This window comes from Leucopleurus acutus, assembly GCF_964270905.1.
Source record: "Leucopleurus acutus genome assembly, chromosome: 14".
NCBI classification, from domain to species: Eukaryota; Metazoa; Chordata; class Mammalia; order Artiodactyla; family Delphinidae; genus Leucopleurus; species Leucopleurus acutus.
The window spans coordinates 28,020,335-28,158,809 of NC_139156.1; the positions used below are offsets into that span (position 1 = coordinate 28,020,335).

At 39.1% G+C, this 138,475-nt stretch overlaps 4 protein-coding genes and 1 pseudogene across 8 annotated transcripts; 3 read left to right on the plus strand and 2 right to left on the minus strand.

The window, feature by feature from the left end:
- The first annotated feature begins 1,926 nt into the window (after nt 1–1,926).
- CHUK (component of inhibitor of nuclear factor kappa B kinase complex) lies at nt 1,927–36,405 on the plus strand. The gene is made up of 21 exons (XM_082854911.1): nt 1,927–2,065; nt 6,494–6,588; nt 8,724–8,838; nt 9,494–9,563; nt 10,411–10,499; nt 11,672–11,761; nt 11,901–12,025; nt 12,214–12,321; nt 12,930–13,065; nt 17,361–17,555; nt 18,803–18,905; nt 21,520–21,643; nt 22,036–22,187; nt 23,900–23,961; nt 24,914–25,023; nt 25,690–25,739; nt 31,442–31,538; nt 31,829–31,976; nt 32,924–33,054; nt 35,038–35,137; nt 35,882–36,405. Exons 1-21 carry the CDS (start codon nt 1,961–1,963, stop codon nt 35,909–35,911), a joined length of 2,235 nt encoding a protein of 744 aa, XP_082711037.1. The 5' UTR covers nt 1,927–1,960; the 3' UTR covers nt 35,912–36,405.
- Nucleotides 36,406–39,156: 2,751 nt separating this feature from the next.
- On the plus strand, nt 39,157–80,343 carry ERLIN1 (ER lipid raft associated 1). 4 transcript variants are annotated; one of them, XM_082854912.1, is made up of 13 exons: nt 39,157–39,263; nt 39,531–39,654; nt 41,686–41,767; nt 46,156–46,202; nt 47,584–47,645; nt 50,937–51,101; nt 53,353–53,426; nt 61,177–61,235; nt 63,135–63,226; nt 70,294–70,383; nt 71,271–71,350; nt 72,779–72,813; nt 79,543–80,343. In XM_082854912.1, the coding sequence occupies exons 2-13, from the start codon at nt 39,542–39,544 to the stop codon at nt 79,790–79,792; spliced, it is 1,149 nt and encodes a 382-aa protein (XP_082711038.1). In that variant the 5' UTR covers nt 39,157–39,263; nt 39,531–39,541; the 3' UTR covers nt 79,793–80,343. The 4 variants fall into 4 exon arrangements, with proteins under 4 accessions (XP_082711038.1, XP_082711039.1, XP_082711040.1 ...); XM_082854913.1 differs by having other exon boundaries at nt 50,976–51,101; XM_082854914.1 differs by lacking the exon at nt 79,543–80,343 and having other exon boundaries at nt 72,779–75,252.
- A 3,484-nt stretch (nt 80,344–83,827) lies between these two features.
- On the plus strand, nt 83,828–116,401 carry LOC309971361 (cytochrome P450 2C23-like). Its single transcript, XM_082854308.1, has 9 exons — nt 83,828–84,077; nt 86,212–86,374; nt 95,363–95,512; nt 96,218–96,378; nt 96,887–97,063; nt 108,375–108,516; nt 109,484–109,671; nt 113,324–113,465; nt 115,129–116,401. The coding sequence occupies exons 1-9, from the start codon at nt 83,898–83,900 to the stop codon at nt 115,335–115,337; spliced, it is 1,512 nt and encodes a 503-aa protein (XP_082710434.1). The 5' UTR covers nt 83,828–83,897; the 3' UTR covers nt 115,338–116,401.
- Nucleotides 87,600–89,642, minus strand: LOC309971362 (large ribosomal subunit protein eL36-like; annotated as a pseudogene). The gene has a single exon. The product of its transcript is annotated as a large ribosomal subunit protein eL36-like (transcript).
- A 16,980-nt stretch (nt 116,402–133,381) lies between the features above and the next one.
- LOC309971774 (MSL complex subunit 3-like) lies at nt 133,382–135,013 on the minus strand (the record flags this gene model as incomplete). Its single annotated transcript, XM_082855159.1, is given in 3 exon segments — nt 133,382–133,669; nt 133,673–133,687; nt 133,691–135,013. Coding segments are annotated over 3 exon segments (1,626 nt in total).
- Between the last annotated feature and the right edge of the window lie 3,462 nt (nt 135,014–138,475).

Below are 138,475 nucleotides of genomic sequence, written 5' to 3' on the forward strand. Positions count from 1 at the left end.
TTTAAGGAGTGCTCGGAAATAGAGTGATCCAATAAGTACATGGAGAAAGAGCAGAGAGAGAGAGAGAGAGTGATCACAGGAGAATGCCAGATCTTGGAAGCCAAAAGAAAAATAATTGCTCCTATATACTGGACATTTATGGCCCAGACACTGTTTTACTTAATCCTCACAAAATATCTATGAGGTAGGTATTATTACCTCCATTTTTTACATGAAGAAAACAAACTGGCAAACTTGAAGATTACGGAGCCTGAAGTTAACCTGCCAGGATTTTTTTTAATTCAGAAAAACCTCAAAAAGTGAACTATGGGAAACAACCCAGTTCCTGCGAAGATGGCCGCTTCAGGGTCTTCAGGTCCTCAGCATCCCTTCGCAGCTCTTCCAAGTGAGAATTATGGGATTTTGGCCCCACCTGTGGAAATCAGATACACTCCAGAGCTAGATGCTGTACACCTAGCAAGTGAGGGCTTCATACTATTAGAACAAGCTGCCACAATCATCTGTGCAGTCTGCCCAGCTCTAAGGGACATGTTTTTGGAGGTACCATTTGCCACTTCCAAGTCTGATGCTCCAGCTCCATGGCTAGCAAGCACATATGGGAAACCAGAATCTCTGATTCCACACACAGGTTACTGATGAACAACTACAACACGACTCGTTTTGTATCATACAGTGTTCAACATTCTCATTGCAATATTCAGAGATTCTGGTGACAACAGACATTGCTCTGCCAAAGCCTATTCAGTGCTTTCAAAGCAGCCAGTAGCACTGCTCTGGTGCACATGCTGTATCCACCTTGAGAAGTCTCAACATGCTACATCTGTTGTGGCACAGTCATGTGTCACAAGGTGTTAGCTGGAATTCTATGTAGCTTATAGGCCGGGCTGCGCAAATGATGGTTCAAGTGCACATAATCTCAAGTGAGGTTCAAATGACCACACTTAATACAGCTGACACATTTCTTTAGAGAATGTAATTCCATGCTGATGTTATATCTTGGAGTGATTGATGAGATCCCCAAGTTCCGTGAAGCATACAACGAACTCAAAGTGAAAACGGGGAGCTGGTTCCCCTATTCTAAGGCAATCTGCCACTCAAACACTTCTTGTTGCACCAATAGCATTCGGAAGCTTGCCCCTGCAGCCCTGCATTGCTCATGGGAAACAATCCCCACAATGAGGAACTACCGAGCTGGCAAACCCACAACTGGGGGTATGCCTGACAACAAGCTCAGTGAGGGCGTTTAGGGAAAAGCTCCCGAAGTCAGGAGGAGCATTCTTCACTCCGGAACAGCGTCACATCCTTGAGTTGTTTGGGGTTATAGGGGAGATCCTGGAACAGGTGTATAGGAAGTCAAGCAAAAGAAGAGCTGACCTGTCAATGGAAGATGATTAATCATTTAAGAGAAGAAAAAGAACTATGAAGCCTAATGCATCAGTGGGCCTGTTAATGCAGAATTCTTTCTAGTTCTACGGATTTCGCAATATTCAAATCCTTGGTGGCCTTTGCCAGTGCCACCTCAGCGGGTGGTGAAGCTGGAGGATAGATGGCAGAGGTCTGAAGAAACGTGAAGTGTAGACAGGGGTGGAGACGACGTGACGTTTAGAAAAGACGAATACGGGAAAGACTGGTTTGGAAACTGATTTAAAGGGAATGAAGGGTTTGGAGGGATCTTATATTTTTGAAGACTGGAAAAACACATGTGGGTTCTCTCAGTCACGAAAATTCCCGGGGCACTTAGAATGGATTGAAAACGCTCGCGTCCTCTCACCACCATTTCCCCGGCTGGGCTCCTGCGGGCCCCTGCGGCCCCCGGGAGAAGTTGGGGCGGGGTTTTTCTCCTGCCGCAGTTACCGGAAGTGACGCATCCTCTCGCGAGAAGAGAGACCCGCGAGCCTCGGCAGCCCGGAACCGGCCTCGGAACAGTGGCGGGACCTGAGGACTCTAGCCCTCCCGCCCCATGGAGCGGCCCCCGGGGCTGCGGCCGGGCGCGGGCGGGCCCTGGGAGATGCGGGAGCGGCTGGGCACCGGCGGCTTCGGGAATGTTTCCCTGTACCAACATCGGGTGAGGCGGGGCGCGCGAGGGAGCGGCGGTGGGTGTTCGTCAGGGCGCCTGTGGAACACAGTGACTGTCAGTATGTGAGAGATTGGTGGTGAGACCTTGGGCAGTATTGTGGGCCAGTGAGCGTGTATGTGTGTGTCTGTGTGTGTGTAAGAGAGAGAGCGCACAAGTTGTGTTTGTGAACCTGGTGTGTGAGTCCGAGGTTGTACCAGAGGTCCTGGTCAGTGTGTGTGAGGTAGAGCTATTATGGGGAACTTTTGTTATGACTGTCAAAATGTGACAAAGTGTTTACTGAGCGTGACGGGTTCGTGTGTGTCCCTCTGAATGCAGGGTCAGGGTGTGTAAGGCAGACGCACATCAGAGTGTGTGTTATGAGCATAAGTGTGGGAGAAGATGGGCCTGCCTGTTGGAATGTGTGTTCATGTGTGTACTTGGAGGCCTGTGATGTCTGTAGTGCTTGGAGTAGGTAAGGACGGTGTCATGGTGTGTCCACAGTTAAGCTTTTGGACGCATTGGGTAGGCTTCGGAATTGGGGACGCGTTCTAGGTAATGAACAAATGAGGATCAGCTGGTAAAAATGATCATGGCTTCACAAGGGAAGGAGATAGATTGAGGGTGAGGTGCTCTAGCAGGTGGAAGACAGTCAACATCAGACTTGGGAGTTGTGCTTTGATTTAACTGAAAATGTTTAACCATTGTAGCAGCAGCTAACAATCATGTTTGAGCCAGTCTTTTGATACACCAATAAAAGTTATGAACCCTTTCCCCAGACAAATGCACAGATGCACACCCACACAACTTTATGCATTGCCGTTTGAGGGGGTCCATGCTCTTTAGAAGGACATTCACAGACCTGTTAGGTTTATAGACCCTGGAATAATAATCCCTGCAGTATAGCTTTTGTTTTGTCATGTATGAAATGTTTATAATAATGTATGTACATCATGGGTCTGTTTGAGAGTTAAATAAGGTAATGATGTGTCTAAAGCTAAATAGAGTACCTGGCCCATGGTAAGCCCTCAGATGTTAGCTCCTGCTGCTGCTGTGTTGTTGCTGTTGTCATCATCTTCATCATCATTAATTGACATTAAAAAAGGAAATGTCAAGGTAAAAGTGGTGTTCTCAAAGATTTTTTGTAAAAGATAAATCTGTGTGGAAAAACAGATGGGACAAGATGAACAGTTAAGGTATTACTAAAATGCTTGCATGGGCCTATGAATTAAGAAGTGGGTTGAAGAGGAGAAAGCATGATTTGCTGTCCTAAGAAATATGGGTGTGAGTAGAGAGCCCACCATATAGGGTGGGAGGTAGGGTAGATGGGAATCTACCTGGGAGGAATAGGCTTGTTTGTGTGGCAGTTGCAATGACAAATGTCACTGATATAACTGAGGACATTTTGTGAAGCAGGTTTCTAGATAGAGCATAGGAGGGAATCTCGGAGACAGGGAGAAAGGAAGGTGAAGGACTAAGGCATTAAGTACTTTGACAGCCAGACAAGTAGTAAATTTAATAATTTTCACCATCAGACATAAGGCACTCAAAGAGTAAAGAGAGGGAGCCGAATACTTCCAGCAGAATATTGACTGTGGTCTTGTTATCTAAACCTGCCCCTCAGTCTGGTCATAAGAAAAAGAAGTATGCATGCTAGCATGCTTATGTGACTGCTTTGCTTGGTCCCTGGCTGGGGATGGATGAATACATCAATTTTTTTAAAAAATTGTGGTAAAGTATAATATATAACATAAAATTTACCATTTTAACCATTTTTAAGTGTACAGTTCCGTAGCATCGTACGTTTACATTGTTGTGCAACAGTCATCACCATCCATTTCCAGAAGATTTTCATCTTCCCAAATTGAAACTTTGTACCCTTTAAACAATAATAACACACCCCTCTGCCCCCATTTCCTCCTCCCCCCAACCTCTGGCAACCACCATTCTACTTTCTGTCTCTATGGAATTCATCACTTTTTAAATGGAAGAGATTTGGGTTCCTCTAGAATCTTAGAAATCTCTCAGGAACTTTCCAGATGTCCACAGTGACCCTTCCCCAGAACTGGGACGTTTGACAACTGAGTCTGTAGTGAGAAGAGAAGAAATCCTCTGTCATAAGACTTGGAAACAGCATCATTACCTTTTCACTTACAGCTTTGAGTTTACAGCTTTCAAGATCCTTGTGTTTTGGTGGAAGCCACGTCTCAATATTTCACCTATGCTTCTTAAATCACAACGAGAAAGGGAAAAGGATGTGAGATGGTTTATTTAGCTAATTACTGTGCTGGGTGCTGATGGTACCAGAATCAACAAAAACAGTATTTTCTACCCTCAAGGAAATTTCAAGCCTAGTGGGAAAAGTAGACACTTTACGTACAATTTGGTACCCTATATAATGAAGGTATTGGTAAAGTGATGTGGAAGCATGGCAAAATAACCAAAGAACTCTTCCTAGGGAATAGGGTGGCACATCTCAAAACGTGTTTGGAAAAACTAAGCTTGTGAAATGCTTTGAAAAAAGGACACAGTGATCAGTACGTTGTATAAATGCTGCATATAATATTTATTCATTTGGAGAGTCATAACCCACATTAGCATATTAAAAGCTCTGTGAAGTCCTATAGTAAAGAAACTAATTTAACTTAGTATTTTCCAATTTTTTTTTTGTGGTTAAATATACATAACATTTGCCATTTTAACCATTTTTAGGTGTACAGTTCTGTGGCATTAAGTACCTTCACATTTTGTGCAGCCATCACCACCATCCATCTCCCGAATATTACCTTTTTTTTTTTAAACACAGAACTCTTCTTTGTTTTGCTGGACATCCATAAACTTTCCATAGAACGTTCTTTATGAAAAGGTAGAGTGAAGAAGGCCTTCACAGAGTAGGTGAAATATAAACTGAGAAGTTGAAGGATCCTATAGGGTGGGATCTTTTCGAAATAGATAGCTTCCTGCCTTATTCATATATGATCATTTAGGACTTAATGTTTTTCATGGTTAGATTGACTCCCTGGTAGTAAAAGCTTACATGGGACCTAGCAACAACCGGGTACCTACGCAAAACAAAAGGTTGGAGGGAGGGAGGATAGTGGTTAGGTTGGATTGTAGTCTGTCCTAGTTCCTTACTCTCTCTCTATACATCAGCTGTCTTATCTCTAGCTATCCCCCATTTCAGACCATCCCATACAAGCTGTCTTGCTTCCTGTTCCTGGGCTGCATTATTATGTTGCCAGAATGTGATGAGGTCTGGCTACTTCCTGTAATGTGCATCAGGTTGGGTTTGATTTCAGTTAGAATTGGCTGAATTACTAGTCATAGAGGCAAGAGCTGTTAGGTTCATTTTATAGATATGGAAATATACAATCATTGTTAAGATTTTTTAATGTCATTTGGAATGCAAAGATTAGGAACTAATTTTGGAGTTTTTTTTAATTAGGTTTGGTCATTTTTTTAAAAATAAATTTATTTTTATCTTTGGCTGTGTTGGGTCTTTGTTGCTGTGTGCCGGCTTTCTCTAGTTGCGGCGAGCAGGGGCTCCTCTTCCTTGCGGTGCGGGGGCTTCTCATTCTCTTGTTGCAGAGCATGGGCTCTAGGCGCGCAGGCTTCAGTAGTTGTGGCACATGGGCTTGGCAGTTGTGGCTTGCGGGCTTTAGAGTGCAGGCTTAGTAGTTGTGGAGCACGGGCTTAGTTGCTCCGTGGCATGTGGGATGTTCCTGGACCAGGGCTTGAACCCGCGTCCCCTGCATTGGCAGGCGGACTCCGATATGTGGGCCTCTCACTGTTGTGGCCTCTCCCATTGCGGAGCACAGGCTCCGGACGCGCAGGCTTAGTGGCCATGGCTCACGGGCCTAGCCGCTCCGCGGCATGTGGGATCTTCCCGGACCGGGGCACGAACCCGTGTCCCCTGCATCGGCAGGCGGACTCCCAACCACTGTGCCACCAGGGAAGCCCCAGGAGGACTCTTAACCACTGCGCCACCAGGGAAGCCCTAGGTTTGGTCATATTAAAACTATTTCTTGCTGTTGAGCTTGGGAGCCCTGCGTTATTCTCCTCATTCTAGTTATGCTGGAGCCTGGGGCCCTTGTTAGCTGTCTTGACTAAATTCAAAAAAGAGTTTACTGGGGAGACAGGGCCTTTGTATTATTCTAGCAGTATATATGAGACAGTGTTCTGAAGAGATCTGTTATAGGATCAGCCTCAGTGACTTTTTGCTTGTGTGCTTTGGTGTGTTTGAAGGTCAGTTTTAAAGCATTAGTTTAATAGTCTCATGGTTTACCTGGCAAAAGCATTGGCTCAAGAGAACTGTAGATAAATATGTTTAATTAGTAAAGCTAAAGAGTTTTGTTTCCCCAGGTTGGCATTTCTTTCTTAGCAAGTAAATCTGCACAAGAACCTAATTTATAATTTTCTGTTGACTTTCTATTTTGGCAGGAACTTGATCTCAAAATAGCAATTAAGTCTTGTCGCTTGGAGCTAAGCACCAAAAACAGAGAACGGTGGTGCCATGAAATCCAGATCATGAAGAAGTAAGTGTACTTGATGACTTAAGTTTCCCCAGTTTTGCAGCCCATCCAGATGTCATCATAGGGAAGGAGGCTAGGAATCCATTCTTCTTAGGATATTTTGACGAACATATTTTTCTCTTTCTCATTAAATATATGTGTTCTATTTCAAGTAATAACATCACATCATGCTTAGGTAGGTTTAGTTTAAAAAGTCAGCTACATATTATCAGACTCAGCTTTCTGAGAGCAGAATCTGTTTCTTCTAGATCTTGGGCAGTGCTCGTCTATTACACTTTATAGTTAAATAACAATCACTACTCTCATTTCTTTACTCTCACCTACTTTGTTAAACAGTGTATCTATTGCTTTGTAAAAAATTATCTTCAAAGTTAGTGGCTGAAAACAACAAACTTGGTATCTCACAGTTTCTGTGGTTTAGGAATTTGGGAATGACTTAGGTGGGTGGTTTTGACTCAGGATATCTCTTCTGAAACATCTCAAAATGTTGACTGGGGCTGCAGTCTTCCAGAGGCTTGAGTGGGGCTGGAGTATCCACTTCCAAGCTTATTTAGTGGCTGTTTGTTAGAGGCATCGGTTCCTCACCATATGGGCCTGTCCATAGGGAAGTTTGAATGTCTTCATGACATGTCAGCTAGCTTTCTCCGAAGTCAGTGATCTGAGAGAGAGAGCAAGTTGAAAGCTGACATATCTTTATGATCTTTCCTCAGAAGTAACACTCCATCCTTTACAAATAATTTTTTTATAAATGTTTTTATTTTATTTTATTATTTATTTTTGGCCGCATTGGGTCTTTCTTGCTGCATGCGGGCTCTCTCTAGTTGTGGCGAGCAGGGGCTACCCTTGGTTGTGGTGCACAGGCTTCTCATTGAAGTGGCTTCTCTTGTTGCAGAGCGCGGGCTCTAGGCACGCGGGCTTTAGTAGTTGTGGCACATGGGCTCAGCTGTTGTGGCTTGCAGGCTCTAGAGTGGAGGCTCAGTAGTTGTGGTGCACAGGCTTAGTTGCTCTACGGAATGTAGGATCTTCCCGGACCAGGGATCAAACCTGTGTTCCCTGCATTGGCAGGCAGATTCTTAACCACTGCGCCACCAGGGAAGTCCTACAAATAACTTCTATTTGTTAGAAATTAGTCACTAAATACAGCCTCTACTCAAGGGAAAGAGAATTAAGCTTTTGAAGGGAGAAGTGGACATATTTTAAAACCTCCATGGGTAGTGTGCTAATATGTACTTGCAAATAATTCTTCTAGTTGTCACAACAACCCTGAGTTTAGGCATTATCTCTATGTTATAAAGCAGGAAGTTGAAGCTTATAGAGTCATACAACTGGTAGGCAGTAAGAGTCTGGATTTGAAATAAGTACTTTCTGACTAAAGTGTTCTTGATGCACTATAATGGTTCTCAAACTTGGCTGTGTGGCAGAATCACTAGGAAAGCTTGTTAACAATATAAATCCTCAGGCCCTACACATGGAAATTCTGTTTCTTTAGGTCCCTAGGCCCTGGGAATCTATTCCAGTTTTGAGATCCACTGCATGATGATGATGATGATGATGGGATGATATATTGCTAAGGTTAAAAAAAGATGTTAGGAAATAATATATAATGTGATTTGATATTTATTGAAAAAAATGTATTTGTGCACAAATTAAAAACTGGGAGGAAATATGCCAAAATTTTAATAGTGATCACAGCTGGGTGACACTGTAAGTGATTATGGGAGAGGTAGTATGATATAGGCTTTGGAGCCAGACTGCCAGATTTGAATCCTTACTTGACCACTTACTCGCTGTGTGATCTTATGTTACTTAACCAATTGGTGCTTCAGTTTTCTCCTGTGTGATGAAACTCTTAAAAAATCTACCTATAGTAGGATTATCGTGATAAGTAAATGAGTTAATGTATGTAAAGTGCTTACTACTTGGCATATAAAAATGTAATAGTAGTAATTGTGATAGTATTTTAATCTAGATTTTCTTTTTAACAAGTATTAATTTTTAATTATGCAAATGAGAGATTAGAATATTATAAATAATGTCAGCCGTTCTTCCCCTCCCTGCCCCCCAATTAACTACCATTTCAAACTCAGTTCCTTTTCATTGGAAACAAATTTTTTATTATAATGTTTTCCCCTTGTTAGGTTGAACCACGCCAATGTTGTAAAGGCCTGTGATGTTCCTGAGGAATTGAATTTTTTGATTAATGATGTGCCTCTTCTAGCAATGGAATATTGTTCTGGAGGAGATCTCCGGAAGGTAGTGTGGATGTTTTGAGATGATGAGATAGTAAATCATGAACTTTAGCAGTGTTCGAATCCCACTCAATACAGTAGAGTAAGAGTCAGGAGTGTATGGCCTGTTCTCTGCTTTTGTGGCTGCTTTCTTACTATAGCAGCAGAGTTGAGTAATTGTGACAGATTATATGGCCTGCAAAGCCTAAAGTACTTACTTTCTGGCCCTTTGCAGGGAATATTTGCTGACCCCTAATTTACAACATGCATTTTTTATTATTGGTGGTGGTGTTTTCAGGATGGGACTGTATTGATGGTTTTAGTCCACAGTATCAGTGTTTAAAGTGTTTATTAATAAGTTGTTTTCTCTGTTGCAAATCTTTCTTTCTGATCTCATTTTAAACCTACCATATGGCTATCTTTACATATTTATCTGTGAGATTTTTCAACTTTTTCGATTTTAAAAACTTTCTCCCTTTATCTTTACTTGTATAAACCTTGTCATGAAATTTACATGTCCTCAGTATGGATTTGGTAATTTTCCTCCTTATATTTTCTTAATCATGACTTATTTTCTTATTTGAGTATTCTCTCAGAGTATAATGATTAATGATTAATATATCGGTATTACTGCCCAGCAATATTGGCAATATACATTTTTAGACTCTTTTTTTCTTTAGCTACTCAACAAACCAGAAAATTGCTGTGGACTTAAAGAAAGCCAGATACTTTCTTTACTGAGTGATATAGGTATGTAATCAATATGAAAATGCCATCATAATTTAATGCCCCTTTGGTCTATAAAAGATTCTATATACTACTTGGGAATTAGGAGAATTGTTGATGTACTGTACAAAGCATAGGTTTTTAACTATAAGAAACTTTATAAGAAATTTTTTATCTGTAAGAAATTATTAGAAAAATTTAACTATTACCGTTGATGCTAAGTTAAAATTAGGATATTTTGTTTTTTATTTTTTGTGTTTGGCTAGGTGTCCATTTGACTAATAGATGTTCCAATTGCCAGAAAAAAAAAACGGTGTGAAATGACCTTATTGAGTTGTACTCCTGCTCCCTCCCTGATTAACATAGTAACTTTATTTACCAGGGGCATTGCATCTCATGGGCCCAGGTTCTTTTAGGGTGAAGTCTCTTTTTAATCATAATTACTCCTGCAAAGTTCCTAAAATAACAAGGACGTAGGCCCTTGGAGGAAGTTCAAAAGCCCAGACTATGTTTCTCTGTATATTTTGATTTTGCTTCTTTTCTTAGGTCATGGAGGCAAAAGTCTAGTTGAAGAGGGTGATCTAGGTCGGAAGGAAAGGCTCCAATGATAAATACAGGGATTTTCTCAATTGCTTGTTCCATTTCTTTTTAATATTAATTTTCATAAGTTAAATGAATACATGTTACAATTCTGCAGTATTTGTTACTGTATTTTCTGTGGAGAAAATCTGAGCTTCTATTAAATCATTAATCATGTAGTTATGGTCCATATAAATTCGAGCATCAGAGCAGATCTGTACAAAATGTGAGATGAATTTTTTTTAATTCAGTGTTGTTTATTACCTGAAAATACATTTTAAACTTTATTTAGGATCTGGGATACGATATTTGCATGAAAACAAAATTATACATCGTGATCTAAAACCTGAAAACATAGTTCTTCAGGATGTTGGTGGAAAGGTAGGTAAAACCTGAAGAAATGTTCATGCCAATCGAATAGAGTCTCCATGATGTAGTTTAGTCTTTGAGGTTTGGTGCCCTCCATAGCATTCTATACTTCATCCCAGCCCTCACTACACTGAAGTGTGGTTTTGTGTTTAGCTGTTTGTCTCCTCTGCTAATACAGTTAGCTCCATTAGAGAAGGACTACACCTGTCTTGTTCATTTCTTTTTTCCAGCACAGTATCTAGCAGAGGTAGTAGGCAGTGAGTAAGTAATTTGTTAATCCTTACGAAGCACATCCAAAAAACACACACATCCTCGGTCTGCTTTAAGAAAAAAATATGTTTAAAGTATGTTTCTTATTTAAGAACAACAAAACAAAACTCTTTCTCCTCCCCAAAAGTCCTAAGTTCTATATTTAATTAAAATTCAAAACCTTGAATTCTCAGATTCCTAAAAGAGTCAGCTTGAGAAGAACCAGAAATTGTGAATTGATTCCTGGAACGTATATTTTTATCAAAGTAATTTGAGCAGTTTTCTTGCTTCTCGTGCCCAAATTCCATTCCAATAAAGATGTAAAGCCAAGAATCTAAACCTTGAATTGGATTGTGTGGCCTTAGTAGTGAAGATAATGATCAGTTGGAGGTGATGAAACCTTGATGATGCATCTTCTCTTAGAAGCTCTTTGTGTATGCTTTGCACCAACTATTTGGGGTTTTTTTGTATCCCGAGACTTCAGGATATTCTTGAAGTTAGATAGGTGTTTACTCACATTGATCCACTCTAAAATGGTATGATGCTTCTTACAAGTTTGGAAGTTGCCTTTGCCTTCCAGTTTTAATGAATCAAGCTTATTCTGAATATACCAAAGTAAAAATTAATAGCCAGTCTATATTTAGTTTTTACCATATGTCAGACACTGTTAAATTATTTTCACTATTTCATTGAATCCTAATAGCAATTCTGTGAAGTAGGGATTGTTAGTAATACTATTACATAGGAAACTGAGAGAAGTTAAGTAACTTCATCAAGATCACATGGCTATTTAAGTGATGGAGCTCAGGCCTGAAACATGTTTGTGTTATTTCAGAGCCCATGCTCTTCACCACCACCCTCTCCAGAGCCTTATAAGGACATCATTGCCTTTCCTTTTCAAATTTCTCAACCATTTAATACTTACTATTTTGCAGATTATGCATAAAATAATTGATTTAGGATATGCCAAAGATGTTGATCAAGGAAGTCTGTGTACATCTTTTGTGGGAACATTGCAATATCTGGTAAGACATGTATTGTTTCTTTGAATTTAAGTGTACAGGATTCTCATTCTTATTTCTGAAGGTCGTGAATATAATAGTTCAAAACTCATGTAGCTTTTCTCTTACAGTGTTGATGTTTAAAGCATTTTTTCTTTTTAAGGCCCCAGAGCTCTTTGAGAATAAGCCTTACACAGCCACTGTTGATTATTGGAGCTTTGGGACCATGGTGTTTGAGTGTATTGCTGGGTATAGGCCTTTTTTGCATCATCTGCAGCCATTTACCTGGTAAGAAATGGGAGAGAACTTTGGTATGATTAATGGGAATGGAAATTTTCAGTTGCCCACTCCCCCCCCAACCTTTCTTTAAATGGTATAATTGCTTTTTAACACATAATTGGATAAAATTAAAAGGCAAAAATTCTTAGTGTTTGTGAGAATCAGGTTGTCAACTGAGGTAGCTTTTGCTTTTATAGGCATGAGAAGATTAAGAAGAAGGATCCAAAGTGTATATTTGCATGCGAAGAGATGACAGGAGAAGTTCGGTTTAGTAGCCATTTACCTCAACCAAATAGCCTTTGTAGGTATGTATATTTTAGTTGAGGAAGTTTGCCTCAGTTTCTTCAGGGTTTTAAAAGAACAGTAGTAGAGTTGTTGTCTGTTTCAAACAGCATTATCCAGTGGAACTTTCTGTGATGATGGAAATGTTTTATATCTGTGCTGGCCACATGAGTATCTGAATACTTGAAAGGTGGGTGGTATGACTGAAGAACTGAATTTGAAATTTATTTAGTTTTAATTAACTTAAGTGTAAATGCAAATAGCCACTTGTGACTAGTGGCCACCATATGGATAGCACAGGTCTAGTGGGAACAAGAACTGCCATTCAACTGATTGGCTTAGGTGCTAAGAACACTCTTGGGATACTGTGGTGAATGGGTTCCTTAGGGAATGGAACTGGATTCACCTGTTGGAGTTGCCGGTAACTTGCATATGTGGGTTTGGGGTTGTTTTTTTATGGAAAAAAGGCTTATCATGTGTCATTTCATGAATTATTTGAAAGTAAGATATAAAATGATGCAAATAATGACAAAGGAAATGGACAACCTGTAAAACTACCTTTTCTTTTTTTACAAAACTAAAAGAAAATTGGAACGTAATGAGTTTTATCCCATTTTTGTATGTTTTCTAGTTTAATAGTAGAACCCATGGAAAACTGGCTACAGTTGATGCTAAACTGGGATCCTCAGCAGAGAGGAGGACCTATTGATCTTACTTTGAAGCAGCCAAGATGTTTTGTATTAATGGATCACATTCTGAATTTGAAGGTTAGTTTGAATGGGGTCTACTTCCTAAGACTTGCATTGAAGTTAACAAACTTACTTGGAAAATGGGCATAAATATATTTTAATAATCTTTTCCTGATGCTTATATGAAAAAGATGATGATATTCTTAGAGTGGATGCATTTTTATTTCTTTAGTAAGCGTTCTCAGTTTTACTTTGAAATGGTCTTGTTGATTATTCCTTTGTAGCATCTTTTGGGTTTTCCCCTTTTTCATATTGGTACCATTTGATTCATTTAGGTCTAATCGTACTAGATTTGGTTTGGTGAGGAAGGTTCCTACCTGGCTTTCATGCCTCTATATTTCCTTTCCATCCTACAGTCCATGCAACATGAACTGCCTGTCTCATCTTCTGAAAATGCTTTTTTATTCTCCTGTCCAGGAAACTTAACAGTTCTTTCTTGCCTACCAAGTCAAGTCTAAACTGATCTGCTTGGCTTTTGGGGGCTTTCTTAATTCAGGTCCACCCCATCCAAGTGCTTGTTTCGTTTCTCTTACCCTTTACTTCACTTAGGACCAGCTTGTCACTGCTCCTTATGCCATCAAGTCCATTATGCATTTTTGTGCTTCGACAGATGCTTCTGCCCAGACTGATACCTATCTCTGTGTATCTCCTCACCTACACTGGCATGTATTCAACTTTCCTTTTCTCTGAATGGTCTCTACTTCACAGTTTGTCATTTAATCATTTTTACTATTATATATTCTCTAATTGTTTCTCATCTTCCACTCATGCCTCTCTCTACAGATTGTCTTTTCAATGCTAGGATTGTTTTTACTACTTTTATTAACAGTTGTCTACCCTACCACCACACCGTCCCTATGCCAGCATTGTGTACAAAGCAGGGCATGTACCAGGTTCTCAGTAAATATCCAGTGATATGAATGAGAGGTTCTATTATGCTGTATACCCCAAAACAACTCTCATCTATGGTCTTTTCATATTTGTTGATTGCTTGTAGCAGGTAGCATTTCTAAAATTGAAATGAGAAAGAACTAGTCATATAACGTTTTACTCTCATGTTGATATACTTTTTTTTTTTTTTTTTGTGGTACGCGGGCCTCTCACTGTTGTGGCCTCTCCCGTGGCGGAGCACAGGCTCCGGACGTGCAGGCTCAACGGCCATGGCTCACAGGCCCAGCCACTCTGCGGCACGTGGGATCTCCCCGGACCAGGGCACGAACCCATGTCCCCTGCATCGGCAGGCGGACTCTCAACCACTGTGCCACCAGGGAAGCCCAATATACTTTTTTAAATAGGAACTTGAGGCCATGTTGGTGTCATTCTTGGCTAACATTGAAGAGATATCTGATATCATGATTTGGTTTTCTTCTACTGTGCCAAGGAATAAATCATCCCCCAATGTGTTAGACAAGCAGGACTTGGTGACACTCTTTAGTTCTTTGTTGCCTTCAAAAAATTTCGGTTTTTATCTCAGATTTTTTTTAGCCTTGTCATGGTAATCATAGCATCACTTTTACTTGGAAGGGGTCTGTGAGCATGTGCTTGTTGTAGAGCATGGGGAAAGAGTCCTCCTATGTGTTTTGTGGTCTATAGGCTTTAGTTCAGTTTGCAACACCACGGTTTGCATATCTGTGAATCTGAGCAAATATATATATATATATATATATATATATATATAAAATATATATATATACACACACACATTTATAGCTCAGGTACAGTAATGTCTTCTTTAAAAGATCAATATTATTTTGAGGTTGTACAGAATAAGGTATGTGTAGGGTACTATTCATAGTAGTTCAGGGATGCTTCCTAGACGTAATAATAGGACTGAACTTTGAAGGATAAGTAAGTGTTAATCCTGGGAATGGGCAGGAGGAAAGATTTACAGGCAGGGGAATGTCATGCACACAGAAGCATGAACTGCAAAACAGGTTGGTATTATTGCAGGGCATTTTTCTGAGGTGTTTATTACATTGTTCAAGGAGGGAATGGCATATTTTTCCAACTGTTTATTATGAAAAACTTTAAGTATGTAGCAAAGTTGAAAAAAGTGTACTGAACATTCTTTGCCACTAAGAGTCTCTCCTTAGCTTTCTCTTCTTCCATATTACTTTTCTTCCTTTTCTTTGGCAGTCTCTCCAGTTGTATAACTTTAACTATAAACTGAGTATGGATAACTTCCAAATTTATCTCCTTAGTTGTGACTATACAACTCTCTGCAGAGTATTTATAAGTACACTTGGTGGTCCCACTTATCCAAGACATAATTCATTAAAAACTGAGCACATTTGCTCCGTTAATTACTTCTGCAGCTTTTCCTGTGCCTCTTACTTGCACTGTCACCCTTCCAGTTACCTAGGTCGGAAACTTTGGCTATCTGACTATTCCATGTTCTTCAATTTACATATCCAATTATTTTGTGAGATGTATCTTTTGAATGTTTTAACAATTCTGAACTTGCCAGGTTCTCAATTTAGAAAGCCTTCCATAGTTCCCTTTCAAAGTCCAAACTCTTAACATTGGTATTCAGAATCTATCTTGGTCTCATTTCATCCTGCACTTCCAGGCTTAGCTCCTGTTATGCCCTAAGGGGACATCATTTTAGGTACACTTGAACTGAGTAATTTTTATTCTCTGATTATGCTCATCCCCTTCTACGTCTCTGCCTACCTTGTTGTTTTCTGCCTAGAAGAACCTTTCTTCTTTACTCTTTTCTTGTTCTAATCATTCTTCCTTTTCAAAGTTTAGCTCAAATAGTGCGTCCTTTATAAAGCATCCCTCTCCTCCCACCAAGTAATCTCCTTTGGAATTGGCACAATATTTTACATCATTACAGTACCTATTGCATTTTGCATTGTATTTTAGTTCTTTCAATGTTTCTTTAATATCTTTTATTTGACTGTTATCCTATGGAGGGCAAGGATCAGTAAGTTACTCAATTTGCATACCCATTACTAGTACAACACACTAAATAGTATGTACCATAGTAGGTACTTATCAAATATTTGAGTGAACAAAAAGGTTAATTTAGGTTGTATTTCCTCACGCTTTCTTTTGCTCCCTTCTAGCTCGGCTTTAGTAGTGGGATGCTATGATCACCCCACCCTAGTTTGAAATATACCCTGTATAAAAGTAAATGTCCACCTTAGGATTTTCATACTAAATTTCTGCTATTGTTCTTAGTGGTCACTGTCACAGTGTGAAATCTGCCTAGGCCAGGATGGAATGGAAGATCTCAGCTGGTATGCTTGTACTGTAATCCATGTCAACTTGGAAGATTACCTTCTCTTCCCCCCACCTTTTTTAAACTCAGAAGGTTATTGTATATTAAAAGAAAATTAGTGCTTTACTTCTGTAATAAACGTTTCTAGCAGAGATAATTTTAATCATTTGTATACACTGGTCAATATAAGGCGTTGGGGAAACATAGGTATTAACTTTGTATGGCTTATCTAAGGACAGTAGAAGGAAAAGGATTTAAAATTACGTTGTGTTCAAAAGACTGACCTCTAACTCTGTGGCTGTCCTTGGTTACCGGGGTAGAGCCCCACCTAACTCAGTCTCACACTTACTTGGCCTATATCAGGCTACTTTCATTGGGGCTTTAGGCAAGAAGTTCTCAGAGCTCTGGTTTCTGTCTTTGCCAAAATGGAGATTAGAAGATCTAATTAATAGGATGTTATGTGAAAGCACTTAACTTGTTGGCATCTATTAGGCAATTCATAAACATTTCCTTCCAGGTCAGTGATATATTTCTCAAAATAAGTGTTACCTTTTTATTTATTTATTTATTTATTGAATTTTTGAATTTTATTTTATTTATTTTTTTATACAGCAGGTTCTTACTAGTTATCTATTTTATACATATTAGTGTATATATGTCAATCCCAATCTCCCAATTGATCCCACCACCACTACCCCTCCCCGCCACTTTCCCCCTTGGTGTCCATACGTTTGTCCTCTACATCTGTGTCTCTATTTCTGCCCTGCAAACCAGTTCATCTGTACCATTTTTCTATAAGTGTTACCTTTTTAAATTGGGGGTTTTATTTCTTGATTTTGTACATCCCTAGAACTTTGAAACTTTATTCTTTGGAACTAACATCTGTTGCAGTAGAAAAGTAAACTCTATCTTCAGTTTTCAGACTGTCATTCTATAATTATAGAAGGAGATCTCACTTTGGAAAAGGAATGAACCTTGTTTAATGCAGAGATAATGCCTTTTGCTTAAATTCTCTTTAGTATCTAGCACTGAATCTTTTATGTAGCAAACGATCAATACTTATTTCTCTTTTTTCTTATTTAAACAGATAGTACACATCCTAAATATGACTTCTGCAAAGATCATTTCTTTTCTGTTACCACCTGATGAAAGTCTTCATTCACTACAGTCTCGTATTGAGCGTGAAACTGGAATAAATACTTGTTCTCAAGAGCTTCTTTCAGAGACGGGAATTTCTTTGGATCCTCGGAAACCAGCCTCTCAGTGTGTTTTGGATGGAGTTGTAAGACAATTCTAATATACCTAGAGTATAAGAAGTCACAGAGAGATTGCATGCCCTGCGTTTTTGATGTATACTTGGAATCCTTTGGGGGATGGTCCACATCTTAGAATTCTTCTTTTAGTTTTATCCTACTCATTACGCTTATTGCTTTGCAAGGTGAAAAGGTAGAAAGGAAACATTTGTTGTTTTGAACTATGCATGACTTTCTCTTTGGTGCCACTTCCCTCCTCCCTTTTTTTTTCCCCTTTTTTTTTTTTTGTTTTGTTTTGTTTTTTTTGCGGTACACGGGCCCCTCAGTGTTGTGGCCTCTCCCGTTGCGGAGCACAGGCTCCGGACGCGCAGGCTCAGCGGCCGTGGCTCACGGGCCCAGCCGCTCCGCGGCATGTGGGATCTTCCCGGAGCGGGGCACGAACTCGCGTCCCCTGCATCGGCAGGTGGACTCTCAACCACTGCGTCACCAGGGAAGCCCTTTTTTCCCCTTTTTGTACTAAAGCCTAGAACCTTCAAATTAGACCAGCAGTCTCATAGGTCCTGTCAGAGGATAGATGGATGGTAAAATATGATTTTGGTCATGACTCTTTTTTTTTTTTTTTTTTTTGCGGTATGCGGGCCTCTCCTGTTGCGGAGCACAGGCTCCGGACGCGGAGGCTCAGCGGCCATGGCTCACAGGCCCAGCCGCTCCGCAACATGTGGGATCTTCCCGGACCGGGGCACGAACCCGTGTCCCCTGCATCAGCAGGCAGACTCCCAACCACTGCGCCACCAGGGAAGCCCTCATTGACTGTTAATATCCATTCTGTCCACCCCAGAAAAATCACTAATTTACTTTCTACCTTTATAGATTTGCCTTTTCTGAACATTCCATATAAATGGAAATATATAATCTATAATCTCTTGTGTCTGATTTCTTTCATACTGTTATATTTTTGAGATTCATTCATGTCATAGCGTATATCATTACTTTATTCCTTTTGATTGCTGAATAGTGTTCCCATTCTATGGATATTGTTGTTATGACTTTTTGCTTTTGTCCTTTTGGGTTTGGTGATTGTTTTCCACTTTAGTCCATACTACAGTTATTTATTTATTTTTCCTAAACAGAAGTTTAGACCTTAAATCTGTGAGATGTATGCTAATGAAACTGACTTCACCATTGGCATTTCAAAGTAGGAAATCTGGTGCTTAGGTACTCAGAGAACCTAGGATTTTCAAGGATCTTTTTTCTTAATTGTTTGTTTCTCTTTCAGAGGGGCTGTGATAGCTATATGGTTTATTTGTTTGATAAAAGTAAGACTGTATATGAAGGACCATTTGCTTCCAGAAGTTTATCTGACTGTGTAAATTATATTGGTAAGTATAGTTCATTTACTGACTGAGCTTTAAATCTGAAATAATATCATTTTGACTCAAAATGACTAGTAGAAATGGTCCTTTGGTGTTTCTGTTCTGTGTCTCCTGCTTCAGGTTTCTATATGTGGTGAAAGATGGGTTTGTATGGTTTGAAAGGTGAAGAGGTAGATTTTAAATCACCACCAGATCCCTCATTTGGGAGAAGACTTACTTTCCTGTGGATAGGGTTCTCACATATAAAAAAATGAATCTTCACTATTAATTAAGCCCACTTTTTAGTTTCTCCTTCATTATTTAAGCGTGTTCAAATACTTCATTTTATCCTATGAATACTGCTTAACATTCAAATGATTTCATTTATCCTGAGAGAATTATTTTCTTTTGAAGAAGTTAAGTGATCAATTTCTGTCTACCCAAAACTAAAAACAAGCACAAAATTATAAAATCAAGAACAAAATTGGGCATAAGGGCTGAAATTATATAATCCTTCCTTTTCATTAGTTTTTTTTTAAAGCAGTTCTAGATTTATAGAAAAATTGAGCAGATAGTATAGAATTCTTATGTTACTCCCCTCCCCCACAGATATAGCTTCCCCTGTTGTTAACAACTTAAACATTAGTATGATGCTTTTGTTACGATTAATGAACCAATATATTATTATTAACTGAAGTTCATACTTTATTCAGATTTCTTTTAGTTTTTAATCTGATGTCCCTTTTCTGTTCCAGAATCCCATCCAGGATACCACATTACATTTAGTTGTCATGTCTCCTTAGGCTCTTCTTGGTTGTGATAGTTTCTCAGATTTTCCTTGTTTTTGATGACCTTGAAAGTACTGGTCAAATATTTTGTAGGATGCCCCACTGTTGCAATTTATCTGATATTTTTTCTCATGAGTAGGAAAATGGATTTTTGAGAGAAAGATCACAGAATTCAAGTGCTGTTTTCTTCACATTATGTAAAGGGTACATACTGTCAACATGATTAATGACTGTTAGTATTGGCCTTGCTTACCTGGCTGAAGTAGTGTTTGTCAGCTTTCTCTACTGTAAAGTTTAGTCTTTCCCCCCCATTCCACACTGTACTCTGTGGAAGGAAATCACTATGCAAGAACCCACACTTAAGGAGTGGGAGTTATGCTCCCCCTCCTTTAGGGTAGAGTATCTACATAATTTATTTGGAATTCTTTTGCACACAAGATTTATCTCTTTTTTCCCATTTATTAATTTATTCAATTATTTATTATATCAATTTGAATTCATGGATATTTACTTTATATTATGGATTATAATCCAATACTAGTTTATTTATTTTGTTGTTCAAATTGTTGGAGCTTACATTAGGAGCTCTTTCAGTTGGCTTCCTGTGCCCCTTTTACTTACTCCATCAATAAGGGTGTTTCGGTTTTTGGTTTTTTAAGCACTTCCTTACTTTCTGGCACCACAAGGTATTCCAGGACCATCTTTTAAATTTCCTGCCCTAGTCCTAGAATCGGCCATTTCTCCAAGGGGCCCTGGTTCCTTTCATTTTAATTGAGAATAGTATTAGAAACCAAAATCTGGGATACTTGGCATGATACTTGGGGTATCATTTCTAGGCCTTTTCAGACTTTATTTTTGACAGTATATGATTTTTTTTCCAGGCTCTCCTCACCCAGACTCTTTTTTTAAAGGTGTGGGTTTGGTTTGGTTTTGTTTGTTTGGTCTGTTATAGGAAGCCTCAGGAGTAAGTGTGGGTATATAAAAACAGAAGAAAAGTTATTTGAGGCTATTAATCATTATTAGAGGAGGCAAAGATTTTTCCAAATACACAGCTTTATTTATTTGAAGTCTGTTTCAGATAATGTGTTTTCTCAATATGAAATCCAGTGTAGTGACCTTTCTCTGAAGATTTTCATTGGAAAAGAATGACAGAGAATATAATTGCCACCTTAAGTATGAGATGAATCTCTCTTCAATCTTGGAGAATTTTATAATGTTAAAATGGAATTTCACTGAACTTAATATATATACCTGCCATGGTCTTAGAAAGAAGCATTCCCTTTACCAAAGAAAAGACAAGAGATAATCATAAGTAGATAATTTCATAAGTCTTACATTGAGGAAGGCATTTCTTATTAAGCTGCTATTTACCCTGTAATCATATACTGTAAAAAATAAAGTTTTCCTGAAGCTGGGTTGGTAGTCCAGGAGATGAAATTTGTTATTCAGAAGCAGAAAAGACTGTGGCAGATTGTGGAGGACGTGGGACTTGATTTAGATCTTCAGAGAAATAAAGAATTTGAATTAGTGGAGAGGAAAAAAGAGTATTCCAGGTTGGAGAGAAGCAAGGAAAAAAAAGACTGGAATAATTGTAAGCTTTGCGATTATGTAGTAATTATGTCTTCTTCATTTTTATTTCCCCTTGTATCTGGAGGGTTCATGTTAGGTGTACAGGTGCTCAGTAAATGTACATTGACTGAATGAAACAGTAACAAGTGGTTCTTTCTAGCATCTGTTTCTAGTATCTATGGGAATGCTATTTGTGTGGACAGGAAATCACAAAGAATAGTAAATGAACTCTAGAATCTTAAAAAGTAACTCCCCTCTTCTTTTTCCCAACTTCTTACACATAGTACAGGACAGCAAAATACAGCTTCCAATTATACAGCTGCGTAAAGTATGGGCCGAAGCAGTGCACTATGTGTCTGGGCTAAAAGAAGACTACAGCAGGCTCTTTCAGGGACAGAGAGCAGCAATGTAAGTGGATTCTCTTGTTTATTTACACGCACAATGTCATGTGCATTAATGCTCAAGAATTAATTTTGCCAGTTTTCACTAGTCAATATCCCATGCAATACTATATACTGGGCCAATTTGAAATGTAATATTCTGATCAGACTTGTAGAATTCTTACTAATGGTCTGAAACCATCTAGTTGCAAAAGCTTGACAGTAGTTCCTGAACAGTCCTTAGTATAAGAAGATTGTTTTATCAGAGTATCATGGGCAGGAAGTCTTTAGAGACCAGATTCTAGAGATCAGCTGTTTCTCATAGAAACATAGGCTTTAGGCTTATGGATTTGAGTCTTTAAACTTTTGTCTGGTGTTTCTGAAATGCTTATATCTTTTTTTTTTCTTGCTCTGGTTTAGGTTAAGTCTTCTTAGATATAATGCTAACTTGACAAAAATGAAGAACACTTTAATCTCAGCATCTCAGCAACTGAAAGCTAAATTGGAGTTTTTTCACAAAAGCATTCAGCTTGACTTGGAAAGATACAGTGAGCAGATGACTTATGGGATATGTAAGTGTTGGGTAATGTATTTGAAAGAAGTGTCTAGTCTCTTAAAGCCATTTGCTATGTTGCCTTCTTCTTAGCCAGTTGTTTCACTTACATTCGTACTAAAACAAGAGAGAGGACATCTCAGATCATCATAAACCCTGTTTGGTTTGAATGTTAGTTGTTTTTTTTTTTTTTTAACCTTTAGTTGAGCAACTTTATTTCCCCCCTGCCCTCCCTCCCCACCTCCCATCCCCACCACCACCACCACCACCACCACAGTTGGGCTAAAATTGTTCAGCTTCAGAAAAATACAAAAATGATTTAAGAATTTGCAATTGTCAAACCTCATTTAGAAAATAGATACAAAGTCTGTATTGGGGTGACTTCATAGCCTGGGAAGTCTTAAACTACTTATCTTTCTATAAATAATAACACAAATAATTCCAGAGTTTTTGTTTCCCCCAAACCACCTGCCGTGGAGTCCCACTGTTTTTTATTGTATGCAGCCTCCAGTTTTTCAGTATTTCACTCCAAGTTTATCTCCCTTCAGATGTACTAAGGAAATGTGAAAAGCAGAGTTAAAATTCAAATAATAAACCAAAAGGGTCACCTTCAGCATTTCTATTTTCTTTCATGAAACAAATCTTTTTTTGGGAAATAAATCTGGTTTGTATATTTATCTTGAGCAAGTCATGTGTATTTCAGAATAAATGATCAGCAGTGTCTAGTTGGATAAATAAGTTTACCTACTAAAGCAGGTTCTATGATTGATGTTTTATTTCTATTTGTATATTATAGGCATTCTGATGAATGGCAAAACATTATAATTCTTTTATCAAATTATCTTTGACTTGTCAGTTGTATATCTTATACTGCTGTTTAAAAAGAGTGATGTAGCCCTATGTGTGCTGATGTTAAAAGATCACTTAGGTCTTTAACGGCAGCAATGTTTTAAGTTGGGGAAAAAAGCAAAGAAGGAAAAGTATATAGAGATGGTCCCATTTGTGAGAGAAAAGGATATGTGTCTATGTTAGAAATGACTAACAAAGGGATCCCTGAGGGTGGAGGATGGAGGGGAAGAGAGAGACTTTTCTTTTTATACCCCAATATAGTATTTGATTTTTTAAGAAGATCATGTTCATGTATTACTTTTAAAATGTTCTTTCTTTTTTTTTTTTTTAAGAGAAAATCATCTGTGTTGGCTTCCTAGGGTTGCCATAACAAATTGCTATAAACTGCGTGGCTTAAAACAACAGAAATTTATCATTTCACAGTTTCAGAGGCTTGAAGTCCAGAATCAATGTGTTGGCAGGGCCGTGCTCTCTCTGAAACCTGTGGAGAAGAATCCTTCCTTGATTCTTCCTAGTTTCTGATGGTTTGCCAGCAATCCTTGGCATTCCTTGTCTTGCAGCTGTAGCACTTAAATCTCTGCCTCTGTTGTCAAATGGAGCTTTCCCTTCATGTGTCTGTGTCTGTGTCTCTTCTCCTCTTCTTCTAAGGACACTAGTCATACTGGATTGAGTCCATCTTAATTTAGCTAATTGCATCTGCAGTGATTCTATTTCCAAATAAGGTCAAATTCTGAGGTACTGAGTTAGGACTTCAGCTATCTTTTGGGGGGGACAATTCAACTCATAACTCTGTTTTTGATGTTGATATGGCAAGGAGATGGGTAGGTCAGTAATTAAAGCTATGGCTGTTTCTGAGATAACCAATTAAGACTTTTTTTTTAGCCTCAGAAAAAATGTTAAAAGCATGGAAAGAAATGGAAGAAAAGGCTATCCACTATGCTGAGGTAAAATCATTGAGCTCACTTTGTGTGCTTATTAATTCCTGAGGTCTTCCTTAGAAACTGTCTTTGTAGAGTATTTTTCATGTCATTCCTGAATATCAGCTAAATATCTAGTCGATACTTCGTATATATAGAGGGAAGTACCATAGTGGATGAAAACCAAGGCTTTGGGCAAAAGAGACTAAATTGAAGTCGCACTGAGCTTCAGTTTCCATATGATATTATAGAGACTGTACCTTTTTTTAATAGGGTTATACAGATTAAATGGGAGTGAATAACAGATGGTAGTTATCACTGTTATTTTTATGACTGGTTTAGATAGGATGGCTGGACATCCTGGTTTACCTGGGACAGTTTCAGTTTATACCTGTCTTGCCATAATTATCAATAATACTCTCAAAATTATGCTAGTTTGGACAATAAATTATATGGTCACACTAGGTATAAATCATTCTCTAGGTGGCAGATTCCTTCCTTACCCAGTACATCTGTCTGTGGTCCCACTAAGTTGTTGCTCTTCTTGATGCCAGCACTTCCCTGAGGACGTGGGTGGGGCAGTTGGTATCCTGGGTTGGGGAATCCCGTGTCTTTATCTTTCTGCATCCTTATTCAAGGCAGTTGGGAACAAGAGGCAATGAAAATCATAGAACTGAGATGCAGTGGTTTTGATGGCCACTTTTTCTTGTTAGTGACACTTCTATCTTTTTGCTTCTCAGGAGGAAAAAGAAAATGCTAGTAGTCTACTGTTGTCAGGAGAGAAAAGAGAGAAGCCTAGGAATAAGTTGGTGCTCATGTGAAAATTACATGTCATAATCCGAAAGATAAAAAGGCTTCACCAAAATCAGTGTTTTACATTAAATCACTTAGTTCTGTTACTGCAGCAAGTCATTCTCTGAGTTCTTTGTGTTGTGTGGTGGTGAGCCTGTCATTTCTTTTGTGTTTCATCATATTTTAGGTGGGTGTCATTGGATACCTGGAGGATCAGATCATGTCCCTGCACACTGAAATCATGGAGCTACAGAAGAGCCCCTATGGACGACGTCAGGGAGACTTGATGGAATCTCTGTAAGGGTGAACTCATGTTGTTGGTGTTGGTGTCTGTAATTTTTGGTAGCAGATTATTCGTTCTTTGTATTTCTGGCAGATTAAGTCTATATGTGATTCTTTTCTACAGTTTTCCTTTCCCCAGATATATTGGCATCATATTTAAAAAGGAAGTTCTTTCTTAGTCACAGGAAATTTTGGAAATAACTCTTTGGGTTGACCTTTGCTTTTTAAATCAAAGCATCTTTTCATATGAGTGTTAAGAAATTTTCAAGTATTCTAAATTACAAACTATTTCCCTATTTACCATACTTCTGGTTCAAGGAAGATATTGTCTATTAGATTCCCTAAATAAGGTTAACCTCCTAAGTGTTTTGATTAGAAACTTGAGATTTTTTTCTCTAATCACAGGTCATAATTTTTTCCCATTTAAGTGTTTCTGGTGCAAGGATATTATATATGTGATAGTAGATCAGAGCAGATATGAAGTATTAATATATTAAACTTTGCATCTTAAGATCTTGCTTATTACCCAGTGAAATGCTCTGTAAAATATTCATTGGCAATATGTACTTGCTTTAAAATGGGATCATTACTCTATTCAAATAATGTTGTTCATTTCAAGTTGGAGATTATTAAAGTCATTAAACTATCTTCACATATAGAACCTTTTTTTTTCTTTCATAGGGAACAGTGTGCCATTGATCTATATAAGCAGTTAAAGCACAGACCTTCAGGTAAGACAATTTTTCACAGTACACAAAGGCATTTTAGGAAACCATCACTAGCAAATCTAGGAGACTGGATTTTAAATAAGCTGCAGAATAAATTCCAGTTTTGGTATTGCCATTGAGATGTTTATGGTACAACAGCTTTTAAGTTTGTGAGAATTTAAGAAATTAGGAAGGCAAAGTAAGAAAATTGAAAGAGAAAAAACTTTAAAAGGAAGTGAAAGAAAGGAATGAAAGAGAAAAAAGGAACTCAAAGAAGGGAAAGAGGAAGCAAGAAAATGTGTGGAAAGACGGGAAAAAATAAGTGCTGCTTAAAATTAAAGAGATTGGAAAGAATTTGATACTGTGGGTTCAGGTGTGGAATGGGCAGAGGGATGCCCATGTGCTAGGCCAAAGCATTTACTTTGAAAATGATGCCTTCATCTGCACGTGGTCGCTGATTGCTTATTTCATTGGCAAAACAATTCTGTTGAACATCTGCTGAATACAGAGCATGTTCTGCTGGAAAGAGCACTGGATTGAGAATCGGAAGGCTTGAATTCTAGATAGGGCACTTTACTGACCAAGTGACCTCAGGCAAATAACCTTTTCTCCCTGTATCTCATTTCCCTCTTCTGCAAAATGGGGTTGAAACCTAGCTTTCCTAACTCAGTGACTGTATGTGGCAATGTATTTGAGAGGATGTTTGTGAAAGTGCTTTGAAAACTATAAAGTATTACGTATGTGCAAGATATTATCCTTCAGTTAAAAACTGATTTGTTTTGAAGGGTTATAGAAGAAATAAAAGGTGAAGTCTGTGCCCTAATTTACTATATACTGAAATTTAAAAAAAACAAACAAAACCCATAAGTTTTACACCTTAAAATTTACAAACACATGCAAATTAATATACATCTTAAATTGTATTTAACAAATATCAAAATTTCCTCTATGTTGGTTTTTATTGTAGTGGAATTTGTTCAGTTAATTTCTACATTTATGAGGTACTATACAATAGGCATCTAACCCTGACTGGAGGTCAGGGTTGGTTAGAGGAGGTTTCCTGCAGGAGATGATATCTGAGATGAGCCTTAAAGGATAAGTAGCAGTAGCTCGGTGAAAGGAGGTAGGCTCTTGCATATATAAGTATAATGGGTAAAGACATATACATGTAACAGCATGTTTGAGGAGATGCAGCATGACTGGATTGTAGTTTCAGAAGGAGAGATGTGGCTGGATAATAAAGGATTTGGTATGTCATAGTAACGATTTTGGATTTCATCATGTTGGCAAAGAGAAACCCTAAAAAGTTTTAAGCAGGGGAATGACATGATCAGATTAGCATTTTAGAAATACTGCTCTGGTAGCATTGTGGATAATGGATTAAAGGGAGGCTGCGCTAGAGATGCTTATTAGTTATAAGGTTGTTGAAGTAATCATGGCTCAGGATAAGGCGGGTCATTAGCTAAGGCAAAGAACCTGAACTGTGGCAGTGGGGTGAAGAGGAGGAGGGTAAGGGCAAGAGAGAGATTTAGGAGGTAGAACTGATAGTATTGGGTGATGGATTTAATATGGGTGGTAGGAGATGGGGTAGAGAATCATGGATGCCTGCCAAGTTTCTGGCTAGAGCAGCTGGGTGCATGGTAGGACCACTCACCATAATAGGAAGTATAGGAAAATGACAGACTTAATGGGAAAAGAACATGAGTTCATTTTTGTACATGTTGATGTTAAGGTGTCAGTGAGACATTCAAATAGAGATGTCTAGTAGTATTATATATGTATGTATGTATATATGTATGTATGTATATATGCATGTATATATGAACACACATACATATACATGCATACACACACACACACACACACACACACACACACACACACACACACACAGAGACGTGTACATATATATATGGATTTAGTAGAGAAGTCCAGGCTAGGTATTTAGCTATTTTGAGAGTAATCAGCCATAGGAATAAAGTGATCATCTTGAAAAAGTATGTTGAATAAGAAAACCAAGGATGGAATCATAGGGAATACCAACATTCAAGAAATGGCTAGAAGCAGAAGAGCCTACAAATATTGAGAAATGGCTCAAATATGTAGCAGGAATGATATTGGAATAGGACAGAGAGAGTTTCAAGAAGAAAGTGATCAGTAGGGTGAAATGCTTCAGAGATGTGGGTAATAAAAATGATAATGAAAATATTCACTGGACTTAGTAGTTTGGATATCATTGGTGATCCTGGTAAAATAATGGCCTTTTGGGAACAGAAACCAGATTGTAGTTGGCTGAGGAGGGAGCGGGACAGGAGGGAATGGAGAAGTCAGTCTAGATCAGCAATTCTCAAAGTGTGGCTCATGAACCCCTGAGAATTCCTGAAACCTTTTCAGAGGAGTCAGTGAGGTCAAAACTGTTTTCATAATACTAGGATGTTATTTGCCTTTTTTACTATGTTGACATTTTCACTGATGCTGCAAAAGCATTGGTGGGTAAACAGCTTGCACCATGCTTAGCATGAATGAAGGCATGAGCACCAAAGTATGCTAGTAGTCATTGATTTTCACTAACATGCATTCATAGTTTAAAAAAAATACCAGTTTTATTTAAGAGTGTCCTTGGTAAAGCAGTAAAATTTCTATTTAAATCTCAACCCTTGAGTATATGTCTTTTTAATATTCTGTGTGACAAAATGGGAAGTATTCATAAAGTGCTTCTGCTATATACTGAGGTATGATGGTTGTCTTAAGGAAAACCACTTCAGTGGTTGTTTACATTGCTGTTGACTAGCCTCTTCTTTAATGGAACACCATTTTTACTTGGAACAATGACTGTCAGAAAAACTACGGTTATTCAGATTTGGTTATGAGGCAGATATTTTCTAAAAATTAATGGATCATACCTATCACTTGAAGGAAAAAAGCCAACAGTATTGTCAGTGATAAAATTCCATGTTTCCAGCAAAAAATTAAAATGTAGGAACATGTCTATCCATCAGCTGAAATTTGTCAGCTTCCCAATACTTAAATGCTTTTCTGATAAGATTGGTGGTGATATTAAAAAGATTTGCAAAAATTTAAAACAATGCCAATGCTCTCACTAAATTTTGAGGGGGAAATACAGTTATTTTGAATAAAAATGTATTAATAGTTGAGTTTATTGTTATTTTTAAATGAATAAATTAATATTTTTGTATTTCTCAGTTTAATTCCTGAAGAACACTTTGGAGTTGTTAAGAATTTTTGAGTGTAGGTGTCCTGAGACCAGTAAGTTTGAGAACTGGTTATCTAGGCTGTTCTTTCCAGAAGCTTGGCTGTTAAGGAAAGAAGAGAGGTGAGCAGCTAGGAGGAGATGAAGAATCAAGGGAGGTCAGTTTTCAGAAGAAAGACTTGAGCTTATTTATGTGCTTGGGGCCAAAAGCCTGTGGAGAGGGAAGTCTCTGAACAAGTTTGAGAGGCTGACTCCAGAGAATAGTAGGAGGTGTTGGGCCTGTTTCACTGATAATTGCCGGGGGGGGGGGGGATGTGTGTGGATACAGACACTTATGTGGGTATAGGGGTTGGAAGGTGAGGATCTGACTGCTTTATGTCCTCCTATCCTGAAGTAAGAAGTGGGTTTATCTGTAATTGAAGAGGTGTGACGTCATAGATTTAAGGAGTATGCTAAAGATTTTTGAAAGCTGGTGTGTGCAATGGCAGATGTTGCTGATCCAAGACATTTATTAAGAATCCAGAGCAGGGCTTCCCTGGTGGCGCAGTGGTTGAGAGTCCGCCTGCCGATGCAGGGGACATGGGTTCGTGCCCCGGTCCGGGAAGATCCCACATCCCGTGGAGCGGCTGGGCCCGTGAGCCATGGCCACTGAGCCTGCGCGTCCGGAGCCTGTGCTCCGCAATGGGAGAGGCCATAACAGTGAGAGGCCCGCATACCGCAAAAAAAAAAAGAATCCAGAGCAGAAGTGAAACCCTGTGAATTAGTAGTTACAACAGAGAGAATGATAGTACAATTTTTTTTGTTGGTAGTGGTTAGTAGCTTGGATACAGAAACTGATAGAGCAGGTGGTTAGACTGATGTAGGGTTAGGGTCTTGCTGACAAGAGGACAGAAAAGTTGAAGATATTGACAAAAAAGTGATGTAAGTGATAAAGTTGTGGTTAGAGTAAAATATTGAAATTTAAGATTTCAAATAGAGCAAGGCTAATTTTTTTTTCTTTAATCGATATTCATTACTCTCTTCTGGCCAATGAATCAGATTTTGCAGATGAAGGTATATAAAATTCCATCCATTGACTCAGTGGATTAACTTTCCACAGTCATTGATAACATTTGTTTGGATTATTTTTATAAAAACTTTGCAGTAGCCATGCATATCAGCATATCACAGGGCCTAGAAATAAACTTGCTATCCAGATAGCTTCTTTGAACTGATAGTCACCTTGAGTGACAAACTAGTTGTGACAAGAAGTTTTGTCTATTGTTGGGGCTTATGTAATCACACTTGAGGTATAGTTTTTGGTGTCTTTTCCAGTTTAGAGTTGCCTTGAGACTTTTGTTCAGCTGAAAATGGTGAAAACCAACTTTCTTCATTCTTTATGTTGGAGTAGGTTAAAGTTCTAAGGTCTTTGACCATCTAAAAGAGTTAGTTATATGGGAAAGCTGTTGGGCCTAGCCCGTGGGATTTATGAAGAAGTGCTGTTTGGAGAGGAGCCTTTTTGGAGTCTCTGTATCTGGTTGTTGTTGAGGGAGAGACAAAGAAAAAGATGTGTGGGGAATCAAGTTGAGTGCTAGGCGAAGTCTTTGCAGTGCTAACAAAGGACAACTTTTTTAAACCTCTTTCGATACTCCATTCATAGTAAAATGTGGGTAACAACAGTAGCCATCTCACAGGACTCCTGTGAGGGTTAAATGAGAAAATTTTAAGTAGAGAATAGCAAATAATAATAATAATAGTTTTGCATTTGAGACTAATTATTGTCCGGGGAAATACCAGCATGATCCATGAGCAACCTTCCAATGTTTTAAAATTTAAATAACCATTTTCTGAAATATTACAATTAATTGTAGTTGTTTGTTTGTTTTTTAAATGAGATGGCATCTATAACGGTAGAACCTACTCACTGTGACCACACAGCCATCCCATTTGAGGACATTTGTCAACTGCCAGTTTGCTTTAAGATTTCATACTACCCTCAAACTGAATTTTCAAGGTGTCTACAGGTCCTTTTATTAGTGCATCAGATTTGGCTTAAGTTGGTCAGCTTTTTTCAACGTTTTCATGGGTATAAACAGATGGATAAACATGAAATTCCAAGCAAGCCTAGCTGGGATTCCTTCCTTTAAGTCAGTGAAAGTTTGATCAATTGTCTTACTGCTTCTAAACAAATTATGTTAATCATCCAAGAAAAAATGATCTCTTGTCCAGAAAGCTGCATATGTGTCTGGGGCTCGGGTTAGTATGGGTTAAGGTAGCCAAGATGATTCTTCTTATAACTGAAGATACAGTGATAAATCTATATATACATTATATACACACAAACACACAGACTTCATTTTTAGTTATATGATTATTTATAGATATATAATCTTAAAATTTTTTATCTTAATTTAGCTTTGAAATTAAATGGAGATGTTAATTAAAACTAGTTTCAGATTTTTAGGAATTTTTTGTTTGGAGGCTGATATGTTCACGCAGAAGAGAGGTTATACCTACTGACTGAGATCTTTTATAGATCACTCCTACAGCGACAGCACGGAGATGGTGAAAATCATTGTGCATACTGTGCAGAGTCAGGATCGGGTTCTCAAGGAGCTGTTCGGTCATTTGAGGTAGATATATTGTTTTCCTTACTGTTGAAAAGCCAGGATACTTTTATCATGTTCCTTTCAAAGTGTAATACCCTTTTCTGGTAAATATACTAGAACCAGGAAGAGTACTGGCTACGTTGGGAACCCTGACCACAGCTGCATGCATTTATGTGTCCTGTTTGTATGCATTGCTTTGCAGATCAGTCATTAAATCTATGCTGATTGTGATTCATTCCCCCAGCTGGGTTTGGGAGTATGGGGTACAGTCTTGGGGGATGTATAAATGTCTGACACAGATTTTACCTCTCCAGCAAGTTGTTGGGCTGTAAGCAGAAGATTATTGATCTACTGCCCAAGGTGGAAATGGCCCTCAGTAACATCAAAGAAGCTGACAATACTGTCATGTTTATGCAGGGAAAGAGGCAGAAAGAAATATGGCATCTCCTTAAAATTGCCTGTGTAAGTAATTTTTAATGAATTATGTAATATGACATTGATTTGCTGTTACTCCCTGCAAAAGGGATTTTTATCAGCATGATCTGTGTCCTCTTGAAGACATGTGTATTTTTTTTTTTACATCTTTATTGGAGTATAATTGCTTTACAATGGTGTGTTAGTTTCTGCTTTATAACAAAGTGAATCAGTTATACATATACATATGTTCCCATATCTCTTCCCTCTTGAGTCTCCCTCCCTCCCCCTCCCTATCCCACCCCGCCAGGCAGTCACAGAGCATGGAGCTGATCTCCCTGTGCTATGCAGCTGCTTCCCACTAGCTATCTACCTTATGTTTGGTAGTGTATATATGTCCATGCCTCTTCCTCGCTTTGTCACAGCTTACCCTTCCCCCTCCCCATATCCTCAAGTCCATTCTCTAGTAGGTCTGTGTCTTTATTCCTGTCTTACCCCTAGGTTCTTCATGACCCTTTTTTTTTTTCTTAAATTCCATATATAAGGACATGTGTATTTTATGTTGGGTTGATGCTCATGTTCTTTGCTTGGTGTCTCCCTAGCAATTCTGATACAGGACTTCATGATCATCTTTCATTCTCTCTCTCCTTTCCGGTTTCCTGTTTTTATACTCCTCTCAACCCTAGACCACTGTGGTATCCCAACCCAATTTGGGGGTAGCTGTGCCTGACTAGATTAAAAAAACCAGTCCTTTGTTCAACTGGAGATTTTTTTTTCCAACTAAAGTAGAATAGAAGGATAGATACATTTAGTTTTAGTCAATGAAGAAAGGGGTCAAGGACAGGATAGTTAGTAGGGGTGTGTAAGAGTAGAGATAAATTTATACAGAAATAGTCTGGTTATGCATAAAAGTAGTGATAGAAATGTTAAGTCTTAGGAATATGAATGTGTGGAGGTGCTTGCCTGTAATCTTATTTTTTTTTTTTTTCCTTCAGACACAGAGCTCTGCTCGGTCCCTTGTAGGATCCAGTCTAGAAGGTGTAACCCCTCAGGCATCAGCATGGCTGCCCACAACTTCAGCAGAACGTGAACATCCTCTGTCATGCGTGGTAACTCCTCAAGATGGGTGGGTTCACTTTGTTAAAATAGATAGTTGTATTTTCAAGAGCAGTGGTAGGAATGAGGCAGTAGAGTGCAGTGGTTAAGACATATTCTTCACTGCCTTATAGACCAGGATTGAATCCTGATTGTCTCTTTGTAATAACCTTATACAGTTAACTTAACTCTTTTAATGTTCACATTTCCTTACCTGTAAAATGGGAAGTGTTGTGAAAATTCAGCTAGACAGTGTATATAAAATGCTTGGGAAGTGAATCTTCAGCAAATGTTACTTCTTATTAGCTCAGTCCAGGTTCTAAGTTCTTTATCTGTTATTGGCTTATCAAATCTTTTAGCCAAACTATATTCCTCACTTAACCATTTATCTCTGAGAAATTATGCTATCTTTTTGAAGTTATTATTTTAGGGCCCTTGATCAACCCTCTAATGGAATTGAGTTTAATCTACTCATTTTATAACTTAGTATTTCTAAAATGACTTTTTTCAGTGCCTTAAATCATTTTTGCAAATAACTCGTTTGAAGTCCTGTATTTTCTTTTAATTCCTACTCTTCTGCTAAAAGCTGAATGACTATCCATTTCTGTTATTTTTCTCAGCATAAGATGTGCCGTATCCAGAGCCATTGGCTCTTTGCTAGCTTGTGTATTGTCACTTTTCTCACAACTCATGGAGACCTCTACAATACCAGCATTTCCTGGAAGCTCTGCCCATAATTAGTTTTGCAGAGGTGCAGCCATGTAACATCACTGCTCAGGAGGTCATGCAGTTGCACATTCTGTACTCTGCTTTTATGAGAGAAAAGCACATGGCAGGAAGGCAAGCTGATACCAGGTATTTTATCTTCTTAAAGAAAGCAAGCTCCAGGGTGTATCTCGGGGCCATTATACATTTGGCCCAATGTAATACATCCACAGCTACAGCATAGGCTATAATTAATTATATGGACTTGAGGAAATATTCCATTAATCAGAATTGACACAAATAAAATTTAATACCTTTTTGCTTTCATTAAAGGCATGTAGGTTTATTAGGGGATGCAAATGGTTGCAAATGTTACCTCTGTACAAGTGATTTTCAATGTGAGGTTGTGGTTGTTTGCAAAAGTATATTCAACAGGAATTTTTAAATACATTTTCCAGTAGGAATACATTATAAAGGAAAACTTCAAATGTACCTGCGGTACTTAACCACCAAGGATTGGGAACTGTTGGCCTCAGTTTTTCTATCTGTTGAATAAGCTGAATGAGAATTTAGTTCTAAGCTAATAATGACTATCTTCCATGGCTTAGAACTGATTCTAGTCGGGTAGGGACTGAGGGTTAGTAAAAGGTAAGGATGGAGGCCATATGGAAGAGGGAAGTGTAGAAGGTGGAAACCAAATTCAGGATTTCCTTCAAATACAAACTTCAGGGATACTTCTTGGTTCTGGGCAGCTCCCCTGTCACAGGTTTCTTCTGCTGTCCTCAGGAATCAGCTTGCTTGTTTGCTTTCTCATTGCTGTCATCTGTATTTTCCAAACAGTTTTTTTCACCTTCCCTGATATTTGCAGAAAAGATTGTACTTTTGTATCTCCTCCCCTACATGTGTATCTCTGAAGTAAGCATGCTGATGTTTTTTACTACTTATAAGGAAAGGGAAATGTTTCAGAAACAAAGAGATCTTTCATCTAGCTGTGCCACAGGATCTCTCTTTCTTTCCCCCCAGTGAGCATTTTCAGGGGGAAAAAGTTGTATATAAGTGCCACTTATATTTCAGAGGAAAATCAGATTGCAGTTATAGTGGACTCACTATTATTAGAGCTGGGCAGAGGCAGCAGCTTGGAGTAACAGGACTCTTGCCTGTGGGTGGGAGGGAGGAGGAAACTGAAGACTACAGGAATCAGCTGCACTGGGTTGCAGGGTTGCAGTGTTGTCGGAAGGGCAGAATCATCCTGACCCTGAAGACCAGAAAATAGAGGAAATTCGTATGCCTCTTTGCTTTCATTCCACAGGGAGACTTTAGCACAAATAATAGAAGAAAATTTGAACTGTCTTGGCCATTTAAGCACTATTATGCATGAAGCAAATGAGAAACAGGGCAACAGTATGATGGTAAGTTTTATATGGATACGGATGTCTGATTTAGGTATGTTGGGTGCAAAGGATTTAACTTTCCATGCTAGATTTATCTGGCATTTGGGATGCAGATGGGGAATAGAACTCAGAGGAAAGAACATTTGAGGAATGCTTGATCTCAACTCCCCATCTTCTCTTATTCATGGATATACTAGGATTATGTCATCAGTTATCTTCAACAATAGCATTTTTGGTCAAGTTAAATGAGTAGTGAGCTTTCTTTGCAGTGTGACCACTGAAATTGAATGGTTTGTACTTTTTGCTTCAGCAATCAATTTTCTCCAATAAGATTGGACATGATTTGTACTGTAATTCAAATATAGTAACTGCTGTATGCAAAATGAATGTTAATATGGTTATAATTTATAGAAGTGTTTATATGAAGATTTGGTTACTGTGAATTATTGATTTGTTAAAACTTGGAGAAACTACAATAAAATGTTTACTGGATTAACTTTCACTACATTTAGTCTTGATGTTAATTCTTTGTTATTTCCTCTTTAATTATTTGCTTCAAATATTTATAAAAACTCTGAAATTTTTTTTTAGTTAGCAGAAAAGGTAAACTAAACTCTTTAATTGCAACTTATTTGTACTTTTGGTTTTTCAACTTTTGATTATAAAATGTCCAAATATACAGAAAACTTGCAGAAATGAACACCCATATACCTACCACTTTTAGTCAATATCTAATTGTATCTTTTTCATGCCTGGTTTTAGAATCTTGATTGGAGTTGGTTAACAGAATGACTTGCCACTTACTGACCCAAACGTATGAAGTTGTTGCTGCAAATGTTGGAAATTTGTTTTTCTCTTATGAAACCATTCTTCAGACACCCATCAATGGAAGAAATGACTATGATCAGAAACTACACATGATTTCACAGTGCAATATTTTGACTGGGTAATTTTAACCTCTGAACAGATAGAATTTAATGACTCAGTGGACTTGTTTAAATACTACAGCTACTTAGGAGCATCGTTGGAATCCATTTGTCTTCAAACTTGATAAAACATTACTTATTTAACTTGACTATCTTTCAACATTTAACTTTTGGGCATAAGGCCAAAGTAATGTATACAGAGAAGAAAATCTCAACTAACATGTATTCTAAGTAAAAATTGTTTGCCTGTGTTTCTGTGGAAGAGACTGTTTGCAAGTAGAATTGTACTTCTTGAAGAATAAACCCTACCTCCTTGTGTTGCACTCAACAGTGCTTTTCCCGGCATCATAAGGAGTTAGTTTAATCCCATTTTCAGTTTCAATCCCAAATGCACATTTGACTGTATCCTTTCCTACAGAAGGGATTGTGCATCTGTGCCTTTAATACCAGTTGATTCTTTCAAATCTTGTTAAGTGTGCTATGTGTATATGTATTTAAGATGTACATTTAATAATATCAAAGAAAAGATGCCTGTTAATTTATAATGTATTTGAAAGCTTATCTATGTTTTCATTTGTATAAATGGGTCTTTTGTTTAAGGAATCTTTCATGTCTTGTCATATAAATTTATAAAGGTCTGTACTCCCGATCTGTAATTCCAAAACCCAAAAAGCTCTGATAACAAGGTTTTTCATAAGTTTGGTGACAGAATTCACCTGCTTGCACATCCAGCGTGAACTGACATTGAATCTATCCCATTTAGTGTGAATATTCTTTTTTTTTTTTTTTTTTGCTGTAGAAATATTAACGTGTTTGCTTGTTTGGGGGTAGGGTGCTGCCACAGACCCTGCCTGGGGTTTATGTAGTATGGCATATGCACTGAATTACCTTTCTAAAAATCTGAAAATTTCATAATTCTGAAACACCTGGCCCCAAGGGTTTCAGATAAAGGATTGTGGGTCTATCATCTGTTAAATAATTTAGAAGGTGTTACTTGTTTAAAGAAAAATGTGAAATTCTTTTTGTATTTTAGACAGTTTTTCACTTTGTGTATTAAATAATTTTTAAATTACTTTTTGAACCTCTATTCACTAAAATCAGATTATAATAATTGAATATGCTTTGGGAAAATGTGAAGATTCTGTGAAGCAGCGTTGGAGCACAGAATAACATAATGGGCTCTCAGTGTACTTTCCTTAGGAATGAAACAGGACTTATGGTAAAGACAGTATTGGGTAGCTTCTTTAATATACTCTTTTCTCCTGAGATGTCCTATCAACACTATCCATGTCTAAAAACTGTGCTCATACCTTGCCCTATAAACTGCTGTCTTAGTTACACCATCCCCATTTTTGCTAGTAGTGTCATTTTCCCAGTCATCTAAGTTTGAGACCTTGGGGTCGTCTTCTCCTAACTCTAGTCATCTGGTACTGCTGTTTCTCTGAATATGGACATTCTGACTACCAGCTGTTAAAATAGGCAGTCTCTCTCTTGCTTCTCCAGTTCTAGAAGGTTTTAATCAATAAACATTTATTGGGTACCTATTGCTTGGAAGATATTGAGCAAAATGGGAAGATCAGAAAAGTTAGCACAGGCAGTACAGTAAGAATGTTTATGTGGAATGAAATTATTGTTAAAGGATTTTTTAAATGACCATGTGTTTTTCTAAATATCATTGTAATAACTGATAAAAGATCTGGTAGAGGGTGGGACCATATTTATGGTTTGTGGCTGATATGATCTCAGGCTAGCCTGATCTGTGTGATACGTAAGGGCAAGTGGTGTGAGTCAGAACGGTCTTTTATAGTGCGAGCACCTCAAATTTGCTTATGATACATGAGTTGAACACTTTATTGGCTGACAACTTTTCAGAGTTAAGTGTCAGTTGTGCATTATATCCATTTCATTCCCTAATTCAAGCAATATTATGAAAAACTAAGAGAATCCATCCAGAAAACAGAGGCTGGACAAGTTATTTTTTATTCTCTTTGCTTTTTATCAGTTAAAATAGCTAAGCTCTGCAAATAACATTTATCTGGTACAGACACGGTCCCATACATTCCTAGTAGAAGTCAAATGAATGATACAGGTAAGTGCATTTATTGAAGGGAGAAGGTACAGTGGTCTGGGAGGGCTTCCTTTAAAGAAGATTTTAATTGATTCTATTTACCTCTTCCCATTTCCACTGTTACTACCATTGTAACCTTGGGCCTGCAGTTTCCTAACAACTTGACTTCCCTGTCTCCTGTCTCCACTCTAAGCCATTTTGTAGACTCACTGGCCCTAAGGTACTGCTTTCCCATACTTCCCTGCCCAAGAGGTTACAGAGCCCTCCAACCTTATTCTACCTTGTCCAGTTGTGGTCCCACTGCTAGCCTTTCAAGGCTTACACCATTACTGCCCAACCTCTTCTAACATGCTCCCCTTATTTCCTTTGTATCCATCTTTCTTACTCCCATCTACTCTTTCACTTTGTCCTTTCTGTTTCCGGTAATACATGCAGATAATGCATAATTTAAAAGAACAGAAAAATATGTAGTGAAAAGAAAGTCTGTCTCTATTCTCTAGCCATCCAGTTTTCCCTCCCTACAGAAAAAGTGCATTCGCGCCTTTCAAAAGCTGGGCCTAGCCTAGCATCCCACTCCTTTCCATCACACAGGCTTCAAGGAAGCTCAAATGCTCACTGTCTTCAATCTTCCCGGAGGACCCTCCAACACACACCCACGTTTACTGCTTATTAGTTTATTCTGTTCTTATTGCTTGGATGGCTTTCATAAAGTCCTCCCTGGATCAGCATTCTGGCACGTTAATAGGTGACTGCACAAGAACACGCTGACCAGTCCCTTGTCTCAGAGGCCCTCTCCGTTCCTCTGCCTCCTTCCTTACTCCACATTGCCGATTTCCCGTGTCTTCCGGAGCAGGAAACCAGCAGTACACAGTAGAGAGCCCACGTACCTTCGCGCGAGATAGCTCGGCAGGCGGCGGCAAGAATTTTGTCCCGTCCGCTCCCCGTCTCTAGTCGCGGGGCAAGCGCAGCGTCGGTGTGCGTGTCTGCGCAGCCGCAGTGCCCCGCGGGTGGGCGGGGCCGGCTCTTGGCCGCGGTTGGTGCGGCCCGGGTAGAGACTTCATGTGCACGCGGGGGGCGGTGCGTCACTGATCGGTGGGGCACGGCCGAGGGGTCGGCGTCCGTCCGGAGTGTGCGGCTGGCCCCCTTCTCAGTTAATGCTTTCCCCTGGGCGGGGAGGAGCGGCTGTTGGGAGTGGGGGTGGGGGGGTGTCAAGACTCTCACCGAGCAGGGGCGACCCACGGGCCGGCTCGCGCGGAGGGGTTGGCGACGGGGAAGCGGGCTCTGCGAGGTGGGAAAAGAGGCACAGGACTCCTCAGCTCGGCCTGCGGGAGGGGGCCAGGTCGCGGGAGGGCGAGGTGGAAAACGGAAGGTGGGCCTGTCACTCACGGGGCTGGGGCCCCGTTCCTTCCTCATCCAGGAGGAACTAGGATGAATATGACTCAAGCACGCGTTCTGGTGGCTGGAGTGGTGGGTCTGGTGGTTGTCCTCCTCTACGCCTCCATCCACAAGATCGAGGAAGGACACCTGGCCGTGTACTACAGGTGAGCGGCACGTGCAGTCAGCTCAGGTTCTAGAGCAGGTAGAAGGGAGACTCCCATTAGAGTCTAGGAAGTTGTTCCCTCTGCGGTGTCAGGGAGCTCTTTCCAGTCCTAGGAAGTGACTTTCGTCGCAGCTCTAGGGAGAGTATGGAAGCTGTGGCAGGCTTTTGCAGAGCATCCTCCAGGTGTTGGACAGTTTCAGTGCTATGTACATTGTGTGCAGAGGTTAAGACTCCCTGCAGTTGTTCCTAGTAGTCAGTAAATTCAGTCATTTGCAGAAAAAAATGAAGGGTGGAAGGCAGTGGTGACTCCACCTGTGGCTGAAGAAATGGATAAATCATTGTTAAATTCCATACAGCTGTACTGGCCATTAGTTGCAGCTGTAGGTGCTATTTAGAAACTCTGGTCCTGTTTGTGGTTGTTTCTTAGATTTTTTTTTTTTCCTTTAAAAAGTCCTGGTGTCTGGTTTGGGCTTGTAAGGCCATTAAGACCGTGACAGTTGTTAAATTCCTGGACCTTGGGAGACAAACACAGGATTGTGACAGATACATCCTCCTCCCACCTTTCCCTGTCTTTTCAGGTTGTGGAAAGCAGTGGTGTGGAATGTGTTGATCTCTAGCTGAGATGAATAGCTTTTCCTTTAACGTAGTTACCACCTGTTCTTTTGATATAGACAGAGGACAGTTTGGAGAAATTGCGATAACGATGTATTTGAAAGAGCTTCAACTTTTTGCCGGCTTTTGTCATCCCATAAAACCAATATTTCTACTTTTAGATCCATCCTGAGTCTTAGAAACAGTCTTCCCTGTGAAGCACTAATTTCAAATACAATTTTAGTGATATATCTTAGCAGGTGGGGGGTCTGGCATTTAAAAAATGGCAGATTAGTCTGTATTTCCATCTAGTTCAGCATTGTCTTCCTGACAGTAAATCCGAGAACATTTCAAGGTATGGCTCTCAAAAAATTAGGGCTGGACCGCGAACAGTTCATCTTTTATTAGCTATTTGTTATGAATTCTTTGCAAACCTATTTATATTTTCAAGATAGGAAGGTAAGTTATATTAATTTACTATTCATTATGTAAAATAGGACTTCTTTTTTATATTTGCCTCCAAATTACCTCCTTTTTATAACTTGCAAGATGTGCTTTCATGTTTCTCACATTCCGGAATTTGGTGAACAAGTCCACACTTATATCTATTTGTAGTCTTATCCCCTCACCCTTCATCTTTCTGTGCTAATTTGTTGTTGTTGTTGATTTTATAGAGGCTTTATGCCCCCAGTATTTTTTTCTTTGTTCCAAATAAGTTTCTTTTTTGATTTAAAAAAATTGTTTAAATTGTTAATTTACAATGTTGTGTTTCAAGTGTATAGCAAAGTGATTCAGTTATACATATATATATTTATTTATATATATTATTTTTCAGATTTTTTATTATAGGTTATTACAAAATATTGAGTATAGTTCCCTGTGCTATACAGAAGGTCCTTGTTGTTTACCTATTTTATATATAGTAGTGTGTATGTTAATCGCCCCCAGCATTTTAATTGCTTTGTAGGTAGATTAAAAGAATCTTGAGCATCAGAAATTTTCTCCTTCCTTGAAAGTTTGTGTTATCTATTTTTTATTCAGCCTGGTGATTAAATGTATTGTGTTTTGATCTGGCTCACGCTATGTACAATTAAAGTACATCAACTGAGAGCCATTCGAATTTTTTTCACAAGTAGTTCTCAAAAGGTTAAAGACCAAAGAGAATCTTTATACCTGAGAGTGGTGCTGGAGACCCAGAGGGTATGGTTGGTAGAACTTGTGAAACAAGGTGTAACATGGGCAGTTTAATTTGATCTTTTCACTTTTGTAGGTGTGGCAGATATTTTAGGGACCAGCAGTTGTTCATCATTAGTAACTCATGTTAGTGAGGCTTTAGTAGATCAATAGCATGAGTAAGAGTGAATATTTATTATAGCATTTTAGATTTGGAAAGAGAATTTCTCTTTTTATAATCTTGTCAAATTGAAACATCTTTTTGCAGGGGAGGAGCTTTACTAACTAGCCCCAGTGGACCAGGCTATCATATCATGTTGCCTTTCATTACTACGTTCAGATCTGTGCAGGTGAGTGATTCCTAGGGAAGCCCCCACACTGGATAGACAGGTATGAGCGAAACAGTGACCACATTCATGGGTGGAGATAGAATTCCTCATTTCTTAAGCTAATGGTAGTATTTACTTAATTGTAGGAGTTAAAAGTTCAGAGTACAGTTGTCACAGCATAAGTTATGGTTTTGAACCACCTCACTCTCTTGAGGTATATTAGAAGTATGAGCTAGGCAGCTTGGAAGGACTCACTTCTCCCATCTATATAGTGGTATGCAGCAGGTTTTGTGTTGCTGCTGTCAAAATAAAAGCAGGACTTTGAAACACAACTAGAGATATAAACCAGTGATAACTTGGTTTAGAATGGTGTTTGGTTTCCATAGAGGCAAGCTCCTGGGCTACTGTTAACATGGAGGATCTGAATTTTTATACACAGCTTCTCTGCTTCACATTTTTGCCTGGAACATCAAGCATAATTATATGTGGAACATTAGTGAGTGTTCTATTTTGACAGCATCCCAGAATATCTTAAATAAGCGGCTGGTTCTTGAGAACAGACACTTAGTAAATATCTTTTGAGGTAACAACATGACAAAACAGGATTAGATTGTTACTACTTTTTTTGTGTGTGTGTGTGGTACGCGGGCCTCTCACTGTTGGGGCCTCTCCCGTTGTGGAGCACAGGCTCCAGACGCGCAGGCTCAGCGGCCATAGCCCACGGGCCCAGCCGCTCCGCGGCATGTGGGATCCTCCTGGACCGGGGCACGAACCCGTGTCCCCTGCATCGGCAGGCGGACTCTCAACCACTGCGCCACCAGGGAAGCCCAGATTGTTACTACTTTTGCAGGCACTGTGTGATTATAAATCTTTGGATTCAGAAGTTTGTCTACTCTCCGCTGCTAATTTTTCAGGGCTCGGGAAAATTCAATGTATTTAATCTTGTAATTTAAAGTCTAGGCTTCCTGCTAAGTGAGATTTTCATTATGAATACTTAAATCCTCCAGATTTCCCTCCAATTCCCTTTTAGATGGCTTGGGGCAAGAATTGTGTCTGTTAAAGTGAAGTATAGTGTTCTTCCCCTAGTCAGACTGATTTCCATATTGTTTTCCCATATTTATTTTATTCACTCTTGCCTAGGCTGATGCTATTACCTCTTCTCTCACCATCTCTCTCTTTATGCCTTATTTCCTGTCTAAATCTTGCCAGCCTTTTTAAGCCTCATCACAAATCCTTCTCCTCCTCTTCCATAGCCCTTAAAGTCTGTATTGTAAATTTTGGCCCTTGATCTTATTTCCTTTAAAAATGTTGTCTTGTATTGTTCTCTTAAGTTTTTGTGTGAATTTTTTTTTTCCAGAAAGTCTCCAAGCTTCTTGAAGGCAGGGGTCATAACACGTTTATATTTCTGACCTTTCTACTTGTGGTGAAAGTTGTTAAGTTGAGCTGATTTCTCTGGAAGCGGTATGGTGTAGTGAACATGGGGCCAGAAACCTGTAAACTAGGTTCTGGCTCTGGCTCTGCCACTAATTGTTTACATGACTTTGCAGAAATCACTTAACCATTCTAGACTTCAGTTACTCCTCTGTGAAACAAGGGGTTTTATTTGCATGAACCCATCAACAGCTTAGATAGTCTATATTGATGTTATCAATGGCATCATCAGACCCTTAGAGATCAGGGGCTTTTTTAGACCTTGTTCAAAGCCAGGCAGATTTGTCTCTGCCTTCTTGGAGCTTAGTATGTTGAGTCATACTGATGCAGAGATATATAAAAGAGATACAGACAATAAACAAATAGATTTTAGAGTTTAATTACATATATAACAAATACACAGTGTGTGTGTTTATATATTTATGTGTGTGTGTGTGTGTATTCATACATATGCACACACAAACACATAGAGTGATAAACTGTCATAAAAAATGAAAATGAGGGACTTCCCTGGTGGTGCAGTGGTTAAGAATCCGCCTGCCAATGCAGGGGACACGGGTTCGAGCCCTGGTCCGGGAAGATCCCACATGCCGCGGAGCAGCTAAGCCCATGCACTGCAACTACTGAGCCTGCGCTCTAGAGCCCACGAGCCACAACTACTGAGCACGCGTGCCACAACTACTGAAGCCCGCGCACCTAGAGCCCATACTCTGCAACAAGACAAGCCACTGCAATGAGAAACCTGCGCACCGCAATGAAGAGTAGCCCCCGCTTGCCACAACTAGAGAAAAGCCCGTGCACAGCAACGAAGACCCAACCCAGCCATAAATAAATAAATAAATAAATAAATAAATAAATAATCTTATTAAAAAAGAAGAAATGAAAATGAAATTAGTAAAAAGATTTACTGCTGGAGTCAGTGTGACTAAATAGAAATGGTCTGTCTTTATATGTGAAACTGTAACGTTCTAGGAAAGAATTATATTAATAAAACCCTTTTAAGAAGTTGTTTTCATAAGAATGAGATAAAGAAACTTATTTTTAGGAAGTTTTGGAGCACATTAGAAGACATAGCTTATATAAACAAATGGCTTAACAGACTTGGCATTTGAAAGGAATATTTAAGAAGCATCTTGGGGAAATGTGAGATCCCATATATGATGTAAGAAGAAAAACTTTAGAAAAATATAAAAACCTTCAGCCTTTAAAATATATATTTATATAACAAAACCAAAGACTTTTAAAATAAACTTTCATACTGGGGAAATTTTTGAGGTAATATAAAAAGTATAAAAGTACATGAAGATAGGAAGTTAAATTGAAGATTTAACATTTGAACTCTTTCCTAGTTCTCCTTGGTTTGAAAATTGACTAGAGAATATCCTTTAGGTTTAAATAGGAATGTATATTTAAAGTTGATTTGGAAGTTGAATATGGTGAATGTTTTGAAGGAAATAAAATAAATTGAGCTCACCTCTATCAACTTCCCTCACTCTACCTACATCCTGTCACTAATGTTTACTATCACCCTTTTAACCCCAGACTTAACATTCTATTCTTTTTCCTCCTGGAATTTTATATGAAACTAGTTATCAGATCCCTTCTCTATTGTATCTCCTGGGTTGAAAGCTTTAAATTTCCATGGTCTTTTCTACATTAACCTAAATAAACTACTACTTTAGCTTCCCAGCTGGTTTTCTTGCCTCCAGATATGATAGATAGTGAGAACCACAACACACATAAGCAAAGGAATGAAGGAAAAGTCCTATTTTTGAAAGGTTTGTTTGTGGCTGTGTATAAGGTGGACTAGGGAGAGCACAAGCCCCCCCAGCAAACATTCAGGGCCCTCTGCCTAACATCATCATGTTCTCTTCTCAGAGTTTCACCTCTCATCTATATTGTCCCTTCTGCTCCAGGCAAGCCAACTGCTTCCTGACACCTATACACATAGTTTGTCCTCAACTTTGTGTATTTGAATAGATACGTGTTGAATTTAAGATGCTTCTCTGCCTTATCTGTTCTTATTTCTCCTTCTCTAGACTGGGCTTATAAATATTTCACCTCAGAGAGCTTTTCAAATGATTATTTTACTCTATCACTTAATACCTAACAATTCAGTTTATACTCTGTTATTTGTACCTGTTATGGATTGCTTTGTAAGGATTTTATCTCCTGTGTTGGATTGTGAGCTCTTTGGAAACAAGGACCATGCTTCTTTTTTCCATTGTATTCCATAAAGTACTATGTTGCTGTGGGCTTAATATGGTGCAGTGTGTCCAGAATACACTCATTATGTGCTCTCCTGTTGGAAGCCTTCAAGTGCAATAGGGAGTCATTCTGGATCCGAACCAAGTTGTGACAGGGGCAGAGTAATTAAGTACCAGATGGTTGGTTCACAAGGAGGAAGCAGTGCTGATGGTGGCATTTCTTTTAAAAAGGAAATTGAGAGACTGAGAAATCTCTAGGACCTGAACTAAAATATTGACTATAGCTTTAGAGGAAAAGGTTGGTGTTGAGCTCAAGGGCCCCTCTGAGTTGAAGACTGCTTGTATGCATATAATAGTTATCTTTTGCCTTCATTGTAACCATTAATATTAGCAGTGGAATCAGAGTTCAGAGTACAAATCCTAGGAGTAGTATCCTTGTGGGTAATCCATGTAGTTTGCAGTCCCAGGCCAGCTCCATGCAAATAAGGGACTGACTGAGAGATTAAACATTGAAACTTTCAGATTGAGTATTGAAGCTTTCCTGGTGCATCTTGACTCAGACATTAACTGTAAAATATTCTGTCTCTAGTCTTTCATGTCTGCCAGGATACAAAAAGAGATTGCTCTGATAGCTAATTTTTGGGGACTAAAATTGTAATGGAGCTCTCCTGTACATACCTTTCAGCAGTTCTCTAGAGATTTTACTTTGGGACCAGTGGTTCTTTGATGATATGTGTGCTGAGTATTGATGAGATATTTTTTCCTCCCTAGACAACACTGCAAACTGATGAAGTTAAAAATGTGCCTTGTGGAACAAGGTAAGCGTTCCCCTTGCTTACCAACCTCCCTTTGGTTCAGATGTATTTTCTGTTCATAAGCTGTGATCACTTAAACATCTTTCAAATAGGCATCGTAGTAACCCAGGGGGATTTCTCTTCTGAGCATTATTTGAGAAAAGCCCTGTCTCCAAATAGGACCTTTCCATCTTAGGAGCCATTTTAAACTAACAGTAGATAGTTTAAAATGAAATCAGCTTACCTTGTCATCTGTAGTATTAAATGCCATCTAATTTAGAGTTTCTGATTCAGTAGGTCTGGAATGAGACCCGAGAATTTGCATTTCTAGTAGAAGTCCCAGGTGATCCTGAGCTGATCTGAGGACCTTACTTTGAAAAATCACTGCTGTATAAAGTTTTGGGGCAAGAAAGGCAAGCAAGGCCCAAATTATTTTTAGAGTATAATCAGTACATTGAATTGTATCAGAAGAAGAGTATAAAGTTCAGTGTATGTTTTAAATTCTGTATTTTAAATGACCAAAATATCACAGAAATGTTCTTAAAGAGGGAGCAAATTCTCTCTGTTTTAAGTTAACGTATTTGATACAAGTTCTCCCTAGGTCCATCTGTAACTTTTTTATAGATTCCCTTTAGAGATGACTCAAAATTGGCAGCTGATGAGATGTTGGGTAAATTTTATTTTTATCTTCATGCTTTCATGTATTTGTCAGATTTTTTTCAGTGAGCAGGTATTATGCCTTTTTATCAGAAAAAAAATGTTGTTGTAAGTTGGTAGCAAGGCTTAGTTGTATAGTTTCAAAATTTCTTAACTTCATGTATCTTAAATTGAGGTTCACATGTTCCTCAGGGTCTGTGCCAGTAGGCCAGGAAGTATAGGAAGCCATTAATTAACAAGACCTATCTTTCTGGAGTGTCAGTTTTACTTCAAGGTTTGGGGGAAGATTCTTCTTTTCATATTAGAATAAATACAGATGAAAAGTAGGTTAAGATAAAGAAGGGAATCAAAAGAATTTCAGCCTGTGGCTGGCCTCCATACCTCTGGGGAACCACTTTACCTGATTCCTTGATGGAGAAGTTTGAGAAGTGCACTGCCTTAGCTGTTGACTTCATTTAATAAGGGCAAAGTGCTAAGCAGCTCTAGGTTATAGGTCTAGTCTTCCTGTGAGCTGATTTTGATCACAGCAGTTACAGAGGTGAGCTTTTGGTTATGAGAGAGCCAGGTGAGTGTGTGCAAGGTCATTTGAGTAGTGATCAGTGAGGTCAGTTTAATCAATCAGTAGTATATGTCTTTAGATTTTCCTTCTAAATTTCTATCATGTGGGATTTGTTTGATGATGTAGAATTAATCTAGGAACATAATAGGTTTGTATTTGGCTCACATTTTTCCATTTCTCTGTTTTTAGTGGTGGGGTCATGATCTATATTGACCGAATAGAAGTGGTTAATATGTTGGCCCCTTGTGCAGGTATGGTACCCATCTATTCTGTTATAGTTATAATCAGAGTGTCTGTAACTGTGAGATTCTCTAAGGAATAGGAATAGATTCCCTAAGGAAAGTTTTATGACCTCATTCATTTCTGATATATATTTAAAAAAATAATCGCTGGAATATTTTCCATTCCTAGGGAATGGCGACAGAAATAGGTCAACAGAGTTGACTTTTTGCAAGTGTATGCGTTATGCTGAGCTGAGTGTATCTAAGAAAAAGACAGTCATTGATTATTTCTAGAATTTCTAGAAAGTAGCATTTTATCCAGTCAGGATGAGAAATAATATCCTTACATGTTAAAAGTCTATAACTGATCAGTTCCTTGGCTACATGGATTTGTGACCATAGAAAAATCTTTTCTAGTTGAGATTTGCTACAACTTGCAAAGCAATCTGCAAGTCCTCAGTGTGGGGAGAACACTTTCTTGGTAAAAGATGAAAACTCACAGAGATGGAGTACTGTTCAGATCAAAAACTTAATTAGGAGTTCTGAAGTAAGATCAACCATTTTAATGTTTGATTTCTTTTTGTAATTTTTTTTACTGTGATAAAATACATGTAACATAAAATTTACCTTCTTAACCACTTTTAAATATTCAGTGGACATTACATACATTCACATTGCTATGCCACCATCACCAGCATCCATCTCCATAACTCTTTTCATCTTGCAAAACTGAAGCTCCCTACCCATTAAACAAGAACTCCTCATGCACCCGCTCTCCCAGCCCTGGCAACCACCATTTCTGTCTTTCTGACATTTCTGTCTGTACTTTCAAATTCTCTATGAATTTGACTACTCCAGGAACCTCATAAATGGAATCATATAGTATTTGTCTTTTTGTGACTGGCTTCTTTGACTAAGCATAATGTCCTCAGGGTTCATCCATGTTGTAATAGCATGTGTCAGAATTTCCTTCCTTTTTAAGGCTGAATAATATTCCATTATATGTATATACCACATTTTGTTTATCCATTCATCCATTGATGGACATTTGGATTACTTCCATGTTTTAGCTATTGTGAATACTACTACTATGAACATGGGTGTACTTGGGTTTCTTCGAGACCCTGCTTTCAATCAAAAGATCTGCCATTTTCAGAAGACCTAAATGGACATTTCTCCAAAGAAGACATACAGATGGCCAACAGGCACATGAAAAGCTGCTGAACATCACTAATTATTAGAGAAATGCAAATCAGCACTACAATGAGATATCACCTCACACCAGTCAGAATGGCCATCATTTAAAAGTCTACAAATAACAAATGCTGGAGAGAGTGTGGAGAAAAGGGAACCCTCCTACACTGTTGGTGGGAACGTAAATTGGTGCAGCCACTGTGGAAAACAGTATGGAGGTTCCTACTCCTGGGCATGTACCCAGACAAAACTATAATTTGAAAAGATACATGCACCCCATTGTTCATTGCAGCACTGTTCACAATACCCAAGAGGTGGAAACAACCTAAGTGTCCATTGACAGATGAATGGATAAAGAAGATGTGGTATATACATGCAGTGGAATACTACTCAGCCATAAAAAAATAATGAAATAATGTCATTTTGAAGCCACATGGATGGACCTAGAGATTGTCATACTAAGTAAAGTAAGTTAGAAAGACAAATACCATATGATACCACTTATATGTGGAATCTAAAACATGACACAAATGAACTTATCTATGAAACAGAAACAGACAGGACAGACTTATGGTTGCTGTTGGGGAGGGGTGGATTGGGAGTTTGGGATTAACAGATGCAAACTATTATAGAGAATGGATAAACAGCAAGGTCCTACTGTATAGCACAGGGAACTCCATTCAATATCCTGTGATAAACCATAATGGAAAAGAACATGAAAAAGAATGTGTACATATGTATAACTGAATCGCTTTGCTATACAGTAGAAATTAACACAACATTGTAAATCAACTATAATAAAATAAAGTTTTTAAAAAGATCTGCCATTTTATTTTTATCCTTACTACTAAAATTTGCATGCTTACTATGTCAGGATACTGTGTTGGCAAAAACAATTTTAAAAGGTGAAGTTAGAGCCTTTGCGTTAAGGGCTTTTTATTTTACTCGAGAAGACATGATACTCACCAAAAAAATATATATATATGTATATACACATATGTATATACATATATATATTTATATATACGTATATATATACACGTATATATATACACGTACATATGTGTATATATAGGAATGTAAGGTCGTGCTAAGTTTCATGTCACTGGTACAGGCACAAATAGCAAAAGAATTTCAGAAGAGAGAGCAACCTGTATTACTATCAAGTGGATTTGGATTATATTTTTCAGCAATTAAGTATTTTCCTGTCTTTTATCATCTACTTTCCCTGGTCACAAATCAGTGGAATGGACTATGATTGAAAAAATAGAAGAAGGGGAGATAGTGCTTGTTTTCTGGCCAGAGATAAAGAGGAAACTATTGTATCACCAACTCATTTGGAAATGATCAAGAGGATGAGTTAGTCAGCGAGTATTTATTGATGGCCTGTTCATCTGTTGTGATCTGGAATCCGGTTACATCTAGTATCCTCCGTGGGAAGGCGAGTAGAGCAAGTCTTGGATTTGAAGGGAGAAAGCATGTTTTAATAAGTAGGGTACAGGTTCTGGCACGTTCTAGTATGTACCCTTAGGCACATTTCTGAAATTCTGTTTCTCAGTTTCATATTATGCAAAATAAGGAGATTTTTTTTGTGAGAATTAAGTGATAATGTATATAAATTGCCTGATATAAAGTCTGGCCCAGAAATGTTAGCTTCTTTCCTTTCTAGCCAGTCATTTTTTTTTTTTAACAGCCTTTAAAAACTGCCTTTTTGAAAACGGTCTTTTGGAGCTGTCTCCTTCTTTCATTCCCACTGTTCCTCAATTAGTTCAGGCCCTCTTTACCTCTTAGCTAAACTTTTACCTTGCAGTAATTGCTTTACAGTTCCCCTGCCTCTGATTTATATGCCTCACAATTCATTTTCATTCTGCTGCCAAAGTACAGATCTGATTGTGTCATGCCCTTGCTCAATTTTTGACGGTTCCTTATTACCTCCAAGATAATATATACTCTCCTTAGTATGGAATATGAAGTTTGCCCATTAGAATTGCAAATGCAGTAATATCTGGAGAATAAGGCACAAGGAACACATCAAGGCTTGGAGTTGTGTTTCATGTTTTCACTATTTCATTGGCACCTTTCCTCATGTATATTTTATCACTGTAACTTTTACCTTGGCTGAATTAGAGGATACACGGGTGAACATGGATAGTACCTCTCTTTCAGTGTTTGATATAGTGAGGAACTACACTGCAGATTATGACAAGACCTTAATCTTCAATAAAATCCACCATGAACTGAACCAGTTTTGCAGTGCCCACACGCTTCAAGAAGTTTACATTGAATTGTTTGGTAAGTGTCTCATTTGTTTTAAATATATAAATAACCAATTAGAAATCTTGTTCAACTTGTCTGTGAATGCTATAATAATATTAGTAAGCATTATGCTATTTGAGCATTTCTTCTGAATTTATAATAGAGCAATTGTCTTTAAAATATTCTTTATCTTAAGTTTAAAATTGCTTAAATTTGCTTAAAATTGCTTAAATTAAGCAAATAGTTATGCAAACAAGATATTTTAAGAATGATAACAATTTTCTGAAATACAAAGTATGTAACTTGGTAGAGATTGGAAAAAGATCATTTGTTACAAACTAAGTTCTTTTTTTTAAATTAATTAATTAATTTTAGTTTTGGTTGCGCTGGGTCTTCGTTGCTGCACATGGACTTTCTCTAGTTGCAGTGAGCAGGGGCTACTCTTCATTGCGGTGCGCGGACTTCTCATTGCGGTGGCTTCTCTTGTTATGGAGCACAGGCTCTAGGCATGCGGGCTTCAGTAGTTGCAGCACCCAGGTTCAGTAGTTGTGGCCCGCGGGCCCTGGAGCACGTGGGCTTCGGTAGTTGTGGCATGTGAGCTCAGTAGTTGTGGCACACAGACTTAGTTGCTCCGCGGCATGTGGGATCTTCCCGGACCAGGGCTCGAACCCATGTCCCCTGCATTAGCAGGTGGATTCTTAACCACTGTGCCACCAGGGAAGTCCCAGACTATATTCTGTTTTTACTATGATAATTTACTGAAAATTAGCTTTGTTGCTAGTTTAATAGATAATTTGGAGAAATTAAGAACCTGTGTCTTGGAGTTTCCCAAGACCCACCCCCACGTTTGATGATTTGCTAGGAAGACTGACAGGACTCAGTATAATCATACAGCTAAGATGTACTACAGCAAAAGGGTACAAAGCGGAAGGAAAAGGCACTTGGGTGAAGTCTGAAGGAAATCAGGCACAAGCTTTCAAGAGTCTTCTCCCAGTGGAGTCATGCAGGATACACTTAAATTACTCCAGCATTGAATTGTAACAATACACGTGAGATGTTGCCTGCTGGAGAAGCTCATTAGAGACTCTACACAGGATTTTTACTGTGGGCTGGTCATGTAGGTACCTTCTGCCTAGCATATACCAATATTCCAGATTCCCAGAAGGAAAGTAGATGTTCAGCATAAAACACATTGTTTGAATAAACAATTTAGGCACAGTGAGTCATTGTTATCAGTTCTGGGGATAGAGGGAATGCTCTCCGAATCCATGACCCCAGGTGACAGCCAGAGGCCAAATTGCAAACAGGCCTTTATAAGGATAGTAGTTTCAGGCTTGCTGTGTTGACTCTCTTCTGTACAAGTTGCTTTTCATTTGTGGTAGGGAAAGCTCTGACCAGGGATTGGGGTGCTGCTATTGGCTGCTCACTTCTCCCTCCTGGAATTACTGAATTTCTTAGAGGCAGGCATAGGGATGGTTAATCAATTTAGAAATCTATCAATTGATTCCTCATTGATGATTGAGAACTATTGACGTGGTGTTTGAGAAAACTGGTCTGTCCTTAATTGTCACATCACTGGTTATTTAATAATGTGGAAGGTACTGTTGAGGTGGATAGAAAATTCATGAGTTACAAAGCCAAGTGAAGTGACATCTTTATTGTCCATTCTTGTGTGCTTCAAGGACCTTCCTATGAGCCTTTCCCCCACCCTCTCTGTTTTTAAATCCAAAATAATTGGCAGAGGTCCCTGGAAATGAAATTTAGTTATTTGGGAATTTGGATAAAGATTGACTGAAGATGAAAATTTGTTTTTTTAGAGAATCAGGACACATATTAAGTAACGACAATGAATTAAGATATTAGAAACCTAGATTCTCCATTTATTTGATAAACTTCAAGTAGCTGGTTGTCATCTTTCCTTAATTTCTTTGTTCGGTAATTCCTCACAAGTTTTCCTCACACAAAAGGAAAACTCTCTGTCTCTCTCTGTCTCTCTCTCTGTCTCTCTGTCTCCCTCTCTCCCTCTCTCTCTCTCTCTCTCTCTCTCTCTCTCTCTCTCTCTCTATATATATATATATATATATATATATATATATACATATATATATATATATATATATATATACATATTTGTTTTCATATGTGTGTGAAATGGTTTAAGCTCTATAAAAGAATAGTACCATGGAAACTTTAGGTCTAATTATGATTGTTTTTTTTAAATGTTAATACAATGTAAGGAAATTTTTTTGAGTGTAATGAGAGCTGTTGTTCTTGGCTTCAAAAACAGATCAAATAGACGAAAACCTCAAGCAAGCTCTGCAGAAAGATTTAAATGTCATGGCCCCAGGCCTCACCATACAGGTAAGCCCTTCTCCTAGAGAAATTCTTTGCGAATTTTGAGAGCTTTGTATTTAATTGTCCTTTCATCAGACTGTTTATTCAGCAGTTATTTAATTGTAGTGCTAGGGTGATTTACAGAATATCTTTCTCAGTTATGGGTGGCATTTTTTTCTGAACTCTTAGAGGGAACAGATAAGCTGAGGCTCTTGCAAGGAAATAAAATCCATATACAGCTATGTATGCGTGTGACATTATTAAGATACAGTAATGGTTTGGCTTCCCTGGTGGTGCAGTGGTTGAGAGTACGCCTGCCGATGCAGGGGACGCGGGTTCGTTCCTCGGTCCGGGAGGATCCCACATGCTGCGGAGTGGCTGGGCCCGTGAGTCATGGCTGCTGGGAGAGGCCACAACAGTGAGAGGCCCACGTACCACAAAAAAAAAAAAAAAAAAGATACAGTAATGGTTATAAATCAGTTTAAGACTAATCCTTGCCCTCAGTAAGATTATGAAAAAGAATTTCACGTATAAAATTTGGGTAATAATTCTAGACAAAGTATTAATTGACAGATGAATTGATGGGATGATTATTGCTCTCAGAGTTTAACGAACATTTCAGGAGAATCTGCCTGGAAATGACTGATTGAGTTGAGATTTTATTGATAGGTAGGTCTGGAAGAATTAATACGATTTATAAGGTGGAAAAGAGTAAGGAAGATATTTCAGGTGGGTGGAAAGACCTGAGTAAAAGCAAGGTAGCAGAAGAATTTAGTGGTGGTGTGGTGGTGGCAGTGGCATTGGGAAATAGAATGGTGAGAATAACTGCTTTTTTGGGGTATTTTTTCAGATTGGGTTGAAATCCACTAGTAGGTTCTAAAATCAATTTTAGTGGGTCATGACCAGCATTTTAAATAAGATGGAATTGAATAGGAAAAGAAACCCGAGCACGTGGCATGTAGTAAGTTAAAGTATCAGTCTGTGAGGCTTTTGTTTGTTTTACATAAGTGTGTGGGGTAGGTGTTGATATTGGGTGTGACTGTAAGATGCCTTTTCTACTCTAGTCATGGTCAGTAACATTAGAACGCAGTGGCTTTGGATCTGGATTACCTGAGAAGTGGTAATGTGGCTTCTCTAATGTCCTTTCTTAGTTTCTAGATTGCACTGCTTCTGAGAAGTGTGCATTCACTGTGGGTGATCGTATGCGATCTCATAAACGAGTCTGGAAAACTTCTGAAGGTTTTCCCCTGTCCTCCATCTTGCCATTATCTCTGCCAGGTGCCTGAGGGGGAACTGCCAAAGTTAAGGGTTCTTTTGAAATGTCCCAGAGCTAACTTTGTAAAACTCTCTTGGTTGCCTGGAGCAGCTTTTCAATTTTGAAGATAATGTGAATGCCACAGATTCCTAGATTCTGCTCAGGTCGTTACTTGGAGATCTAGCTCATTCTTCTAAACAGCCCCCTAGAGTTCCTTGCCTTATATTACATAACCATTTCCCTACTGTTTCCAATTTTTTGCTATTAATAAACAATAGTGTAGTGAATATTCCTGACACATCTCCTTGTATGTACACTTTATCTTTCAAAGTGGCTGTATAAATCTACATTCTTTTTTTTAATATTTATTTATTTATTTGGTTGCACCAGTTCTTAGTTGCAGCACGTGGGCTCCTTAGTTGCGGCATGCGAACTCTTGGCTGCGGCATGCATGTGGGATCTAGTTCCCTGACCAGGTACAAACCCAGGCCCCCTGCATTGGGAGCGTGGAGTCTTATCCACTGCGCCACCAGGGAAGTCCCTAAATCTACATTCTTACCAGCAGTATATGTGAATACTTGTTTCTCCATGACCTCATCAGCATGTGAAGCAATCAGACATGCTGATTTTTGCTGTATGGATAGATGTGAAGTTATCTGTCTCCTTGATTTGCATTTCCTTAGTTGTTAATGAGGTTGAGCATCTTTTTGTTTATTTTTTGGTCCATTGGTACTCATCTGTCAATTGCCTATTCATATTCTTTGCCCATTTTTCTATTGAAATGTTTTTCTTACTGATTTGTAGTAGTACCTTGTATATTATCGATATTTTTATACACACGCATGTTATATGTGTTGTAAAAATAATCAGATATTAGGAAAAAGATGAATAACAAAGTGAAATTCAACAGTAATCTTACTATGCAGAGATAACATAGTTCGTTGTATCTTTCCAGACTCTTCTTAATACAGAGGAACATATGTTTATAGTTATAAATAATGTTGAACTAAAATGGAATCATACCATAGCTTTTTTCACCAGCAATATATGTAAGCAGCTTTTCAAGTTAAAAGTAAGATTTGCTGCATCATCACTTTTAATGTTTTTATTTAATCCCTGTTGGCTTCCAGTTTTTACTGTTATGTGCATGTTATGACCAAGCTTATACATACATCTTTTAAAATTCTTCCCTTAAGATAAGTTCTTAAGCGTAGGATTGATGCCTTGTTTGGGAGCTTTTTTATATACATTGCCAAATTGCCTTTCAGAAAAATTTTAGTAGCTTATACTCTCATCAGCAGTGTTGATGAGCTGTTGTTTTCTATACATTTGATTGTGTGATTGTACTCAAATAATTAACAGATGCATACCTGCTCTCTAAATCCTTTTGGAAAAAATGAATCTGCCATTGTGTATTAATTATTGAGGTTGAATGCCCTAGGATGTTTATTGGCCCTCTGTATTTGATTTGTGAATTGTGTTTGCTCATTTTTTGGTTGTTTTTATGTGTTTTTCTCATTAACTTAAATAAACTGTTTTTGATATGTTAATTATTGCAACTCTTCTTTAAATGCATAGTAAACATTTTCTCCTAGTTTTTTTCTTTGTCATTTAACATTTCTTTTCCCCTTGACAATTCTGAAGTTTAATTTTAGTATTTTTAGCAGTAATTTTAGTATTTTTTTCTTTATGGGATTTTGCTGTGCTACTATGCTTTTAAGAGCCTTTCACCAACTTTAAAATATAGAAATTTAAATAAAATCAGAAATTACAACATTTTCTTTACTTTTACAGTTTTATTTTTAGATTTAAAATTTTAATTCATCTGGAATCCATTTCGATTTCATTTGTGAGGTTGGGCTCCAACCTGCCCCTCCCCCAATTTATTAGCAACAGCAATTACTGAATAATTTATGCCCCTTTCTCCTCTTTGTTTGAAATGCCATCATATTATTTGCTAAATTCCGTTATATAGTAAAGTCCTTTCTGAACTTTGTTGTGTTCCATTGATTTTTCTATTTCCTATTCTTTCATTAGTTATTGAGCCCTTGGTCTTTTCCTATCAAATCTACTTCTCTCCTGTTTTTTCCCTCTTGTTAGTAAATGGCTCCTTCTTACCCTCAGGCCAGTCTAGAGGTATGGGAGGCGTCTTTGAGAACCCTCTAGCCCTTAACATCTAATCAGTCCCGTATCCTGCTGATTCTACCAAATCCATCTAAAACATCTTCACTGCCACCTCCTTAGACCAAGTACTATTTCTTGCCTGGACTTCTGCAGTAGTCTTCTATCCTGTTTTCTCACTTTCACTTGTCCACATCATTTTCTGCATGGCAGAAAGAAGGATCTTTTAAACTTACCTATATTTATTTGTTGGGTTTTTTTGTTTTGTTTTGTTTTGTTTTGCGGTACGTGGGCCTCTCACTGTTGTGGCCTCTCCCGTTGCGGAGCACAGGCTCCCGACGTGCAGGCTCAGCGGCCATGGCTCACGGGCCCAGCCGCTCCGCCGCCTGTGGGATCTTCCCGGACCAGGGCACGAACCCGTGTCCCCTGCATCGGCAGGTGGACTCTCAACCACTGTGCCACCAGGGAAGCCCTGTAGTTTTTATAAACGTTATTGAATGAAAAAATGTCACTTTCTTGTTTTTAAACTGATAGATCAAGATCTCCATTTTTTTTGGTTGATTTATTCTTCTTATAAAATAGTTTCTTATGATAGTTGGAATGCATTTTTAGAACTTAAAGGCTATTTTTCACCATTCCTATTTTTAACATATTACCGTATGGTCATGATAATTCAACTTTTCATTCACTTTTAAAATTTGATAAGATATATTAGCTTTTAAAAAAATAATGGCCTTTGGCAGTACAGTGGTTAAGACTCCGTGCTTCCACTGCACGGGGCACAGGTTTGATCCCTGGTTGGGGAATTATTGGTAAGATACTACATGATGCATGGTGCGGCCAAAAATAATAATAATAATGGCCTTTGATATTTCTGCCAGTTTATTCTACAAGATGAGCTTTCATTATTAGTATTTTCAAGTCATATCAGGTACCTAAATTGGCTTATACATTTAAAAATTAGGAACATAGTCTATGACTTTACTTATAATTGTATTATCATTTTAGTTTCTTTTAGAATTTTTTTTTTTTTTACTATTTTTTAAATTTTTTAATTTATTTTTTGGCTGTGTTGGGTCTTCGTTGCTGCGCGCAGGCTTTCTCTAGTTGTAGCAAGTGCGGGGCTACTCTTCATCATGGTGCGTGGGCTTCTCATTGCGGTGGCTTCTCTTGTTGCAGTAGTTGTGGCGTGTGGGCTCTAGGGCACGCAGGCTTCAGTAGTTGTGGTGCCCAGGCTCAGTAGTTGTGGCTTGCAGGCTCTAGAGCTCAGGCTCAGTAGTTGTGGCACACGGGCTTAGTTGCTCCACGGCATGTGGGATCTTCCTGGACCAGGGCTTGAACCCGTGTCCCCTGCACTGGCAGGTGGATTTTCAGTCACCGTGCCATCAGGGAAGCCCCTCCTTTAGAATTTCTGACCTAGGTGAGAAACCCATATCCCAAGTTAAATTAATATCTATGAATTTAATGAGCTTTAATTCTATTAAATATGTAGCACTTTTTTTTAAGCATTGAGGAATGCAAATGATTCTTGGTGACTTTATTGTATGTCTGCAAGTTTGCTGAATTAACTGTCTCTAGTAATTCTTTTGGTTAATTTCCTTAGATTTGTGAGTGTGTGTGGTAAAAAATACTTAACATGGGATTTACCCTTTTAAAATTTCAAGTATACAATACATTTTTATTGACTATAGGTACAGTGTTGTATAGCAGATCTCTAGAGCTATTTATCTTGCTTGACTAAAACTTTATGAATTTCCCTAGATTTTTTTTAGTTATATAATTATGCCAAAATAAAAATCTTGATTTCCCCCCCAACCTCGTATTTTAATTCTTCACATAACACTAATAACTATCTGAAATTCTCTTGTTCATTTATTTGCTTTTTGTTGTTCTTTATTGCCTTTAAAATTTTGTAGTCCATGAGAGCAGTCTTGCCTTATTCATTGCTCTGTCCACAGTGGTTGGAATAAACAGTACTTGGTACAGACTAGGCACCCAATTAATATTTGTTGTTGAGTGAACCTTCTCTGTAACAATCAGTATTTTCATTTTTCCCTTCTCTGTATTTGTACCCCATTTTTCCTTCTTGAACAACTATGGCAAATTAAAGTGGTGAAAATAAGCATTCTTGATATTTTTTCCTATGTTATTTAAGGCAGTGACTATATATATTAAATGCTGGCTTTTAGTTTAAAATATATGCTTATAATCCACGAGTCAGTTTAACAGACATATTCATTTCATCAGCTTCTTTTTTTCCCTTTCTTTACTCACTGTGTGTGTGTCTGTGTGTGTGTGTATTTTGACCATTGTTTTTGAATATGTTACTATTTTATTTAAATCTCTTATGAAGCAAATTACTCATGGTATCTGTTACAGTAGGTGGTTATATTTCACATATTTGAAAATTATGAGATTTCCCAAGATTGGCAAGCGTGTAGTGTGTTCTTCAGCCTCACACAGCAAGACAGAAGTCTTCAGAAGAAGTCCTATTTCATGCTCTTTTTATAAGACTATAAAGATACATGGCCAGTCTCATAATTAAATGCAATATGACAGTGCTTCCCCCTGAATCATATTGGAAGTCATCTGTATTTCTGGTAGTCACTTGGGAAATCTGGCATCTCTTATAAATTCTGGTTCTGAATTTTTCTTTGTCTTATGGGTATGTCCATGAGTTGTTCTTTATGGCCTCACATGCCTTACCATTAGCATGAAATGACTTTTTTCATTATGGTCCCCAGCTTCTTATTCCATTTCACTCTAATTCTTGTATGTAGTTATTATAATCCTCAAAATTATGTACACATCTGACTTGTCTCTTTTATGTAGGGGAGGCTATGTTGCTTAAAAGTTTTAAAAGCCTTCTTTCATAAGCCCTAAAAAAAGGCTATGTGCTTAAAGGCCTTGTTGCTTAAAAGTTCAGCCAGTTTTCAGAGGGAAAGTAAACGTTTCTACAGATCAGCAAAGTGCTTTGTGTGTGTGTGTAGCAGGGTGGAGGGGTGGTGTAGGATGTTTAACTAGTAAAATCAAACACTTCTGAGAGATCAGGTCCTTGATACGGAAAAGTCAGCCTTCGGAATCTGTATTTCCCAAGCAGATGTAACCCTGTAAGGGCTTATGTGCCCACAGCACAGAAAGCCAAACTCTGATAGTGGGTGTTTGCAGCAAAGTAAGGGTTTTTTTGCGGGGTCCCACAAGGAGAATGGGCAGCTCATGCTCAAAGGGCTCAAACTCCCCAGTGGCTTTCAGGGAAGAGTTTTTAAAGACAGCATTTGGGGTGAGGTTTGCAGGGGGCATGACTTTCTTCATGGTGATGTTCCAGAAATCTTAATCATCAGTCTTCTGGTTCCAGCCAGTTTGGGGTCTCTGTGCTTGTGCTCAGGTAGTCAGCATCCTCCACCTGGGTGAGGGCCTTGGTTACTTCAGAACAAGTCACAGATATGCATTAGGTTGTTACGTATATCCCTTGAGGAGGAACCAGGACTCTGTTTTATAAATGACTGTTTCTTGACTGCTTTTCCTTTGTTTCTGCATTTCCTCACTCCTGAATTAGTAACTGCTTGAGTTTGTTCTTTGGAACTCAGGGAAGGCCTAGGAGACTAAAGCCTTTTTCCAGGGAAGGCCTAGGAGACTAAAGCCTTTTTCTACAAACAAGAAACCGGGAACACAGAGGGGCTTTTGTACGTGGCTCTTGCACCCCAAAATTATCCTGTTTCATAGATAATTATGCCAAAGTACACTATGGTTAGAGAAACAGGGTCTAGTAAACAATGTTTACAGAGATAAGTAGACTTTGTTCTAAGTGAGGTTCTAGGAAGAAAGAATACAAGCTGCTAATTGTTATTTGTTAATTGGTGTTTGTTTTCCCTCAGTGTTGAGCTGTTTATTTGTAGCCAGTACTGAGTGATTGCAGGTTTAGGAAGTGGTAAATTCATTTACTTGTCCACTGTATTAAGTTGCATGTACTGACCTGGGTTTTTGCTTGTTTTTGTTTTTGTTTTTGACTGTTTCCTACTTTATAATTTAAATCTTGAAATTTTGCCTTCCTTCTGTTTCTTTGGTTTGCAGGTTTGGAAAGGAAACACAAGTATCCAACTTAAGAGCTTTGTGAAAGGTCTTTTAAGAGAGAACCTTTTCCCTAAAAATTTATTTCCTCAACAGGTAGAGTGGTTTATCCTATAGCCAGGCATTTTTTAAAGGAAACAAGAAGCAGCTTATTTTGATTTTTTGGGTTGATGGCAGGAACAGTAGATTTTCTAATGGGATCCCTATGTGTGTCAGTAGGCAGCTATGTCAGAGCTGTTTTATTAGTGTCATTTGAGGAGCTGTTTTGTAGAAGATTTAGTTTGACGATTTATTTTTCAAATACACTTTGGCTTTTTTACTTTTATTTTTTAGGCTGTGCGTGTTACAAAACCCAAAATCCCAGAAGCCATAAGAAGAAATTTTGAGTTAATGTGAGTAATATGCATGGGATCCCAATATTTTTATTTAGGGCTGTCTACATTAATTTACCACTCTAGAGGAAAATTATGTTTCAGATATTACACTGGGGAGGGCTATATGTCTATCTTCCATTCTTTAATTCTAGTAATATTACCTAGTCTGGTGTCTTAATTCCCACTAGACTCTTACTAGTTTTCTCTTTATATATGGACATTTCAGGAGCAGCTTCAGTGGCTAAGGATGCAGTTTGCTGTAGAACTGTTGTTGGAAGCCTAAGCAGCTATAATTTGGATGTGAATAATACCTTGAATTAAATATTAATAGAGGAGAGAAAGAGTCCTAGCTGTTAAGGTTAAAGAGAGTGTCTATATTTTGTTACTGTGTTACAAATGGTAAGAATAAACACATTGGTATCAAGTTTGCTTTTCCATTGTATGTGATTATGTATCTAAAATTAAACCTGATCTTTATAATTTGCCTTTGGGGAAACTTTGCCTGGGTTGACTCCTGGTAGTCTTCTCTTCTGTGTGTCCAGGGCTGACTGGGAATGAGAAGTTACTTGCTTGACATGAAATTAGTTTCAAAGTGTTTTAGAAGATTCCTTTCGGGGACTACCTATTGCAGTTGAAATGTCAGTATTCTCATATGACAGGTACTGAAAAGAAGAAACAGAAGTCTTTAGGAAACTTGACAGATATGTTAAGAGGCAAAATATGAAATACTAGAAAACTAACTTTGCAAAAGTCAAGAATACAAAAGACGTATAAATACAGGGGGTCCAAAAAGTACTAATACTACTTCTTTGTAGAGTGTTATACTTCTGAGTTATTATTGTTCCCAAGTCTATATCTTTTATTATGCAAAGTTTTATCTTCCCTTTTTCATTGTAGAAAAGGATTTCTTCTTTTAAAACTGTAAAGCACAGAGTGCTAGGCTGAGTAGATCATGGGTCTGATCCATTTATAGAAGAAAAATAAATTTCGTGAAGGCTCAGCATGTCTTAGGCATTAAATATAATAGCTTCTGGTGATGGAAAGATGAATACTATGTGTTACCTGCCTTCAAATAACTCACAGTATCCAGAATGTCATTTTATGTCTTTTATCAATGTTGGCAGGAGGAAAGGAGAGAGGTGGGGGCGGGTGATGTTTGGGGAAACTATTGGAGTTACTTTACAGGTAATTCTGGATCTTTCCTAATTTTAAACACTTTTGGAATTCTAGAATTAAAGGCTACCTTGGGATAATCCAGTCTAACTTCCCACCTAATAGTGATCTTTTTTTATACCCTTTCTTCCATGTGGTCACCCAGTTGCCACTTGTACGTGCTTAGTGATTGGCCACCTATTTCCGTTGCTAGAAAGCTCAGATTCTTAGAAAGTTCTTTGCATTGAGCCCCAGTTCACCACACAATTAGTAACTGCCACCTAGTTATATCTTCTGTATAACAAATCGGGCTGCTACACAGGGGTGTCTGCCTGAAGAGGGGCTGAAATCCAGCCCCCTTCTGCTTGCCAAACCATGCATCCGAGGGGTTGGCTACATCTGCCCAGAAGTTAGTGCCTTTTGCTAATTGGTGCAGATTAGCTGGAGGCCTAACAGCAGAGGAAGCATTCATATACTCCAGACACTTCCAGATCACAGGCCTTTCCATGATAACGATTAGAGGAAAGGGTCTGACTAAAATTCAAATATACTAAATTTGATTCCTATTTCTGGGTGACTTTGGGCAAATCATTTAACCTTTCAACCTCAAATTCATTATTAGTAAAATAGGATAACATCTCTCTTGCCTACCTTACTGAGTCAGAAAGTTCTTGTTGAAAATGGTTCTCTGACCCGCTGTAGAGTCAGAATTACTACCTGTGACTGTACACCATTTCTAATTTTTTGTAATATTTTACTCCACAGGGAAGCTGAGAAGACAAAACTTCTCATAGCTGCACAAAAACAAAAGGTTGTGGAGAAAGAAGCTGAGACAGAGAGGAAAAAGGCTGTTATAGGTACTTGGATTTCTTTCTGAAATGGATGCCTCTAAGTACATGTGTTATGAGTTTGTCCTGTTCTTTGTCCATCTCATGTTGAATATTGATGGGACTCAAATAAGACTGCATCATACGTAGTGGAGAATTCTGGAAATTCCTTTGTGTATTCAGATGTCCTAAAACCTTTAAAAGTAGATGAGGCCAATAGTTGATGAAGTGCTTTGGCTCTTCACCATGGTGTTGGCCCCCACTGTTGTCTTTTGAGGACAGGAAATGTGGATAGGGCTTGGGGGCAGCTCTAGCCTCTGGCGGACTAGGGGTTTTGTTTATACAGATTCAGAACAAGGAGGTTTTTTGGCCAAAGCTCAGGATTATAGTATGCATCCTTGCTGTTGACATGCACCTAGTTTTATCTGGATAGATAGATGTTACCGCCTTTAGAAGTACAGCAGCATTGCTCACGGCTCATTTTGAGTCCCAGTGACTTCCCTAACACTCCAGCATATTGTGTATTCAACTGCCGTCTTAGGTTCTCAATTGTTTGTTCCTTGGTTTGCTGAAAGTTTGAGTTTTATATGAAATATTTCAAATATACAGGAACATACAGAGAACTATATATGAAGGCTTAACATTTTGCCATATTCCTTCAGATCATATTTTCTTTTAGGAAAAAGTTTATATATCTATTTGAAGCCTCCTTTGTACCCATCCCTGGTCTTATTTCTTGACCTCTCTTCTCAGAGTACATTCTATTCTGAAGTTGATGTATATTTTCTGTCCATATTTTTATACTTTTACTCTAAATATGTAACAGGAAACAATTCATAGAATTGTTTTACTACAAAAGTGGTATCAAACTCCACCTTTTATTTCACAACTTCATTTTTTTACTAACATTGTTTGAGTTTTATTCATATTGATACATGTAGATCTAGTTTATTTTTAACTGCTCTGTATGTATCTCATTCTATGAGTGAGCCTCATTTGATTCTGATGGATTACTAATGAGTTAGTTTCTGGTTTTTCCTTATTACAGACAGTTCTGCAGTAATACCCTTATCCATGTCTCTCTGCACACATGCAAGAGTTTTCCTAGAGAAGTGCTACTCCACATGTGATGTGGGTCGGTGCCCTGTCACCGGCTTTTTGTTTTGGATCCACAATGAGATGAGTATGGAAATTGAGAATGAGTGTTAGAAGTTCTTAAAGCATTTTAACACAGTAATTTTATTGTCTGTTGAATCTAATAAAAAACTGGAACTTATGTTTTTCTTTTTTAATATTTTTCTAGTAACTCATCATAATTTATAAAATATTGAAATACAAAAAAAAATGCTTTCCCACAGGTAGTTTGAGAAGCACTGCTCTAGAATGCATATCTTGAAGTAGAATTGCTGGGTCATAGGATACACACATCTTCAAATTACAACACGCTGCCAAATTGCTCTCCAAAGTGCTTTCTCCATTTTACCCTCTCCTCAGCAGTGTTTGAGTTTCAATTTCTGTGCTGCCGTATTCACTTCCCATTTCCACACATCGTCCTCTACCCTTGGAGTTATCAGATTTTTTAAAATGTATACCAGTTTGATGATGGGCATGGTATCACATAATTTTGATACGAGTTTTCCCAGTTACTAGTAAACTTGAGTATTGTTTATGGGTCATTCGGGTTTCCCTTTTTTTAGTATGTGAATTGCCTGTTAATATCTTTAGCCCATTATTTGATTACTTTTTTAAACTGATTTGTAGAAGTTCTTTGTATCTTCTGGATATTAATCCCTTCCCAGGTTTATGCATTGCAAATATCATCTCTCAATTTGTGGCTTGTCTTTGAACTTTATGATGTCTTTGACATACATATATATTTCATTTTCATGTAATCAGATTTATCAGTCTTTTCCTTTCCAGTTTGTGCTTTTCCTATCTTGTTTTAAGAATTCTTCCCCAACCCCAAAGTAATAATTTTATTCTGAAAGTTTTAAAGTTTTTCTTCTCATATGTAGGTCTTGAGTCCATCTGGAATTTATTTTAATGTTTAGTGTGACATAGAAATTCAGTTTAATTTTTTCCAAATGGCAAGCCAATTGTCTTAGACTATTTATTGAGTAGTTTCTTATTTCCTGTACTTATTTCTAATGCCACATCTGTCATATAATAAGATCCTATATATAATTTGTTCTGTTGTTAGGGTTTCCATTTTCTTTCAATTTCTTGGTCTATCCTTTTACAGTAGTACCTTGCTTTAATTACTGTAGCTTTCATTTTAAGTCTTGCTATCTGGGAGAGCAAGTTCCTTCTTAACTATTCCTCGAAACTGTTCCTATTTCTAAAGTTGTATTGGACTATTCCAGGCCCTTTATTCCTCCAAATAAATTTTAGAACCAGCTCCTCAAGTTCCATAAAATACTGTTAGGGTTTTGATTGTAATCACATTACTTGTATATAGTACATCAGTTTGGAGAGAATTACAATATTTATGATATTGAGTTTTATAAATCTGTTCTATTTCTCCATTTATGAGAATGAAAAATGAAAGAATGGTCTTTCAAAAAAGTATCATAATTTTCTTCTCAAAGTTCTTACACACTCTTTGTTAGAGATTTATTCCTATATATTCCTCAAATTTTTTGCTATTATAAATAGGCTCTTTTTTCAAGGCACATTTTCAAACTGGTTTTTACTTTTGTATAGGTATGCTGTTAATTTTTTCATTTAGCAATCTTGCCGAAAATGCTGTTGTTTCTAATAGTCTCTTGGATTTCCCAAGTAATCATATTGTCTTCAGATCAGGACAGTTCTGGTTTTTTCTTTGTACTCCCACACCTTTTGGTTCTTACCTTACTGCTTTAGGCTATGACTTCCAGTGAAGTGTTGAAAAGAAAGATGGTGACAGGCATTCTTGTCTTGTTCCTAACTTTAAATACACAGTCCCAGTGATGTTTGCTATACTTAACTTTTATCGGGTTAATGACATTTCCTTCTGTTTCTTGCTTGCCAAGTGTTTTTATCATGAATGACTGCTAAAACTTTTAGAGTTTTTTTCTAAATCTGTCGAGTTGACCATATAATTTTTCTTTTTAAAGCAATTAATATGGTGAATTATATTAATAGATTTTCTCTTACTGAATTATTTTGTCTTCCTGGGATAAATTCACTTGACCATGAAGTAGGAGTTTTACCCTAATAATTTCTTTTAATTTTTCACTTTTATTTTCATAAATGGTCAGCTTTTTTTTTTCTTACATTCTTACTCTCAAGTTTTTGAGGGTTTTTTTGTTTGTTTTTTGTATCATGGTTATACTAGCCTCAAAATGAGTTGGAGAGCATTTCTTCTTTTTCTGTGTTCTGGAGCATTTTGTATAAAATATGTTTTACTTCCTCTTTGTAGGTATGGTGGAACTCAATTATAAAAACCATCTTGGTCTAGTGGGGTTTGTGCTTTTTTGTATGCTCGTTTGATTTTTATGGCAACACTTAACCTACTGATTTAATTTCTGTAGTGTGTAAGGTATTTGTTTCTTTTTTAAGGCAGTTTTGGTAGTTATACTTTCTAGAAAATTCTCCATTTTATCTGTTACTTCAAATTTGGGGGCATAAATTTGTAAAGTTCTCTTACGATTTTTAAACCCTCTACCAAATCTGTATGCCCCTTTTCATTCCTGATATTGTTTATTTGTGCCTTCTGTTTTGCTGGATCAGAGGTCTGTTTTATGCATCTTTTCAGAGAACTAAATTTTGATTTGGTTGATTCTTTAGTCACTTTCTTTTCAATTATTATTTACAGTTATTTTTTATTATTTATTTATTTTACTCACTGGTTCTTTTCTAACTTTTTGAGTTACTAAATTCTTTAGTAAAAACTAAAAGACTAAAAAAGTCTTTTCTAATGGAAACATGTAAGATTATACATTTTCTTCTAAGTTCTGCTTTTAGGTATATCCACAAGTTTTGAATGTAGTTTATTTATTGGTGTTTGGTTTTCATTAAAAAAAAAAAGTCCATTATTTCTTCTTTGACTCATGAATTATTAAAAGTATATTTTTCAGTTTCTAATTGGTTCTCAGGGGGCTACCTTTTTATTGTTGATTTCCAATGTTATTGCATTGTAGTCAGAAAATATCCGTTATATGGATTCTTAAGTATTTGTTGAAGTTTGTTTTGTGGATTATCAGTACGTGGTCCTTTTTTGGTAAATGTTCTATGTGTGCTTGAAAAGATTGAATGTATATTCTCTATTTGTTGGATGCAGGTTTCTCTGCATATTCGTTATGTCAGGATTATGAATTGTATTGTTCACATCTTCTGTATTCTTCTAATTTTTGCCTTCTTGAGCTATCAATTACTGAGAGAGGTGTGTTAAAATCTCGCACTATGACCATGAATTTTTTGACTTAAAACTTTTTTTCTTTATGTATTCTGGGGCTATATCATTAAGAATGTTTAGTTTCAGAACTGGATTGTTACATCTCTGTGGAGAATTGGTCCAGTTATGTAATAACCCTCTTTTATAGCCAGACATGCTTGTTGGCTTAAGGTCTATTTTGTCTGATGATAATATAGCTATGACAGATTTCTCTTGGTTAGTTATTTTCTTGATGTGTCTTTTCACATCCTTTTACTTTCAACTTTTCTATGTCATTATGTTTTAGGTGTGTCTCTTGTAAACAGCATATAGCTGGATTTTGTTATCTTATCCAATGTGAGAATCTGTCTTTTAACTGGTGAGTTTAGTCTTTTTATATTTATTGTGGTTACTGCTATATTTGGACTTGTTTGTATCATTTAATTTTGTGCCATTTACCATGCTTCTTTTTCCCTTCTTTTCTGATTGGTATTGAATTGATTGTATTTTCTTTATTATTTTCTTCCTTTTACTTGATTGGAAGTTTTACATTCTATTTCTAGAATTTGTAACTAGTTGTTTCCTGTAAAATGTTAACAAGCATACCTGACTTGACAGAGTCTAATCATTCTTTCCATCCTCTTCTTGAACAGTATCTTAGGATGCTTCAACTCTTATCACTGTCCTCCAGTTTTATATATTATTGTTGCCTAGTATTTTAGTTTCATGTTGTTTTTATTCCCCCATTGATTATTATCATCATTGATTCCTACAGTAAATATTTTATTTTGATTTAAATATGTTGTGTAATTTTTTCCTCTCCATTGCTTCTGACAATTCATTCTTTTTTTCTGCTAGCTTTTTTCAGTAAAGGCTAGGGACTGGAAAATTTATTCAGTCTTCCTTAGTCTGAAATACTTTTATTTCATTCTTGAATGGTAATTTAGCCTACAGTTCTAAGCCCAACTAAAGTTACTTTTCTTTGTCACTTTGGCAGTAGTATTTTGTTTTTGTTTGGCTTCTCCTCCTCTTTTTACTTTTAAGAATTTTCTCTGTTAAAAAAAAAAAAAGAATTTTCTCTATCTTTGCATATTCTCTAGTTTCACTATGATATGCCACTGGGCTGGTGGGTAGAGTTGCAGCCCTTTAGCAGGTCCTCGGGTTTTATAGGGGAATTTCAGTTTTAACATCTCAAGGCCTCATCTCCTGGCCCTGCTGGGCAATAGCCCAAGGCCCTTTCTCTTACTAGTCTAATAACCACTCCCAGGGCTGCCACCATACAAGCTCTCAGCTCTCTCTTCACTTGTCTCTCTTGAGGATCTCTCATTCTTTCTTATGATCTCAATTATACATTAGAAAACAATTTTGTTATATTTTATCTAGCATTTTAAGGTGTTGGAAGGGTTTCTCATTAGCCTACTCCACCATTTTTCTAGAACTAGAGGTTTGGTCATGCTCTTTATTGCTTTATGCCCACACATCAGAGAACATTGTGAAATGGGATTACTGCATCAGTTCCCCATGTTGATACACCATTCTCTGGGTTCTAGCTGCAGGCTCCAGATTCCTGACTTTCTATTCAAATTTTATCTTGAGTTTCTGCTTATAGCTAAATTTTTAGTTCAGCTGAACACAGCCTACTTTTAGGATGGTATGGTGATAGATTGATTTTATGCTGATGGGGAGATAGGGAAGTATGCCCTGGAGGAGCTGGTAAAGGATCCTGCCTTATGGAAAGAAGAAACCACCTGGAAATGTTCTTTCCATTATACATTTCCTCCAGAGGCCAAGGAGAAGATATGTTAAAATTCAACTTCTTTGGCTGAAAAGGAGAATTGAGAATGTTCTTCAAGAATTGCAGTGATTGTATTGAAAATATAATTAGAGTCTTTCTTCCCTGGTCCTGAATCCTTTGGTTAAGCCAGAGATTTCCTAAGGATGTTTTGTTTTCCCTGCCTGTAATTGCCTGCTGCAGCTACCTTGTTCACTCCCAACACTTGTTTTCACATTCTCAGGTGAATTACCCTGCTTTCTCTTCTATCTTCTACAGTAGTCAGAATACTCCTCCTCCCCTTCATCACATCATTTCCCTGATGGTTACATAACAGTTGATCCTGAGTATATATTAAAGTTAAATTCCTTAGCCTGTCACTCAAAACAGGGGTCTTCCAGCCCTCTCTGTAATTTTTTTGTTGTCTTCTTTTATCAGCTGGCTCTTTATCACCTCTTTAACTGCGACTTGCTATGCTAATTCGTATATCTTGTTTTTGTTTACACTTTCTGCCAGGTCCTTATAGGTCATGTCTATTATTTTCTTTAAGATTTCTTCCAGAAGGTCTTCCTTGTTTTATCTTCCATATTCTTTCTTTCTCCTGCCACCTTATATAATTGTCCTATGTTGCCATACATTTGTGTTGCTCTGTTTTTGTTCTGAGAACGTTCATGAAGTATCTTTTTTTTCCCCATTAGCTTGTGGACCATTGCCATTTAATCCCATGAAGGACTGGAACTGTCACCTTTTGTACTCTTCCTTCCTACAAAACAAGCACTGTCAAAATAGAACAGTGAAGTAGGAAATAAATTCCCTTTTTTCTGTTGAGTTGTTTATAGTCTGAATAGATAAAACAATGAAACAATGAGCCCATAAAACCTTATATAATTGTTAGACTATGTGCTCATGTTTCTAAGTACCTCTGGAACTAGAGAAGTGTTTTTGAAGATCTTGTTTTGTGTATAATTATAGAAGCAGAGAAGATTGCACAAGTGGCAAAAATTCGGTTTCAGCAGAAGGTGATGGAGAAAGAAACTGAAAAGCGCATTTCTGAAATTGAAGGTACCTCAGGGAGAAAAGAGGCTCTGACCATCCTGAACTGCTTCTCTGTCTCAGGGACTGGGTCTGGGTTATGGTGGGTGGTCTGGAGGAAGTAGCTGGCCTGATATTCTAGACAAATTTTTTTTTTTAATTGCCATTGTGTATCTAGCTCTTTTGTTTGGTTTGTGACTATGGGAAACCCAGCCTTTCATTTTCCATCCTTAAGTTGGGGTTTATTTGTTCTCAGGCAAAGTAATCAGTTTTAAAGAATATACAAGATAAGAAACCCCACCACCACCAGTTTCTTTTCTACCCGTCAACTAAAAAACCAACCAAACAATTAGCTGGGGAAAAAAGAAGCCCTGATTGTCGTAGAGGCTCCCAAACTCTTGATTACACATAGCGGGATGTCGATGTTCTTAGCTCACTGTCTTGAAGACCAAATATTCAACCTCTTTTGCTTATATGATGATGCTACCTATCATTCTACATTAACTGATTCTGAATCAGATTTGAAGGGGATGGAGACAGTGCAAATAAATAGAGCAGAGCTCTCATGTCTGGACTTAATACTTAAAGCCTAGAGCCTGGGTGGGGTGTGAGGCTTTAGGTGTTGAGGGGTGGAGGAAAGAAGGAGCAACTTAAGGTGGAAAATGAAGTGGGTTCAGACGGGCTGAGAGTTAAACTTGATATTGACAAGAGTATTCCCCTTTGAGAAGGAGTTGTCTGGGGACTGGGATTTGAAAACTGCAAATGTTGTTTTATGCCTTTAAAGTAAAGTGAATGATTGGAATATCAAGCAGTGGATAAAGGGGCTTCTACGTAAGGTAGAGTCTGAACTCTTACCCAGCTGAGGAAATGGATTGCAACTTTGCTCTGTTTTAAACACCGACTGTTTTGCTTACTAGATGCTGCGTTCCTGGCCCGAGAGAAGGCGAAAGCAGATGCTGAGTATTATGCCGCACACAAATATGCCACTTCAAACAAGGTGACTGGCTCTCTGTGTCACTCTCCTAGTAATATAGGTTAAGTTTTTGCTTTCGCCTGTGGGGGTTCTAACACGATGGAGGCGATTTTATCCAGTGTCAAGGAAGGGTAGTTACCATCACACCCTCTAGAATTGGCCAGTCACTTGGAAAGACATATGTTGCACATTCTATGGGTAGAGAACTTTGTATAGTTCTTTATAAAAGTGGGGAGCTAGGACAAAGGCAAGCAGATATATAAACTCAGGTCAAATGCCATAAATTCATCCATTTGTCCTGCTGTATAAGGGCTCAATAATCAGGAAAGTTAAAGGTCTTCTCCTGAAATGACAGGAGTGACAGGAGAGGAGTAAAGTTCATTTAAAATTGCTTCCCAGATCAGGTAGACCTTTGGGGTAGATGCTAAGCTTGTTTAGAGCAGAGTTTCTCATCAGACATTCTTAGCATCTTGGGGTGAGATACTTTTTCATTATTGAAGCCTATCTCATGCATTCTGGCCCTTGGCTGCTAAACTGTCAGTAGTGCTCACCAATTATTTTAACAATCCACACCCCCCACCACACACACACGTTTCCGAATGCCCCCAGTTGAGTACTGCTTGTTTGTTGGATTTAAAAAATACTCTAGTCATGAGGAATTTCATATGTGGTAATTTGAGAAAGGAAGTTGGGTGATGTGTGGGTGAACAATTTTTGTATAGGGACTGGGGTAAGTTTAGGTCTAGAGAGTACAGACCTAGTTAGTAGGAATTATTTAATTAAAAGTCAGCTAGAACCCCTTGTAGTCTGAGAAGGGAAGGATATAGAGAAGGATATGACCAAGGTTTGTAAGGTTATTAATTATACAGTAGAGTGGAACAGAGGAAAAGTTGAGAAGGAGGTTGCTAAGGTATATGATGCAGTCTGAAAGGTTAGAGTCAAGATTTAAGGTATAGACAGGGCTTAAACTTTTTCCATTTAGGAAGGAACAACATAATCTATATTCAGAAGTCTGAAGATACGGTAGCTGGTCAGAACGAGAGTTGTCAGTGCTTTGAAATCCAGTGTAAATTTAGAAATAAACTTAACATACTGGAGGACACTACTCTATAGAAACAGAATGGAATTTGGTCAAGATGAAGGCAAGATGAGAAATTTCAGTTTCCAAACCAGGGATCCAAATCTGTCATGGGAAAAGCTGGCGAGGCACAAGTGTCAAGACTTTGTCATTGATGTGAGCCTTATGCTGAAAGGGGCAATAGTTTCATGCCATTCTGAAAAATGCTGTCAATGTGATAGCCACACTTCAAAGTGAGAGAGGGTCATTGGTAGCAATTCACAATTGAGGAATGATATTCAGGAGAACAATAGGGAAAATCTGTGTAAGGAAAGAGAGCAGTGACTATTGCACCAAAGTGTTCTGATGCCTTTGCTCTTGTTTGCCTCTCACAGCACAAATTGACCCCGGAATATCTGGAGCTCAAAAGGTACCAGGCCATTGCTTCTAACAGTAAGATCTACTTTGGCAGCAACATACCTAGCATGTTCGTGGACTCCTCTTGTGCTTTGAAATATTCAGAGGTTAGGACTGGAAGAAAAAGCTCTCTCCCCTCTAAGGAGGCTCTTGAGCCCTCCGGAGAGAGCCCCATCCAAAACAAGGAGAGCACAGGTTGATGCAACAGGTGGAAATGTTCTCCCATATCAAGATATGGCCCGAGGGGTTAAGTGGGAACGATGGTTATACGACTTCAGATTTACAGAGAACTCATGCTCCGTCTGTTCTGCCTTTCCTGTGGTAGTCCTGGTTTATCAGCTGATTGCAGGATAGAGCCAGCTGTCTGGCACCCAGATGGTCTTTTCAGGTGCAGTTTTATCAAATATCCTGTGTATGTTCGTTTCTAAACTGGTACTCATGAATGAGGGAAAATCTGATGCTAACATACTGCCTGCACTGGAATGTTAAACACTAAATATTTAACAAGCTGTGTTTTTCTAAGCTGAGATCTATTGGATAATGTTTACATTGGTCCCCGGGGAAATGTGTGCTCAGTCATTCAAGAGATAGGAGGTCAGAGAAAAGGCGGCCAGGATGTGGTAAGTGTAAAGAAGACTGATTATGCCAGGACCCAGGCTTTCTCTTTTGGGTCTAGTCCCAGCATTCATCCATGTGAGTAGCATCTAGTCCGCTGAAGTTCCCCAGGAAATGATCTTCCACTTGAGCAACTATTTACTTGATACGATTTGCACCTTTTTGTTTTCCTAGAGTCAAGATGGTGGCCTGCTGGGACATGCACCTTGCCACCCAATCAGAGATTCTTCATAGAGATTCCTAATCATTAGTTTATTGCATTAGTAGGCTCAGAGATAGAGCTTAGTTTGAAGTTTTGGGTGAGATGAAACCTTTGCTTTGAACCAAAGCTCTGGGGGCCATACATACCCCTCCACTGGGTGATGACTATCTCTGTCACTGCCCAGGCCATGTGTGACTAAGGTGCCTGGTTTTTAGGCTCAGACAACTCCTTCTATGTCACCTCTCAGCTCTGGCCAAGAGTGGAACAGGACTTTAACCAGAAATAGAAGCAGCATCCAGTTCCTAGCTGTTCACTGCACAGTGTTGTATCATAACTGCAGGAAGTTTTTATTTTTAAAACTGGATTTGGGGTACATTCATTTGCCCCGGTACCTCTGCCTAAAGGTCAGATCCTGGGGCTGCCATGGTTACTGGCCCACGGGTTCTCCTTCTCAACACTCATCAGGAGCCCACCGGGTGGATCAAGGAGTAACCTAGAAAGCACCCTTGGTCATCTTTGCCTCCTTCCCTCCTGGCCCTGAGATGCTGAAATCTAAGTTGTTCCGCAGCTTTCACCTCAACTAGGAGATCAGGATTATTCCACTGACTTCCTAGGCAGCCAGTGGATTTAAACTTACATGAGAGGATGACAGAGTTAGCCTGTGGCTCTGGGAGATCTGTTTCATCTGGATGTTTTTTTAATCTTAAGATTAACTTTCTTGAATCAGTGTGCCCTGTAGTTAGGCCTGAGTTTACACAGTTTAAGACACCATTTGTGTACACTGTGTTCAAGCCAGACAGAAAAGTCATGGGACCACTTCCAGAAACCTTTAAGCTGTCAGTCTCATGACAGCTTCTGGGTTGTGCCAGACACTTAATACGGGACAGGAGTCCCAGATTTGAGGTCTTTTCCCAGGGCCTTATCCTATAAAGGCATTTGTGATATGGAAAGAATAATTTTTTTGTTTTTGCTCATTTAATTATATACATTCTCTTTATGAATGAATTTTGTGTTCTCTAGCCCTTTTTAAAAGATTTTTGGAACTATATAATAAACTCTTTACCTGTCATATATTGTTGCTGCATATAAATAATGATTGTTGTGGGAAATCTGGATCATTGACCTTTTTTTTTTTTTTTTTCTTTTTTTTTTGTGGTACGCGGGCCTCTCACTGCTGTGGCCTCTCCCGTTGCGGAGCACAAGCTCCGAATGCGCAGGCTCAGCGGCCATGGCTCACGGGCCCAGCCGCTCCGCGGCATGCGGGATCTTCCCGGACCGGGGCACGAACCCGTGTCGCCTGCATCGGCAGGCGGACTCTCAACCACTGCGCCACCAGGGAAGCCCTGGATCATTGACCTTTGTGCTTTCATTCCTAGAGATGTTTCCTATTCCCATGAGCTAAAAACTGTTGCCCCAAAGTGATGAATATGGGTTTTCTTACAAACCACAGTCTCTGGTGGCAGAGTTGAGGAACAGGGAAGTAGCACTGTGAAGTTCTCAAGAAAGGACTTCTGCTTAAACTCTCCGTGGAATGTGCTTCCCTGTGCTCACTGGGGCTCAGAGTCTGCCCCCGCCCCGCCCCACCTTCAGGGATGTTCCTTTTGGTAATCTTGAAGTCTAAATTTATATGTGAAATGCTACCTTTTTTAAAAAAGAAACTAAATAAAATTATTTTACTATCAGTGATTTGTGTTTTTCCCATATGTCTCCTTTCTCTGTTGCTTAACCTGCTCCTCAGGCTGTCCTGCCCATTTCAGCTCGGAGCCAGTTTATTTACTACTTTAACTTAACTATAGACGCTCTCCTTACACTTTTCCCAGAAGCCTCGTGTAAGAATTTTGAAAGCAGGATTTCCATTCTTTCCTGACTCACGGAATTTAACAAGGGGTGTTTTGATTCCTTGTGGGATGCAGCCAGCAGCAGAGGAGGGACGAGGGAGGATGGAGCATCGTGCCCCTCGGAGACTGCCTGAGAGCTGAAATACTTACACTGAGGAGGGGAGGGGACATTATCCTGAGGTGGAGAAAAGACAAACTGTATAAATTATAACTGGCAATGGTATGATATAATTAACCTCACTAATTCAGATGTTAACCCAGGAACCAGGGTTGGACCTGCTCTGCTCAAGCTCTCAACATTCCCTCCTGGGGACAATTTCACAGTGCTGTTGGGGCATCAGGGCTTGATAATTGGGAGTGCTGGGGAAAGCAGCCCTTTTACTCGGGTTCCTATGGGATCCAACCCCATAGTATCCTACATCTGTGGCTACAAACCAGGGAAATTTAATTCAAACTAATTATCCTGTAGGCTTTTGGTACGTCTTAAAATGAAGTGATTTAGAATTAAGTGATTTCTGCCTCTTGCTGTGGGGAAGGAATTCTGTGAATTAGACGTTGTGGCTTCTGATTGCTTTAGGATTAAGTCCCAAGTGTATACACACCTCTCCAGCCCAAGTCCTTGAATGTACCTTCTCTCTGTCCCTTTGCATGTATTATTCCATCCACCTGGCCTACTTTTTCTCCCTTATAGCTCCAACTTTGCTAACTCCTAAAGAGTCTTCACTTCTTCAGAGAGGTCTTCCGGAACTGCTTGCTCAGGTCAGCACCCCACGTTTCCCTGTTTGTAACACTCCACACGCCTCACGTTACCTGCTTAATGTCTGTTCTCACAAATGTTTAGCTCCCTGGGGGGCAGGGACTGTGACCATGCTCTTCCCTGGGATGGTATCTGTTGCTCATGCCTTGCACAGTGCCTGGCCCATATGAGTTGGTCAGTTACGTTGTGTGAAAGAACAAAAGGATGAATGTGAAAGGCAGGTAAGTGAGTAGTGGGGAAAAAAGGACATAGAAGTTAGGCTAGAGTGTCCACGTCAGGGCTTAGTGTGTAACCATGGGAAATTACCTAATATCTCTGAACTTGTTTACATATTCTTACAGAGCTCTTCAGTGGGTTCAGCAAGATCTGTTTATGCACCTGGAATAGTGATTTGCACGTGGTGTTTGTTGGGGTGCATTAGTTCACCCAGCCTATTGGAGTCGATATATGTTTGTCTCTGAGTAGCCTGTAAATTCCTGTGATGGACAGAGAGCACAGTGCCTGATACATACAAGTGCATCAGAAAACACACATTGAATTATGTCTTCAGCAGCAGTGACCTAAGCTAGCTGGATTTTAAATCTCAACCGCAGCCCTCCAGGAACATCTCAACAAGCTGGGCCAGCTTCTCGGCTATCCTCTGGTCTCTTGTCTTTGTGTAAGCATTTTAAACTAATTTACTGTTAATTCATTGCTCACGCCCCCAAGTGTCCATTATTATATAACTCGGAATGACATTTTACTTGTTTTCCTTACCACGTTTCTTTGGAATTAGTGCCTTTCATGTTTTTCTCCTATTACCTCTTTCTATCCATTTTTCTACCTTCCATCTGCTACAGGCTGAATGTGTTCCCCTAAAAGTCATGTTGAAGCCCTAATGCTCCATGTGATGGTATTTGGAGGTGGGGCCTTTGACAGATACTGGGTTAGCCAAAAGGTTCGTTTGCTTTTTTCCATAAGATGGCTCTAGTAGCGCTCAGTTGTCTTTTTTTTTTTTTTTTTTTTTTGCAACACGCGGGCCTCTCACTGTTGTGGCCTCTCCCGCTGCGGAGCACAGGCTCTGGACGCGCAGGTTCAGCGGCCATGGCTCACGGGCCCAGCTGCTTCGCGGCATGTGGGATCCTCCTGGACCGGGGCACGATCCCATGTCCCCTGCGTCGGCAGGCGGACTCTCAACCACTGCGCCACCAGGGAAACCCCCGCTTAGTTGTCTTTAAATTGTTTCGAAACAATTTTGTTAGATTGTATTGTGACAGCTGTCATATCAGTGTGCGTTGAAGAAAAGCTTGTGAAAATTGGTGAATTTTTGTGTAGCCATTTTAATATTGAAGATAGAAGAAAAACAACATTTTCGGAATATTATGCTTTATTATTTCAAGAAAGGTAAAAACGCAACTGAAACTCAAAAGAAGATTTGTGCAGTGTATGGAGAAGGTGCTGTGACTGATTGAACGTGTCAAAAGTGGTTTGCAAAGTTTTGTGTTGGAGATATCTTGCTGGACGATGCTCCACGGTCAGGCAGACCAGTTGAAGTTGATAGCGATCAAATCCAGACACTAATTGAGAACAAACAACATTATACCACGTGTTGAAAATCATTTGCACCAGCTTGATTATGTTAATCGCTTTGATGTTTGGGTTCCACATAGGTTAGGCGAAAAAAGCCTTCTTGACCGTATTTCCACATGCCATGCTCTACTGAAACATAATGAAAACGCTCCGTTTTTTTTGTTTGTTTGTTTGTTTTTTTTTTTGACTGCGTTGGGTCTTCGTTGCTGTGTGCGGGCTTTTTCTCTAGTTGTGGTGAGCGGGGGCTACTCTTCATTGCAGTGGCTTCTCTTGTGGAGCACGGGCTCTAGGTTCAGGGCTTCAGTAGTTGTGGCTCGCGGGCTCTAGAGCACAGGCTCAGTAGTTGTGGCGCACCGAAAACGTTCCATTTTTAAAACAAATTGTGATGGGTGATGAAAAGTGGATACTGTACAATAATGTGGAAAGGAAGAAATCGTGGGGCAAACGAAATGAACCACCACCAAGCACCCCAAAGGCTGGTCTTCATCCAAAGAAGGTGATGTTGTGTATATGGTGGGGTTGGAAGGGAGTCCTCTACTATGAGCTCCTTCTGGAAAATCAAACAATTAATTCCAACAAGTACTGCTCCCAATTAGACCAACTGAAAGCAGCACTCCATGAAAAGCGTCTGGAGTTAGTCAACAGAAAACACATAATCTTCCATAAGGATAACACAAAACCGCATGTTTCTTTGATGACCAGGCAAAAACTGTTTCAGCTTGGCTGGGAAGTTCTGATTCATCCGCTGTGTTCACCAGACATTGCACCTTCAGATTGCCATTTATTTCGGTCTTTACAAAATTCTCTTAATGGAAAAAATTTCAATTCCCTGGAAGAATGTAAAAGGCATCTGGAATAGTTCTTTGCTCAAAAAGATAAAAAATTTTGGGAAGATGGAATTATGAAGTTGCCTGAAAAATGGCAGAAGGTAGTGGAACAAAATGGTGAATACGTTGTTCAATAAAGTTCTTGGTGAAAATGAAAAATGTGTCTTTTATTTTTACTTTAAAACAGAAGGAACTTTTTGGCCAACCCAATAATTAGGTTGTTAAGGTGGAGCCTTCATAAATAGAAGTAGATGAGATGTCTACTTATAAGAAGAGATGTCTTATAAGAAGAGATGTCTCGCTGGGCCACATGAGGACACAACAAGAAGGCCATCTGCAAACCAGGAGGAGAGCTCTCACCAGACACCAAATCTGCTACCACTTTGGTCTTGGACTTCCCAGTATCCAAAACTGAGAAATGAATGTTTAAGCCACCCAGTTTATGGTATTTTGTTATAGCGGCCTGAGCAGACTAAGACGCCAGCTATTTCAATTTTTTTATCTTGAAGTATTTTTAAATCTTTCCTTTTCTTTCTGTAAATATTTACTGGGTATCTAGTATGCGCTAGTTGCTGAGGCAACAAAAAAGACTTTTAGCCTTGTGGTGGAGGGGGGTGCGGTTTGGATGGTACAGCAAATAAATAGGCAAGTATGATAGTGTGGTAAGTACCACAGCAGGCAGAACACTGGATGCAAGGAGTACAGGTGGGGGTCAACACAGCCTGGTGGTTTCTAGGAGGCAGTGTCAGATCTGAGCTACATTTTTAAGGATATACAGGAGGCAGCCAGGCAACTGAAGAGAATGATGGTAATGGTGGAATGTGTTCCAGGCAATGGGAGCACCAGATGCTATTGTATTTTAAAATGCAATTCACTGGGTCCCCATGCCTCAACAGTGCCATGCAGGCAATTAACATGTTGTTTTTCACTGCAGGGTTCCTCCCATACTATGGAAGCTGCAGTCATTCTGCAGATGTATTCAACTCAGATATGCACAAGAATTAATATCCCGAGGGACAACCCTCAACCAATGGAAGAGAGGAGCACAAATGGTCAGAGAGGAGGTGACCCCTAAAACCTCAGTGGAGACAGCAGCCCTCCTGACACAACAGGAGAAACAATGTGAGCATCAAATTGAATACAATTCAAGTGTTCAAGTGCCTGGTATGTGCCAGGAAACCTAAAATGTGTTAAGTGTTGGACCAACAATGAACAAAACAATAGTGAATAAGACATAGTCTTTGTTCTCTTAGAATCAACAGTCTCATGGGAAGGTAGACCTTAATCAAAGAATTCCAACTATGATGAGGCTATACAAATGGGAAGAATGTACTACTGGTAGTGTAAAGAAAGAGAAGGGGGAGATAAAGAACGAGAAGGTATGCTAGCCAGTTAAAGATCAGGGAATAACAAAAATTCTACAAAATTTTTTTTTAATGAGCAAAGGATCTCAATAGACATTTCTTCAGAGAAGATATATAAATGGCCAATAAGAACATGAAAGATGTTTAACATCATTAGTCATTAGGGAAATGCCAATCAAAACCACGATGAGATAGGACTTTATACCCACTGGAATGGCAGTAACAAAAAAGACAGACAATAACAGTTGTTTGCAAGGATGGGGAGAAATGGGAATCCTCATACACTGCTAGTAGGAATGTAAAATGGTACAGCTACTTTGGAATATGTTTTGACAGTTCCTCAAAATGTTAAGCAAAGAGTTACCGTAAGACCCAGCAATTCTGCTTCTAGGTATCTACCCAGAAGAATTAAAACATGTCCACACAAAGTGAACTGTATACTTTAAAAGGGTGAATTGTATGTGAATTATATCTCAATAAAGCTGTTACTTTAAAAAATGAAAGCTCACATGTGAAGCCTTATAACGTGAAGACCTCAGTTCAAGAACCTTCCAGGAATGGACCAAAGTTTAGTACAGGTATAACATTATCAGTGAGAATAGGAGCACCAAAAAATGAGACTGGTGAGGTAGGTGTCAAGAGGGGAGAGGATCATGGTGGGCCTTCTGAGTCTTGTTACATACCAGGGATTTTTCCAAAGGTTAGAAATCTTTCAAGCAAAACATTTCAGAATTAAAAATTTAAAGCACAATACCATTTATATTAGCACCCCAAACTATGAAATAGGTATAAATCTAACAAAATATGTATCTACAGGATCTATATGAGGAAAACTATAAAACTTTGATGAAAGAGATCAATGAAGAACTAAATAGATGGAGAGATAGTCCACGTTCATGTATAGGAACACTCAGTATTGTCGGTGTTACTTCTTCCTAACTTGATCTATAGATTCAATGCAATCCCAAATCAAATCCCAACAAGTTATTTTATGAATACTGACATACTGATTCTAAAGTATATATGGAGAGGTAAAACACTCAGAATAGCTAGTGTAATAGTGAAGAATGAAGTTGAGGCCATGACCTACCTTCAAGACTTACTATAAAACTACAGTGATCAAGACAGTGTGGTATTGGCAAAAGAAGAGACAAGTAGATCAGTGGAACAGAAAAGAGTCTAGAAATAGACCCACATAAATATAGTCAACCGATCTTTGACAAAGGAACAAAGGCAGTATGGAGAAAAGATAGTCTTTTCAACAAATGGTGCTGGAACAACTGGACGTACACATGCAAATATACCACTCTGGTTCAGGACTTTCATGGTGAGAGGCAGGGAGTATATGGGAGCTCTGTATCTTCTGCTCAATTTTGCTGTGAACCGGAAACTGCTCTAGAAATATAAAGCCTTAGTAATAAAAGGAAAAGTCCATTAAAAACCAAAAATTAAAAAAAAAAACAAACGCTTTCAAGATTTTTAAGCAGGGAAATTGATTAGGTAATTTTAAAACTTCCCTTTTCCAACATGTTTACCAGTCCACTCCGTTTATTCACTTGCTTTCAATGTCCAGAACATTAAAGTTCTAACTTTTCAAACATTTCAAAGTCAATAATTTACCTCATTGTGGAATGTCTGCAAACAAATGCTTGCAAACAACTGAGCGTAAGCATCAGTGGACACTGGTTTCACAGAAAGTGCCAGAAGGAATACAGCAATGTATTAATATATGAAGTCCCTAAGCTACCTATGCCTGGGTTCTTCATGCACAAACCCATCATTGGCTATGGCTGCATCCCAGCCTAGTGGCCCCACAGCTAAAGGATATATGAATGCAGGCCAGTAAGGTTGGTTAATGGAAGCAAATAGTCTGCTGTGGGAAAATACAGAGAAATAGATGGCTCTGAAATTAGTGAAAAATAGTAAAGTTGAAACAAGAATTTTAGTGCTAAATAGATTTTTTTAATGTTTTCTGTAATTAGTAGGAAACAACAGTAGACTTTTTTAGATTTTGAAAAATATTTATTTTAACAAATTCCCCATAAGATAATGTCTAGATTCTGAGACATTACTATTAATAGTAAGATTTATCTCAAAGAATAAATAAAAGCATTGATTACCTTAAATGCAAATACAAGTTAGATAACGTTTTCAAATACCAACTAAGTAATCGGGCTTTTTTCTTTATTGTGATAAAATATACATAAAATTTACCATTTTAGCCATTTTAAAATGTACAGGTCAGTAATATTAAGTACGATCACAATTTTGTGCAATCATCACCATTATCTATTTCTAGAACTCTTTTTTTAATTAGATAAATTAATAACAAAAATTTTCGCACAAGGAAGGCATCAGATTGTTTCACTGTGGCATTTTATCAAACTTTTCAGGAAAAATAATACTAATCTTTTAATTAAAAATTTTAAAACTTTTATTAAAAAGAAAAAAAATGGAGCACTTGCCTACTTATTTTATCTGGCTCTCATAAACCTGATATTAAAACCAAACACATTACAGAGAACAAAATTGCAAACCAATATTCCTCATGTACATAAGTACAAAAATCCCTAACAAAGTAATGGCAAATCAAATCCAGCAAAATAGAAAAGTTTTATTACATCATGAGAAAGAAGAGGTGTTCATCCTAGGAATATAAGGTTAGTTTAACACTTAAAAATCAATCATTGTAGATTGCAATTAAAAAAGTTTTTGGTTAGCTTTTTAATTTATTGTTTTGCTGCATTGGTTCTTCATTGCTACACGCAGGCTTTCTCTGGCTGTGGTGGGGAGGTGGGGGGCTACTCTTCGTTGCGGTGCGCCGGCTTCTCATTGCGGTGGCTTCTCTTGTTGCGGAGCACAGGCTCTAGGCGCGCGGGCTTCAGTAGTTGTGGCTCACAGGCTCAGTTGCTCCACAGCATGTGGGATCTTCCCAGACCAGGGATTGAACCCGTGCCCACTGCATTGGCAGGCGGATTCTTAATCGCTGAGCCACTAGGGAAGCCCTTTTTGTTAGCTTTAAAAAAATTATTTATTGGGCTTCCCTGGTGGCGCAGTGGTTGAGAGTCCACCTGCCGATGCAGGCGACACGGGTTCGTGCCCCGGTCCGGGAAGATCCCACGTGCCGTGGAGCGGCTGGGCCCGTGAGCCATGGCCGCTGAGCCTGCGCATCCGGAGCCTGTGCTCCCCAACGGGAGAGGCCACAGCAGTGAGAGGCCCGCGTACCGCAAAAAAAAAAAAAAAATTATTTATTGAAGTATAGTTGCTGTACAATATTATTTAAGTTACAGGTGTACAATATAGTGATTCACAAATTTTAAAGGTTAGGGACTTCCCTGGTGGTCCAGTGGTTAAGACTTCGCCTTCCACTGCAGGGGGTGTGGGTTTGATCCCTGGTCAGGGAGCTAAGATCCCACATGCCTTGTGGCCAAAAAACCAAAACATAAAACAGAAGCAATACTGTAACAAATTCAATAAAGACTTTAGAACTGGTCCACATCCCCCAAAAAAAATCTTTAGAAAAATTTTTTAAAAGTTATACTCTTTATAGTTATTGTAAAATATTGGCTATATTCCCCATGTTATACAATATATCCTTGTAGTGTATTTTATACCTAATAGTTTGTACCTTTTAATCCCCCAGCTTTATAGTTAATGAATCATTAGTGCTAAAAGGAAATAGTACATGTAATGGAGAGGCTTAAAAAATCAAAAGTTGCAGATTTTGTGAACAAGAGGTAGGAAAGATATGAATCCTCCCTAATCTCAAGCTTCAGGAAGGTAAATACGGCCAAAACCAATTCCAGGTTGTTTTTTTCCAAGTCCAAGAACTCAGACCAGCCTTTGGCTGGCAGGTCATACCCCGGGTGTGTGCAAGACTTTGCTAACAAGCAATCCAGACAGTTACCAACATCGAGTAGCTGAGATGGCACTGCTGGAAATCACTACTCTTGCTCTTGTGATTTGTGTCACTTGCCTGGTTTTGCTGTTTGTGTGGAAGAAAAGTCACAAAGGGGGAAGGCTTCCCCCTGGCCCAACTCCCCTTCCCATCATTGGGAATCTGATGCAACTAAACCTCAAGGATGTCCCTGCATCTCTCTCCAAGGTAAGGGTTTCATTAGAGGCTGGTCATCTCCAGGTAAGGGGGGGGGTCATCTTCAGGTTATCTTCATGTCATCTTCAAGCGTTCTTAGTTTTACTCACCACTAAGACACTTCGGGGTGTCTGTTTCTGTATTAGAAGACAGATATCTTTTTTTTTTTTTCTGGATTGGATCACTTTAGAGCAGGTAGTGAGGTGTGTTGACCTGACCTGAGATATAGATTGAATTCTAGTGAATGGGAAAATTCTGAAGTCAGAACATACTTTGACTGAAAGGCTTCCAGTCCCCTCTGCGTGTAACACTTACCAAAAGGCAAGCCAAGCAAATGTAATAACTCTCCTTTTATATTATTATTACTATTTTATACTAATCTGTGGGATACTTTATGATCCTCCTTCTAAAGAGTGATCCCCACATCTTGCTCTGACACAGCCCAGCTCTGCTACGCTGACTGACGACATTCACTCCTTTGGAAATATTCTTTGGGAAAAAGTATTATCTCAATGAGTTCATTGTGCAAGCATATATTCTCCAGAACAACCCTAATTACTGTCCTCTGATGGATGAATAAAGAAAATATGATGTGCACACACAGAGTATTATTATTTATCCTTAAAAAAGAAGGAAATCCTGCCATTTACAACAACATGGTTGAACCTTGAGGATATTATCCTAAGTTATATAAGCCAGACACAGAAGGACAAATACTATATGCACTCATAATGTGGACTCTAAAAGAGTCAAACTTGTAGGGAGCAGAATGGTGGTTGCCAGGGGCGGGGGAAGGGGGAAAATAGGGTGATGTTGCTCAGTTTTGCTGTAAAGAGGAAAGTCATGTTGCCATAGCTGGAAAGGACTAGAATCCAGTGCACAAGTTGGAGAATTGGGCCTTTTTTAGGAGCATGGAGAGTCATTTATAGTAACAGAAAACTATGTACATGGGCACAGATTCAGGTAAACAAGTGGATGCTATGGTAGAAGCATATGGACATTCTCTTCTGGTTATTTCTATTATCTCTGTGAAATAGAGAGCAAAGTCATCAGCTGAGGGTGAGGTTGGGAGAGGAGGACCTGGCATTGTGTGCCCCAAAATATAGAGACACAGTCATTCAAAGAGAACAAAGGAATTAAGTTTCATTTTCCTGGGACAGAGAAAAGAGGTACAAAATGGCAAAATTCTCTACCATTTAAGTTAAAAAAAAAAAGGCAGAAAGAAAAAAATGGTGTCAAGTTTTGCTTCTTAGAAATAATTATCATAAATAAAAAATGGAGGATTATAATATACAAATGGATTTTTTAACAAATGGATTTTTTTTTAAATTTTTGGCTGCTCCACGCAGTTTGCAGGAGGATCTTAGTTCCTCAACCAGCACTCGAACCCACGTCCTTGACAGTGAAAGCACGTAGTCCTAACCACTGGGCCGCCGGGGAATTCCCTAATGGATTTTTAAACATAATTTTATTTTTCAACAATTTAATTTAGAACTTGAACATGTTTCTGCACCATTGTACATCCTCATATAAGTAATTTCAAATGGCTGCTTTGAATTTAACTGCATGGTTGTAAAATACATTTGAAAACACCCCTAGCTGTCAGATGTTGTAGCACTCTATTTTTCCCCTTGGCACAATGCTATCATAAATATATAGATTTCATCCTTTTTAATACCTGTTTAGTGAGCTCTCCTTCTGGCCCTTATCCTGGCTGCTTCCTTCTCATCTTTAGTTTTACCTTAAGTGTTACCTCCTCATAGATTCCTCATCTATTTTATTGTTTTCCCATTATCATCCAACATAGTACATTCTTTATCGCTTTCATAGAATTATGCTCAGTTTCTATTGCAAATGTAGTTTGTTCGGCTATTTACTGCCTGTTACTTCCACTAGACTCTAAGTTCCATGAGGGTTCCTGGCACAGTGTCTGACACAGTATAGGTGCTTAGTAAATATTTGCTCAATTGTTGCATGTATAGATGAAGGAAAGAATGAATCCATGACTATACCCCAGGTTAAATTCCTGAAAGGAAATTAATGGAGCAAAGTCTAAGCTACTTGTGAATCATTACTTAATTTCCACTGAAGCCTCCAATGGAGAGATTTCACAATAGCCCTTACAACCATTTGCATCTCTTTCCAGATGGCCAAAGAGTATGGCCCCGTTTACACTCTGTACCTTGGATCCCAGATCACTGTGGTCTTACATGGATATGAGGCGGTGAAGGAAGCTCTAATTGATCAAGGTGATGAATTCCTTTACAGAGGACATATTCCAATTATTGACGATACCCAGAAAGGATATGGTATGTTTCAAAATAAAAGTTAATTCTCTTTAGCAAAAAAGTCTGATTAACCTAATGAGTGTCTGTTCTGCAACAAGCTACAAACTAGATGCTGCAATACTGCACTGCAATTTTGATACTAACTACCCAGAGTTAGTGCAGACTCCATAGGTTAAGGGCATCATTCCCAAGAAGACTGCCCTCACTTCTGATGTCAGCCACAAGTTCAGGAGTCTCCAGGTTACCCACACTTCTGACCAACTGGCTAAAAATTCAGGGTTTCCGTGACCACCTCAGGTTCAGTAATTTGCTGGAATGACTCACAGAACTCATAAAGGTGCCATACTTACAATTACAGTTTTATTTATATGAAAGATACAAATGGAGAGACACATAGGGCAAGGTTTGGGAGGGCCCAAATGCAGAGCTGTATTCTCTTCCAAGGAAGCAGAATGCATTACCCATTTGATGCATTGATGTGTTCACCAACCAGAAATCTCACCAGAGCTTGGTGTCCAGATTTTTTAATTGGAACTTCATTACTTGGGCACGATTGATTGACTCATTGGCCACGTGATAGAACTCAGTCTCTAGCTCCTTCTATTCCTTGAAAGTCAGGAGGTCAGGCTGATATGACTTGGCTGAAAGCTCCAATTCTCTAAATACAGAGTTGGTCTTTCTGGCATGGAGCCCCACCTTGAAACTGTCTAGGGATCCACCATGAGTCACCTCATTATCATAAACTCAAGTGTGATCCCAGGGACTCAGCATGAATAACAAAGACACTTCTGAGTTAGAAGTGGGCATATCCAAGCGTTTAGAAGCTCTCTCCCAGGAACCAGGGACAAAGACCAGACAAATTCTTTTATTATTCAACAGATGCTCTGATAACTCTATTGAGATAAACATCAAAAACAGACTCCAAGTTCCTTTTAAGGTAAATCTGCAAATATGATTGTGATAAAAATCAATCTGGGAACATTTTGAAAAAAACAGTTGTTACCTAGAGGTCTTAGGGTTTAGGGAGCTGGAGAAGCCACGCTTGGGGTTGCATTTCACAGGATACAAAGGCTGCAGTGGCATAGTGGCAGCAACAATAAACAGATGATTAGGTATAGAAATTACTGTGTTTTCAATGTCAGCCTGGTTTGGGGATGGGGGGGTTGGGGGGCGGTGGTGAGGGAGCTGGGGGGTGGTGGTGAGGGAGCTGGTTGAGGGTGGTAGGATCAGAGCGGTGACACAGGGAGCTACAATGGTCTTAGTCAAGCTCAACTTCTTCAGTGGGACAATAGGATCACAGATAATTATTGTATTATTATGTTTCAAAACTTAGATATATGTTACATATATTCCTTCATATGTATGAAGTATTACACACACAGAAACCTAGGACAACCCGAAAGTCTCCTCCAATCCACTTCAAATTGTAAAATTGCAAGCCCCAAAGAAATAGAAACCTAATTCTTTTCAAAGCATATTTATGAATAATTAATTAAATATTATGCAGTGTACTAAGTGATAAAAGAGAAGCAATTTTTGATCTCTCTTACATAAGATCAGGATGCATTTGCCCACCTAAGAAGCAACAAACCTTCCCTCTACTTCTTCCCTTTTTTCTAAACACGTTGATTACATTGTCTGTGTGTGAGCTTTAAAATCAACCTTTTTTTTTTCTTTTGGCTGCGTTGGGTCTTTGTTGTTGCACGTGGGCTTTCTCTAGTTGTGTTGAGCGGAGGCTACTTTTCGTTGCGGTGTGCGGAGGCTACTCTTCGTTGCACTGAGCGGGCTTCTCATTGTGGTGGCTTCTCTTGTTGGGGAACACGGGCTCTAGACGCGTGGGCTTCAGTAGTTGTGGCACATGGGCTCAGTAGTTGTGGCTCACGGGCTCTAGAGCGCAGCCTCAGTAGTTGTGGCACATGGGCTTAGTTGCTCGTGGCATGTGGGATCTTCCCGGACCAGGGCTCGAACACGTGTCCCCTGTGTTGGCAGGCGGATTCTTAACCATTGCACCACCAGGGAAGCCCCTAAAATTAACTTTTAATTGGAGCGGGAAGCTTCTGGGTTGGATTGGGCTCAAGAGGGAATAAAATATTGCTCAAAAAATTGCTGTTTTCACAACTCTGAGAAAATTGGTTTTCAAACTTCCTATAAAATCCTTGTTACTGCTCCTTACTTGCCTGTAATGGGAACTCAGCTCTTCCTTTCCCAAAACTATCCTGGAAAATAACAAAGAACCATTCATTGATATTTTAGTTTTCCTTCTGCATTAGTTTCCTGGGGCTGTCATAATAAAGTACCAAAAACTGTGTACAAACCTTAGGGCAACAGAACTTTATTGTCTCACAGTTTTGGAGTCCAGAAGTCTGAGATCAAGATGTCAGTGAGGTTGGTTCCTTCTGAGAGCTGTGAGGGAGAATCTGTTTCATGTTTCTCTCCTAGCTTCCGGTGCTTTGCTGGCAGTCTTTGTTGTTCCTTGGCTTGTAGATGTATGACCCCAATCTCTGATTCATGTTCACATGGCATTCTCTGTGTATATGTTTCTGTGTCCAAATTTCCCCTTTTTAGAAGCATACAGTCATATTGGATTGGGCCCACCCTAATGATCTCATTTTAACTTGATTACCTCTGCAAAGACCCCATTTCCAAATAAGGTCATATTCACAGATACTGGGGGCCAGCGCATCAACATATTTTGAGGGGAAACAAACCCATAACACCTTCGAAAATGAAATGTCTGCTAAAATACTAGATAGCTTTCTTATCTAGTGATCTTTGAACACTATAATACAGTGCTGAGGATTTGTGTCTAATCAAGTTGTTGAAACATTTTCTGTTAACTGTCAACTCAATATTTTGTCTAGTGTCTTAATCTTTAAACATTTATCTCATTGACAGATTGCAACAGCTCAAGCCCTTACTTTATCTTTTTCTTTTTTTCTGAAAAAGTTTTATTGTGCACAGAGGGTAAGGGCTCAGTCCTTCTTGGCTGCCGCCTTCCTCATGGCGGCCAGGGCATTGCTCAGCTCTTCTCTCTTCCTCTTGGTATGGATGTGTGTCCCCACCCTTTTCTTGACGAACTTGAGGGCCCGCTTGGCCTTGGAGACCTTGAGCAGCTCCCTGGCCCGCCGCTCATAAGGGATGAAGCAGCACACGCCCCGGATCACGTCCTACACGAACTTGGTGTGCTTGGTGAGGCGCCAGCGGCGGCGTCTGTGCCTCGGCTTCCTCACGTCTTTGGTCACCTTGTGGCCCTTGTTGAGGCCCAAGGCCATGGGTAGCGCAGAGCCATGGGTGCTGCTCTGCAATGGCAGCCGCGGCGGAAGGGCCTCCGACGCGCGGAACTCTGGGATTTCTACCAACATGGGGTGGCAAGTGCCAGAGAGGCCCCCTTACTTTAACGTATTCATTCAATCCACACACCAGTTTTAGATGCCATTGTTCAGTCGCTAGAATGCAAAAATTAAAATAATTTAGTGCTCTTAAAGGCATGGATAAACAGCCATTCATTCTTTACCTGGAGGAGTGCAATGCTGTAACATTTTTGGAAAGTACTATATCTATGGACATATAAACTGTAGAGACCTACTGAGGAATCTAGTTTACATAAATAGAAACAACCAACTATGTAATTATTCACCCATGCACATACTTGCCCCAGTGCAATGGGAGTGGAGAGGGCATTGCTTCCTTGGAACAGTCCACGCCTGCAGGGATGCAGGTGTCGTAAAGAGAAAGAAGTATATTTTTAAAAAAGATATTTACATAATGGGTATAGATTCTGAACAAAGTGAGAAAAATAGGAGAGTATCATCGCTATCTCTTGTGTAACAAACCACCCCAGACTCAGGGATGTAAAACAACAACCCCCCAGCCCCCACTTTTTTTTTAATGCTCATGGATTCTGTGATCAGGAATTTGAACACGGCATAGTGGAAGGGGTTTTCTCTGATCCACAAGGCCTGGGACCTTAGCAGACATCCAATTTTTTTTTTTTTCCAAATAAAGCAGTTAAGGGTGATTCAAATAGCTGAGGGCTGAAATCATCTGGAGGCTTCTTCATTTACAAGTCTGGCTTCTGGGCAAGGATGACCCAAAGGCTGAGCTCAGCTGGACCTGTCAACAGAGCATCTCCAAGTGGCCCGCCCATGTGGCTTGGGCTTCTCGCTGGTGCCTGGACTCCAGGAGGGGGCATCCTGAGGGGGAGCATCTGGAGAGTGAGCATTCCAAGCTGCAAAGCTTCTTCAGACCAAATCTTAGAACATAGAACCATTCTATTCATTGCAAGTAATTCCCAAAAGCCAACCCAAATCCAAATGGACAGGAATTAAGCTTCCATTCTTGATGGGGAAGTGGTGGTGGTCACACTACGGAAGAGAATGAGGGATGGGAGATGTTGTGGTTCACTCTGGAAAACACAATCTGCCCACAACAAGCAGGTAGAAGAGGAAAGTGTCACCTCTGCACTGATAAGGGAAAACTTGAAGAACAGAAGTTTAAGTGGGAGCCAAGTGGTTCTGCAGTGGAAGATAGAATTACAGAGCCTTCTGCATTGAGTCACAGGGAGCCCTGGACCAACGCTGAACTCCCCGTGTAGAAAAGAAGAGACTGACTACTGTATGTGAGATTCATGTGCGTATATGTGTACATTCCCAGATTTGGACTCCCAAAAGCATTTCAATTTTGGAATAGGGCAATAGAAAATGTCAGATTTTCCTCTGAAATAGATATTGTCAAGAGCCTTGACCTTAAACTTTTAACTGACAGCATCAGTGAATCAAAGCAGCCTTCACAAAGCTCATTTATTGTAATCAGAACCTAGAAAATATATCGGCACTCTCTCCTGCCATCACATTTTCCTGGCATATACTCCAACACTGGAAGAATTCAACCATCTTCTCTGTGCGTGTGTCCAGAAGGTAAACACTGCTAGAGAAATTCTCTTAGTAATTACACTGGCTTCCCTTTAAATTAATACTTTAAACCTCAATTAGACTCTTAATACAACATGTTTCTCTGATTGGCTCCCTTTTCCACTCTCAGAGACTCCTCATTCCTCCTATTAACACCCCCATTATACATTTCCTCTCTCAGAAGCACTGTATCATAACTCATTGTAACAACAGAAGTATCAGAAATGAACTCTCCAATTTCTTAACATTTTATCTATGGGTCTATCTGCCCCTGCACCCACATTCTCCTTTTTTTTTTTCTCCTGTTACAATTGAAAAAGTGTCCCTTTCTTGACAGGGGAAATTTTCACATGTGCCCTAGATCCTATAGCATCTCACCTTCCCAAGGATTTTACTTCTTTGGTGATGCCTTCTCCATCCCTGATTACCCATCTCTCTCCGCTTGTCTTGAAAGCCACTCGTCTCTCTTCCCTACTGGCCCTGGTTCCCAGTGCTACAGTTACTGCAAGCTGAAATTCCCACACTCTTTCAACAGCTGGCTCTGACTGGGATCAACCAAAGAGAGGCACTGGCAAGAGATTGGGGAGTGGAAGGAGAGCCAGAGGGCCCCCCTCTCTCTGTGCCTCAGATAGCATCTCTTCCAAGAGCTGCATGTCCCCCCATAACTCCAGGGCCACTTTGGTTCCTGGCCAGGTAACCCCAGCCACTGAGCTCCTTTGTCCCTTCCATGGGGAGATGGTAGCAGTTTTCTGCTGTTGATAATTACCAGTTGTCTCGCTGTCCCTGGTTTGGCCTCTCAGTGTTTCCATCACCTTAAAACCAATTCCCTGGATTAATTTTCCTCTGTTTTAAATATTAAGGGAGGCTTCTCTTTTGCTGGTTGGACTGTGACTGATAAACTCACTCTCCAGTGAATCATTCCCAGGAGCATGTGAATAGTCCACAGCACTCTCCTCACAACTCCCTTCGGTTACTGTTCCTGGTTTCTTGCCCCTTAACAACCAAACTTCTCTAAAGACACATACATAATGATGGAGTAATTCCCCTCTAGAAACCTATCTTGAGAGATAATACAAGATGTGGGAAAAATTATAAGCAAGAATGTTCACGGTAGTAATATTTTTAGAATCTGGCATACAGCCGGTGTCAACCAAACAAAAAATGCAGTGTGAGAGCTGTGAGTTCACTTTCATTTGGGGACTTACTGAGGACTATAGCCCAGGAGACAGCGTCTCAGATAGCTCTGAGAAACTGCTCCGAAGAGATGGCGGGGAGGTCCGTATATGTATGATTTGGTGAAGGGGGTATGTGCAATCAAGCCCCCATCTCGGTAGAAGGCTGCTGCTAGTCACGAGGAACAGATGTCTCCCTAAATGATTTTATTGCTTTTCTAAGTATGAGGAAATGCAAGAAATAGAGCTCCTAAAGTTTTCTCCTGAAAATATCTAACTATCTGAAGGCCTGTTCTGTCAGTTTCCCCAGAGCACAAAGTGCCTCATTCCTGATCTCCCCGCTGAATTCTTTCAGGGTCTGTTGAAGGTCAGTGACTGCAGTGGCCATTGACCTAATCCTTGTAGAGCTGGATGGCAAGTGACATGCTTTAGTTGGCACAGGATAGCAATGAAAATTTATTAGATAAATGGAAGAATAAATGAAGAGCAAAAAAAGGCAACATTTAAAAGTCTAATTAAGGATTAAATAAAAATTTTACCAAACTTGTAATTGCTTTTTGATTTAAAGGTGATACAAAAACAGTTAAAAATTTAAAGAGATTAAAATATTCCTAAAATCCAATAATAATAATAATGTTATTATTATGTTATAATAATAATTGGAGTATTATTGAATTATTATTATAATAGCTATAATTATATAATATTAGCTAATATTTATTAAATACTTCTTATGTGCCAGATGCTGTGCTGGGGGTTTCTCATGTATTACCATATTCAGTTAACACAGTGGCCCCATGAGGAAAATATTTTTTATTTCCATTCAACAGATGAAAAGCTGAGGCAACAGAAGTTAAATAACTCACCCAAATTAGAAAGTTTTGGAGTAGAGATTTGAGTTCAATTTGCCTAACTCTAGAACCCAGAACCACTAACCATAGTCTCAATACACTAACCTATTCTTAAATTTTTTTGTTTTTTAATTTTTTAATTGAAGTATAGTTGATGTAACATATTTATTTTTATGTACCATCTCCCAGATGTTGTTCATATGCACACATATTTTACATAGTTGTAATTATAGTATAGACATATTTGTATACTGATTTTTTCTTTTAAATATTAACATTTCTGCTATTTTTACATAGTTTTCATAATCATCATTTTAACAATTGCTTACTTTTCCTAATATTGATTTACTATCATTGTATAATTATGCAAAAAATTACCCTATCATTAGCATTTAGATTGTTTACAAATTTCTTAAATCAGTATAGATGACATTGCAGTGTACACCTTTTTAACTTTTGCTGAATTGTTTCTTTGTGTAAATTCTTAGGAAAGCAATTAATGGATCAAAGACAATTTTAATACTTTTTGCTATAAATATTGCTTTAATTTCCATAACAGGTCGTGATATGCAAAGAGGCTAAACAATGCACCAAATTTGCCACAAGCTTGATTGCTTTAGGTACAAAATTTCTTTTTAATGCTTGCTAATTTGGTAGATGTGAAATGAATATTTAAATTATTGTGTATTGAACATCTTCTGTGTGCAAGGTAAGAGATCATCGTGTGTCACAGAAAATATTTGGAGAGATGCGCCAGTCACTTAACTAAGTAAAATCTAGTATAGGAAGTAACACAAGTAAACAAATTGCTGTAATACAAGGTAGAAAAGATAAATTGTATTAAAGCATCACGCAAGCCAATTCAGTTAAAGGAAGGCAAGATTATCTCCAGTAGAGGATAGGGAAGACTTCAAAGAGAAGGTTTTCAAGATGGCTCTTAAAGGAAAGCTAGAAACTCAGCAAAGCACATAGGGCGGGAGCAGACTTGTCAGCAAAAGGGAGAGAATGAACAAAATAAGGGTGCAAAACAATGTAGTTGCATTTAGTCAACAGCTGTGATTGGTCTATAAGCTCAGAGTTAGAGCCAAGGGAGAGAATGATGGAAATGTTTGAGGTTTTAAAGGTGTCAGAATGAGACTGAGGTGGGGAGGTGGGGGTGGGGTAGAGGGACCCATTGAATGATTTTTAGCACCAGCCTCATTGTCCCTGTATTTGATTTTGAGTAACCTGGAAACTGTAGATTTAGAGGAGTGAAAAGGGAAACTGGTTTGAAGATGATTAGAACTTTTAAAATCTGTAAAAGTATTAGAACCTGAAGTGTGGTAGCGTAGTATGAATTGACAAGAAGGGACAGATGAGAAAGACATTTTGGAGGTGGAATCGACAGGACTTACCAAGTGCAGATGTATAGGGTGAAGGGCAAGAGGGATGTGAAGATGCCCTGAGGTTTGGATTTGGGGCACTAGGAAACTGGTGGTACATTAAGGAAATTCAGGACACGTAACTGGTTTTGTACAGAGGAAGGAATGAAAAAACACTGGTGTGAACATACTGAGTTCCTTTGCTCCTGAGTTTCTCCTTGTTCAGATTAGCTAACATTAGCTGTAGTAATTTCAGAGGCAAATGGAAACATATATTCCCTATTGCTCTGCTTTCCAGTTGCTTATCCTCTAATAGAGAAAATCACAGGTAGAATTAAACCACAAGTTAGAGGGATATTAAGTGTAAAACAGACACTCAGGAAAGAGGTTTGTGAGAACACATGCCAGTCTTTACTACTTTTAACAAAACCAGACAGAGGGCCCTTCCCACACTTGGGAATGTTCTCTACCTGCCAATGATCCGCCTCCTGACTCCATCACCCCTGCCCTCTGTTGACCAGAGCTTGGGTTTTATTTTCTTTGTGACAAATATTTCACCCAAACCAAAGAATATGTTGTGCTCTTCAAAGGCCAGTTGCTAAATCCCTGAAAAGGGGCACTGGCAACAGTGCAGGGTGGACACAGGGGATAAGCTTCAGGGAAAGTCGGACTCCATGATGCAAAATTCTTTCCTGCTCTTTGCTTCTTTTCCTAGGAATCTTTTTCAGTAATGGAAACAGGTGGAAACAAATGCGACGCTTCTCCCTCATGACCCTGAGGAACTTTGGGATGGGGAAGAGGGGCCTCGAGGAGAGGGTCCAGGAGGAGGCCCAGTTTCTGGTGGAGGAGCTCAGGAAAACAGAGGGTGCGTTCCATTGACCATCCTTTGGGGCAAGGGGCTTCTACACACAGAGCTTCCCACCAAAGCTCCTCCTTTGGGAGGCACGCAATAGTCCACAATCTGCTCTATGAGTCAGGGCGTTGACTAGGAAAAAGACAGCAGGAAGAAAATGACCCAAAACTGTTACTTAGGACTCACGAATCCTTTTGTTTGGATTCATCTCCCAACTTCGGCACTTACTGGATGTGTAAATTTGGACAAGTTACTTAACTTTTCTAAAACACAGTTTCCTAATGTGAAAAATGGGGCTTAAAATCAAACCTCAGAATGAGGGTTAAATAATAAAGTTTGCAAAACATTTACACAGTATCCAGCATGTATAATACTCCATATTACTTGTTGCTCTTATGGCTATTACAGTATTGCAAAACGTTACAGTTTGCAAAACATTTACACAGTATCCAGCATGTATAATACTCCATAATATTACCTGTTGCTCTTATGACTATTACAGTATTCATTGAGTAACATAATAATTAGTAGTAGTAGCGTAGTATAATACTATAGAGCATGTACTACTAGTAGAAGATCCCTACATCCTAATTTGAAGAAGTTTAGAGAAAATAAAATATAGGTATCAGTCTGAGCAAGAGGGAGGCCCTGTTCTTGAAGCCCTAATGCAAGCTGATGAAAATTCTAAATGTTAGAATTTTTTTTTTCTCACATCAGCTCAGCCCTTGGACCCTGTCTTCATCCTCTCCTGTGCTTCCTGCAACGTGATCTGCTCCGTCCTCTTCAATGAGCGTTTCCACTACAACAATAAGACGTTACTCTCCCTGTTGAGTGTGTTAAATAAAAATTTTAATCGAATAAGCTCTCCCTGGAACCAGGTAAAGCCAAGTCTGCATCTGCCCTTGCAGTTGATCTCATGGGGGCACTGGGAGCCCATAGGCAGGGTAGAGGGCTGTGAGCTCCCCACCCTGCCCCATGAGCACGTGCCAACACAAGCACTGTCACCTTCCCACAACGTGTGTCTTGTCGAGTGGATGAGTGCAGTGTCGCTTACCCCAGCACCTATGGAAGGCTGCCCTCTGCTTGCTTCTGTGAGTTGACTCCCACAAAAGAAGACATCACGTTCCCCATTGCCTATGTTTCTTTTAAGGCCCCTACGCATTCTCCCCTTCTCGACTCTGAGGTTGGCCAAGGGTGATTGAGCAAGGAGATGGGAAGGGGCTGCTCTCTCATGTACGTGATGGTCACCTTCCCTTCTTTTCTGCTCAGAAGCTTGAGGAAGGGATTCTCCCTAGCCAGACCCCACAGAGGGTTAGGTGCTCCACTTAGAAACACTGGTCTCTCTTCACAAACTGAATTGCTGATGTATTTTTTTTCTCATTTTAGATTTACAATCTATGGCCAAAACTCATAAAGCATCTCCCTGGAGAGCACAAAGCATTCTCAAAAAGGCTTAATGATGTTAAATATTTTATTCTGGAAAAAGTGAAGGAGCATCAGAAGTCCCTGGATCATAATAACCCTCGAGACTACATTGACTGTTTCCTCAGCAAGATGGAGCAGGTACTGTATGTGACATCTTTCCCTGGTGTTATATTTTATCAGTCCATGGAAATGCAGGAAAGCATAATCACACCATGTAGGTAATTCTTTTATTTTTTTTTTAATTAGGTTGTGCTGGGTCTCAGTGGCGGCAGGCAGGCTCCTTAGTTGTGGCATGTGAACTCTTAGTTGCATCATGCATGTGGGATCTAGTTCCCTGACGAGGGATCTAACCCAGGCCCCCTGCATTGGAAGTGTGGAGTCTTAACCACTGCGCCACCAGGGAAGTCCCCATTTTGGTAATTCTTAATATTTTGATATCTTATGGCAATGGGGTACACTATTAACAATAACAGAAATTTAAAAATAGTCCAAAGCCCTCTTTTTCCTTTGTATTTTTATTTACTTCCTACACTTGGATATTAGCATTTAATGAAGTGTTCTCGATACATATTTACAATGAGCTACATATATATATATATATATATATATAAACATGCATATATATATATATATATATGCATGTTTCTGAGCATATATTTATCTTGGGGTGGCTAAACACACATGCATCTTCTCTACACATTATTTACACATACATAGTCAGCCATTTTTGCCACAGTGCTTCCCAGGTAGCATGTCATAGACCAATACATTATAAAAACTGGATTGTGTTTTCCCATAGAACAATCTTGTTATTTGAAACTGGTGATGGATAAAGGGTTCTAAGACAAATACATTATACGTTAACCATGGATGGTATTAAACATATTGAATAGCAAGTATCACACAGCCACCAACCCTTAGAACATCACTGACATAAAATACCAGCATGAGTGTCCAAGAGAACATCAGTAGAAAAACAGTCAAGACTGTGACAAACAATAGATTGTAAAAAAAGATATTTAAATGTGTATACACATATAACAGCTTAAAACCTGAAAATAATTCTTTCAACCCTATAAAATTAACCTCATTTATGCCAAATTTCCCCAGATATATATAAACAAAAGAAAAACCACTCAAGTATATCATAAATGTGCAAGTTATAGCAAACAATTAATAATAACTTGTTTAGTCTTCTTAATCTCTAGGAGGGCTGATTTGGAAAGCTTGATTTCCTTAGAAAACATGTTGAAGGAAGGCATGTTGATGCCCTGTTTTCTTCTTAGAAATTTCCCTGGGGTCAGTAGAGTCATTCAAGCTCATTCCACTTATCAACAGTGTACATCGAAATAGCCTCTTCATTCTGATGGAAAAGTTTGTTGTTGGCTCTCAGAGGACTAGATGTTTGTCTGGAAAAGAGAGAAAAAAATAGCCAGGTTTTTAATTCAATCATTTAAAGATTTTATTTAGCACCAACTCTGTATCAGTCATGGTGCTTGGTAAATGGAATAAAATGATGAATCAGATACTACCCTGTAATTTTCTTTCATAGCACTTATCATAGTTTAACAAAATATTTATTTAATTTACCTCTATATTCTCCACTACACTGTATACTCCAAAGGGCTGGAGTATTGTCAATTTTTCACGCTTTGTATCATCAGCAACTAGCACAATGCCTAAAATATTGTAGATGCACATAAATATTTATTGAAATAATTATTGAATTAATTAATTAACAAAGATACAGTCCTTGACTTAATGGAGCTTACAGTCTAGTGCAAAGATCATCAAAACAAACAGTAACGATGAAGTGCTAATAGGGGAAGTACAAGACTGTTATGGGAGAATGTGGCAGGAACGCTAATGCTAGTCTAATTCGAGTCAGGAAGGGACTTCTAAACCAAGGCCCAGTGGATACATCCCTGCTCACATAGGTGAACAATTGAGCTGAGAGCTGAAAGGTGAGTAGGGATTATCTACATAAAAGTAGCAAAGAAAAATATACCAAGCAGAGGAACAAGATGTGCAAAGGCCCTGAGGCAGAGGGAAGCTTGGGGATATGAGGGGGTAGAGAGAAAGTCAGTGTGGCTGGAAGGGAGGGAGCAGGGGAGAGTGGTAGGAGAGAAGCTGAAACAGCAAGAGGTCAGCAGGCAGACCATTCATGCAGGGCCTGGCAGGACACATTAATTAGTTTAGCTTTTATCCTAATATCAGTGAAAATCATTTGCAGGGTCTAAGCACTGTGTAAAGGATGACCATATTTGTGATGTGGAGAACAGATTGTAGGGGTCAACAGTGGATGCAAGGAGAACAGCTAGGAGTTGTTTCAGGGTAAATTTTCTGGTGGCAGAGCCTAAAATAGGGATTTGTGTGGAAGTGATTTATTAAGGGAGTGCTATCAGGAGAAACTTCTATGTATGTGAATGAGAGAAACAGGATAAGGAAGGGGAAAAATTAAAAATAGATGTGGTTTCAGGTGAAGCCTAGTCTCTACCTGATCCTACAGGGGGCTCTAGAGTATAAATTGCACTGCAGAGTTTGTCCTTCCCTGGGGCAACGGAGCTGGGCTTTTGTACTCTTGCACCTATCAGTCATTGGTCACAGGCAGCCCCATGAGGGTGGTCTGGGAGACTGATTCCCTCCCAGGCTTCTCTTGTCATTGTGGCTCCAGTGTCCAAGGGACTCCAGAGAAAGTTGCAGGTGTGAGCCAAAGCAGCTGTGAGGTAGGTTATCAGAACCAGTAAAAGGGATCTGAGCAGGGCACCAATAGCATTTTCTGTACGAGATGATTGCACTGGCCCAAGGCAAAGAAGATGGCCAAGGGTACTGGTGGTGGAAATGAAGAGACGTGGATAGATTTGAGATACTTTTAGGAGGTAAAATTAACAGTCTTGGTGGTGAGTTGGGAAATGCAAGAGATGAGGAGCTGTGTTCCTGGCTTGCCTAACTGGATGGAAGCTGGGGCCATTCACCAATACAGGAAACGCTGGAAAGGGACCACGGACAGTTGTTAGCATACATACCAAAGCCTTGAGATCCTCTGAAAGAGTAGAGGAAGGAACAAAAGAAAGTTGATACGCCAACGTCTGGATTTCAACCATTCCTTCCTCTCCTGCCCTCCACATCTATTTTTCCTTTAAGATAACTATCAATAGAAAATGGGTAGAAACTTCTGAAGCATTTCTGCTTTCCTGTAAGTTTTGTTGCATTATGTTTTAATCTCTAAACCTTACTACATAACAGATTTGGGTGTGTTAAGAATTAAACAAAATGGTGGAGTTCATTCTACTTAGCTAAATTACAGAGTTAGAACATAAATAGAAGATATATTGATATTTCCATTTTCTCCCTCACTCTCTTCCCAAGCAAAGATTTTTAAAAACCTACTGGAACTTTCTGTTGTGAGGGAGTTATTTAAAATGCTCAGTATTCCAGATCAAGGCAGTAAGAACTATAGGTAGGAAGTGGCAACGTGCCTAAAAACTTGGACATCCATATGCAGAAATCATCCCATTTTGAAATGAACAGGAGAGACATGGTATAAAGAAACTGAGTTAAGAAAAATTTGATTCAGAGCTTTAAAAGTAAAGCTAATAGTTAAAAGGAGTGCTCTAATACTTTTCTTAAATTTAAAAACAGTGGTTTAAAAGCCCACCAAAAGTTAATCAGCAATGAAAATAATTTAATTATAGTGAAAAATAGAGATTTTATTAGCTTAACTAGTTTATATATATTAAACAATAATTTATTCAACAAATTCTTAGTCTGGCTATTATGCCAAGGGTTGGGGATACATCAACGAAGAAGATTTAATCCCTATTATTTTTAGTATAGTAATTGTAAAATAGAAAGCTCAGAGATTGGTTCAAGATGGCAGAGTGGAAGGACATGCACTCACTCCCTCTTGCGAGAGCACTGGAATCACAACTAACTGCTAACAGTCATCGACAGGAAGACACTGGAACTCACCAAAAAAGATACCCCACATCCAAAGACAAAGGAGAAGCCACAATGAGACAGTAGGAGGGGCTCAAGCACAATAAAATCAAAGCCCATAACCACTGGGTGGGTGACTCACAAACTGGAGAACAATTATACCACAGAAGTCCACCCACTGGGACTTCCCTGGTGGCACAGTGGTTAAGAATCTGCCTGCCAATGCAGGGATCACGGGTTCGATCCCTGGTCCGGGAAGATTGCACATGCTGCAGAGCAACTAAGCCCATGCACCACAACTGCTGAGCCCATGTGCTGCAACTACTGAAACCCATGTGTCTAGAGCCCATGCTCCGCAACAAGAGAAGCCACCGCAATGAGAAGCCCACACACCACAACGAAGAGTAGTCCCCACTCACTGCAACTAGAGAAAGCCCGTGCAACAACGAAGACCCAACACAGCCAAAACTAAATAAATTAAAAAACAAAAAACAAATTCTTTAAAAAAAATTGAAAAAAAAAGAAGTCCACCCACTGGAGTGAAGGTTCTGAGCCCCAAGTCAGGCTTCCCAACCTGGGGGTCCGGCGACAGGAGGAGGAATTCCCAGAGAATCAGACTTTGAAGGCTAGCAGGACTTGACTGAAGGACTTCAACAGGACTGGGGGAAACAGAGACTCCACTCTTAGAGGGCACACACAAAGTAGTGTGCACATCGGGACGCAGGGGGAAAGAGCAGTGACCCATAGAAGACTGAACCAGACCTACCTGCTAGTGTTGGAGGGTCTCCTGCAGAGGTCGGGGTGTGTGTGGCTGCGTCTCACCGTGAGGGCAAGGACACTGGCAGCAGAAGTTCTGGGGAGTACTCCTTGTCATGAGCCATCCAGGAGTCCACCAACAGCCCCACCAAAGAGCTTGTAGCCTCCAGTGCTGGGTCACCTCAGGCCAAACAACCAACAGGGAGGTTGATCAGCAGATAGCGGATTAAAGTTTTACTGAGCTTCTTCCCACCAGAGCAACACCCAGTTCTACTCACCACCAGTCCCTCCCATTAGGTAGTTTGCACAAGCCTCTTAGATAGCCTTATCCACCAGAGGGTAGACAGCAGAAGCAAGAAGAGGTACAATCCTGCAGCCTGTGGAATGAAAACCACATTCACAGAAAGACAGACAAAATGAAAAGGCAGAGGACCATGTACCAGATGCAGGAATAAGATAAAGCCCCAGAAAAACAACTAAGTGAAGTGGAGATAGGCAACCTTCCAGAAAAAGAATTCAGAATAATGATGGTGAAGATGATCCAGGACCTCGGAAAAAGAATGGAGGCAAAGACTGAGAAGATGCAAGAAATGTTTAACAAAGACCTAGAAGAATTAAAGAACACACACCTAGAAGAATTAAAGAACAAACAAACAGAGATGAACAATACAATAACTGAAATGAAAACTACACTAGAAGGAATCAATAGCAGAATAACTGAGGCAGAAGAACGGATAAGTGACCTGGAAGACAGAATGGTGGAATTCACTGCTGTGGAACAAAATAAAGAAAAAAGAATGAAAATAAATGAAGACAGCCTAAGACCTCTGGGACAACATTAAATGCAACAACATTCGCATTATAGGGGTCCCAGAAGGAGAAGAGAGAGGGAAAGGACCTGAGAAAATATTTGAAGAGATTATAGTTGAAAACTTCGCTAATGTAGGAAAGGAAATAGCCTCCCAAGTTCAGGAAGCACAGAGAGTCCCAGGCAGGATAAACCCAAGGAGAAACACGCTGAGACACATAGTAATCAAACTGACAAAAATTAAAGACAAAGAAAAATTATTAAAAGCAACAAGGGTAAAACGACAAATAACATACAAGGGAACTCCCATAAGGTTAACAGTTGATTTCTCAGCAGAAACTCTACAAGCCAGAAGGGAGTGGCATGGTATATTTCAAGTGGTGAAAGGGAAGAACCTACAACCAAGATTACTCTACCCACAAGAATCTCATTCAGATTCGACGAAGAAATCAAAAGCTTTACAGACAAGCAAAAGCTAAGAGAATTCAGCACCACCAAACCAGCTCTACAACAAATGCTAAAGGAACTTCTCTAAGTGGGAAACACAAGAGAAGAAAAGAACCTACAAAAAAAACCCCGAAACAATTAAGAAAACGGTAATAGGAACATACATATCGATAATTACCTTAATGAATGGATTAAATGCTGAATTAAATGTGAATGGATTAAATGCTCCAACCAAATGACACAGGCTCACTGAATGGATGCACAAACAAAACCCATATACGTGCTGTCTACAAGAGACCCACTTCAGACTTAGGGACACATGCAGACGGAAAGTGAGGGGATGGAAAAAGATATTCCATACAAATGGAAACCAAAAGAAAGCTAGAGTAACAATACTCATATCAGATAAAATAGGCTTTAAAATAAAGAATGTTACAAGAGACAAGGAAGGACACTACATAATGATCAAGGGATCAACCCAGGAAGAAAATATAACAATTATAAATATATATGCACCCAACATAGGAGCACCTCATTACATAAGGCAAATGCTAACAACTATAAAAGAGGAAATCGACAGTAACATCATAATAGTGGGGGACTTTAACACCTCACTTACACCAATGGACAAATCATCCAGACAGAAAATTAATAAGGAAACACAGGCTTTAAATGACACATTAGACCAGATAGATTTAACTGATATTTATAGAACTTTCCACCCAAAAGTGGCAGAATACACCTACTTCTCAAGTGTACATGGAACATTCTCCAGGATAGATCATATCTTGGGTCACAAATCAAGCCTTGGAAAATTTGAGAAAATTGAAATCGGATCAAGCATCTTTTCTGACAACAATGCTATGAGATTGGAAATCAATTACAGGAAAAAAAACTGGAAAAAACACACATACATGGAGGCTAAACAGTGTGCTACTAAATAACCAAGAGATCGTTAAAGAAATCAAAGAGGAAATCAAAACATACCTAGAGACAAATGACAACAAACCATGACAATCCAAAACCTATGGGATGCAGCAAAAGCAGTTCTAGAGCAATACAATCCTACCTCAAGAAGCAAGAAAAATCTCAAATAAACAATCTAACCTTACACCTAAAGGAACTACAGAGACAAGAACAAACAAAACCCAAAGTTAGTAGAAGGAAAGAAATCATAACAATCAGAGCAGAAATAAATGAAATAGAAACAAAGAAAACAATAGCAAAGATCAATAAAACTAAAAGCTGGTTGCCTGAAAAGATAAACAAAATTGATAACCCTTTAGCCAGACTCATCAAGAAAAAGAGGGAGAGGACTCAAATCAATAACATTAGAAATGAAAAAGAAGTGACAATGGACACCACAGAAATACAAAGCATCATAAGAGACTACTACAAGCAGCTCTATGCCAATAAAATGAGCAACCTGGAAGAAAGGGACGAGTTCTTAGAAAGGTATAACCTTCCAAGACTGAACCAGGAAGAAATAGAAAATATGAACAGACAAATCACAAGTAATGAAATTGAAACTGTGATTAAAAATCTTCCAACAAACAAAAGTGCAGGACCAGATGGCTTCACAGGTGAATTCTATCAAACATTTAGGGAAGAGCTAACACCCATCCTTCTCAAACTCTTCCAAAAAATTGCAGAGGAAGGAACACTCCCAAACTCATTCTATGAGATCCACATCACCCTGATACGAAACAAGACAAAGATACTCCAAAAAAAGAAAATTACAGGGCTTCCCTGGTGGCACAGTGGTTGAGAGTCCGCCTGCCGATGCAGGGGACACGGGTTCGTGCCCTGGTCCAGGAAGATCCCACATGCCGCGGAGTGGCTGGGCCCGTGAGCCATGGCCGCTGAGCCTGCGCATCCGGAGCCTGTGCTCTGCAGCGGGAGAGGCCACAGCAGTGAGAGGCCCGTGTGCCGCAAAAAAAAAAAAAAGAAAAAAGAAAATTACAGACCAATATCGCTGATGAATATAGATGCAAAAATCCTCAACAAAATACTAGCAAACAGAATCCGGCAACACATTAAAAGGATCATACACCATGATCAAGTGGGATTCATCCCAGTGATGCAAGGATTCTTCAACGTACGCATATGAATCAATGTGATACACCATATTAACAAACTGAAGAATGAAAACCATATGATCATCTCAATAGATGCAGAAAAGGCTTTTGACAAAATTCAACACCAATTTATGATAAAAACTCTCCAGAAAGTGGGCCTGGAGGGAACCTACCTCGACATAATAAAGGCCTCATATGACAAACCCACAGCAAACATCATTCTCAATGGTGAAAAACTGAAAGCATTTCCTCTAAGATCAGGAACGAGACAAGGATGTCCATTCCTGCCACTGTTATTCAACATAGTTTTGGAAGTCCTAGCCATGGCAATCAGAGAAGAAAGAGAAATAAAAGGAATCCAAATAGGAAAAGAAGAAGTAAAACTGTCACTGTTTGCAGATGACATGACACTATACATAGAGAATCCTGAAGATGCCACCAGAAAACTACTAGAGCTAATCAGTGAATCTGGTAAAGTTGCAGGATACAAAATTAATGCACAGAAATCTCTTGCATTCCTATACACTAACAACAAAAGATCAGAAAGAGAAATTAAGGAAACACCTCCATTCACCACTGCAACAAAAAGAATACAATATCTAGGAACAAACCTACTAAGGAGGTAAAAGACCTGTACTCAGAAAACTATAAGACACTAATGAAAGAAATCAAAGATGACACAAACAGATGGAAAGATATACCGTGTTCTTGGATTGGAAGAATCAGTACTGTGAAAATGACTATACTACCCAAAGCAATCTAAAGATTCAATGCAATCCCTATCAAATTACCAATGGCACTTTTTACAGAACTAGAATAAAAAAGTCTTAAAATTTGTATGGAGACACAAAAACCCCGAATAGCCAAAGCAATCTTGAGGGGAAAAAAATGGAGCTGGAGGAATCAGACTCCCTGACTTCAGACTATACTACAAAGCTATAGTAATCAAGACAATATGGTACTGGCACAAAAACTGAAATATAGATCAATGCAACAGGATAGAAAGCCCAAAGATAAATCCCCACACCTATGGTCAACTAATCTATGACAAAGTAGGCAAGGATATACAATGGAGAAAAGACAGTCTCTTCAATAAGTGGTGCTGGGAAAACTGGACAGCTACATGTAAAAGAATGAAATTCAAAAAAATAAAAAATAAAGAATGAAATTCAAACACTCCCTAACACCATACCCAAAAATAAACTGAAAATGGATTAAAGATCTAAATGTAAGACTGGACACTATAAAACTCTTAGAGGAAAACATAGGAAGAATACTCTTTGACAAAAATCACAGCAAGATCTTTTTTTGACCCACCTTCTAGAGTAATGGAAAGGAAAACAAAAATAAACAAATGGGACCTAATGAAACTTAAAAGCTTTTGCACAGCAAAGGAAACTATAAACAAGATGAAAAGCCAGCCCTCAGAATGGGAGAAGATATTTGCAAATGAATCAACAGACAAAGAATTAATCTCCAAAATATATAAGCAGCTCATGCAGCTCAATATTAGAAAAACAAACAACCCAATCAAAAAATGGGCAGAAGACCTAAATAGACATTTCTCCAAAGAAGACATACAGATGGCCAAGAAGCACATGAAAACCTGTTCAGCATCACTAATTATTAGAGAAATGCAAATCAAAACTACAATGAGGTATCTCTCCTCACACCAGTCAGAATCGGCATCATGAGAAAATCTACAAACAACGAACGCTGGAGAGGGTGTGGAGAAAAGGGAACCCTCTTGCACTGTTGGTGGGAATATAAATTGATAGAGCCACTGTGGAGAACAGTATGGAGGTTCCTTAAAAAACTGAAAGTAAAATTACCATATGACCCAGCAATCCCATTCCTGGCCATATACCCAGAGGAAACCATAATTCAAAAAGACACATGCACCCCAATGTTCATTGTAGCAATATTTACAATAGCCAGTCATGGAAGCAACCTAAATCCCCATCGACTGACGAATGGATAAAGAAGATGTGGTACATATATACAATGGAATATTACTCAGCCATAAAAAGGAATGAAATTGGGTCATTTGTAGAGACGTGAATTGATCTAGAGACTGTCATACAGAGTGAAGTAAGTCAGAAAGGGAAAAACAAATATCGTATATTAATGTGTATATGTGGAATCTAGAAGAATGGTACAGATGAGCTGGTTTGCAAGGCAGAATTAGAGACACAGATGTAGAGAACAAACGTATGGACACCAAGGGAGGAAAGTCGGGGGAGTGGGGGTGGGGTGTGATGAATTGGGAGATGGGGATTGACATATATACACTAATATGTATAAAATGGATGACTAATAAGAACCTGCTGTATAAAAAAATAAATAAAATTCTAAAATTCAACAGAAAAGAAAAAAATTGGAGAATATATGCCAAAATATTGTCAATGTTTATTACTTAAATGATAGGATTAATTTTCTTCTAGTTCCCCTGTAATTTCTAATTTTTTGACAATGTTCATGTATTTGTACACATATAATGCATTCCTGTATGTAACACTACAATGTATTTGTATTTCTATGATGTATATGTATTACTTTTGCAAAGTTAATGTAGATATATGAAAAAAATAAGAATAAAAATATATTCTTGATTTAAACATTAGAAGGGTGCAAAAAAAAAAAAAAAAAAAAAGCTCACTCACTGTTTTTAAGCCCTGGATCAGTTTATTTTCTAAAGACTTTGTAGATCCCATGCAAAAACTTATAAGTTAAAATGTCCTATATGTACAAGTACAATCTTCATATTAGAAATGCCAATAATGGGGGTGGGTGGAAGGGAGGCTTAAGAGGGAGGGGATTTATGTATACATATAGCTGATTTACTTTGTTGTACAGCAGAAACTAACACAACATTGTAAAGCAATTATACTCCAATAAAAAAAAATGAAATGCCATTAATAATGATGTGTCATATGTGAGAGTGTGGGGCTGTGAATACCTAAGTCTTTGTAAGTGAAGGAAACAGACCAGTCCCAAACCAGTGATTTCTCTACATTGTGCTCACACAGAGCTTATCATCTAGTCTTTTTCATTAAATATAATAAAAGAAGATACCATTTACTGAGTATTTGTATATATGAAGAATTTTTCCAAGATCTTCCACCCATTAATTCTTTTAATTTTTATAATAACCCTATGGGATATGTTCTACTTTTTACCCCAATTTCACAGATGATGAAATTGAGTAAAAAGGTAAAGTAACTTGCCAAGGGCACACATCTGTTCATTGACCAACCCGGGATTTGAACCAGAAGTTTCGATTCCATGACGGATTTCTTTATCTACCACCCTACCGTGCACAAAATGAAGCCTATTGCTAGTGATGGGGTGTGATCATAGAGCTCTGATAAGCCACTGCCTTCTTTTTAACTCATGTGGCCATTAACTCTACCATCTACAGGAGAAACAGAACCCAGAGTCTGAATTTCACTTGGAGAACTTGACAACCTGTGGATCAAATCTGTTTTCAGCGGGAACAGAGACAACCAGTCTCACTCTGAGCTATGGGTTCCTGCTCCTAATGAAATACCCTGAGGTTCAAGGTACAGCAAATATCCTAAGTATTTATGTAGGATAAAATATGAGCTCCTGGCACTGGTGAGGGTGGGAAGATACCACTGGCAGTGACAACTTCTCTTTCTTTGGACTGCCTTGTAGAACGTCATGCAAAGGGTCATCCATGGTTTGATCAGAATTATATCAAATGATGCTGATAAGAAAGAGAGACCTTTATGAACCCAAAGGCTTTCATTTAAGTTTAAACACAGAGGAGCTTCTGAATCCCAACTCTTCCATATGTGATGCAATGCTGAAGAGTGAGCCCTATTTAGATGAGGGATGCATGGATTCCCACGATGGCTTCTCATTCTCGGCCTGCCCATACCTGGCTGTGTGACCTCAAACAAGTTATTTCACCTCACAGGCCTGTGTTTTTCCGTCTTGAGAATGGATCAGACTCCCCAAAGGGAATTTTTAGCTCCAATGTAATTTAAAATTAAAAAATGAAATTGTAGTAGCGTGATTTTCTCAAGCACGTTCTCAGAGCACAGGTCTTAGAAAGCCAGTGTTTATACTGCTTAACAAAATGGTGTTTGTCATTCCCACAAAATGTGTAGGACACTGGATGAGGCTGACAAAGGAGATGCTCCCACTAGAGTGAGGATTAAACATTTCCTCTCCACAGCTGCTTTGCCAGGAATCTGGGGTAAACCTTAATCCCTGCCACAGAGGTCATCTCCTCACCCATACAGGAGGACAAACCAATTCAGGCAGGAGGCCAAGGACATAGCTGATGCAGCTTTTATGTTTCCTGCAGCAAAATCTCTGGTCTTTTAGATCAGAAAATAGAAAATAGAAATTCCATTGAGGAGCAGACCCGTGGGCTGTTTAGCAACATGTCTTTGACCTTGGGAGCCTTTTCTAGGCCACTGTCTATTATACATCGTAAGCATTTCCAGGTATCCAGGGGACACATCTCTTGAGTAGCATTCATGATTCATGTCTTTGCAGCCAAAGTTCATGAAGAAATTGACCGTGTAATTGGATGCAACCAAAGCCCCTGCATGAAGGACAAGATAAAGCTGCCCTATACAGAGGCCGTGCTTCATGAGATACAAAGATACATCACCCTCCTTCCTTCTAACATGCCCCGTACTGTGGCCCGGGATACGAAATTCAGACAGTACTTCATCCCTAAGGTTAGAGGTGTCTGGGAAACCTGGGTGGGATAGAAGGGGCAGCATGATACCTCAGTGGGGCCTGAGGCATCTCAGTTCTGTTTCAGGAAGAGAGGCAATTGAGAGACATAGAAAGAACACAAGGTCAGAGTCACATGACCTGGGTTTGAAATCTGTCATTGCCATGCAGTGCACCCTCAGGCCATTATGTCACCTCTGTGGTCCTGTCTCTGCCTTCCTGGAATGGGGAAGCTGACCTGGGGCTCCCAAGGCCCCTCACACTCTCACGTAGAATGTATTGAGGGAGAAGTGATTTGCATTAATGCGAATGTTGTGGGAACAGAAACCTGATTTTCCATGATGGATTTTAAATAGGGGGAAGAGATGGAAAATGTATCTGCAGCTCTAAAGTAATCAAGTCAAATGTCAGCTTTCTTTAACCCGAATTCTTTCCTCTGAAGACCTCATATACCAGGACATTTGGGATATTGCTGCCCATGACAGTTAACAATTATCAAAAGAGTAGTCAGTCTTCTGTAGTCAGTCTTCTGTAGTGATTAAGGGGTTGGGTTTTACATTTAATCCATTCAAGAGTATAGAAGAGGAAGAAAAGGTGACAGAATACTGCAAAACTGAAACAGCTCCCAACCTTACTGCCAAACGTCAATGCAAAAGTCTATTAACACATAAGTCTAGCATCACATTAAAAATACTACATCACCAGCAAGTGAAGGTAATCAGGAACACAGGAATGGTCTAACACCAGAAAATCTGGTTTATTATCACCATATAAGTAGAACTTAGAGAAAAATCACATGATAATCACATTTGTACAGAAAATGCTTTTGATAATATTAAAGAGTTTAACCCTTAAAAAAATAGGAATAGATAAATACCTCATTAGCCATGGAAAACATATTTCCCAAATCATGCTTTTTGACTAAAAGCATTCCTATTAATATCAGGAATAAGACAAGGCTATCCACCATTACCAGTATTTAACTAGAATTAGAAAAAGGTAATGAGGTAAAACATTTAAGAGGCGGGGTCGATTTGTAGGTGACATAATTGTACCTGGAAAACTCAAGAAAATTAACTTAAGTACCACTGCAAAAATAGAATTTTCCAGTGGTTGGGTACAAATTTATTATTAAAAAAATCAATTTCTACCCTATATAAAATAAAAGCTATGTTTTAAAAACATAATGAATAAAAGCTTTTTATTGATAAAAACGAGGATAAAATACTTAGGAATATACTTGATAAGAAATTTGCAAGATTTATACCAAAAAAAAAACCCCTTAAAATGTTAATGAAAGATACACAAGTTTTGAATAAATTAGATTTATTCTGTGTTCAGGTAGGAAGATAGCAGTTATCCTGAAATTAACCTATGCATTTATGAGATCTCAATGAAAATATAAACTAGATACTTTTTTGGAACTAAACTAACAGATCTCAAATTTGATGTGGGAAATTAAAAAATAAAGAATAGTCAGGGACAGGTCCTACCAAATATTAAAATATAAGGTCACAGTTATTAAAGCACTATAATACAGCTTCTTGAGTAGACAGATCAATCAAATAAAGTCTAGAAATAAATGTAATTATACATGGAAACTTAGTATATGATAAAGTGGCTTTTTCCTTGTAACCTAGAGGAAAAATATTGATTATTCAGTTGTAGAACTCCCAGGGGAGTTGGAAAAAAAAGAATAATAAATCCCTACCTCAAACTTTCATATAAAATAAATTTTATATGAAAATTTATTCTTGGTGGCTCAAATATATACACATAGGATATTAAACTATAAAAGTGCTAAGGATAAAAGCAATAATTTTTTTTGAGAATTTCAGGGTGAAGAAAGACTTTCTAACATTGACCAAAGAAAAGAGGAATAAGAGGGCTATACATTTAAAAATGGATAAATTTGGTTACATGCAAGTAAGAAAAATCTACCTAAGAAAAAGAAACAAAGTCAAAAGACAAATGACAAACTGAGACAAAATGTTTCATAGTTCATAAGAACAAAGAACTAATTACTGAAAAATAAAATGAACTCCTACAGTCAGCATGAAAAACCCCAGAACCAACAGATAGAATGCATGGGAGACAAAATTTAAATTTGAGTGAAAGTAATTACAAATGGTTTTTAAATATGTGAAAATATACTTACACAATAAAATATATTGAAAATAAAAATGATAAAGAAACATGTTTTCACTTGTCACAATATGTTGGCAAGATATAAAAAAACATATGTTTTTGCTAGTAGTATAAATTGGTGTAACTTCCATGGAAGGAATCATTGCAATTTCTGTGAAAATTCAAAACGTGCATAGCAATTTGAAAAGCAGTTCCACTACTAGGAATTTATCCTTTGTGTATATTTCCCCCCAAATAATATTCATTGCAGCAGTATTGGTGCCGAATATTCATTTAAAAAGGACTTAAAATTATTATTATTATTATTTTTGGCCACGCTGCATGGCTTACAGGATCTTAGATCCCCGACCAGGGATCGAAAGTGGCCCCCGGCAGTGAAAGCACCAAGTCCTAACCACTGGACCGCCAGGGAATTCCCTAAAAATTATTTATGTAAAGTAGAATACTAAGCAAGCGACAGAACTCTACAGGATGCTACTATTTGTGGAAAAAGTAGGAAATAGGTGTGTACCTTTTTTTTTTAATCCATAAGATATCTCATAAAGGATATATCGTACACTGGTAACAGTGATTACATTAAGAAGGAAACCAGGGGACTTGAGTCTAGGAAAGAGACTTATTTTCACTTTGTACCCTTTTGTACTTTTTTTTTTTTTGTATTTTATACCATGTGCATGTATTACCTACTCCAAAACTTGTGAAATAACGTTTCAGGAAATACGAAATGAGGTAAAAATGGGAAGAGGAGGCTTTCACTTAAACAGGGGTGCTTTATGACCCATAGATAGATGGGTCAAATTCTAACCATGCCACTTGCTAAAAGTATAACCTCAAGTAAGTTATTTCTTCTCTCTGAATCTCAATTTCTGCATTTATACAATGTGAAACAAACAAACAAACAAAAAGAGCCTACTGAATATGGTTGAAGTGAGAATTAAATTTATAAACTACTAAACACAGTGTCAGGTAAATGTGAAGCGTTCCGTATCAATGGTCATTATTATTTTGTCATTTAAATCTCACAAAATCTAATGGGGCAAAGAGGAAAGCCTATTGTTGTTACCCCACCCCGTTTTACAAGTGAGGGAAGTGGGGTTTGATCCAATAGATTTTATAGATTACAAGTTTCCATCTCTCATTTTCTTCCATTCACACTTGAATTCAGAAAGAAAAAAATTATGAAATGTGAGCTTTTTCAATTTGAGGCAACAATTCCAGTAAAGCGCATGTCTAGACAATATGGGTTGCAAACCTTAGCTTTTTAACAATTGATTATTGCACATTGACCATAACAGTGCTCTTCCCACAGAGAACCATCTTATTACTTGATAAAAGGTCTTGTATGGTGATGTGTGTAAAAGAGCCATCACATGAGACAGTTTTCTCCAGGCAAACTTAAGAGTGCTCGATCCTATTTAATCCACTGTGATTAAAAGTACTAGACTTTTTAGGGACCAAAGGTAAGTATGATAACGTGCCACTCCACTCTCCATTTCTTGGTTCCAGGGCGCTACTGTATTGCCATTACTGTCTTCGGTCCTGTACGATTGCAAGGAATTTCCCAACCCAGAGAAGTTTGACCCAGGTCACTTTTTGGATAAAAATGGCAGCGTCAGGAAAACAGAATACTTCGTGCCTTTTTCCATGGGTAAATACAAATACACCCCATCCAAACCATACACATGAACCTTTTGGATAACTTTTAGCTTTACTGAATATGGCATAACTAAGTAATCCACTGATGATAGCAAAGTCAATCAAATCAATCTGTTATAAACCCCCAAATCGGGATGGATTCATTTAAGTCTGTATACCAGTAGGATCAGGTAAGTCTTCCAGAGACTCTTTTGTTGTTTGGTGATTGAGTACAATGCTAGTTTTTAAAGAAACCAAGGCAAATCAATTTAATTCAGATGTCACACATTATCAGATAACAAAGGGACCTCCTTTTACAAACTCTTGCCTGTTGATCTCCCTTTCATAATATGACTTTTTCAAAACAAAATGTTCAAGTTTCTCTCTTCTTAAACAATTATTAACCATTATTAATTTTCTGATTCTTAGAGAGGCCATCAGAGACACCTTGGCCACTTCATCCTCTTTCTTCCCCTCTGAAATCCGGAGCCCCACATACGCTTGCCTCTTTGCAAGCGCTGGTTGGCTCCCAGTTGCTAGTTCTCATAAAGTCATAAAGACAACTTAGGATTGCTCAGCACCCATTCTTTTTCTTTGTTACCCTAGTCAATCATTTGATTAGTATTTTCAAAAATAACAGTATGTTTTATTTCTAATCACAGTGATAGTAAGTGTTCAATATAAAAGATGGAAAATGCAGAAGAGCAAAAAGAAAAAAAAGAGAAAAGAGGGACTTCCCTGGTGGTGCAGTGGTTGGGAGTCCACCTGCCAATGCGGGAGACGCGGGTTCCGGCCCTGGCCCGGGGGCTCCTGCATACCAAGGAGCGAAGGCTGCTGGACCCGCGCGCTGGAGCCCTTGGGCTGTGGCTGCTGAGCCCGCGTGCCTGGGGCCAGAGCTCCGTGACGGGAGGAGCCGCTGCGGTGCCCCGCGCACCGCGGCGAGGAGTGGCCCCTGCTCTCCGCAGCCTGGGGGGGGGGGGCGGGGCGCGAGCGGCCGCGAGGGCCCAGCGCAGCCATAAATAGATGGATGAATGGATGGGTGGGTTTGTAAAAAGGAAAAAAAGAAAAAGGAAAACCATTTGCAATTTCAGACCATAGCCTGAATTTCAGATTCAGGCTATAATCGCTGTTAATATTTTGCTATATATACTTCACACAGTTGTCTAGATATACATAATAAACGTATATTTTATTTTAAAAAATCAGGCTCATTCTGTACAATCTATTTGATAACCTGCTTTTGCTTAGTGTGTTGTGATATAAGACAGTATTAAATAATCTTCTGTACAAACATGTTTAGGTTGTGTTGCATGATAGATGCACAAGGATTTATTTAATTAATCCAGTATAGGTGGATGTCTAGTTTTCAACTAACTCATCAGTGTCATAAATAACAATGCAAGTGACACCCGCATAGGTGAATCTCTAATTCCTACAGATAAATCCCCAGAAGGAGAATTACTGAATTAAGAGTGAAAATTTCTTCAGAGAGTTTTGATATGTATTGACAAATATCCGTCTAGAAGAACTGTACCAGTTCATTGTCCTCCAGCAGTTTCTTAGCCATCCCTTTTCTGATCAGTGTTTTCATTGGCTGTTAGGAGTGTATAGTATTTGAATACGAGCTATTGTATTTGAATTTGGAGTAAGCTAATGGAACTGTCTCCTCCTTCCAGGGAAACGGGCATGTGTTGGAGAGGGCCTGGCCCGCGTGGAGTTGTTCCTGTTTCTCACCACCATTCTGCAAAACTTTGTCCTGAAGCCCCTGGGGGAGCCAAAGGACATAGAGACCAAACCCATTGTTACCGGGTTTATCAACATCCCACAACCCTATAAGCTGTGCTTTATCCCTAGACAAAAGAACGTTTCTCTTTTAACAATTTAAATCAAAGTAATTGCTTCTTCCTCTCATTCCTTCTCCCACCCCATAGTCTCTTTTCATTTTAAATACTGCTAGGACAGAAACACTACTCGCTAAAAGCTTGATGGACATTTGTTTAAACCTACAAATCCCTTGCCAAAAAGGATCTGGGTCCTGAAAACGCCAAGGGTAAAACAATATACTTATATCCTATAGAGTACTTTATAAACCATGATCCAGCCAAACCAGGCCCAGGCCCACAGAAGGCCTTTACTGAGACAGTTGGCAAATAGTGGAGCCTTCACTCTTTCTGTGGCTTTGGAGATATGCTGATTTTCTATAGCTTTTCAAAATAGAGAAATTAATATAATGGCCTGTGTGTATTTTTTCCTATTTCCAATGGAAAGCACTTACATGATTTCTGCCACATTCACAAAATAAATCCTTTTTTTCCACAGTAGATTTTCTTTGAATGTTTGACTTTATATCAAGTCTCAAAAATCCCTTTCCTTGCGCTATGGGCACTCTACAATTAGAATATCATAAACAGATGAAATGATAATCCCCACCACAAATCTCTCCCTGCCCCACCCCATCTATTTGCAGCCATTGATTTACATGGGGGCCCAAGGAGCCCCGTTGGATAAGAATTCAAACCATGTTCATAGGTAGGATTCAGACATGCATAGTTACATCTTCTTCAGAAAGTGATGAGGGGCAGGGCTGGGGGTTGGAGAGCAAGTGGGCAGATTGCAAGGAAAGACTGAGTATTGCTAAGAGAACAGTGACCCAGAAGAGAATGGCTAGAACAGCTGCCCAGTGGTGGCCCAGTGGAGTGCTATGAGGAGTAGCTGCCACAAAAGGATGGCTCAAATGCCAGCAGGCAGCCCAGGCTCCAGGACATTGGGAGGGAAAGAAGCTTTAAAAGCAGAGCTTGGGACTTCCCAGGCGGTACAGTGGTTAAGACTCTGTGCTCCCTATGTAGGGGGCACAGGGTTTGATCCCTGGTCAGGGGACTAAGATCCTATATGCCACATGGCATGCCCCCCCCCAAAAAAGTAAAAGAAAATAATAATAAAAAAATAAAAGCGGAGCTGAGTTTCTGGGTGTATACTCAAAAGAACTGATTTTTTTAAAGTTCTCTCCAACAGATATTTGTACACCCATGTTCCTAGCAGCATTATTCACAATAGCCAAAAATGTGGAAACAACCCAAACGTCCATTAGTGGATGAATGGATAAACAAAGAGTGATTATATACATACAATGGAATATTATTCAGCCTTCAAAAAGAAGGATTTATAGTCTAACGCATGTTACAAATGGATGAACCTTGAAGACATTATGCCAAGTGAAATAAGCCAGTCACAAAAGGACAAATATTGTATGATTCCATTTATATGAGGTACCTGGAGTAGTCAAACTCATAGAGACAAAGTAGAATGGTGCTTGCAGGGGGAGGGGGGAGAATGGGGAGTTATTGTTTAATGGGTATGGAGTTTCAATTTGCGAAGATAAAGTTCTGGAGATAGACAGCGGTGATGATTGCATAACAATGTGAATGTACTTAATGCCACTAAACTGTACACTTAAAAATGGGTAAAATGGTAAGTTTTACATCATGTATACTTTACCACACAAAAAAAGTAGAGCTGAGGTCCTTGAGGTGGGGATTTTGAAGCTGTAAATTTTGGATCTAAATGTTAATGTGATTTGCTAACATGTGAGCATCTCTGTTTTCTTCCCAGCCTCACACTCCTTTCTAGCTAACAAGAGTTTTGTCTTTTGTCACTCAGAGTCTCCTCCTTCCATGAATTCTGAGAAGTTTTGAATTTGCCAGCTAGGTTCCCTAACTTGGGATGCAGAACTAGTAGAATGAAGAGAGAACAGACAGAAGAGGAAACTAGTTTGGGAGGTGAGGTTAAATTCCATAATAAAATAACATAATGATGGGACTTACCTGGTGGTCCAGTGGTTAAGAATCTGCCTGCCTATAGGACGTTCCATCCAAAAACAGCAGATTACACTTTCTTCTCAAGTGCACATGGAGCATTCTCCAGGATAGAGCACATTTTGGGTCACAAATCAAGCCTCAGTAAATTTAAGAAAATTGAAATCATATCAAGTATCTTTTCTGACCACAACGCTATGAGATTAGATATCAATTAGAAGGAAAAAAACATAAAAAACACAAACACATGGAGGCTAAACAATACGTTACTAATAACCAGGAGGTCACTGAAGAAATCAAAGAGGAAATCAAAAAATACCTAGAGACAAATGACAACAAACCATGACAATCCAAAACCTATGGGATGCAGCAAAAGCAGTTCTAAGAGGGAAGTTTAGAGCAATACAATCCTACCTCAGGAAACAAGAAAAATCTCAAATAAACAATCTAACCTTACACTTAAAGGAACTACAGAAACAAGAACAAACAAAACCCAAAGTTAGTAGAAGGAAAGAAATCATAACGATCAGAGCAGAAATAAATGAAATAGAAACAAAGAAAACAATAGCAAAGATCAATAAAACTAAAAGCTGGTTGTCTGAGAAGATAAACAAAATTGATAAGCCCTTAGCTAGACTCATCAAGAAAAGGAGGGAGAGGACTCAAATCAATAAAATTAGAAATGAAAAAGAAGTGACAATGGACACCACAGAAATACAAAGCATCATAAGAGACTACTACAAGCAACTCTATGCCAATAAAATGAGCAACCTGGAAGAAAGGGACAAGTTCTTAGAAAGGTATAACCTTCCAAGACTGAACCAGGAAGAAATAGAAAATATGAACAGACCAATCACAAGTAATGAAATTGAAACTGTGATTAAAAATCTTCCAACAAACAAAAGTGCAGGACCAGATGGCTTCACAGGTGAATTCTATCAAACATTTAGAGAAGAGCTAACACCCATCCTTCTCAAACTCTTCCAAAAAATTGCAGAGGAAGGAACACTCCCAAACTCATTCTATGAGACCCCCATCACCCTGATACCAAAACCAGACAAAGATACTCCAAAAAAGAAGATTACAGACCAATATCACTGATGAATATAGATGCAAAAATCCTCAACAAAATACTAGCAAACAGAATCCAACAACACATTAAAAGGATCATAAACCACGATCAAGTGGGATTTATCCCAGGGATGCAAGGATTCTTCAATATATGCAAATCAATCAATGTGATACACCATATTAACAAATTGAAGAATAAAAACCATATGATCATCTCAATAGATGCAGAAAAGGCTTTTGACAAAATTCAACACCTATTTATGATAAAAACTCTGGGCATAGAGGGAACCTACCTCAGCATAATAAAGGCCTCATATGACAAACCCGCAGCAAACATGATTCTCAATGGTGAAAAACTGAAAGCATTTCCTCTAAGATCAGGAACAAGACAAGGATGTCCACTCTCACCACTATTATTCAACATAGTTTTGGAAGTCCTAGCCACGGCAGTCAGAGAAGAAAAAGGAATCCAAATAGGAAAAGAAGAAGTAAAACTGTCACTGTTTGCAGATGACATGATACTATACATAGAGAATCCTAAAGATGCCACCAGAAAACCACTAGAGCTAATCAGTGAATCTGGTAAAGTTGCAGGATACAAAATTAATGCACAGAAATCTCTTGCATTCCTATACACTAATGGTGAAAAATCTGAAAGAGAAATTAAGGAAACACTCCCATTTACCACTGCAACAAAAAGAATAAAATACCTAGGAACAAACTTACCTAAGGAGGTGAAGGACCTGTACTCAGAAAACTATAAGACACTGATGAAAGAAATGAAAGATGACACAAACAGATGGATAGATATACCATGTTCTTGGATTGGAAGATCAATATTGTGAAAATGACTATACTACACAAAGCAATCTACAGAATCAATGCAATCCCTATCAAATTACCAATGGCATTTTTTACAGAACTAGAACAAAAAATCCTAAAATTTGTATGGAGACACAAACGACCCCGAATAGCCAAAGCAGTCTCAAGGGGATAGAAAGTAGCTGGAGGAATCAGACTCCCTGAGTCTGACTGTATTACAAAGCTACAGTAATCAAGACAATATGGTACCGACACAAAAACAGAAATATAGATCAATGCAACAGGATAGAAAGCCCAGAGATAAACCCACGCACCTATGGTCAACTAATCTATGACAAAGGAAGCAAGGATATACAATGGAGAAAAGACAGTCTCTTCAATAAGTGGTGCTGGGAAAACTGGACAGCTACATGTAAAAGAATGAAATTAGAACACTCCCTAACACCATACACAAAAATAAACTCAAAATGGATTAGAGACCTAAATGTAAGACCGGACACTATAAAACTCTTAGAGGAAAACATAGGAAGAACACACTTTCACATAAATCACAGCAAGATCTTTTTTGATCCACCTCCTAGAGTAATGGAAATAAAAACAAAAATAAACAAATGGGACCTAATGGAACTTCAAAGCTTTTGCAAAGCAAAGGAAACTACAAACAAGACAAAACAACAACCCTCAGAGTGGGAGAAAATGTTTGCAAACAAATCAACGGACAAAGGATTAATCTCCAAAATATATAAACAGCTCATGCAGCTCAATATTAAAAAAACAAACAACCGAATCAAAAAATGGGCAGAAGACCTAAATAGACATTTCCCCAAAGAGGACATACAGATGGCCAAGAAGCACATGAAAAGCTGCTCAACATCACTAATTATTAGAGAAATGAAATCAAAACTACAGTGAGGGGCTTCCCTGGTGGCTCAGTAGTTATGAATCTGCCTGCCAATGCAGGGGACACAGGTTCGAGCCCTGGTCCAGGAAGATCCCACATGCCGTGGAGCAACTAAGCCCGTGAGCCATAACTACTGAGCCTACATGCCACAAGTACTGAAGCCCGCTCGCCTAGGACCCGTGCTCTGCAAGAAGAGAAGCCACTGTAATGAGAGGCCTGTGCACCACAAAGAAGAGTAGCCCCCGCTCACCACAACTAGAGAAAGCCCATGTGCAGCACCAAAGACCCAATGCAGCCAAAAAATAAATTAAAAAATTTTTTTAATTTTTTAAATTAAATGGCCTATACTCTCAGAAGTCCTAAGGTCGAAGGGTATGTGGGCATTTCCCACAGATGAGATGTTAGCCTGGGAGAGAGAGATCTTAAAGGGTTTTCACCCAAGAGAATAGCAGCTAGCTTTGTATTGTGGGCATGGTTGGCACCTCCTATATTAACAAAGTTAGGTCAGAAAGAGTCTCATATAACTCAGCAATAAAAAGACTACCCAATTTAAAAATGGGCAAAGGATTTGTATAAACATTTCTCCAAAGAAGATATGCAAATGGCCAATAAACACATGAGAAGGTTCTCAATATCATTAGTCACCAGAGGAATGCAAATCAAAACCACAATGACATACCACTTCACACCTACTAGTAAGATAAAATTAAAAATATAATAACAAGTGTTTTCAAGAATGTGGAGAAGGTGGAATCCTCATATATTTCTGGTGTGAATGTAAAATGGTGCCGCCACACTGGAAAACAGTTTGGCATTTCCTCAAAATGTTAAGCATAGTGTTACCATATTACCCAGCACTTTCACCTAGGTGTCTACCCAAGAGAAATGAAAATATATGTAAACACAAAATCTTGTACAAGAAAGTTCATAGGATGATTCATAATAATTAAGAAGTGGAAACAAGCCAAATGTCCATCGACTGATGAATGGATAAACAAAAGGTGTTATATCCATACAATGGAATATTTTATGGCCATAGAAAGGGAATGAAGTACTGATACTTGCTACAACATGGATGAATCTTGAAAGCAGCCAGACACAAAATACCACGTATTATATGATTCCATTTATATGAAATGTCCAGAATAAGCAAATCCATAGAGACAGAAAATAGATTAGTGATGGTGTAGGTCTGGAAAGTGAGTGCAGATGGCTAGGGAGTGAAGGGTGATGAAAACATTGAAGGGTGATGAAAACATTCCGAAATTAGATTGCAGTGATGATTGCACAATTCTGTATTTTCTAAAAACCACTGAACTGTACCCTTAAATGGGTGAACTTTATAGTATGTGAATTATATCTCAATAAAGCTGTTTTTTTTGGGTTTTTTTGGGGGGGGTTTTTTGTTTGTTTGTTTTTTGGCTGTGCTGTGCAGCTTCTGGGGTCTTAGATCCCCTACCAGGGATCAAACCCGGGCCCTGGCAGTGAAAGTGTCGAGTCCTAACCACTGGACCACCAGGGAATTCCCATAAAGCCGTCTTTTTTGAAAAAAAGAATATATACACAAGCACAAAAGCATCAATAATTAGCATACATTTTCCTGATAAAATAGAAGCATGATGACTAGTAAGTACTTTCTGGCTCATAGGTGTCTTCTAAACACTGCCTCAGGTCATGCAACAGTCAAAACTCAGTTTCAAGGCAGTGTCCCAGGTCAGAGCAAGCTAGGACATCAGAAGTCTAGAATTGGAACAGGCTAGTAAGGGGAAGGGAACATCCTAGTTTCAGGCACAGTCAGAACTGGAGGCAATTGGGCCACTTACAGAGTCAACAATTCAATCTAGAGTTTTCAAGGGATCTTGGTAAACTGAGGCTAGATTGAAGCTGATGCTGTTATAGGAGGAGGAGGGGGGAGAGATGGATTCAAGTGCATGCATAGGTCCTGTCTTATTGGTATTTCTACAGATTTAAAATCACAGCCAGAAATGTTTAGGACAAAATGCCTTTAGGCTTAGAGATATCAACTTTTAAGTCTCAAAGGCCTTTACATAATCGGTACAAAAATTATATTGGGTGGTCAGTTCTAGCTCTGAATTTTCAGTGAAGCTGGACTTAACTTCATAGTTATGGTCATTTAGGATGAAATAACCCTCATGAATTTCCATTCTCAGGGCCATTATAAACAAACCCCAAGAAGCTTGCTCAGGACTCTCTTTCCTATTTATCTTCTCCATTAATTTCAAACACAGAAGGAATATGTTTCTTCAATGATGACCTAGTTGCTCAAACTGAAAAAAAATTATTTTGTTCTAAGGTAACAATTATTTTTATCTTTAGGGTCAGTGCTTTCTTCAGGAGGGAGCATAGAATAAAATAAAGGTAATAGGTTTTATTTATTTATTTCTTAAATTAATTTTTATTGGAGTATAGTTGCTTCACAATGTTGTGTTAGTTTTTACTGTACAGCAAAGTGAATCAGCTATACATATACATATATCTTCTCTTTTTTGGCTTTCCTTCCCATTTAGGTCACCACAGAGCATTGTGTAGAGTTCCCTGAGCTATACAGTAGATTCTCATTAGTTATCTATTTTATACGTAGTATCAATAGTGTATATAGGTCAATCCCAATCTCCCAATTCATCCCACCCCCCTTTCCCCCCTTGGTATCCATACGTTTGTTCTCTATGTCTGTGTCCCTATTTCTGCTTTGCAAATAAGATCATTTATACAATTTTTTGGTAATAGGTTTTAAAATCTGATCATATCTGACGTATTCTAGCTGTGTGACATTGGGCAGGTCCAGACTTTCTCAGATCTTCATCTAAAAAATGGAATTAACACCACCTACCTTCCAGGTTAGGAGGGTGAGGATTAATGATAATGTATGTATTTTCCCTGGCAATTAGGAGGGGCTCATAAATGATGGTTTTTATTATCAAGTCACTGAAAATTCTCCCACAGTCAATGCAAATTCAAGCTTTTAGCCATTCATTGCTTTTTTTCAACTCTGTTTCCTGTTTTAATGTGTGATATTCCATGCTCAGTTACAACTAAATCAATTAATATTGGTTATTATATTTCTCTGGTATAATAGTGATGTTGGATTTCTCTTATACTTCTTATTATAATGTTGTATTTCTCTGAATCTAAGATGCCATCTGTTTTAAGATACATTTCTGTTTCAGAAACATTAAAATGTGAAATCAAGAGCACCTTAGAATCAATGAAATATAGTTGCCCCCTGCTACATTTGGACCCATAGACTGTTACTGGTCCAGTTAACAGGTTGCTCAAAATCTGATGTATGTTGGTCCTTTCATCGCAGATGACCAGATCACTTGGATTCAGGCTCCTCTTTTCCAGTTAACCTAATATACCCTGATACCCTCATACCTCACATGATGTCGTATCAGTAAACACACATTACATTAATTTTTTCGGACTCAGAAAGAACCTCTTTACTCCCAGTAAGGATTACACAGGTACAGGCTATTGACAAATTAGGCAACACTGGTACACAGAACGGATTCAGAGTCCATGCCATGCACATTTTCCATCAGCTAGAGGGCAATCTGAATCAACGTGTCACTAAACCAACAATTGCCCTGTTGGAAGCAGGGTTAGTGGGAGCATGTGGAAGAGCCTGGATTTCTGGAATTCCAGTGAGTCATTTCCTGCCCTGTTATAAGGTCAACAAAATGTGAATAGAGAGGAGATAGTTCATTTTTTGTTATTGCTCTTCAGAATTTGTTTAATCCCTGTTGTATACCAAGTATAGGTTAAGGACTGGGAATCCAGAAAGAAGATATCGTCCCTGGTCTTAAGGGCCTTATGCTTTAATCATGGAAGACAAACAAATAGACCAAAAATGATAGCATAATGCTATGTTTGTAGAGAAGTACGCACAGAGTTTTCTAAGGAAACACAGAAAGGTACCACAGAAGTCAGACCAGAGGTAAGTGATAGAAAAGTTTTATAGAAAATGATGCCCGCACTTGGTTTTGAAACACAAATAGGAGTCAGCTAGCTTCCAAATGGAGGGAGAGGAGTTGTTTAAACACTCTTTTATGCTGGTGTATTTTACCATAATTTTTTAAAATTGGAGGGGAAAAAATGCAGTCTTTTGAAAGACTTGCTCGTTGTTTGGCAAAACCAGCAGGAAGCAAGGGTGTCAGGGAAGAGAGGTGAGAAAGTCAGTGATCGCCAGGTGCTGGAGGGCTTTGTTTCCGGGACAGATGTTTGGAATTAAACGAGAAGAATGGAAAACCAATAAAGGGTCTGAAGAGTAGAAGGGAGGGGCGAGCGGGAGGCGCGACGTGGTTGCGTTGAAGGAAGAGCACGAGGTGTGCAGCTGGCGTGGGTGAGTTCCAGGCAGGAGGGACGGTCCAGGCAGGGGTGAAGGAGCGCAGAACCAAGCAGTGGCTGTGCAGGGGAGAAGCAGGAAGCGTGGTGAGGATGGCAGCAAAGAAGTGACAGGGCTTCGAGGGTGAGTAAACGCGGGAGGTGAATGAGAAGGGAGAATTTCGACCAGCTCCCATGTTTTCAACTTGGCAACAGGTGGCGCCATATCCCAAGAAGAGCTGCTCTGGGGGCAAACAGGCGGCATTTAGATTTAACGGGTTGCGCCTGAGGGCCCTGAGGAAGGGGAAAAGGGGGAAGGCATCCTAGTCAAGGCAATATGGGACATAAATACAACTGACATGTGCACAGCACACTACAGATTATACAAAACTGTTTTTTTTTTTTTTTTTTTTGCGGTACGTGGGCCTCTCACTGCTGTGGCCTCTCCCGTTGCGGAGCACAGGCTCCGGACGCGCAGGCTCAGCGGCCATGGCTCACGGGCCCAGCCGCTCCGCGGCATGTGGGATCCTCCCGGACCGGGGCACGAACCCGCGTCCCCTGCATCGGCAGGCGGACTCTCAACCACTGCGCCACGATGGAAGCCCCAGATTATACAAAACTGTTATTGACAAGTGAGACGTGACTGGAGCAGATAATGTGTGTTGGGGGGCGAAGTTCTGAGGGAAGTTTATCTGGTCGGGAGGAGCAGCTGTTTATCCAATCCTGGAGGTCCCACTAGATCCAAAAATAGAAGAAACCCCGGAAGGGTTGCATTTAGGGGCAAGCATATTCAAGAATATTTCTTCTGACAAATTCCAGTTAAAGATAGCAGGGAAGGGGCATTTTGAATTCACTTCCAAGTCCTGAAACCAACTGAAAGCAAAATAAAAGAGCAAAAAGTAAAAAAGAAACTTCCACCTTCTATTAACAAGGCAAAAGTTATAAAACAAAACTATGAAGAATGGCTGCCAAATGAAGAGAATTTTGACCTAAAATATATGAGAACACAGAGCCAACACATCCCTGCACAGATTCTGGGAAAGAGATCAGTTTACCTAAAATTAAGTGTCATGTTCCTGAGAAGTACATGCAGTGATCCTCTGCGGGTAGATGGACAAGGTACAAGGTCTGACAAAGGATGGGTCAGAGATGGTCAGTGTTCTGTAATATCTGTCCTCTCTTTTTACTGTAAGAGAACCTCTGATTTTTAAAAATCGAAGTAGAGTTAATTTACAATGTTGTGTTAGTTTCTGGTGTTCAGCAAAGTGATTCAGTTATATATGTATGTGTGTATATATATATATATATATATATAATATATTCTTTTTCAGATTGTTTTCCATTGTAGGTTATTACAACATGTTCCATATAGTTCCCTGTGCTATATATACCAGGACCTCTGGTTTTTTAGCCGAGCACATGGCTGGCTGGCTGGGATAAAGACTGCATCTGTTAGCTTCCCTGCATGTGGGCATGACCATGTGACTGCTTTCTAGCCTATGAGATGTAAGTGGGAGTTGTGTAAAACTGTGGAAAGTTTGCTTTTGTTTTTGTTTTTTTAAGCAACTTTATTGAGATATAATGCACACACCCTATGTAAATGGAATCATACAATATGTGGGTTTTTTGTGACTGGTTTCTCTCATTTAGCATAATGTTTTCAAAGTTCATGTCTCAGCATGGATCAGTACTTCATTTCTTTTTATTGCTGAATATGTATCTAGCACATTTCATTTATCCATTCTTAGCAGCAGGGTATGAGGGTGGGAAGTTTGCTTTTGAAGGAAGAAGGTGTGCTCCTTCCTGGTGGCTGGGTTGTGAATGTGACAATGGGGCTGGAACATCTGTCTGGACAATAAGTTAAGTGTGTGTTGAGATAGGTAGAGCAACAAGCTAGAAGGAGCCTGGGACATTTGATGAGCACAACACTGGTCTTGAACCTATTGCTTCCAAGCTCCATTTATGTAAGAAAGAGGTCAAGCTCCAGTCATTTGGCATTTTCTATCTAGTCCTGAAGCATATAGGGTGTTGCAGGCAGGGAACACTGATGAAAATCAGGGAATATAGAGAAAGCCATTCAGGAAGGCAAAATAGCAGGGAGGTGGCAAAAGGAAGAGTTCAGGAAGAAAAATAAAAGAAAAAAAGAAGAGCATTACGAAGAGCTCAGCACAGCCTTGGAGCATCAGGAGCACATGGCTTTTTATAAGAGACACTGACAGCTTTGATTTTGCGGCGGGTTTTGATGAGTAAATGAAACTTACTGCAAAGGGCAGATAAATGCACTTTGAAAAGGTATCAACCCAATAATCTTGAAAATATAAATTTCATTTAAGTTTAAATTGTTTCTGTTACACTCTTTTTCCTTCTCTACAAATGTTGGAAAAACATAGCAACATAATCACCATCCCTTAATGATTTCTGATTTTTTTTTCTTTAGAGCCATTAGTTGACAACTAGTATTTCATCTTGTGAAGAAACATTTTTCCAAAGGTAAGTGATTCCTTCAGCTTTATATCAACTTCTTTTTCTTCTGTTAAATATATGTTCAATGTCGTAATTTTTATTTTTAAAAGCGTAAAGACTGATCCTTTTTTGTAAGATTATCTATCCCTCTATCTGCAAATTCATTCTTTTACAAATATTTAGTGAGCACCTAGTATGTGTTAAACATTATGTTAAGTGTTGAGGACAAAGTAGTGAGAGGGAAAAAAAAAGAAAAAGACCAAAAAAAAAAAAAAAAAGCAAGACAGTAATCCTTGCCTTCATACAACTTACATTTTAGTGGTAAATACAACCCCCCAAAAAATGAACAAATAATTATATAGTTTGCCTTTAGATAATGATAAGTATTATGAAGAATAATAAAGTAAAGGAATAGAGAATGGTAAGGTGTGGCAGCCAGGGACTAATTTAGGTGGGAAGGTCAGGGCTAGCCACTCTAAGGTGGTGGTATTTGAGTGTGGACTTAAGTGATGTAAAGGGAAGACATTTAAGGTAAGAGCATGCAAACATTTAAGATAAGAGCTTCCAGGCAGAAAAAATAGTAAGTATAAAGGCCCTGGGGTAGATAAAAGCTTGGTATGTTTAAGAAATTAAAAGGATTTTGTGACCGTTGCTTACTGGCCCTTTTTGCTATTGTAAGAATTTTTTATTTTAAGTATGGGAAATCACTGAAATGTTTTGAGTCAGAAAGTAATTTAGTTTATGTTTTTAAAACACTCTGGCTACTGTGTAGGGAATAAAACTAGTAGGGCAAAAAAAAAAAAAAAATGGAAATGGAGAATATTTGAGGAGGCTTTTGTCATTGTCCAAACAAGAAATCTATGATGGGGCTATTGTCACCATCCAAGCAAATAAGATATGGTCACCTGGACTAAGATGACAGTGGTCAAGGTGAGAGAAATAGTCAGTTTCCAGACATACATTCAAAGCAGTCTGTATAACTTGATGATATGGGGAGTGAGATAAAGAGAGGGATTGTGGATGAGTCCTAGGTTTTGGTCTAAGAAATTGGATCAATCATGGTAATATTTGCCAATTTGGGGAAACTGAAAAGGGAAAGAACAGATTTTAAGAGTCATCACAATAAGATTGATTGTCACCAGTTGATTGTCACCAGTTGATTACAGTGTCCTAGCTGATGGGGTATGGGGGTAGTATCTTATTTTTATCCTCATACTTTTCTATGTTTTCATAACAAACATACTCATTTTTACACAAGCATATAAAGTTATTTTTTAAAAGAAGGATTTTTCAGTTACTCTTAAGAACTGGAAGCCAGATTAGAGGCAGTTTTTGTGATGTAACCAGGCCCACATGGTGGAGGCATTCGGTGTTATGGAAAGCACCAAGCTTTGGAATCAGAAAGCTAATTTAATCTCCAGATTTTCTAACTATATGTTATATGAGCTGGGAAAATCATTTAAATTTTAGGGATCTTCATATATGTAAGTGGAATATAATGGTCTCAAGAAAGATTGAGGTGAAGTTCAAATGGGATTATGTGGGTAAAAGCATTTAATCATTCAATCATTCACTGATCCACAAGTATTTAGTGGAACTTACTACATGCCAGGCCCCAGTCTAATTGCTAGAGACACATCAGAAAATAAAAGAGATCAATTCTCTGCCCACAAGGTGCTTATATCCTTATAGGGGGAGAAGACAATAAACAGACAATCAAATATACAATATGTCAGATGGTAAAAAGTGCTTTGAGGAAATATTAAATAGGGGAAGGTAAAAAGGGAGTGCTGGGGACACGGTTGGTTTCTCCTCATCCAATTGACGCATCACCGATTGGTGTCACTTGTGGACACAGTTTGTATCTGTAAGGCTCTGTCTGGCTCCAGGGACTGGAGGGGGGATTAGTGGCCTTAGGAATGGGTACCTAGTAGAAATCCTCATGGAGGTATGAGGTACGTAGCTGGAAGTACAGTTTTGGAGTTCAGAGAAGTAGAAGCAAGAAATATAAATTTGAGGGTCATCAGCTTATAGTGGGATTTGTCGATGAGACCATCTGGAGTTAAGTGCTGATAAAGAGAAGAAATTCAAGAACAGACCCCAGCAGACTCCTACAGGGTCAGCGTTATAAGGAGGGATCAATAAGCTTCACCCCTCTTAAAACTGTCACCAAACACACACTCCTCTCCCGTTTTTAACCTGGTTAACATCTATTCATTCAGATCTCAGATCTCAGTTCATACATTACTTCCTTCATTTCAAAATGTATCCAGCACAGGGCTTCCCTGGTGGTGCAGTGGTTGAGAGTCTGCCTGCCGATGCAGGGGACACGGGTTCGTGCCCCGGTCTGGGAAGATCCCACATGCCGCGGAGCAGCTGGGCCTGTGAGCCATGGCCGCTGAGCCTGCGTGTCCAGAGCCTGTGCTCTGCAATGGAAGAGGCCACGACAGTGAGAGGCCCGCGTACTGCAAAAAAAAAAAAAAAAAATGTATCCAGCACATTGTACTGGGATTTAGTGGTGAACAGTAAGTAAGATAAGTTAGTCTTGGCCTTCACTGAGTTTATCTTCTGCTGGAAGAAAAAGCTAGTAGACAATAAAGAAGTAAATAAATAAACAAGGGCAAACTAAGTCAAATATTCTGATTGAAATAAACAGGAGATAAGACTGAGCATAGGAGGAGATATGGGGATATATGTATATGTATAGCTGATTCACTTTGTTATAAAGCAGAAACTAACACACCATTGTAAAGCAATTATACTCCAATAAAGATGTTAAAAAATAAAAAATTAAAAAATTAAAAAAAAGACTGAGCATAACCAGGGGCGGCCTCTTTAGATGAGATATCCGGGGAAGGCCTCCATGTGTAGTTCACCATTGTGCTAGTATCAGAAGTATAAGATGAGCTGAGAGAAGAACATTCCAGGCAAAGAATTGGAGGATCTGTCCCGAGGACTGACTTGCCTTACTCTCCACGCTCAGCCAGGTTCCTTTTGCCCTACACTCTCCTAACCCTTAAAACCCAAGTAGCTCTCAGAGTTCTTCCTGACTTGAATTGAGCTGGACTCTTGATTCATTTATAGGTCCAGTCAACTAATAATTTATTAAGCAGGCTTAAATTACATTGAGACTGTACTGCAGAATCTCAGAGTTACTGCTGGAGGATAGAAAGAAATTTTAAAACTAAGATTACTGAAGGTGTGGGTTGGGACGTTTGATTCATTTGCCTAAACAAGGCTCTGCAGGGCTGGCTTCCCAAGATTTGAGTCAAGACCCTTGGAGGATGTCAGACAAGTGAGCTTTCTGCTCCAGCTTTCCCTGACTTCCAAGAGCCCCAGCTCTGTCCAAGACTTAAGGTATTAGGGAGTGTATTCATTTCCTATTGTAGGTAAAAAATTACCTCAAATGTAATGGCTTAAAACAACCCCGATTTGTTATCTTACAGTTCTGGAGATCAGAAGTCTGAAATGGGTCTCACTGGACTAAAAGCAAGGGTTGACAGGGCTGCATTCTTTTCTGAAGGCTCCCGGGGAGAATGTGTTTCCTTTTGTAGTTTTTAGAGGCTGCTTGCATTCCTTGGCTCATGGCCTCTTCCTCCATCTTCAAAGCCAGCAGCGGCCCACTGAGCCTTTCTCACGTCTCATCACTCTGACTCTGACCCTCCTGCCTTCTTCTTTCTAAGGACACTTGTGATTACACTGGGCCCACCTGGATAATCCCTCCATCTCAAGATTCGCTCATTAGCAACCTTAATTCCATCCGCAAACTTCATTCTCTCTTGCCACGTAACATAACATATTCATGGGTTCCAGGGATTAGGATGTGGACACCTTTGGGGGCCATTATTATACTTACCAGGAGGATACAGGACTCTCTGATCTGATTCAACTCCCACATATCCTCCAGCAAGCCCTCCCTGACCCCCCAAAGCTAGGTTAGGTGACCCTGCTCAATGGCCCATGTGGTTACATCCATCACTCTTCCCCTAGTGCTGTGCTTGTTCGCTAGTCTGTATCTTTAGGATGGTAGCTGCTTTTCTCACTCTTGGTTATCTGTCTCTTCACTGCAGTGTAAGCACCACATGGTCAAAGATCTTTGTTGGTTTTAGTCTATATCAAAAATAAGGATACAAGTAAAGCCTTTAGATACATTCAGTATATATATTGAATGAATGAATTGTATCTCCATCACCTAGCCGGGTCTCTAGCACAGAATAGATAGATGCTTAATGCTGCTGCTACTATTAATACTGCTAATAATATTTATTAAGCCCTTACTATGTGCCAGGCACCATGCAAAAGGCCTTATGTATATTATCTTGTTTGAGTCACACAACTCATGAGGAAGGAGCTGTTTTTTCTCCATCCTATACAGAGGGAAACTGAGGTTATAGAAGTTAATTATTTGGCCCAAGATCAAATGGCCTAAGAGGGAGTTGAACTTGTATATCTGTGCATATGCTAAGTGGAATAAGCCAGATAGAAAAAGACAAATACTGTATGATCTCCCTTATATGTGGAATCTAAAACAGCCATACTCGTAGAAACAGAGTAGAATGGTAGTTGTCTGGGGCTGGGGAGTAGAGGAAATGAGATGTTGGGCAAAGGGTCCAAACTTCAAGCTGTAAGATGAATAAGTTCTGGGAATCTAATGTACAGCATGGTGACTATAGTTTACAGGACTTTATTATATACTTGAAAGTTGCTAAGAGAGTAGATTGTAAATGTTCTCATCTCACACACACACACACACACACACACACACACACAAGTACATGAGGTGATGGAAGTGTTAATTAACCCTAACGTGGTAATCATTTTGCAATGCATACATGTATTAAGTCATCACATTGTATACCTTAAATGTACCAGTGTTATATGTAAATTACATCTCAATGAAGCTATAAAAATTTTTTTTAAATAATATATCCCCCTGACACTCAAGTTCCTTCTACTTCTGGTTGCTTTGAGAGACATTGTATGCCCTCTGGCTTCAGGGCATATGCTCTGGTACTCTATGTGAAATTCCAGGGAAGGAGTGTCAATCTCAGCCCTGATGTACAGAGGGCATTCCCTGTTTACAACAACCCGAAGTTCATACAAGCAGGGAGGGTACATTCCCTTCCTAGAGAATGGATGTCATCTGTTTAGCATGAGTGAGGTCACCATAAGAACTAAAGACACATTTACCAGAGAAATGGGAATTCTTCTGCAGAGGAACAGTTTGGGACTATCTAGGGACTACTAAGCCAAGCCTTCAATAATGACAATAGATATTGTCCTGTTGACAAAAATTCAATTAATTATCAAGTTATGAGGGGAAAAAGGGGGAATCTTATTCAAGCCAAACTGAAGATTGTAACCCGAGAAGCATATTCTGGTTTTTTTTTTTTTGAATTTTTGAATTTTATTTTATTTATTTATTTTTTATACAGCAGGTTCTTATTAGTTATCTATTTTATACATATTAGTGTATATATGTCAATTCCAATCTCCCAGTTCATCCCACCACCCACCCCTTACCCCCTTGGTGTGCGTACATTTGTTCTCTATATCTGTGTCTCTATTTCTGCCTTGCAAACTGGTTCATCTGTACCATTTTTCTATATTCCACATGTATGCGTTAATATACAATATTTGTTTTTCTCTTTCTTACTTACTTCACTCTGTATGACAATCTCTAGGTCCATCCACGTCTCTACAAATGACCCAATTTTGTTCCTTTTTATGGCTGAGCAATATTCCATTGTATATATGTACCACATCTTCTTTATTCATTCGTCTGTCAATGGACATTTAGGTTGTTTCCATGACCTGGCTATTGTAAATAGTGCTGCAATGACAATTGGGGTGCATGTGTCTTTTTTTTTTTTTTGAAGACTCTCTCTTGGTTCTTTCCAACAAGATGGGCAATGATTTATTTGAGATCACCAAAAATAACATCTTACAGAAAGGGAACTATAACATTACACAACCAAGTGTAGCTATAAAATCTCAAACATTCAGGCAATGCTTTATTTAGATCACCAAAAGTAAGGTTTTATAGAAAAGGAACTGTAACAAGCAAATGTATAGCTGCAAATTTTCTTTTGCCATCAATATCAACTCCCTCTAAAATACTCTGGGACTACTCTTCAGTTTCCAAGCAAAACTAATGTTTTGTTGCTCAGCCTAATCACAAGAATGAAAACGGCTTGCAAAACGATTTTGTTTAATGCTAACAAATAACTAAAAAAATGTGGTTATTGCTAACAAGTAACTCCTGTCTACTGAAACAGCCCAACCTACACACACTTTCATGACCATTTCACTGTGAACACAGCTGCTCGTTTCCTGCCGTCACAGGTGACATGTACCATGGCAAGGGTCACATGTTGGAGGCCGTTCAGGCACCTAGGAAGTAATCCATAACAGAAATAACTACGGGAGGTAAGCAGCTCAAACAAATGGGCCCGCCACAGCCCCCCAAGGGGGGTATCGCATTCGCTCTGCCTGTATGGAAGGCCCACCAACTCCCTAGTTCTTTACTGGGGACCGAGAGCACAAAGCTAGATAGAGAAGCTGTTCTTCCAGAACCATCAAAACCTTAATAATCACCCTGGGGTTCTTCGTGCTGTAGTGCACCTCACAGGCAGCAACATAGGCAGACTCTGCGAAAAAGTCATCATGGTATTCTGCTAAAAACCTCAGAAAGATATCTAAGTGCTTCAGTAAAGCCTTCAGATTCTTCTCAGAAAAGGACATCTTTCCAAGGATTTCTGGAAGTTTCACGAACAATTGCAGCAAGTGTTGCGCCCCATAAATTTAAGAGGGTGGAGGTGGTCACCTGGGGGGTAACTGGTCAGGTACAAGTTTCCAGGAGAGGACCTCATTTATTTCATTAGTTCTTCTGCCTTCAAAGCCAGCAAACACCACACTCCCTTCCTTGCTAGGGGTCAGAGGAACAGGTGAGGATGATCGGCTATGAACAGGCGTCTTCTTTTCCAGGTGCAGAAACAGCTTGGGCATGCTGGCAGACGTGTCCTGCTGCCGGCACTTGGGCTGAGGCGAGCCGCTGCTCTCAGACAGCCTGTTGCAATTGGCAGAGTGGCGTGTGGACCTCCTCAGAGACTGCAAGGCTTCCGGCTCGGCTTTGCACCTTTTGGGGGCGGCTGGCTCGCCTGTGGTTGGCTGACTCTTTGTGGGCTGTGGTGTGGATGGATTCAACAAAGGTGGGCTTGGAGAGAGATCCTCCGGGTTCCGATTAGCATTTGTGGTATTTCCCTTAATCGGAAGAAAACATTTGGACGAAGTCACCTTTTTATACTGAACTTGTTCATATGGATAGAGCCAAACCAATGGGAGAGTGTAATCAAAGGTTATTCTTAATCCATCCACCATCTCCTTACAAAGGTCAACGTTCTTTTCTGCTGGGATATAATGCACACTCATGTTGGCGTGTGGCATAGCCTGATGGGAATGAGGCCTCTCCTTGGCTGAAAAGGCTGTATTGATAGCAAAATGCTTCACGTACGATTCCAAAATAGTTATGATGTTGGTCTGGCGTGAAAGTTTCACTAACCGTTTCCTCCTGTTGATACAGTAACAATCGTCCTCAGGCTTCTTCAGAACTTCAGGGATTTCTACAGCTATTGTTCTTTCTTCCATTTCCTTTTTTGCGTGCAGCTCTGGTTCTTCCTTCACGTCAGTCTTTTCTTCAATGTCACTTTCTTCACTTATTTCTTCATCCTTTTCTTCACTACTGTCATCAGAGGAACTACTTAGTAAGTTTTCAACATTTTCATCTTTTTCTTCAGCAGGGAGGCTTTTTAAGACAGAGTCCACACCTGGCAACCTGCAGCGCTTCCTCTTTCTTCCTGTGCTTCTCAGACGAGCTACAGCTTTTCTTGCCAATTTACACTGTAATCTCCAATTTTCATCGGTGTCACGAAGGACATGATCTTCAGCTGCCCATCTATCCCAGCTTCTGTTCCAACTATTCAAATGGATCAGATATTCTGGGATCTTTCTGCCTTTTTCGTCTTTACCGACAATAACATCGACAATCTTGGCATCATCCAGCACTCGTGCCTTGGTGGGGTCAGGCTCGAAGCACAACACTTTCTCCTCTGAGTGGAATTTAAATTTCACGCCCTCTCTGGCCCTCATTTGCTCATCGTGGCGGAGGGCGAGGCTCTGGGGTGGGCGGAGCATGCGCCACATGTGTCTTTTTGAATTATGGTTTTCTCAGGGTATATGCCCAGGAGTGGGATCGCTGGGTCGTATGGTAGTTCTATTTGTAGTTTTTTAAGGAACCTCCATACTGTTCTCCATAGTGGCTGTATATTGATATATATATTATATATTATATATATTATATATATATAACAGTGCAGGAGGGTTCTCTTTTCTCCACACCCTCTCCAGCATTTGTTGTTTGTAGATTTTCTGATGATGCCCATTCCGGGAAGCATATCCTTAGAAAGCTCTGAGAACCGTTCCACCTGTTAGGAGTCAGGGGCACAGTCACATACGTTTTCGAGACAAAGGATTGTACATCAAAGTGACATATTGATATTTTACATAAAGTTCACCAAGGATACATGGTCCACGTAAGCACGTACAAAGCGAGCAGCAAGTCGCCACGACCCCCTACAGAGCTGGGAAAGAACACTGTTCTTTTAAGAAGTTACATTGCTAGGAAAAAAATTGATCTTTACTGTAGAGCAGGCCCATCTTTGAGGAGCTCTGGTTAATGTGTAATGTGGATGCACACTGCACGTGAGGGAGGGAGGGAGGAGGTCCAAACAAACACACAGAGAAAATTTTATGTTTAGTTTTTTCTTGTCCTGCCTTAAAATATAAATTTTATTTCATCTGTCCTAGATCAAGGGCTTAATGTGTAACAGCATTAGTGATGTCCTTTCAGCTTTTTCTCTTGATGCCTGCCCTCACCACCTGGGGTGTCAGGATCTCATCAGAAAATTATGGGATTTTAGCAGTGGGTGCAAAATCCTGTGGTTTTTACTCTGTGGTACTGCTGATTTGGTACTGATCTTGGGCCAACTCTCTAGACCATCTGTGGGCCAGACTGGCCTGGCCCCCCCACAGTTTGTTCACCCAGTATAACCAAGAGTTGATAGCTGTCTTTACTGACAGGTGAGAAAAGCATAGGATTTCCTTGGAAAAGTTTGCTGAAGTGCAGGAGGATGCAAGAAGAAAGGTCAATAATGGGTCTATTCATTCATTCAACAAATGTGCCCCCATGCCAGGCTGTGTGCTAGAGGCTGACGATCATCCTGGGGGGGCAGGAACAATGCATCAGCAGGGCTGCCCTCTATCCTAACACCTAACACCTAGCACAGTGGATAAGTGCATAACAGGCAAAGTCATAAGATTGGAGATACAAAGACTGATGGTAACAGCAATTGCAAGGGGACATGAGGAAGACCCAGGGTTTGGAGCTGAGTTAAGCTACCTGGAGAAAGAACATAAGCAAAAGCAGGAAAGCAGGTGATGAGGGCATGCTCGGAAGACAGTAGGCACTGCAGAGGGGCTGCACTGGAGTGAGGTCACAATTGGACCTGGTAGGAGTGACTTGAAAACCAGGCAGAAGCATTTGGATTTTACACTCTAGTGCATGAAATTCCACTGAAACTTCGTTTAAAAAAAAAAACTTTATTGGAGTATAATTTACATACCATAAAATTCATCCATTTTAAGTGTGCAATTCAGTGATTTCTAGTAAATTTACCAAGTTATGCAACCATCACCATCACCCAGTTTTAGAACATTCTCATCACTCCAGCAAGATCCCTCATGCCCATTTACAGTGAATCTCCTTTTCCACTCCCAGCCCTAGTAAGTCACTATTTTACTTTGTCTCTGTAAGTTTACTTTTGCAGGACATTTCATATAAATGGAATCATACAATAAGAGGGTTTTCTGTGTTGGCTCCTTTCAGTTAGCATGGTGTTTTTGAAGTCCATCCATGTTGTAGCATGTATTAGTATTTTATTCCTTTTTATTGCTGAATAATGTTCAATTGTATGGATATACCACATTTTATTTATCCATCAGTTGGTGGACACTTGGGTAGTTTCCACTTTTTGGCTACTACAAATAATGCTGCTATGAATATTCTTGTGTACAAGTCTTTGTTCTCTTGGGTAGGTACGCAGGAGTGGAATTGTTGTGTTGTATGGTAAATTCATAGTTAACTTTTGGGTGGCTGTACTTAATTATTTTTATTTATTTTTTAAAAGCACCTCTATTGACATATAATTTGTATACCATAAAATTCATCTGCTTCCCGTTTACAATTCAGTGAATTTTAGTGTATTTACAGAGTTGTACAGTCACCACAATCTAACTTTAGAACACTTCTATCACCCTAAGGAGAAATCTTGTGCCCATTTGTAGTCACTCTGCATTTTCACTCCTAGCCCTAGCCAACCTCTAGTTTACTTTCTGTCTCTATATGTTTGTGTTTTCTAAACATCTCCTATGAATTGGATCATATAATATGTGATCTTTTGTGTCTCCTTTCACTGATCATAATATTTTTAAGGTTCATCCATCTTGTACAATGTATCAGTACTTCACTCCTTTTCATTGTCAAATGATATTCCATTGCATGGATATGCCATATTTTGTTTATCCATTCATTAGTTAATGGATATTTAGATTGCTTCTACTTTTCTATTGTGGATAATACTGCTATGAACATTTACATACTAGTTTTTGTGTGGATATGTGTTTTCATTTCTCTTGGGTAGATACCTAGGAAGTTGCTGGATTGTATAGTAAGTATATATTTAAACTTCTAAGACACTGCAAAACTGTTTTCCAAAGTGGCTGCACTATTTATATTCCCATCGGCAATATATGAGGTTTCTAGTTTCTCCCTATTCTTGACAACACTTGTTATTGTGTCTCTTTGATTATAGCCATTCTAGTGGGTGTGATGTGATATGTCACTGTGTTATTTTTATGGGGTTTTTTGTTTTTGTGGTATGCGGGCCTCTCACTGTTGTGGCCTCTCCCGTTGCGGAGCACAGGCTCCAGACGCGCAGGCTCAGCGGCCATGGCTCACGGGCCCAGCTGCTCCGCGGCATGTGAGATCTTCCTGGACCGGGGCACAAACCCGCGTCCCCTGCATTGACAGGCAGACTGTCAACCACTGCGCCACCAGGGAAGCCCTCATTGTGGTTTTAAGTTGCATTTCCTTAATGACCAATAGTGTTGAACATCTTTAATGTGCTCATTAGTCATTCATATATCTACTTTAGTTGAATAAAATGTCTATTCAAATCTTTTCCCCACTTTTACGTTTTGTTTTGTTTTGTTTTTTTGCGGTACACGGACCTCTCACTGCTGTGGCCTCTCCTGTTCCAGAGCCCAGGCTCCGGACGCGCAGGCTCAGCGACCGCGGCCCACCGGCCCAGCCGCTCCGCGGCATGTGGGATCCTCCCGGACCGGGGCACGAACCCGCGTCCCCTGCATCGGCAGGCGGACTCCCAACCACTGCGCCACCAGGTAAGACCCCTTCCCCACTTTTAAATTGGGTTGTTTGTTTTATTACTGGGTTCTAAGAGTTCTTGATTTATTCTGGATATATTGTCAGATACA

Excerpts from the sequence above, each read along its gene's own strand:
- LOC309971361 (XM_082854308.1), top strand. The coding sequence starts at position 83,898 with ATGGCACTGCTGGAAATCACTACTCTTGCTCTTGTGATTTGTGTCACT. Across the intron at positions 96,379-96,886 it reads TAAGCTCTCCCTGGAACCAG|ATTTACAATCTATGGCCAAA; the intron begins GTAAAGCCAAGT and ends TTCTCATTTTAG. Across the intron at positions 113,466-115,128 it reads CTTCGTGCCTTTTTCCATGG|GGAAACGGGCATGTGTTGGA; the intron begins GTAAATACAAAT and ends TCCTCCTTCCAG.
- ERLIN1 (XM_082854912.1), top strand. The coding sequence starts at position 39,542 with ATGAATATGACTCAAGCACGCGTTCTGGTGGCTGGAGTGGTGGGTCTG. Across the intron at positions 53,427-61,176 it reads CCCCAGGCCTCACCATACAG|GCTGTGCGTGTTACAAAACC; the intron begins GTAAGCCCTTCT and ends TTTATTTTTTAG. Across the intron at positions 61,236-63,134 it reads AGAAGAAATTTTGAGTTAAT|GGAAGCTGAGAAGACAAAAC; the intron begins GTGAGTAATATG and ends TTTACTCCACAG.
- CHUK (XM_082854911.1), top strand. The coding sequence starts at position 1,961 with ATGGAGCGGCCCCCGGGGCTGCGGCCGGGCGCGGGCGGGCCCTGGGAG. Across the intron at positions 6,589-8,723 it reads GAAATCCAGATCATGAAGAA|GTTGAACCACGCCAATGTTG; the intron begins GTAAGTGTACTT and ends TCCCCTTGTTAG. Across the intron at positions 25,024-25,689 it reads GGAGACTTGATGGAATCTCT|GGAACAGTGTGCCATTGATC; the intron begins GTAAGGGTGAAC and ends TTTCTTTCATAG.